We start from the raw sequence: 143,800 nt of genomic DNA on the forward strand, positions 1-143,800 counted from the left end.
ATTCTTATGTGGTCGACCACCAATCTTCTCGCACGAAACGTTTTTGTTCAACCCTCCTGATATGAACCACTCAGTTGGAGAAAGGAAACGCAAGCGTTCTGGTGCAATAACGTTCGGAAACCGATTAGGGGATGGTTTTGATTAAACCTGCCATACCCCCTTCCAAGTTAGCCCGCTTTAATCTTACCTAGGGCTAATTATTATTTATCATAGAATAAAAATAAAAATAAATCACCCGGACAAAGCCGGGGCGGGTCAGTTAGTCATCATTTAACTAAGGGTTGTTTGCTGTATAGCTTAGGTAAATACTAGGCACTTTTAAGTCCTGGAAGTGTAATTTTTACTATCCGTACATAGAATTTTATCACCCCAGAAGGATTTGTCTGTTACTTATACTGTGAACGTACATAGTATAAAAGAAAAGGTCAAAGGGCAGTCCCTAGAGACTACAAGGTCATTGTCGATCATGTCGTAAAACGGAACTGCGAAAAATATTATGTGCCTATATCGTGTAGAAATCCTTTCTGTCTTTAACCCTTTTATAGTTTCATTAGAAGCTCGTATCTTCATGCTTTGATCGTCTCAAATTTTTGGCATCGAATTTCTTGCCAGGAATAAGACCTTCTGGGTTGGGTTGGGTCCACCCATTCCATAAGGCTCCAGAATGCACATGCTACACCAGGAAGGTTGTCATTCAAATGCTCTAAATTCTTATAACTACAGTTACTTTGGATTTAAACTAATTTTTCCGTGTAAAAATACTGTAGCTGCTTGACTCCGCAAAATCCAGAAACTAAAAACCTTTTTCAAAAATATATATTCTCCTTGTTTTTTCAAAGATTCCTATAATAAAGTCTTTCTTGTCTTTGTATGTTGTCGAATTCAAAAATCGATTCATCTTGTCATTGCAATCAAAAGACCAAGTAAAAGCAAAACAAAGGCTTGGACCGAGCAATTCGTTTTATTTTCCAATCCAAAATCCATTTAGCAATAAAATAAACACAAAAATGTGCATTCAATAAGAAAAGTAAACGGCAATTGATCAAAATTTGCATAAAAATGGCCGCCTAAATTAAAATTACGCATCAATCAACGTCAAGCAACCGATAAGGCACTCTCAATTTCGGGAGGAACCAACAACGATGGATAGGGATAGCTATGGTAAGCGTTATGATAAAATTATATTAAATAACGTGAACGTCTAAGTAAAATATTTCGTAGGCACATGGGTTAGGGCGATGACCCTTGGAGCCGAATAGGTACTTAATCCAAGAGTGGAGACTGCTACGACTAAGCGTAGGGTGGAGCACAACGGACAGACGATAATAGAGGGTGTCGAGAAATGGTTAAATATGGAAGGCTGAAGACCGAGTTTGCTGGCGATCATTATGGAAGGCCTATGTCGACAGTGGACCTCCATAGGATAGCAATGATAATGATACTTATTTTTGGGTAAGGTCTGACGAAATCACAAACACAATCTTTATGATAAATTATTATACTTTTATTTCAGATTTAAATTTATTAACTTTTACATTTGTGTCAAATAAATGTTGTTCCTCTTACGTTAGTATATTTTCGAATGTCGTCGTTTTAAAACCACTCTTACAGGTAACCTCTCCACGTTTATTAGCCACTCCCCTTTTTATCTTATCGTTATCCGCCAATCCAAATTGTACAATGAATAAACTTAGTGACTAATATACAAATCATCAAGCTCGTTTAACAAATCATCTAAGTAATAAAGATGTTTTCATCTTATATATTGATTACAAATATTATCCTTTATTATGCTACAATTCATCAACTAAAAACTATAAGAATTTTATATACAGTACGTTTATCGATCAGATGTTGAACAACTTCAGCCAATCAATGACGCCTTCTAATATGATGTTATGATTTGTTATGATTTGAGTGGCGCCAACTATGTTTTATAGATAATTAATATGGGCCAAGCTTACAGCTCGGCCATCCTGTTTTAAGCGAGTCTCATCGCTTTTAAAAAAAAATTAAAACTTAAGTAACATGTAAACTTCACAACCAAAATGACAAAGACTTAGTTCAACAAAACAAAAAAAAAATTAAGATAGTAATTAATTAAATTAATATTCTTGCTAACTTAACTAGAAGGAATATACAGTTTTATTGATACATTGGTATTGATTATGATTGCAACTTAATTTTAGAGCACTCGCAGCAACCCTTTCCATCCGATATAATTAGAAAATAGCAGATAAACTCAATTCAATTCCAAACTATTTACCCTCGCAACTTTACCTGCCAGTCTACAGTAGCACTCAAATTTAGCCTTTAATCTAAAATTCATTTTTCTGTTCTCTTCCGCTAATATTAAAATAAAAAGATGCAGACACTCTAAATTTATAAATAATTTTTCAAAAATCATAAAGATATCAAAAATTGCGAGACCAGTAGCAACTAAAGGAGGCCTCAATTTAATCAAAGAAGGTAGGTATATGCATAAAGTCCGAAGCATCAATTATAACTCACAAGCCAATATTTTACAGGAACACTCAATAGAGATTTGGGGATGAGCATGTAAAACTAATTACTAAAAACTACTTTAAAGGGTTTCAAGTATCTCAAAATAAATTGTTAAAAGTTCTGTTCCAACTAGACTCTCCTTCCCACTAAAGAATTATATAAGAAAACTGATGAACTATATTATATAAGTCAATTATACAAATTCAAAATATGTCTATTTGTTAGGAAAATACTATTAAAGTCCGTACATACACGCATCACTTTAAAGCTAAATCTCATAAATATGGTACACAAAACGAACATACCTATTATGCTACAATTACATAAAGCTAGGACTAATTATGGTATGTAAACTACCTAGCTCTACTACATAATGTACTTGCCGAAACTCATACTGGAGGAAAAATCTTTTACAAAGTTTAAAGTTTAATCAAACAGTGTCAAACACCATAGATATCTTAGCTAGATGTAGGTATAGTTTGTTAACGAATATAACGTGTTTTGACTTTTTATATTATTGTATAGTCACCATACCTTTAAAGATTATGTTTTCTTCTATATTTATATTTAGAATCGGGAGCGATTCTTAATATGAATATGTGTAAGTGAACTTCTTGTCCTTTTGATAAAATAAACTCTCTAAACTTAAAGTTAATCGCCGCCAGTTCTCGATTTAAATCACAAAACATTTTCATACACTTTCAACGCAATAGTTTTACGCACATATTTTCTTCTTCCCTTCTTATTGGAAAATCGCGGATTCCGAGCCTTGGCGCGTCTCTCTTCTACCGGGATACATATATGATTGTCCTTATTTCCCTCCAGATCCAAATTTTTAATGACCCTTATCCTAGGGTCCTTTCCCTCCAGATCCAAATTTTTAATGACCCTTATCCTAGGGTCCACCTCCTTCCTCCTATAGGACTTTTTGTCCATAGCCCGTAACCTCGGGGCTTTTCCATCCTTTCCTTCCTTGGGACTTTGTGTCCCTGACCCATACCTAGTTTTGGGTCTTCCTTTCCCTCATTTGTTCATTTCCAACATCCTTGGATCCTGCAAACATAAAACACTTTGAGTAGACCGTTCATTTAATTTTGTTTCATAAGCATCCATCATAATACAATCCGACCTAAGAGAAGTAATTTTACTTGGTAACCTAGAAAACCTATTATCATTATTATAATTTAGTTTTCTCCAGTTCCGTACCCCTCGAAGGGTGCCTACGAGACCCTATTTTCTAAACCTCTGCTCTCCGTCTGTCTGTCCGTCTGCACGTGCGTCACGGCCCGAACCGCGAACGGCGTATCGTGAACCGTGATAGATAGAGTTGAAAGGAACGTGATTACGGATGTATGAAAATCCTATGCCTGATTGCTTCCAATTCAAACTTTTTCTTTTAATGCAGATTACGCTTCCCATATTTCTTACAATTACCTATTGTTTTTTTTTTCTAGCAAAATCCACATTCTGAAGTACTAATGGACAATGTTAAACAAACGCCAGGGTACAGTAGTTGCGTCACTTGTGCCTCTTAACCATATAATATCTACATGCAAAAAGAATCTTTGATTTATAATTTCACATGATACTTATATATTTTATTTTAGCCATAATATGCACCATATGGCGTACTTTGTCGTTTCGAGTAACATAAGCAGAACTACCAAATTCGACCCTGGGAACGACACAGTCGCGACTCGCCGCCGAATGATACCTATTAGTTTATCATTAATTCCTTTTCATAGAGAAAAGCGATATCAACATAATAGCAGGAAAAAAATGAAATAAATATTCCGTTCGATACATCTCTATTCTCTACGACATCAAGATCTCTATCACAAGCTGATCGATCATAAAGATTAGAAGAAAGTAGGTACCTTATACATTATTTTATATGTTAACCGTAATGACCCGCATCTGTTCGATTTCCCTTTATTCGTTTCGTAAAAGATTCATCCTCGTACGTCCATCATCATCATCATCGTCATCTACATCGTCATCATCATAAGGTCACTGTTGAACATAAACCTTCCCTAGTAAGCACCACACGTACTGTCCTCAGCCTTCCTCATTCAACCCCTGGTTCCTATTGATACAAACCACTAAACCCCCCCCCCATCAAATGTGTACCTATCTACATCCATCCATCATACCCAAATGCCGTGCTGGTTGATGTGATGAGCGACAAAGTGTTAACCTCTTCAATACGTCATGGAACTGTAGGAATAGCCATGGAAGACCTCCAAACCGAACGTTGATATTTTGTGTAATTGGTCCCACGAGTCAAAAAAAAATATTCTTGTCCATAAAGGAACAAGCCACGATATAGATTCTTCTATCGGAACTTAAATATTCCAATCACTGCATGTATTCCAACTAATCAGTTTGCTACTGTATATTTGAAGTTGATAATAAATAAAAATGTTAGCTTAATTAAATTCCTATGATAATTCGATTTTTGGTGCATCAACCAGCTTCACCTATTATGTAAAATTAAATATATAAATTTTTTTTTTAAATTACCGGCTGTACATTTTAAACTAACCTAAGCAAAATATACTTTCTTACTAATAACTTAATCTTAAAAATTTTCAAAAGGATCCTTCCGCCTCAAATTAACTCAATGATAAAAATGAACAGGAAACTTTAAATGTTGTAAAATCCAGCCAATGCTTCGTACCTTGCCTTATTAATCCAATAGGTACTTCTTTGGATTTTGTCAAAACAAAATACTTTTACTTGTTGAGTGTATAATAAATAAATAATGTAATAAATCAATTAACTGTTAAAGCTAATAACTTTTACAGAAAGCGAACCTCATGATATCTCTTATGAGTTTTAAGCGTAAAATTACCACGCCGAAAACAAAACATGAGCTGACAGTATTCTTATTTGATATACGTAATCCAGTAATACTATATCTATCTACATAATTCGTAAATATGTATGTATAGTTTGTAAGTTACTATTTCACTTTATGCTGTTTCAATGCTTTAAGTTATTATTTTTATCTTTGTCTCATTTTTTTAGTTTAGCCTCATTCTATTTTTAAACTTACTATTTCGCTATAATACTTACAAGTAACCTCATCGAAGACTACACGGTCTTCTGATAACCCAACAAGCATTTATCCAACAGCTATCGCTTTCACCTGAACGGAGGTTCCCTGAAATATACTGAGATAACAATACCTAGTCGACACAACATGGATGTACAAGAGCGGCAACAAGCTATGACCTCCTCTAGTCATAACTATATCTTTATGATTGTAACATTTCAAACAGTGAAAGTATGTATAAACCACTTCGTCCATAGGACATGCGCTCTAAAGAATGTTAATATAATTATCAGCAACTAAAAGCTTGAAGAAACTAATAGGTACAACTTGTCTTTGAAGTATGAAAATATGCACATTTATCAAGTATACCAGTCCATCAAACATTAAAGTACGCATTTATAAAATGATAACTCACTTATTAATCAAGATAACTACCTGTTTATCAAACCTACCCTACCAAATATAAATAACTACTCACCAAATGTAATACTTTATAACTTAAGTAAAAATATGAAACAAATGTGCATCAACCACATACATACACTCTTCAAATTCATCCATTTATCAAAATGTTATATAATATAACCATTCACCAAATCCATTATATACTTAGTTCATTAAATAGTTTAGTCAAACTTTACTCCACTTGCCACGATTGCAAATTTTCCAAAATAATCAGCCGCAAACATTGCAGCTCATCTTACTTGATAATGCATCCCTCCCTCAGAAAAACAGGCATTAGGAATGTCTTTCCAAGACGCGCGAGAGACAGCCACCGTGGCTTTTCGCGAGATTTAATCCAAATTGAACTAATGCCTAAATAAATGATTTAATTAGAGGGCGATTGCTTTTGCAACCTCTAACCGTCCAATCAAACACCGAAAGTATTCAATAATCCGAGACGTAAATAAAAACCCGTCAGAACATCGTATTTATAAAAACAGAGACAAGAAAAAGATTCCTCCTCGCAATAGATCGCGTGACATCCAACAAGTGAATTATCGACTTTATTACACAACTTATCCTCAACATGTTTTACATCATTTCCTACAATTCCCTAACTACAACTTCATAATCCAACCAAAAATCAAACTAGATTTATCCCTCGGTCCCACATCTTTAATGCTTTTTTTTTCTGTTTGGGTAACTAAAACAAAAAAAAAATATATACTCATGTTATAAAACGTTGTCAAAGCTTTCCTGAACGCGCTAAATAAGCAAAAACATAAAATCAGGCGAAATGCCAGACCAGCCGAAAACCCTTCAATGCTTAATCAGCCTAAAAAAAAAAATTATGATCAATATTCATATTATTATCATGAGATACTACCGGCGCTCCTAAGCGAAATTTATAAGGCACCGCATTTCGATTTTATCAAATAGACTGATCAATTTCGAGAGCACAACAAACGTGGTTTCCTGAGAGTTTTGTTAACTAAATGCATATCGAAACTGAACTATCGCGAAGCGAGTCAAGCGAGCGTGAATTTTTTTTTAAAATATATTTCTGGGATAATGTCATGCCACAAACGCGAGCGTAGTGCAAAGATATTTGCCTAAAATTTCTTTCGTACAACAAAGAAAATAGTATTTTGGTAGTAGGTACTTATTATCGCGCCCTGCCCTAAGGGCAGTACTGTAGGTATATTACCATTTAAAAAAACTTACTCTAATTTTAATAGAACATTTGCCAGGAATTTAACCCGCCAAGCGATGTTAATCCAATAAAAACAAAATCATATTGCATTTAAATGCGGCAGTACACAGTTAATTGCGTGAATACAGGTAAAAAAAAAACCCCGCTGCCCATATACTATACCTACCTACTACTCGTAGTACTCAAATTATTGTGCCAGTATTAAAAGTAAATTAGCTGTTATCTAGCGTGGTAGACTACGGCCTAAACCCTTCTCATTCTGTGAGGAGACACTTGTTGCTCAGTAGTGGGCCGGCCATGGGTTGTTCATGGTGAGCTGTTATCAGCAAAGTTATGTTTGAAACTCAAACATTACGCGTTTCAAGTGGTAAAAATAGATAAATGAAAACATTTCTCCTCACTTTTGTAAAAAAAAACACTTATTTATGCACCCCGTATTTAAAACTATCTGACTACCTACCTACCATAATTTTAAATTTAGTTAAAGAATAACCAGATAAGATAAACCTACTTTTACACCCATTTTAGGATTTATATTTCTCAAAATGCTCAATTTATTAACCCTGGTCACTATTACTTTATTACAACGGATCACCTTCATTTTTATCAATTAACATTTTATATCCCCAATCACTCAGTAACCATTACAAGTAGAGGCGGATTATTTCACTGGCAGGCGTAAAACGAAAAGCTATTTCATGTAACTTTTTCTACCTTATCCCAAAGCGGTTTACAAAAAATAATAATTTCACAAAACAACATTCAAGATGCCCAATGAGTGCTGTGTGATAATATCGCGTCACTGTGTGCTAGAAAAAGGAAAACATCTATCTATACAATGAATGCAGCAAACGATTGAACCTAAATCCAGAAATTCACCTTCCGTAAAACAAAACCACTATGTGAAAATAAATCCCTATCGTAACTCTTAACCAAACTAATTCGGCACACGATTACAAGTGTGAAGATTGAAATACCACGTTCCGTGAGATATTCACCTGTGAAATCATTTAATGAGAAATAAAACCCCGGCAGGACATAGTAGATACATCCTGAAAACTATTTAAAAGTAACAATAACGCCCATCATTAACCACACTTTTTATATTGTTTAACACTATGTTCACTATCTATTCCATTGTACCCACGATACAGGATAACCTAGTGCGGGTACCACCAGAAACAGGAAAATTGTACAAGACTGTATTTTGTAAATAAACATTTTTCATTTTTCATTGTAAAATAAGCCTTCTAAATACCTCAATGTTATTTAAACCACAATTTGAAGGTCGATCGCATTTGTATAACCAATATACAAGATGAATTATAAACATGTGGGTAATTCTAGGTATCATAACGTTATATAATTTCCATTCCAACTCGGAGCAAAGCTTTTTAACAAAATGATAACTAAATGTAGAACAAACAAAACGAAAACCCACACAAATAAAAAAATAAAAAAAAAATTACCATTAATAGCTATCAATAAAAATAAAATCATGGAAAGATCCTACCCGTTTATCCAGAAATCCTTTGATGCCATGACTAGGTACTTTGATATATTGAGGCCCAAATATTGGCCTTGTGCTCCAAAATGTCTGTGGTCTACTAGACCTCCACTTCTTTCTCGTTCCTCTGTATATTTCCACTTGTTTCTCTGAGTCGTGAGCGTGACAAGAAAATATTATATTTTCTTGATGTCCCTCTTCTGACCTTTTGGGTAAGGTCTGACGAAATCACAAACACAATCTTTATGATAAATTATTATACTTTTATTTCAGATTTAAATTTATTAACTTTTACATTTGTGTCAAATAAATGTTGTTCCTCTTACGTTAGTATATTTTCGAATGTCGTCGTTTTAAAACCACTCTTACAGGTAACCTCTCCACGTTTATTAGCCACTCCCCTTTTTATCTTATCGTTATCCGCCAATCCAAATTGTACAATGAATAAACTTAGTGACTAATATACAAATCATCAAGCTCGTTTAACAAATCATCTAAGTAATAAAGATTTTTTCATCTTATATATTGATTACAAATATTATCCTTTATTATGCTACAATTCATCAACTAAAAACTATAAGAATTTTATATACAGTACGTTTATCGATCAGATGTTGAACAACTTCAGCCAATCAATGACGCCTTCTAATATGATGTTATGATTTGTTATGATTTGAGTGGCGCCAACTATGTTTTATAGATAATTAATATGGGCCAAGCTTACATTATACTAGCCATACACGATAACCTGAATTATTCATCATCATGATCAACTCACCGCCGCGTCGACTCACCACTGATCATGTGTCTCCTCTCAGAATGAGAAGGGTTTGACTATACTGACCAAGTGCGAATTGGCAGACCTCACTCAACTTCGAAAACATTATGGAGAACTCCCAGGCTGTAGGTTCTTTCACAATGTTTTACTTAACCGTTAAAGTAAATGTTAAAAATGCACATAGCTACGAAAATTTAAGAGGTGCGTGCCCGGGATTGAACCTCAGACCCCCGTCCAGGAGGCCGACGTCTTTACCACTAGACTATTAATTACTGCTTTCTTAACTACAAGGCTCTGACGGCATACTATTAACCAGTAATTATAAACCTGTCCATTGAACTGCGTGAAAAAGATTACGCAAGCGCACAGTTCGCGACAGTTAGGGAACTTCTAACTAAACGTCAATTCAATTCAATTCAATTTATTTATTTGCTGATACAGGTTATCTTATAGGTATAAATACATAATAATACTGTTCAAGCTGTACCACACCAAGTAACGTCGAGGCTTCGACGCCACTGGCAGGCGTCAAATGTTACATTTGACAGTACTTTTGACGCAGGTAGCTCTAAAGTAGCCTTATATTTCCTTGATTTTACGTCACTATAGCCTATACCTATGTCAATACCTATGTCAATATTTGACATAGGTACCGTCGATTCAGGGTCAAACATAGAGTTTCCTCACTCTGGTTCACTCTGGCAAGGCCACTACATTAGAGCGGACCGTGTCAACGCATTGCATTACAAAATCCTCTAACATTTCCATACGTCAACCATCCCACACTAGAGGCGGGTGACGGGTCCAACTCAGCGTACTAACGGATCGATGACATCGCAAAATTTTGTTTGGGTTTCATATAATCTCGCAGCCTACCGCCGTAGTTTGATATCTACAGTGTGACAATCGCAATCATTTCTGATTGGCCGACATCATGAATTTCAGCCAATAGTGAATTGGCTGAAATTCATTTCAGCAATTCATGATTGTAGCAATGATTGATACAAGTTTTTCGTAATAGACCAATTGTCTGCATGTCTATGTGTCGGTCTGTCTGTTTGATCTTTTCGCGACATAACCGATGAACCAATCAAGATTAAAATATCACAGCGATAGCTTGCGTCCTGGAAATGAACGCTATTCTGAATTAAGTTATCTTAGGCCCTGAGATAACTTATTTAATTAGCCCTAAGACTTAGGGCTGATTTTTCAATCGTCTAATTACTTTTTTTTTTTTGCTAAAAATTGGCTCTAAAGTCGCACAAAAAAACAGAACAAAGTCCACGAGGACAAAGTCACGGACATCTAGATTTAAATAAATAAAATTTAAAATCCAACGATAATCTTGGGTTATAAATGTTACAGAAAATAACACTCTTGACCTATCAGACACCACTGATGAATCTTCTTCATCCTCCAAATCTGGATTATTCCAAGGCAACCAGCCATTCGTACTAGATCTCCATGACATAAAGAAGGATGAACCAGCAAGAGAGAAAGTGACTCCAGGAGCTAAAGGCAAAAAGAACAAGCGGCGTGGCCGTCCTGTTGAGAATAAACCTGCATCAAACACGTCATCCTCTGCGTCGCTACCTACTACAGAGGCTGCTGGTAAAGAAGAGTTTTATGATGCGGACGGAAGTTTCCATGACGTAGCAGGTTTTAAAATCTACTAATTAATCCATACTTAATATTATAAATGCGAAAGTGTGTCTGTCTGTCCGTCTGTCTGTCTGCTACGTTTTCACGGCTCAACCGCTAAATTTTTCATAAAAACCGATTTTAATGAAATTTGGTACAGAGTTAGCTTACATCCCGGGGACGTACATAAACTACTTTTTATCCCGGAAAATCAAAGAGTTCCTACGGGATTCTTAAGGGTCCATCCATTTAACCGATAAAGGCACAGAGGTATCTTACACCCCGGAAAATGACTTCGGTAATTTTTTATCCCGGAAAAGCAAAGAGCTCCCATGGGATTTTTAAAAACGCAAATCCACGCGGATGGAGTCGCGGGCATCATCTAGTGATGAATAAATTAGCTAAGTAATTGTCTCAAAATTAAAGCTTTGTTTCAAATCTGATAGGTAAATTGTACAATTTTTCCTATAGTATATTTAATTGTTTACAACGCACATAGTTCCTAAAACTTAGAAGTGTGATCGAACCCCGTGCCCCGGCATTGGAGGATTTTCCGTAAAGTAAAGTAGCTTATTAAAGTATATTTCCTAGTAAAGTAACGCCTGATTCTATCCAATATTTAAAGTAGCTTATATCACTATCCAGGTGCTTAACACTATCCATGCCAAAAATCACGCTGATCCGTCGCTCCGTTGCGGCGTGATTGAAGGACAAACCAACAAACAAACACTTTCGCCTTTTTATTACTTATTAGTACCTATGATGTATTTCAGCGAAGGGCAGTCAAGCAAAACCAGCAGCGGTACTTGCGTTGGCTCTGGAGCAATCCGAACACAACCAAGACCCAAAATTGAGTCCTCAGACAACTACTTTAAATTCAGCCACACCGCGAGAGCCATCAAAAACTATTACTGTAATTTCTTACTCATGTTTTAAAAGCATTGAAAAGCTGAAATTTGGTATGATTTATTAATTGGCTTGATTATGATAAACTATGCCTACTCATATTATACCGGCATCCCACGGTGCGTGATATGCGGACGGGCGCGGACCAGCTCACACCGATACACTATGGGAAGTGTATCGTCCGTGGTAGCGAAGACACGTCGTGTTGTCGTCCAAGCCTTGCGCGGTGCATGTCTGTCCGTGATCGTCGGTCGTGCGTGATAATCCGCAGGATCACGCACCGTGGGAAGTCAGTATTACTTGGTAGCGGACCCACTTCTTTTTAATTCTAACTAAAACTTTGCTTTCAATTTTTTTAGAAACCTGTCCTACCTCCTAAGTGATAACCAAACAAGAAATCCATTCATGGTGTGTATTATTTTTAATATTATTTTGTTTTACTAGCAGCTACACGCGACTTTGTCTGACGTCATAAATGTTATCCTAGTCGTGTATCTAAATTGTAATTTCTAATATTGGTGCAAATACATTGAAATCCACTTAGAAGTTTGAAACTTATCAGATAAAACTTAAATGCAATGTCTTTATAATATGCAGTCGGCACACATTCTATATTATTTTTATCTCTTGAGTTTTAATAGAACCTATTCCTAATCATTTAATAATGATACCCTAACACACACACACACATACATACGACGCCAAAAACGCAAAATGCCTAAATAATAATATAATATTTTCTGTGTTTCTGTTATTTTTTCTGTTGTTTTTGTTATTTTATTGTTTAAAAATAGGATAAAATGTAAAAAATAAATAAATGAGAGTAGTATTAATGGGTACCTTTCATTTTAAGGGTTTCTTTACTTTTAGGGCCTTTTAGTTTTTGTTTTTTTTTTTTCAATTTTTACTATCAATTTCCCATTTATAATATCTAGTGATTTGGCATGTCGCGTTTATGGTAATATGCAAAGGCGTTCTGCAGTATCGTTTTACGGCTTTGGCATTTTGCGGTTTTGGTGTTGTGCATCTAAACGGCGGCGTTTAAATTTATACTTGGATTTCATTTTCTTTACAGATGAAGACAATCTGCACAGAGAAGATGACAACGAACGAAAAAAATTGTATTCTGAAAATAAATAAATAGTTGCAAATTGCCTTTTCTTTTGAGTAATATCAACTCTATCCCCATACGACTAGGTAAATTTTTCATAAATGATCTAGTGCAGGTTCCTTAAAGGCCTTTCGTTGAAGATGTTCCTAAAATTACAAGGGGCACCCTTTTTCAACATTTTCAACCAGTTTCAACCAGTGATAAAAAACCATTGATTTGATAGATAGCTAGGTCTATGGTCTTATCAATCAATCAATTTATTGCAAATTTAGGTTATATACATTGGTCTTATAATTGGTATCTAAGCTTATACTTAATAAGTACAACCAAATTTAGCCTTACGGCACGCAATATTTTCATATTTTACACAATTACAGTAATCAAATAGAATAAAATGAAATATAATGTCTAATAATAAAAATTAATTCTAATGTCAATGAAGAGAATCTTAACATCTGTCAAAGTCATATGCTATCTCTATGGCAACGTCAGTGGCATATAATACTCTGGTAATAGTCATGTAGTCAATGGTCAATACCTATCATATGACAATAAATTGACATCATAACTTGATACTAAAATTATTTGAGTGTTTACAAAACAATAAGCAGAATAATATATTGGCTAGTTTTGGTGCACCTTCGGAAGTCCCGTTATTGCGGGGCTTCCTGCAAATTTGTGAAGGTACTTGTCACAAAATACTGTCAACTTCCGCAGTTTCAGGACACTGCTTTGTTGTATTTTGCTGAGCTGTGCTATTTACACGACTGTTTTGTTTGCATACAATTTCTAAGATACTGAGCTGATAAAACTGATTTTATATTGTAAAGAGACGCTGCCATTCCTCTTTTAGTTGTGCGCCAGCCTTAAGGTCAGAGCACACATATCAACTCGGAAAAGGATCGCCACCATTTCAACTATACCCGCCCAGTATTATTTCTATGATGGAACTGCAACTAACAAGCTTACAAAAAGCGGGAAGGTGCGTGTTCAATTTGCAGTTCCGGCGCCTACGGCTTGTCCCCGCGCTTACGTCTCTCCATAGGTCTCTTCATCCACACATGCCTGTGTGCGGTCAGTGAGCTGTAAGCGCAGCGTCGCGTCGTCTAGCCTTAGCCGAGTCGACGCGACGTATCGGAGCTGCTGATCCGCTTTTTCATTAAGTACACGCCTGGTTGACGGCGAGGCGAAAGGTGGTAAAGGGAAATACGGTGATGTTCCCTTTCTGAGTTGATATGTGTGCTGTCACCTTTAAAGTATTTTTGTAAAGATCCATATAATAGTTGTTGTAGTATGGGTTGCCTGGAAGAGATCACTTTAGTAATAAGGTCACCCTTTGTTTGTAAATCTATCCTGTATTTTATTCTTTACTAGCCGATGCCCGCGACTTCGCCCGCGTGGATTTAGGTTTTTCGGATTCCCGTGGGAACTCTTTGATTTTCCGGGATAAAAAGTAGCCTATGTGCTAATCCAGGATATTATCTATCTCCATTTCAAATTTCAGCCAAATCCGTCAAGTAGTTTTTGCGTGAAGGAGTAACAAACATACACACACACACACACACACACACACACACACACACACACACACACACACACCCACACACATACAAACTTTCGCCTTTATAATATTAGTGTGATCATGGTTTTAAGCAATGAAGTGGTTTAGATAAATAAATATAAATAATAGAAATTTCGTCACTTCACAGTAATGGACAGACTTATTCATCGTAAAACTAAGAACAAAAAACCAGCACCCAAACCTAAAACAACCAAGAAACGGCAAAGTGATGGTAATACTTTTTTACATAATGTACAGAAGTTTTAGTTAACCCCCCATTAAATTATACTTCCACTAGTTACCGACCATGACATCGCTTGGTGGAAATGTCAATCCTCTTTATGCTCTATCCCGTGGGAATTTCAAATATCCGGCATTATCACTTGTCTGCATTATTAAGAGAATTTCTTGTGCACAGCTGCAAAGCTTTCTAGATCCAGGGTTTGGTTGGGCATTGATGAGTTAGTATCAGTTGTATGCATTTATTCTATCTCAAAAATAATAAACTCCTTATGCATTGACTCATAATAATAATTTTATTTACAATACAGGACCGACTTGTTCTAAGTTCCTGACTGAACTTTCCAGAAAGCTTGCGCTAAAAAAGAGACAGGAAGAAGAATCACCAAAGAATATTGTGGGTAAGTAATGTTTTTGAAACTTAATGGGTTAGTAAGTATAATTATTTTTAAAGCTCTCCGTGTGTTTTTTTTAGAAACGATTATCGAAAGCATCACTAATGCCCTGCCTGTGAAATTTTCGAAAAAATCTCCATCGAAAAGAGACTCTCCCATGAAAATTGAAACTTTAAAAACATATGCCCCTGAACTTTTGCCAAATGATACTTTATCAGTCCCGCCTACAATTCAAAACAATGAAAAAATTCTTCCATTAAGTGAAGAAGTGCCAACAATAAGTACTGAAAGACTAACAAAAACAAGAGGTTTTAGAATGCCAAAAATGCCCTTGGTTAGCAGCGAAGTATTTAAACAGTCTGAAATGAAGGTAAAGGTGGTAAAAGAGGATGTAGCTGTGAACACTGGCGGGGAACATGATGTTGCAAGTGAAATAGCCAAACACGTCGGTACTCTGCGAAAGATATCATTGATAGCAGAAGAGTTTAATCAGAAAACAGGTATTAATACAGTCTGTACATACAGATCTTAATACAGTCCATCTGTAGGTATGTATGGTTAGATACAAATATGCTTGTACTGCTTTTACCTACAAAACCTACAAAAGGGTAAATAAATAGATGCCATCATTGCAGATTGGAGATTGCTCACGTAGTACCATCAAATAGATATACCTATCAATCTCTTGCGCATGTACTAGGTTAATGGTCTATTAACTTTAAACAAACTGTTCTATACAAGCTTTTGGCTGCGATATAATCCGCGTTCATTTTGTATTTTTTTACGACGAACAATGACGAACAGGGGTTCATCTCCGCGTTGGAAGCTATCAAATTTTGTCGAAATCGGTTCAAGCAGCAGTTAAGTCGTAAAAAGGAACAGATTCAGCATTTAGAATAATAAATACTATAAATCAATAATATTGAAAAATTGATTCCATCAATAATTGCCACGTGAATATGTTTTTTAATATAATTATTTGCATGTTTCAGCTAAAAATTTAAAAGAAATAGTCGATAGTGTCCAAGCAGACCTTTTGAAAAAACTAGAAGAAGCACAAGCAGAGCACAAAGCTTCAATATTAGCAAATCAAATGATGATGAATGAGCAAAAAGAACCTCAAGAACAAGCATTATAGAAGAAAATATGAAAAAGCTAAGTGACAAGAAATGATTTGTCATAACTATATATCTATGGTCATAACCATGATGTGAAAGAAAATAACAACAAAGTTCGGTTCTTCAAAATTGTTTAAAATGTATAAAAATCAAATAAAAATAAATAAAACAACACTGTAAAAACAGTTTTTAAATTAAACCCTATATATCCAGTGCGAACTCTTAATTACCTATAATATATATAATACCTATAATATATAATTATATATAATAGATTATAATTACTCGTATATTCAACAAATAGGCCAATGTATTTTGAAAGGTTTCCTAAATTAAAGTATAAAAATGAATGTACCAGTTAATCTTCCACTATCGTGTGCTACAAAAGGTACAAAAGATTATATTGTAGCTTTCGGGCACCCAAAACTAATAAAAGATAGAAACAGAAATGGTAAGACAGTGCAAATTTATCATCAGCGTCATTATCATCGTTAGCATTGACATCCACTGTTGGACATAGGCCTTCCCTAATGAGTGCCACTATACCTGGTCCTCAGCCTTCCTTATCATTCTGCTACATAATTTTCTCAGATTTTTCAAACTATGGCATATGACCTATAAGGTGTGACCTTCCGCAACTTTTCACCTCCCCGCGTGATGTACAATAAGCAACTCTGGAAATTTTTCACTATGCTGTAACGTCCTGGGCCAAGACATTTTATAGAGCACGTGTAAGTTTTTAGGGAGCGTAACCTAATTTGTACAACTGTTGCCTAGATAAAGAAAAACGAGAAAATAAAGCAATAAGAAAACCAGTACTAAGCCAATTACCTCGGAATGTAAGATCTATTTCATCCTTTAGAAACCCAAAGAGTAATGGAAATGTAAATATTATTAGTTTACCAGGTACCTATTAGATTTTTTATAATATCATTGACTATTGCTATGAATATTTATTTAATTAAAACTATGTTAATTTAGGTAATGCAGCTGGAACAAGCAGTCACAATTCAACCGTAAAATCTAGAACCGGTAGTTTGGGTAATTTATTTTATATAGAATTCTTAATAACTATATTTTATTTCAATATTTTTGGTTGCTTGGTAAATTAGAACTTCTTATAGGAGGAGAAGAAAAACCTAAACCTAGTCAAATACCCCGGCGAAAGTCTGCAAAAGAATTACCTATAAAAGAATCTACTATGCGGACAAAAAATAAAAATATACCAAACAGACCAAAACCAATTATGACACCAAGAAATAATGTACAAAGAGTACAATTTTTAAATGTTAATCCAGGTGACAAAATAAGTTTACGTAAAAAAGTTTAAGAAAATTAAAACTTATAGCTTCTAGCTGTTAGAAAATTAGTTATTGTTGTAGTTTTGCTGAGTTTATCCAGGGTTTTCTCGCAATTCCTGAGAGAGAAACAAAGCAAGAGTTTCATAATAAATATATATTTATTACATTTTCATTTAAAATTATAGATTTTTGTCCTGCACCAACAAAATCTGTACTTGAAACATCAGCGAGACCTATTCCAACATTGGGGTATGTTTACAGACAGGACATAAGCAATGACATTTTGACCGGTACCAAATTTTAAATATTTGATATTTTTGGGTATAGCAAAGTAAATTACGTTTTTCGTACTTATTACAGATTGGTACTTGGAATCTGTTAATGAATATAATATGAATATACCACAAGATTCTACTGAACCCAATGCAATTTTAAATACAGCTGTACGTATAGAAAACGGATGTAATACTAAATTCAACGAAGACAATTCAGTCAATAGTATGTTTAACTTAAATCTATATACTTACTTATATAAAAATAAAAAGCGGACTGACGGACTGACTGATTTATCAGCGTACAGCTCAAACTTCTGAAATATCCGTCAGCACCAAATCCACCTAAAAAACTAAAGGTAATTAAAATTTTGCGTCCCTTCGTAGCAACTTATGCAAGTTCAAGCAACAACGCAGGACCTGATCAGGATTACGATAGTAAACAAAGTCAATCTACTCTTGAACACGTAGACGAAAACAGTGCTTCTACAGATGACACGATCTGCTCACGGCTGCAAGGTTCACAGGATACTAATTCCGTAAAGTCCTCTATGACCTCGTACCTTACAGAGATGTGGCGGGAACCTTACATTAATGATAAAAACAAGACAAATCGAAGGAAATATCCTGGTAAGGGTGTGTGTATGGTGTGTGTGTAGTAATATAAGGGTTCCGTTTTTCCTTTTGTGGTACGGAACCCTAAAAGTGATAGAGTTGCGTGAAAGCAACGAAGTGTCCACGAGATAGTATAAAGGTGGCTACATACATTCTGCAAGCATAGCAAACCTGTATCAACAATTATTTTGCACAAAGAAGCACAACTTCCTAGACTACACAGTACAAGCCAGTGTAAAACAAGCTATAGTAGAATCAGTTTTTGCTTGGACGACGGGAGAAGTGATGGTAAAAAAAACACACGAAGGGTTCCATCGTGCAACAAATAACTCTTTTAAATTTTTCTTAATTTTCATGATGGCTATTTTGAAATGTCCATTATTTGTCGTTATAGCGGCAATAGAAATACACAATTTGTGAAAATTTCAGCTCTCTACCCATTACAGTTCACGAGATACAGCGCGCTGACAGACAGACGGATGGACAGCGTAGTCTTAGTGATAGGGTCCCGTTGGCATTCTTCTTCAGAAATTCGAAAGAGTTACCACGAGATTTTCACAACTTACGCATATTATATTTTTAATTTTTCCATGTAGCACGTCAGCCATATCAAAAACTGAAGAACCATATCTGGAGTGGGCGTAACTGTAAGTATGGATGGAGCCGCGTGAGGAAAAGAACCGCTGACCGATGGGCGTATTGGTCCAGGTCAATGTACGGGATTAGAAAACGTAAGCAACACAAATATTTAAAAGTACGATGCCATATAGAAACCAAAGGTGTATGGGTTTAATGAAAACTGACACACCCCTTCCAGGTTAACCCACTTCCATCTTAGACTGCATCATCACTTACCATCAGCTGAGATTGCAGTCAAGGGCTGACTTGTATCTGAATTTAAAAAAAAGTATTCTCTCGGGCAGCTCCAAATCGTGTTTGAGAGAAAGCTATTTCAATCAACATTGATAGGCGGGTTATACTTAAAAGCGAGATACAAGATGTTTTGGCAACGCAAATCAAGGTTTGGTAATATGTTAGTTTACTCTAATCAATCTTTTTATGCAAACTAAGACCTTTTGGAATTATCCACAGGTCGCTTGTAGTATCTCTTACACTCGCGCCCTATCGTGCGTTATTTGAGGGCACACTTGTATGCAATTTTTATTATTTTCAGTACGTATGAATGACTTGAAAAAGTCTTTGATATGGGATAACGCGAATGTACAAACTGCCATACTCGTCTATCGTGAAACAGGTAGGTATTGTAATATCAATATTTTACAGACTTTGTTTTTGCGATTGACTTTTCTTATTCAGTACAGAAAAGTACGTGATCTAAACTCTAACGATATAGTTAGTAGACATATAGTATAGTAGTAAAGTAACTAAGTTACTTTTAAATTAGTGTTCTCTGTTGCCAGAACCTTTTCAAAGCAATATGGCTACTCTAAGGGTTATACGCCTGATTAATACTCTAGTAACAAAATTTGTTTTCTCTGGAAGTGCCTTTGATTTATGATGTTTCACTCCAGTAGCTAATTGAACTAAAACTTGAAGTATCTGTCTTAGATAATTACTAACTTTGATGTTCCACTTAGGAGTCACGGTCGGAGAGTCCATATGCATTTTTAATAGGTTACGTTGTAAGGAACGTTACCTGTAGGTAGGTATGCAAAACACAATTTCTCAAGCTTCAAGATAATACCAAGCGATGAACGTTTTGAGCTGTAGATGAGGCATTTTAATATGTCAGTCAGTCACTTGCTCGTTTTATATACAAAGTTAGCGATATTAATGACAAAAAGCAGTAACAAGAAAGAGCAAAAATATATTTATTGCCATAGTTTTTTAATGACAAACAAAAACAGCACAGGTTTTATTGTTATGCACTCTGAGGACGTACCCGGAATCTCATTGCCTCTAGTATATAACATTAGTATCTATGTTTTTAGGCACGGATGCTGTGGCAAAAGAACAAAAATCTGCCGAAATTACCACGTCTTTGAAACTCAACGGGTGGACGTCGTTTTGTGAAAATGGTATGAAAAAATAGACTCCGAAAAAAGGAAGAGGAGGTTCTGTGTTCAATATTTTTTTTGTATGTAGCTGGAGCTGCTGTAGGTAACTCGATTTCTCAATCATTTTTGGACCAATTTTCGTGATTCATATCATAATCAACCCATTGCCCGCTCACTACTAAGTACGGGTCTCCTCTCAGAATTACAAGGGTTTGGCCATAGTCTTCCACGCTGTCTAAATGCAGATTGGAAAACTTCACAACCCTGACAACATTATGGAGAACTCTCAAGTATGCAGGTTTTCTCACGATTTCCCTTCACAGTTAATAAAGCAAGTGATATTTTAATTACTTAGAACAATAATTAAAAGATATAATTAATTGGTTCCGTAAGGATATAAAACACACAAAATCAGAATAAAGTTATAAATATATAGTCTGTGTGTACATCGTGTATCATGTCCTTGACTGGTATCACGTGTTTCACATAACTGAGTTGGTCCCTTTAGAATTAAATTACGCGGTAGGTACTCCAAGAATTTCGTATTTAACATTGTAAAACCGTTGTGAGATATTATTTAGATAAACCAGCCTCAAAATATTTTAGTTGTAAAGCATGTAGATATAAGTCGATTGTGCTGGTGCCTAAAGCAATGACAAGTCAGTAACTAAAAGTACTGTGCTAAACTGGGGAACCGAATTTGCCCTGTACTTTTTCTTTGCGTCGCGATTCTCGAAGAGCAGCTATCGAGTTTCTTGCTGAATCTTGTCGGTAGGAAAGGCATTCCGAACCAGTGGTAGATTCTTTTGACAAACCAAAGTTTGCTGGCTATGGTATTTGTTAAAGTTTATTTCTCTATTATCTATCTTCTCTATCTTTATCTAATCTTTCAATTTCTACTTTAAGCTATCGGTCAGTTCCAGTAATAACCAGTAACTTCAGATAACAATATTAATAGGAAATTTAGGAATATACTTAAGTATAGGATAATAATTAAACTGAAGAGCGACGAGTCGAACGAATCATAAATAATTTGATGCGAAAAGTTCTGGAAGCCCACCGCATTATTATTCCACACATCCTTATCGATATGCGTTCAATAGATGCGACGAAGTATTAGGAGTTATCTACAAAATGTTCAAGTCTAGATAGGTCTTATTTTTCAGGTTCCTCGACGACTTCAGCAAGGAATACCAAGTCGCCAATAAGACATGTCAACATCGGCCCGTCCATGTTTCCGTTCCTTTACTATCCGTGTAAGTTCTAATTCGTCATATTTTAACTTTCCAAAGGCTCTTTGATCTGATTGGCCCAACGCACTCGGCCAATGTACTCGTCGAAGGTTTGCCGTGCGTATTTTTTGACGTAGATTAGCCACGCGTAGACAACGCTGGCCAAGTGTATTGGCTGTTTTCAAACATCAAAGGATCTTGGTGCAACAAGACAGAATTTTGCACCAACTTGACTGAAAACTCTCAACTGAAACTTGATTATTTTTTCAAGCTGTTCCAGTAGAATAATATCTTTATCTGACTTTTAAGTCGGTCGTCATTTTAGCTAATTCCACGCGAAATCATCTACTTAGTTACTCATAAGCCTTTTCAATAAGCTAATTATGATATTTACCTAAACTCGAATTTTTACAGCGAATGATATAAAATATGCATACCCTGTAAACACCGAGTCAGATACAATCACAAAATCCACTGACCAAGGTTTCTACTATGCAGTTGATAGAGGTAAAGTTTCTTATTTTTTATAATTGAAAACTTCAAGGTCGCGTCACCAACATGCTTATTTTATTGACTTTTAAATGTGTTTCTTAACCCAACCTATTAAGGTTCAATTTATATAAATTTATATATAATGGAAGTAGGTATCAAGTATGCTTTCGTAGTTGGAGTACTTCCGAACAGTTCCTAATATTTTTCATATTTTTAAGTTTTACGCAGTCCATGTCCGTGAGTGCCATTTTTTTTTAATTCATACCCTAGTGCTTGGCTGCAAAAATCAAAACTACATGCATTCCATAATCCTTGCCTAGAAGATGCCACCTATGCACTCTTGATTTTAAGATACCAATATTTGATAAGTCTTCGAGTCTACTTTGATGAATTTGCACTGGTCCGTCCGTCGCACGCCAACATAGCTGAGTGGACTGTATGGGATAGAAGTATAAGCAATTATTTAGTTAAATTTTCAGGAACAGAGACGATCCCGCCTTTAAGCAAATCGCAACGCTCGGTACCAGTCATGACATCCAAGAGACTAATTCAAGAATTGACTCATAAAGGTAACTATACAGACGCGCGTTTTTCGAACGCACGTTGACAACGCTAAAAATCGCTTAGCGAAAGTAATATGTACTGAAAAATAACGCAATTCAGTCTACTTGTTTAACCGTGTTCAAATTACTTTCTTTAAATCAAGATTTTGAAACCAGGAAATGTCAAATGAGCCCATGTGGCATATTATAATTACCTACTGTGCTCAATAATTTTGAAGGTAAGTATTCCCAGAAGGGTTGTTTCCAATAAATGAAAGGTCGGAGGTTTCCAAGGGATCAAAGGTGTACAGACTGTGAAGAAGGTGTGACGGTGTTTAGTTTTATATTAAAAGTAGCAGGTGTAAGACTTGTACGTAATCAAAATGTAATTAGTTTCGTCTATTTACTCTTATACGAGTACATACATGGATGTACTGTCTTAATTGACAGTTGCGAACAGTCCTTGAGATCTCACAATTTAGTTTAGAGATTATTGGACAATCGAATACATATCTATACACATAACATGTTTATATTTCAATGCAAAATATAAATTACACTTAATTTATATTTTATTAAACCTCTCAGTTTTTCTAGTCTGCATGAGGGTTCGAAAATTCAATTTTTTTTAGACAAACACTTTGGTAAAATTGTCCTGCCTTTCTTCATGTTTACAGAGACTCAAGTATCTCCAGAACCTTCTATCAGAAAACTTTCTACAGCTGCTCTGGCGCAAAGATACGAAGACGCGAAGTCAAGTGTGTTCACAGAAACCTCGGTTCCACACAGAATATTTGACAACACACGTTTGGTTACATCTAAAGGGAAAATTTTATCTTGTACAGGTACTCCACGTTTTACGTAAAAACACTGCTGATCTTGTACTTGCGCAGTAGGTGATTTATCGATTTATTTGATGGTACAAAGTGAGGCGTGAGCGCAGGGGTACTTATCGATAAAACTTGATCTAACTTTAACCGTGCGTTAAGTAATTTTAGAAGGACTTTAAGATAAGATAAGATAATTTATTTATTTGCGAGAATTTATTTAATAATATTCATTCAAGCATCAATTTTTTCTATTGATTTTAACTGATTATTCATTCAGGTGCTAAGGTTACGTCAGTGTCATCCCCACCAATACAAACAGCTTCAAAATTATCGACAATGTCAAAAGATAATGTAGTCAATACAGGTAAGTACTTTGATACCGTAATCATCCATCACTATCCAAACCACAACTGTTTCCAAAATTTCAACTTAACTGGACGTTTTAAGTGAGAGTAGCCAAAAATTCACACGACATAAAATCAAATCCAGCTAATAACAAGTTTTAAAAAGATAAAGAATAAGTACTAAACGAAATAACAGATATAATGGAAAAGACAGAAGGCAAAAAGAACACAAAAAGGATTTATTGTAATCCCTTATCTAAATTGGTTCAACTATCTAACGTTGTCTCTCATATATCCTGCGTGTCACTTTAGATTAAGAGTTCTAATATTTTCCATTTTCCACTTACGTGGATATAATAATAACTATACAGTTGATTCATTTTCAGAAAAAAAATTACCTATGTATAATATGGTAAGAAAACCCAGATTTTCTTTTTGTGACTATTAAATATAGTATACCTACCCTCGAAGGCCATACCTATCCGTTTTTAGGTCTATCTAATGAAGATTTTTTTTATTGCTTGACGGCAATCATGCCTGACAAATAGAGCAGTTCTAAGGTCTAGGTTGAAGCGCGCTTGCCTAGAAGATACCTTCACTCTTACCTTGAAGATATTCAACTCCTTACATTATACCTATACTTACCTAAAAGATACAGCTACTTAACCTGATACTGTTTCTCCTTATTGCAGTAATCCATCCAGAATGTACATCCGTTAGCATTAACACTGATGTAGAACTGAAGTCCACGGGTACTGGAGTGTCATTTGATAATAATCGGTTCGAGAATCGAAATAAGTCTACTAACGATTGTGACGTTCAATGCAGCGAGTCTCCATACAGAAGAAGAAACGGTTAGTAAAGTTTACAGCACCAAAGTTGGAACTGTCCCGTGTCTCTTACAAATTATTCCCCTCGTCGTTTCATCGTTTGTTGAAGAAGGCATCAGGAGTAAAACTATTGCAGTAAAAATCCCTACGTATGATCTTACGGAGCTAAAACTCAGCAAGTTATATAGAGAGAACTCTACTCGGAGTTTCTCTACGTAAGTTCTAATAGAGGAATAGATTGACATAGTCAACGAAGCTGAAGTCACAAAAATTGAGGCACATAGTTCGAAGAACCAATAGACTTTGGGGTCCCTAAAGAGCTAAAATAGTAACTTTATACCGAAAAACGCAGCATTGACAAACCTCCCCCACTAGGTGAGCAGACGATATCAGAGCAGGGAGCTGCTGTACCCAAGTGGTGCAAGACCATCGTGGGTTACAAAATAAGTAACTAGTGCGCGACAGGTTCAGATGGCAACAGGGTGGGGATGCCCAGCAACCGCACTGAACCACTGGGCTGAGCGCGGGTGACGTGCGGGTGTGCGGGGCGTCCCCCGCCTCATACCCCAATTGCCATCTCAACCTGTCGCGTACTATATGCACCTATATGTCCCGCAATTATGGACGTCTATCGGTTGGCGATCTTAAAAATATTGTTAAAGGAGATAAAAAAATTGCGTCCACGTTCAATACAATGAACGATTATAATTTTCAGAAACATGGGATATTTCTCGTTACGTAGCTCGCATCGGGCGCAATCGGCTCATGTCGGTGAGCATGCTCAGTGACTCGGCCACCGAAATGGCAACTCAAGCGCAGCCTGTCTTTCAGTGTGCAGGTTTGTTTGCTATATACTATGCCCAGGTAAAACCCTACTGTTTACCAAGCTATTACACTGATCGTGAGCAATTTACCGTTATCCCTTGATGAGTTCTGTTCTTCATTGCCACAGATATTCATCAGATCTTCACCAAATTTATATGGTACCACCTGCAAGGTCTCTTTCAAACAAAAAAAAATTTCAATTCGGTCCAGGCGTCTTAGAGTCTTAGGGTAAAAAGATTCCGACGAATTGAGAACCTCCTCCTTTGTTCGAAGTCGGTTAAAAAAGACTCTTTTTACAAGGTAGGATAAAATCCAATGAAACTAAGAAAAAATTAAATCAATAAATCCTGCTCAATTCTCAAAGCAATAAAGAAGAAGATAATATTAAGACCGATTCTGGAAAGATTTTTATATAAACATATTATGGAGATGACACTGCCATTGGCGCAATTAGAATGCCATAAGCCTACTTTGTTGTATTAGTTTACAAATTGCAAAACACCAAATTAAATTTGAATTTCGCGGGCAGACCCGTCTTATGCACCTTAATCTAGCGTCAAAAGGAAACAACTTCAATTTTAAAAATAAAATAATGATTTATTTTCCCGAGTTTTTCTTCCTACACACCTACCTACTCGTACAATTGGGTAATGTCTCGGAAATAAAGATTATACGGCAGGTAGCGCTCTAAAGGCCTGGTCAGATAAATAGAGTGACGTTAACGAGCCCCTCTCTGTTACGGAATCCCATACAAATCACAAAGATAAAAAAATCTGTGAGCCTCAAAATGTTTTCAAAAGACATTTGAAAACATAGTTTCGTTTATGATTGGTATGGTGACTCAAAATGGTTAACACCCACTAAGTTTTTTGTCTCTTTCATTTGTATGGAATTACGTGACAGAGTGAGCTCTATACGAACTTCTCTCGGTGGATAGAGTGTAGAAGTTATAAGCCTGACAACCTCCATGGCAGTATGGCATGTCAGCCCCTGACTGTTCTTACCTGTTTATGAGGGCAGTGAACTTACTTGTAAAGTAGCTTTATTAAGCCCATTTTTCACGGCTCCCCAGGTCGTTTTTTCATCGTTGTTTATTGACAAAGCGTTGCAAAAGCCGAAAGATAGATAATAACACTAATTGGGCTTGGGGAGCTACAGTACTCTGGCTACCGTCTCGCGCTTTGTCTGTTTGGAGCTTAATATTATTTTTCAGTGTCTCTTTGGCATTTTCTCGTAATTTTGTGTACATTTTTTCGCACTTTTTCCTCGTAAGCCACTTTACTAAACAATCTCGCCGGGCTTGCTTAATGACATAACAAATAAGAAAATAACATAAAATTATACTCGGTCGTATATAACGCAAGTCCTTCCGTCTTTTCTAAATTCCGTAAACAACATTCCGTAAGATTTTCTATTGATTATGAAAATAACTTTTATTAAATTTTTAGAGTTCCTTACCTCAAAAGGAAAGAAGGACCCTTGAACTTTGTGTGGCGAATTGATTCGACGATCGTCACGTTTATTGCATAGATTGATTAAACTACTTTTATCCCGTAAAATCAAAGAGTTCCTATGGGCTTCTTATAAAATCCACGCGGACGAAGTCGCTGGCATCATTTAACAGCATTTTATAAAAGAAGAAAGACAGAGGAATGAAAATAAAATAGGCGCTTGGCACTAAGGTTCAAACTTTCGTGCATCCAGCCTGGACGGGACGGTGTGATAGGTATATCTCTAGTAGTAGTTTTACATAATATTTTCCGTTACAGAAACGAATACACCCTTCAAACAGAAAATGTCTGCGTCAGTGTTTACATCCCGTTACGCTATTGGCGAGCCTCTACGCTCAAGTGTCAAAGTTCAACCTAAAGATACAGGTTTCCAGATTCTAATTACGTATTTGTATGCTTTTCAAGATTTCTTTAACGTCATACTATGAAATATTATCATTAGTTAGCTACTTGTTGATGGCTCTTCTGTCAAGAATTCCCACGGAATTTTAAAAAATCCAAGCCCACGTCGAAGAAGTTGGGAGCATCATCAAGTACAAAAATGTATTCTCATGGAACCCTCTCCAGGCGAGAGTTTTACTTGCACTTGACCGTATCGTTGCTAAAATTGATTGTTCGTTTATTACGTACCTTTCACCTATTATATTTCTTTCAGAACACATTCTGACGTGCCATTGCGCCAACACGGCGTGCGATACTCAACCGATTGACGCCAAGGAAAGGAGATCCCAAACGTTTGCACCTGTTCACAATGACGTTGCATGTAAACCTTATTTTCTTATTTCTTTCTTTAAAAACCTGCCAAGTGCGAGTCAGACTCGCATTCGAACGGTTCCTTAACATCGTACAAGAAGCAACACTATTTACTTTTTATTTTAATGATGTAATCGCATTTTCACAGTTTTAAAAAAATTCCCTTTACTTGTGCTTTAAGACAGTGCTTCCTGCCAAACATACTCGTAGATGAACGGGAAGTGCCCTATTCCCTTGACGGGTCTTGACAGACAGGACAGATAGATTGACAGTCAACGAAGTAACTCTATTATAGGGTTCTGTTTTTCTCTGGAGATACAGAACCTTCAAACCGCTTGGGCTTATGTTTCTGGTCCAATTGCAGGCTAAATTTATAATTTCTTAAACTCATGTTTTTTTGTAAATCACTAATTAAATTGATAAATAATGCTTTTATTAATTTTATTCCAAGGTAAAACGAACAGCGAAGTGAAGTCAGTTTCGCGGCTAACGACTCGGAACGAGACAGCGAGGGAAACAGCTCGGCCAAATTTTGTTATATCAAGCAATTTGAACGCCACTAAATGGCTGAAGGGATGCACTAAGGAGTCTGACAAAGGTTTAAGAGTTATCAATCAATCACCCTGTTTGCATCCACTACACCACACATACCGCACGGCTATGCTGGTAGGGTGGTAACTAGTCACCTTTGAAGCTTCTCTTTCTCTCTTTAACTCTTCATTTTTTTTATTCAACCTGGCACCTTTCACTTAAAAAGCAGAACACGCCACTGAACCTCAAAGGTTGTATAAACGTCCATTAATCTTTCCCAGAGACCCAATCAATAATCAGCATCAGCGAGACAATGGTAACCGAGCTGGACCGAGCGTCCTTGGTCACTGCGACCTCGAAGGACGGGCAGAGTATCGGCGAAATTAAAAAGCTGTCAGAAGATGTAATAAATCACCACCCTGCCGTTGGTTGCGGTGAGTAATAATAATTTGACCTATCATCATTCCTTTCAAATATTTTTGTTGGTTTGTCCTTCAATGCCACAACGGAGCAACGGATTGACGTGATTTTTTTGTAAAGTTATAGTGGAGTCTCTTTCAACCCCGAGAAATCAAAGAGTTCTCCGAAGATTTTTAAAGAACTAAATCCATATTTATATAATGGGAAAAAATGACTGACTAATAACATTTAAAATTAAGCATTTGTCTGGCGAAATTAAATCCTTCTGCCAAAAGAAAAGGATGAAAACCAATTTATTTTATTAGATCTTTTACTATCATAAGTTTAACTAATCTAGCGATCATTAAACTGGATTGTGCAGAAACAAAATTATTTAAAAAAAATGATATGCAGTCACTACGATGGGTTGTCATCCAAGTTCATCTCAGCTCGGCGTCACAAGGATGGTACCCATTAAGGACGAAAATAGTGAACGAGACAAGCATACATCCAGCAATCAACCAAGTGATAATAATGACGTGATTGTTAATAAAATGATGTCAGGTACGAAAATGTCTATACTGTTATGTAATCCGATACAAATAACAAAGACAAAAAAATCAGTGAGCGTTAAGCATTTTGACTGATTAACCAATCAAAAACGAGCTTATGTTTTCCGTACTTCTCTATCCCCATGGATATAACTTGTCTCCGTAGACAAGTTAGTATGGAAAATATATGCTCGTAAGACAGGTAAAAACTTTTGCATTTATAATATTAGTAAGTATTCTTTATTCTTTATTTATTTGCATTCATGTTTTACATCATAATAGAAAAAAAAATATTACAACATGAAGCCCCGTCAGGGCGCTGCAAAGTAATTACATATAAATAAAATGTCACGTAGTAGGTAAGTAATTACATATAAATAAAATGTCATGTAGTAGGTATGGAATCGTAAAAATTGCAAGGGTAGAGCGTAGAGCATAGATTTTCGGTCATAAAACCTAATACTTATGAGTGAGCGAGACACCGAGTCCAGTTTTTAAAGCTACTTATTTAACTTTTAAAAAAATGATGTTCAAGGTTTGACTCTAGAAAAACCAGAATCCTTAATCTGTCTTTGAATCTATAATCCTACATTTTTCAAAATGTCAAATGCCACAGGTTTTTCAGGGACCGGTTTCGATGTAACAAGGTCTAAAAAGCAAGCGGCATCCGTCCTAACATCCCGACATATTCTGCCAAACCCGCCTAGATGTGAAGATTCTAGCAAAGGTTATAATCGTTTCAATATTTTTTAAATCATCAGACAACCAACCCCTACTGTACACAATAGCCACCATAATATTATTTACATGGTCCTCCGTCTTCCTTATCCAACTAGGCACCTACTTAGTTACCACCAACTAGATCTGAACTCCGAAGATATGTTTCAAACGATCGACGGTCAGATTTTAACCCCCGACCCAAAAAAAGGGGTGTTATAAGTTTGATGTGTGTATCTGTCTGTGGCATCGTAAGCTCCTAAACTAATGAACCTAAAATAATGCATAAAATAATTTTAAGTTAGTTTTTTTTTAGTTTGAAAGGTGGCTTGACCGAAAGTGTTCTTAGCTATAATCCAAGAAAATCGGTTCAGCCGTTTGAAAATTATCAGCTCTTTTAAAGTTACTGTAACCTTTACTTGTCGGGGGTGTTGTAAATTTTTAATTTACACTTGTTTCCGATCGGATTCACCAGTATCGTACTGTCCGTAGACATAAAATTCTTAAAATAGGTTATCATAGGTAAAAAATACTGAAGGTTCTTTTTTATCATTGTGGCATGGAAGCTTACAAATGTACCTATCAGAATATATCCGAAGAAAAATAGCTGTTTGGGTGTTTTCAGATACCTATAATAGTTATCTAGAAAGATACATAGACCCATCGATCTTGCTTCTTGTCTACAGATTTTTCAATCGTTGCAAAGATCTGTCCAAGTTTTCGATATATTTTATGCGAAACGACTCGAGTAGTAAAAATATGAGCCATCTATCTTACTGAGTCATCCAAAACTTGGATAGAAACTGCAGTCGATTCCATAATTTTTATGTCTCTCCCTTTTCACAGATTTTTATTGAGATTTTATTACATTTTCATGCAAGTATAAAGGTATTTTCATGGAGATGAGTGTACTTAGGTAAACGGGAATATAGATACTGTGGCTAGATAAATAATCTGTGGGTAAAGTGTTATATAGGGAACACGGATGGATTAGTAGGGATTTATAAAATGATAAAACTTACCTGTAAGTTTAGTTTAGTGTAGTGGGAGAAAGTTGGCAAATCCGAGAAGCGAAATTCAACGAATCAACCAATCGCGTGCACTCGCGCCGACTGATCAACCAATCGCGGGCGCCCTACATTCGGCAGCCAATCACACTAATGCTCAAGTTGTTTGCCGGGCACTATAAGCTATTTATCATTTTTTTTTAAAGTGAAACTTCTTTACCAGCGTTAGAAGGGAGAGAAGAAAGAAGATAAGCTATTAACTTATAGAACTGTAAGACGGGGAGTCGCAATGCTTTGAACTTTGTTTTTCCAGATTGTATATTCTTGTACGGCCGTCCGAGATGCATTGTCCACAGCTTCCGCGCTGATGCAGTGGTGCAGACGGAGTTACTGCTGCGAAACTCAGGTACTATGCGTTTCAGCTGAGAAGAGCAGCGCCGTATTTGAAATGTAATTTGTTTCATTTGAGCACTAGTTCCTTCACTGTGATCTCACCTCGTGGTAAGAGTGTAAGGTGAAAGCGGATGGGTCAGGAAGCAGCGTGGTCGTTAGACTATAACTGGGCACAAGTCTCTTGTAGGGACTTCCCAAGGTCGCCTGTATTCAGCAGCTGCAGCGGTGTGCTAGGTATCTACGTACCCCATTGGGTAACATCTTCTATTACGTGATATCATACTGGAAGGCTAAATTACCTACTGGCGTCTTGGTTTTGCCAGCAAAATATAAATTCCCAACTTGACCCAGCTGTAATCGACGCCTTGAGTCCTGTGACCCGCAGTGGACTAAGCTCGTCGGAGACCCGAGGTGGTACATGGGATGGGCCCCAGTTCTCCGTCATATATCTTTTCCAGAGGGGTCTTAATCCGCCATTGCCCAAGACCTCCTACTTAAAGACCACAATCAATCAATCAATCAATCAATAATCTTTATTGCGAATTTGGGTTAGTTTACAGACCTTAAAACTATTATTGTTAGATTCTGCCAAAGCCACAGCGCTGTCCATTGCGTAGTGAAGCTATAGGAAGATGTAGGTGACCTATACCAATTACAATAAGAACGTAAAATTCTCCTAAAATGTATGAAGACTATTAATTTCAACAGCTATAAAAGATAAGCCCCATTCGGGTTTCTTCTAGCGCCACCTAGTAATAAATGGATTGATTTCAGAAGTCCCGTATAAGAAGCATGGAAGCTTGTCAAGTCGATCCGTCGGTCAAGCCGTGACACCTTTTAAGCGACGTTCGTCGTGTTGTCACCCGAGGAGTGGTGTTGGAGAGGTGTTGTCGCCGAAGGGTATTAATCTTTGATATGTGAAATTAAAGTATTAAATTCTTCTATTATGTAAAAATTACAGAGGATACCCCAAAAAAAAACCTCGCCACTCACTACCACATGGTGGCGTGGAAACCAAAACGAGTGTTGGAATGAACTTAGTGGCGCCTGTACGCTAAAACTATTGATTCTACAAAAAAAAGATGAATACATATAAGTTGTAGGAAATTGTCTCTATTTTAACCCTTAATAAGGCAAAGGAAAATAATTTCCCACTTAGTAATGCGTTCAAAAACATTTATTTTTACGTAACAGCTGGACCACAGACTGAATGAAATCATAAGGTACGCTTTTATGGTAAATTTTAAATTTCTTAAAACTGGCAACACACACCTATAATGTCACCTTGCACTGATATGTCAATTTCAAAGTGAAGTAACGAGGTTATTGTGAGTGAAAAGTTGAAATTATCGGACGTTAGAAAGAAAAAAACAATTTTTCTTTTACAAAAATTCCTGTAAGTAGAATATGCTTTCTGTATCATATAAAACAACTGTTTAGTGTTACTGTATATTGTTTTTATTTGTCTTAGAGTGATATTTCTCTGCGAAATGTTCAAATAAATAAGTGGGAAAATAATTCCCATTGCCCGATTGCAGTATTATGGATTACGCATACGGCATATATATATAGAAATAAATTTAACTTCTTTTTCTGTCCTTTTCTTGATACTCTTTGTGTCCATTCCTCTTCAGAACCCATGTCACTTACAGGTTTTCTTTTGTTTGTAGTGTTCGTCAGCAATGAATAAGAAAAAAAATAAAATTCTTAGTGATCGGGAGGTGGAAGAAATCGTCAACAACCTTTCCGATTTATCCGATCTTGATTCCGACGATGATGTTTATTATCAGACAGCACCTGTGACCAGCCCGGCAGATTACTGCAATTTGCCTGAAGATATTATTATTGAAAGGCGTCTTGAAGAGCTTTTCGGTGTTCGAGAAATATCGGAAGAAAATATAGATATTGTAGACCGAGAACTATATTCAGTTAGTTGTCTAAAAGATATTTTAGAAGAAAATTGTCCTGACAGTAGTGTGGGTGACACAGCAGGACAATTATCTGGTGATCAACTAACAAAAGCAACAGATGAACATATGCAAGAAGAAAGGGGACAGGATCTTACTGAAAGAGAAATTGAAATACAGCAATGTTTTGAGGAGATTTATGAAGACAATCATCCAATTCAGGCAGATGACACAAATGCTGGACCGTTAAACATAAATTATTATGAAACTGAAAATCAAACATTGCAATGTCAAAGAATTGTCAATGTATCCAGAACAAGACAACCACGAGAGTGGAAAATTGAAAAGGAAATACATAGTGTTCCAGAGTTTATTAATCCCATTCGTCCACAATCAACATATAATCACAAAACTCAGCCAATTTATGTTTTTGAAAAGTTTTTCCCGGAGTATCTAGTACAAGTTATAGTAGAACAAAGTAATATATACGCAGCACAGAAAAAGAGTAACAATTTTACACCTATATCAGCAGAGGAATTGAAAGCATACTTTGGAATATTAATTATGATGGGTCTCAACCCTTTGCCTGATATGGACTTGTACTGGTCAAATGACCCTTTTTACAACAATCCAGAAATATCAAAAATTATGCCCATTAAAAGATTTAAAAAAATTACGGAGAACCTACATATTAATAACAATGAAAATGAACCAGATAGAAGCTCACCAGATTATGACAAATTGTTTAAATTAAGACCTATGATAACAGAACTAAATAAAGTGTATCAGGAAGAAACAGCAAATTCGAGTCATCAGTCAATCGACGAATGCATGGTCAAATTTAAAGGGCGATCCAGTCTAAAACAATATATGCCGAAAAAACCAATCAAACGTGGATTTAAAGTATGGGCACGTTGTGACGCCAAAACTGGCTATTTATACACATTCCAAGTATATACTGGGAAGGGAGACAACATGGAAGACGAAGGACTTGGATACAATGTGGTAATGAAACTTGCTACTGACCTTCCTGAAAACACACTGCTAGCATTTGACAATTTTTTTACTGGCTGCAACCTTATGGAAGACTTGTACAAAAAGAAAATTTTTGCTGTTGGCACTGTACGAGCGAATCGGAAAGATCTTCCAAATATAATGAAAAAATCACAGCCAAAACATCTTAGGCTACAAAAAAATCAGTTTGCAGCTGTAACTGCTAAACCTATTACAGCCATTAAATGGCTTGATACTAGAGATGTTAACGTTCTTACAACTGCCCACCATCCAACTGACACAGTATTAGTAAAACGAACTCAGAAAGATGGAACAAAGAAGGAAATCCTTTGCCCCAAAGCTATCGCTTGTTACACGCTCACTATGGGCGGAGTTGATCGTTTTGATCATTTCCGATCATCGTATCCGATCAACCGCAAATGTAGAAAGTTCTGGATGCGATTGTTCTTTTTTATGTTTGATGCTTCAATAATCAACAGCTACATCACTTACAGCACTACACACGTTGTGAATACGCATTCTCATAGAGAGTTTAGATTGCGATTAGCTCGAGGGTTGGTTTCAAACTTTACAAGTAAAAAAAATCGGCAGGTTGTTTTCAAAAACAAGAAGGGCTCTAACTTCGGCGTACCAGATGAAATTCGCCTCCTCAACGTTGGGATTCACCTCCCTGAAGAAGGAAATACCTACAAACGATGTCGTTTTTGCAGCACCAAGAAGGAAGAAAAGAGAACAAAAATATTATGTACATTTTGCCAAGTTGCACTATGTGCAAAAAAATGTTTTAAGTCTTTTCATGAGGCTTCTCCTCAGGAATAATTTTATTTGTACTTTATTCATGAATTTTATTTAATTTCCTTTATTTCGTTTAATTCAGTGATTACAGTCTTTTCGTGTTTAATTTATCTCATCTCTATATCAAATTTCATTCCCATTCAATTTAAGCCCTATTCAATTTCAAATCTACCCGCAGGTTGGGAAATTCCCAACAAATTGGCCACCCTGCACGGTTGTGTCAAACATTTCGCTTCACGCAAGTTTTTTTATCGAAAATTTACGTTTCTAACCTAAAAATATACGTATATTCGTATTTTTAGTTAAAAAACCGCGCGTCCGACAAAAAAATTGTTTCGGAGACATCAAATACCCTTTAAGACGCCCGGCCCGTGTAAACTCATCTTTAATCTATCAGGGCGGCACATTTCAATAGCCAACCCTTTGCATTTATAATATTATGTACGAGTAGTAGGAATACCTTTAATTTTTTTTTGCAATAATAAATATCGGAAGCAAAGTCAGCAGCCAGCGCTATATTTGAATAGTAATAAAAACTATTATAAAAACAAATAACCTTAACAGGCAAAGGGAATTATATTCCCACTTTCTTACACTTATGACAAGCATAATCGGGCAAAGGGAATCATTTTCCCACTGCAAAAAAAGGTATTTCCCCCCTCTCCCACTACTTTTAAATGTATTTTTTGGATTCTCCAGCATTAAATTACCCTAAACACGCTTCTAATTTAAAGTTTACTATTACACAGGCTCGCGCCTTATTAAGGGTTAATTTATAACGTGACCATTTTCATCGTAAAATGATTCTGAAAGAAATTATCGTCAAAAAACTGTTTTTGGACGCCATTTTTACAAGATGGCAGCGCTAGCTGACCCGCCCCTGTTTCACTCGAGTTGAGTTTTCGTAAGTTAGCCAGGGGTAGAATCTCCAAAAAAATCATAGAAAAATAATATTTTTAGTCATAGAAACTACTACAATTTCGATAAATCTTATTAGTGTTTGTCTTATTATTCTTAATGTTGCAGTTTACAAAGCGTTATATGATACAATGAAGCTAATAGCAAAAGAGGGATCAGAGTCTCCAACACCAAAAAGTAGTACAACAGGAAAAGAGGCATCCGAAACAATTGTACCAAAAAGTAGTAAAACTGAAAAAAGGGGATCCATAATTATTACAGCCGATAGCAGTTACACCCAAAACATTTCCAAGATAACAGGTTATTCTCAATTTTGAGTTATTTATTCAGGATCGACATATTTGGACTGCAAAACAACTGCAAAATTAAATAGATACTTACTCGGGTCGGTACGGTCGGCCTCAGAATTCGAGTAGCAATTCCGCGAAACTATAAATTGATTGCATCAAAAACCTGCCGCACTTATGACCTTTTCCTATAAACAGGCCACACGCACCTAACGCATGTGCATAACCGTGCCACGCGAAAATGATCATTAAATTGCTAAACTACTTACGACCTTTGACTGTACCGATTTTAATTTATTAATTAATTATTTTAATTATTTTGGTCCACAGGGAAAATGAATAACAGATCAATACAAACAGTGACAGAACCCGTTTCGGTTTGTCCTCATTGCAACGCCCGATTGTCACAAACACAATATAATCTCGATCGAGGTATTTCAATAAATCCTACCTACATTTCCTTAGCTGCCATAATAATGTGGCTAATTGACAGATCTAAATCTGATGCTAACCACTAAAACTACAAGATAAAGCAAATGCTTATTGGTATTGGATTGTATTAAGGTGATGTAATAATAACGCTAATTTTTTGTAAGCTTCTGGCTACACCCTGTATAAGGATGTCAGGTATCAAGTCCAACCAACCCATTCGTCCCAACGTCCTCGTAAGCCAAGACCTGAGCCACATAGGAGGCGTTTGCCTTATTTCGAGGGCATGGGGGATTCAATTTCTGCCAATTATTTCTTCGAGCACTGGGGCTTCCTTCCAGGTACCGCTCCGCACTTGCCACCCCTCTAGTGATGCTGTAGCGGTCAGTAGGGCCTACACACCATATTTATTCCGGAAGTTAAAACACTTACCTATGTAGGTATGTATGTTTTTCAGAGAGTATAAAGAGTCGATCAATTCAAGCAGCTGGAGAGTCCTTACTTAACTGCCCACAGTGCAGCGCTAACATCGCTGTCCTTTCTGAGGACAGCCATCACGGTAAGTCTATAGGTTTGCACGAATACAACAAGTTTGTCTGTCGGTTCGCCCTAATCTCAGAAATTGCGAAAGCTTTATTGGCGAACGCTGCAATCTGTTACATTTATTTTAAAACAATGTTACCTTCTTCGTAAGACCCGACGTCCTGGGAAAGATATCGGGTTATGTAGAATTTTACCTATTAAAACCCTTCGGTGGTCACTTTCAGCGCTGGGAGGCTCCAAAGTCTAAGATCTCTTACGAACACATCGGTGCCCAAATGTAAAAATGTTTTTCTTAAATAGATCTAAAAAAGTTTGCAATGCTTTACTCAAATCATATCTTTATCTTTTATCTTCAAAGATTCACAATAATGAAAAATATTACTTAATCATATAAATCTGTGCATAGTTTGACTACCCGTGGAAATAACTTTTTAATTATATTAATTAGTCAGTTCAGGATATTAGTAGATACTGCCTCCTGCCCCACATTTCCAATGTTTCAATCATTTTCGGTCAGCAGAATGAAAAACTACCCATTAGCCCTTAAAATTACTGCTCTCACACTTTCAGAATCCACAGAAGAATGCATAGAGTCCTACTTAGTGGCATCATGTAGATACTATAGCAATCTACTGACAATGAAACTAGGACAAGTCAAAGATAATTGTGAGTAGCACAACCAACATACAATCCTTCTATAATATTGAACTATAGACTACGGGCCCATGTACAAAAATGGATGGGTCATATGAACCACCAGATGACGTATATAGGACGATATAAGAGCATAAAATAATACGATTCAGCACTATGCCGTCACTTGTAAGTTGTCCAACTGAGTGCTGGTGAGAATTCAAAAGTGCAGGTAGAGTGAGTACATTTTGGTCATATATTTTTGTACGGCGTTTTTACCATCAATAGATCCATGAAAAATAGTAAGAAAGCGCGCAGTGCCGTAAAAAAATAGTGCGCCACAAAGTCGGTAAATTTTTTGATTTTCTGACAATTTCCGGGGTAAATTTGGTCATTTCATTCTGTACGGCATTAGTTTCATACTGTTTCAATACAGCCTCTAATCCATTATTCCGCAACGCCGTACAAATATCATGCGACAAGGGGAAAAAATCGAGGGTTGCAACTCCCTCTCTTTCCGTGCTCCGGGGGGTGATTTGAAACAACATAAAATTAATTTATTTTGAAAGTATTTTATGCATAGATAATATTTTTTTACATGCCGTACATTTTCGTTGGTCCAAAGGTTTGTAGGGGAAAAAAACTCAAGGAAAAATCCATAGAACGAAATGTAAAGTGAAATTTATGACGATATTTTTTTATACGGCATTTAGATAGTTTATTTGTACTTAATGCAATCCATACTAATATTATAAATGCGAAAGTGTGTCAGTCTGTCTGTCTGTCTGCTACCTTTTCACGGCCCAACAGTTTAACCGATTCTGACGAAATTTGGTACAGGGTTAGCTTATATCCCGGGGACGGACATAGGCTACTTTTTATCCAGAAAATCAAAGAGTTCCCACGGGATTCCCAAAAACCTATCCGCTTAACCGATTTGTATGAAAGGTGCCGAAGTAGCTTGCGTCTCTGTAATTGACTTATGCAACTTTTTATCTCGGAAAATCAAAGAATTCCCACGGGATTCCTAAAAACCCATCCGCTCTGTTCTTCGTTGGCTGCATTCCATGCTTTTACGGGATGCGACTTCAATCCCGCATTTTATAGGAAGGGTAAAAACAGACCATTAAAAGTATTGGAGAAATCTAGGAAGTTCCAGGACGCATTTATTCAAATAGGCCATAGTGCGTTTGTTACAGATCCACTACTCATGGAACAAACTTTCAATGTTCTGGAAGAATATGTATGCGTTTTATACAATGTAAAAGCAAGAAAAACTGTCAACGAAGCAAGGTGTATCATATTCGATAGGATTCATACACCGAAAAGCTGTAATGAAGCTTTCAAATTGGAAGCAACGTCGTTTCCCCCTTGTTTCAGGGAGTTAAAACAACATATGAAGAGAAGTACCTACATAGCACAGATTTGGTGTAATGCCTACAAACAAATACCGTCGACCTTGTTACCAATAAGATATGGATGGATGTTCAATGACGGTCGGTACGATTTCGACTGGTTCCACGGCGAGGAATGCCCCCAAAAAGTCAGTGACATAACGGAACCGGATGAGGAATCAGGCGAAGAAATTGATGACGTCATAGGTGAATAAATATATCTTTACATCTTCAATCTGTACGTAAGACTTTAATTTTGACAAAAACTTATTCATGTTTCAGAAAATGATAGAGAAGATAATTCGGACGTCGATGAAGACGTTGACTCCGATAACAACTCAGCGGCTGATTCCGATACTGATTAATTTAAATAAAAACCTTATTTTGTATTATCATCTTTAAATATATCGAATTTATCTAAAAAATAGTTGTTTCATTTTCATCAGCCTAAAAGATATGGACTGCATTAAAATGTACGGCATCATTTTTTCCTAATTCATTTATCTTAATACTATTTAAAACAAGGGGAGAATGAAGAAAATTGCTATATTTTATTAATCTATGAATATTTAAACTTTTGCAATAATTTGAAAAATTTCAGTTTTTGTATTTCTCAATAATTTTTTTTAGAACAGTTTCTTTTGAACGGCAATACTATATAACAATAGTATTTTACACTATCATGTTAAAAAAAAAGTTGCCGTACAGAGTCAAATGATTTTACAGCTTTAAAAATCAAGTAGGTATACCATGAAATTAAGATAATTATTGATACACATTCAAATGAACACTAATTTTTTGACGGCATTATTTTTAATAGTACTTTTGAGTGCTAGATAATGTTTTGGAACCAAAGCCGTTCTTTTTCAAATCACCCCCTGGAGCACGAAAAGAGAGGCGGTTGCAACCCTCGATTTTTTCCCCTTGTCGCATGATTTTTGTACGGCGTTGCGGAATAATGGATTAGAGGCTGTATTGAAACAGTATGAAACTAATGCCGTACAGAATGAAATGACCAAATTTACTCCGGAAATTATCAGAAAATCAAAAAATTTACCGACTTTGTGGCGCACCATTTTTTTACGGCACTGCGCGCTTTCTTACTATTTTTCATGGATCTATCGATGGTAAAAATGCCGTACAAAAATATATGACCAAAATGTACTCACTCTACCTGCACTTTTGAATTCTCACCAGCACTCAGTTGGACAGCTTACAAGTGACGGCATAGTGCTGAATCGTATTATTTTATGCTCTTATATCGTCCTATATACGTCATCTGGTGGTTCATATGACCCATCCATTTTTGTACATGGGCCCGTAGTCTATACAGCTGCTATGAGGTAAGTCTCATAGATAAGTATAATAATAACCTTCGTTTTGATTTTAGTTAAGAAGCACGTAGCACCCTCTATCGAAGGAGCCATGTACCAAGCAGCCGCGATACCAAACAATATCTTCCGTCGCACTCCCTCAAACAATATAATGTTCACTGAAGCGTGCACTATGAAACCGAGTGGAAGACGAGACGAAACCTGCGAAGCGAAATTCTATACAGCCACACTAAATAAACATTCCCTTTTGTATCCAGCTCTGAGTTTCACAGATGTGAGAGGACATGATAAGAATGATTTGAAAAACGTTTATTACATGCTTACCGCCATTGAAGGTAGGGTTCGAAGGTTGAAGAGCAACTTGACAAGCTAGTACGGAATGTTTCTAACAGATGGCGCTAGTATATTTTTTAAAGTAAGTCTGGGCTGGCCCCATGAACTTATTTTGCTAAAAAGCGGCTAAACATGGGGAAAAACTGATTTTCTCAATAAATAAAGACTAAACTTAAAATTACTTAATTACAGTGATTGTAAAACAGGTAGGTACCTAGTCCAATCTAAAGTCATAATCCAAGGTCATAAATAAGTACACAAGCACAGGAGTAACGAACACAAGCTCGGCCGTTTTATATACAATGCGCTGGACACGCCTCGTGTTCATACTTCAGATTGGACTTTTTTTTGTGCGCATATAAAAGCTTTGGTCCTGCGTAGCATTCTTTGTTAGAAAATCGATTTACAAAAATTCCTTTTTTTTTGGCGATAAACGATAACTTGGACCGCTTTTTAGAAAATGGACAGCAACATTAATGATTAGATAAATTAATAATATGCATCGCATGTTTTGTGACGGTTGCAGACGTTTTCTATTAATTTAAAGAGAAATCTACCTCATACAATTTTTGTTATTTTAGCTGAAAAAAACGTGATAAAATGATAGAATGTTTTATTAAAAAAAAAAGTGAATTTCGTAACTTTTTTCGTACTTACTTATTCAAAATCTTGTGTATAAAAGGTTTAAAATGTAAGAAATAATAAGCATTTTTATAATATTACCTTATTTGTTTTATTTCACTTTAAGTCTTATCATATTTTATTATAAATGCTGTCAAAGATATTAAATATTATTAATTCTGTGACACAAATATTACAAAATGTCGAACATTACAGATTTTTAATATTACTACCTAATATGTGATAACTAAAATAGGTAACCATTTACAATTAAAACCAATTAAATTGTCACCATATTTTTATGAAAAAATCCAACCTAAAGGATTTTTTTTACATCATAAATTCGCCCTATATACATACAAATTGGTTAAACCAAAAGTAAATTAATAGGTATATACCTAGGTCATTAATACTGAAGGTACCGGTATTATAAATGCGAAAGTATGTTTGTTTGTTTGTCTTCACGCCGCAACGGTCCAACGGATCATGGTAATTTTTAACCCCCGACCCAAAAAGAGGGGTGTTATAAGTTTGACGTGTGTATCTGTGTATCTGTCTGTGGCATCGTAGCTCCTAAACTAATGAATCGATTTTAATTTAGTTTTTTTGTTTGAAAGGTGGCTTGATCGAGAGTGTTTTTAGCTACAATCCAAGAAAATCGGTTCAGCCGTTTGAAAGTTATCAGCTCTTTTCTAGTTACTGTAACCTTCACTTGTCGGGGGTGTTATAATTTTTTTATTTACACTTGTTTTGCTTGGATATAACTAGTTAAAAACTTGGAGTGACATAGGCTACTAGTATTCCGAAAAATCTAGTAATTGCTACGGAGTACGGACTAATAAATAAAAGATTCCAACGAATTGAGAATCTCCTCTTTTTTGAAGTCGGTTAAAACACAAATCCACGGCAACGAAGTCGTAGACATCAGTTAGTTAGTTAATAGTCTGTTTTAGAACTGGTACGTGCAAATCGGTACTACCTATTCATATTATATTTAAATAAAAATTTAATAAGCCCTTCAATTAACATTATTTACATTGTTAACAAATACAATAACAACAATATAAGCTTTCTATACAATGCAACGGTTATAATATAAACATAACTTATGATTATTGGAAATTCAACCTTACTTGTTTTAAAATATGGTTTATATCAGAGTTTATTTACAAGCTCACTTAAATAAAAAAATATACCTAAACATTTAAAAAATTGAATGAAATATTAAACTGCACTGTTATTTAATACAATTATAATACGCATTTCATAAGAATTCTCACATAACTAAAGCCCGTATGTTTAGGTTCAAGACATATTGCGGGAAAGTAGAAGCGACGCGACGCGCTAAGAAAACAAAGAAAGCAAAGCAAAGAATTCCGTTACTATGCGTTTCAAACTTGAATACCATCGGAAAGGACATTCCGTAACTCTTATAATATCAAACTTTTACCACTTGCGATATATTTCTTTTTTTTTTGTGTTTTTGTTTTTAATGAAATTCTACAAAAATATACTCTTACGTAAAAATGAGCAGATCAATAAAGAAAGTCTATTTTACTAATAATAGTTAATATTTTAATAAACCTTCTATTACAGTATCTACATTATAAGAGAATTCGCGCATTTTACCAAAACCGGCCAATCTCCTTTGTGCCTCTTTCAAGTTGTTTGAGACTGGCAAATTGCTTTGTACTGATTCGGCACTAGGAAAAGCTATAAAAGCTAAGAAGCTAAGAAGAAAGAAATCTCTACTGTAAGTTTGATATTTCAATAATAGCGCTGGTCTTCACATTTAAGCGTTTAAATACTTTAGCATTTTAGAATAAACGCGTCATTATTGCCGCAATGTGCCTTGAACCTTATTGCGTGCAACACTTTCTGTAATGTGCAATAAGTGCTCATATATTTATATTTAGTCCATTCAATATTTCGTTGGCACAACTTTTAATACTAATGAAAACCCCACACTTTTTCGGTTTTTCATACTTGCACACTTACCTTTAGACCCTGTTTAAAGTACCTATAAAAGAAAAAAGAATAAATGATATATCCAAAAGTAATACGCCACGGTTAGCGTAAGTTAATTTCCAAAAATGTTCTCAATATGACGCATATTTTTTTATTCAATTTTGGAACGAATGGTGCATTTCTCTCACCCATATCTTACATTATCGACTTCTGAATTAAAACATTCTCAAATGAGATTTGCCTCATATCCGCAGTCTCGTGAAACCTCAACATATTCCAGTCCAGGCCATTCATTGTAAACTCTAGATAGATAAGAGATATGGTCTACATATACTTTATAGGCTCGATAACGCAATGGACAAAGGAGCGGACTGAAATACGAAGGGTCACAGGTTCAAACTCGACCCATTGCACTATTGTGGTACCCCGTAGCACAAGCTTTACGCTTAGTTGGAGGGGAAAGCGGAATATTAGTCATCTTGATAAACGTGGTTAATATTCTTTTAAAAAACAAAAAAGGACTCACCTATATCTCACACAAGCGAACTCGGTGTGAAAACATGTATGAGTGAGTCCTACCTAGTCCATTATCTGGTGAGGCCTCGACTCGTTCCAGTCCAGGCCGTATGTGAACTCGGAATGGTGACGTATAGTTTCTGCTAAACAAGATAAATGGACTCACCTTTATTTCACACAAGCGACCTTGGTGTGAAAACATGCACGGGTGAGTCCCACCTACAGTCCGCAATCTAGTGAGGCCTCAATGCATTCCAGTCCAAGTCATATGTAAACTCGGAATAGTGATGTCGTTTCTGCAAAACAAGAGTTATGGACTCACCTATATTTCACACAAGCGACCTTGGTGTGAAAACATGCACGAGTGAGTCCCACCCACAGTCCGCTATCTGGTGAGGCCTCAATGCATTCCAGTCCAGGCCATATGTGAACTCGGAATGGTGACGTATAGTTTCTAATGGATCACAGCCACGTTTTAAGTCCCATATCCTGTAAAATATAAATTAATATTATTAACATTATTACTAATGTATATTACAATTAAGTACAAGGTATATTAATGAATAATTATTAACATTAGTAATAAAAGACTACAATAACAGGTGATCCTTCCTTCATTTCACAAATTGTTGAATCCACTGTTAACTCGTGAACTATTTATTCATCTGATGGGAAAATGTTTCTTACCAAAGTTGCAAAAAAATTTAAGCCTTATAATTTTTGAAATTCTTCTACATTAAGAAAATGTTGTTCCTATAAAAATACATAAATCCTGACTGTAACCTCTTTACTGATCTGATCTATCAACGCACAGTCTATATTACTACCGGGGTTAGGAGCTTGAAATTTTGACAATAAGCACTCACTAAGAAAATTTTTGAGATATGAAATTTCACCCCCTAATGGGGTTAAATAGGGGATTAAAAAGGTTGTATGAAAGATCGTCATTTTTCTATTTAGGTAATTATTTTCTTGTAAATTGGTATTTAGGATTTCGATCAAACATAAAAATGGAGTGTTTTAGGATTTTCGGGAATTCCACCCTGTCGCCGATTTTACAGAACTCCACTCTAGCGAAGCCAAGGCAGTTCAGCTATTTATTTATAAAGTATATCGTAAAAAGGTCAACTTAACGGTTAAACGTCCATAATGTTAAAGACTTAACGCGGCTGTCCTCGCAGATTGTGCAAATCTTGTTAGCGTATTATGACTTACGCGGCGACTGTGCTTATGTAAGATACTCGCTTATATAACCAGCTGGACTATGTATTGATTGAATACAATGACGAGACGTATGCGTGTTTTTTTTTTTCAAGATAAAATGAGCAGTGAATTATTAAAAACCAATAAATCCAGTAGTGAATTTTTTTAAAGTAAGATAACTATACCAAGTGGGGTATATATGAAAGGGTTTTGCCTGGACATTCTAAAACAGATATTTAAAAAACCCCGAGTACGGAACCCTCGGTGCGCGAGTCCGACTCGCACTTGGCCGGTTTTTAGGGTTCCGTACCTCAAAAGGAAAAACGGAACCCTTTTAGGATCACTTTGTTGTCTGTCTGTCCGTCTGTCCGTCTGTCTATCTGTCTGTCCGTCGTGTCTGTCAAGAAACCTAAAGGGTACTTCCCATTGACCTAGAATCATGTTTGGCAGGTAGGTAGGTCTTATAGCACAAGTACAGGAATAAATCTGAAAACCGCGTGGTCACATCATATAAAAAAAATATTAAAATATGTTTCAATTTTCAAAGTAAGATAACTATACCAAGTGGGGTATATATGAAAGGGCTTTACCTGTACATTCTAAAACAGATTTTTATTTATTTTCATGCATAATTTAGTTTTTGATTTATCGTGCAAAATGTTGGAAAAAATACCAGAGTACGGAACACTCAGTGTGCGCGTCTGACTCGCACTTGGCCGGTTTTTTATTAGACTAATAAAACGCGTCCAAATTCAATATACATGTGTTCGTGGTAGCCTAAAATTAGAAGACTAGATTGCAAATCTTGGTTCATATCCAATGTATGGAACTCTAAATATTGCTATATTTACCTAGTGGTGAAGTCATAAGATACCGCCGCTATAACGGACGGCGCGTGCGGCGAAAACTGCACCCTGCGCACTGCGCACTCGCAACCTACAGAAAAAGACATGAATAAAATAATCAAACTAATTTTCATCAAACACCATCTTGATTAATGGCCGCTTCACACCAATTGCGTATGCAGCACGTACACATGACACGCGCGTGGTGACGCGCGTGAACCCGTAGACATACGAGTAACTGCACGCATTGCGTCTACGCGAACGTTCACGCCACGCAAGCGGTATGCCATGTCTCATACAGTTCCATACATTACAACGCAATCCTACGAGCTACGTCTACGCTTACGCAGCCTGTGTGAACGAGATATAAACCCGCATTTGAATAACACTTGCTGCATCATTCGCCAACGCGTTGGCGGTTCCTCTGGTGCTGCAAAATGTTCATGGGCGGCGGTTAACATTAGGTGACCTACCTGCTCATTTGCTCGTTATTTTTATCTATCATCTGTTTGAGCGCTACAATGCTACAGACAGTCACATACTACCGGAGAGATTAGACGCAGGACCAACTTATTTTAGAGGCGTAACGTGCTCTCCTAGGCTCAAAGAAGACGATAAGTCCAGTTTCAGGACCTTTATAGGATCACTTTGTTGTCTGTCTGTCTGTTCGTCCATCCGTCGTGTCTGTCAAGAAAACCTATATCCCGTTGACCTAGAATCATGAAATTTGCAGGCAAGTAGGTGTTATAGCACAAGTAAAGGAATAAATACGAAAACCGTGAATTTGTGGTTACATCGTACCTCTAACCACGGAAAGATGTTAGCATAGCGCTGTCTCTGTTACGTAATCCCATACAAATGATATACCCAAAAATCTCAAGTGGACGTTAACCATAGTGAGTCACCAACCAATCACTATACTAACTTACTAACTTTTTTCCGTGGATATGCCAAACGTCAATCACGGATTTAAAGTTTTTAACAAAGTAGAAACTTACCTTTTAAAGTAAACATAGGAGATGTAAGTCTTCTAAGATCCCAGCCTCGAATGAGTCCGTCCGAACCGGCCGTTGCGAGCGCGTGCGTCTCTATTCTGCTCCAATCGCACGATAATACCTACGATGGAATATCTTTCTTAACCCACAGAGATAAAGTTGCTTTTTGTTTGGCAGTACAGAATTAATCTCTTCCAGGCAAACGACAACATCCGCGATGAAATGTCGCTCTTATGCGATATACATAAAATTGCTTTTAGCTTGTTTAAGTTCAAAACAGCTTATGTTCAATAATCCGCTAGTAATCGGCTTTATAAGAACGTCAGCAAAAGAAGTGTCTTATGCCTTAAAAATGAAAAAAATTTAGGTTATTCTTTATTATTTTTATATGTTAAGCTCCTAGAAATTAGTAAAAATATTGAACATTTAGTTATTTAATTTTTTTTTAAGATGGATCATGGGCTCAGAATTTATATGTGTAATTTAATAACTAAGTACCTACCTTTTCTTCCAAGTAGTCATCGAAGCCATAAATAATTTAGTAATATCTATTTCTCAAAGAATCTGATTTCATGCTTTTAATTTCAAATTTGGAAAAAAAATGGGTTAGACTAGTTCACCTTCAGTTTAGTAGACATAGCTTGATTTGACACAATTATTTACTTTAAATATATCCCACATTGCTATAAACTATCTATAAAGCTAACACAATATAGTTTTTTTTCTACTAAATAGGAGCATGGAACATGTAAAAATCCATCCAAATCCATCTAAATCCAAAACAGTACCAAGTGGTAAGTCCAAAACATTTTTTTTTGTGAATTAGTTTCCGATTCTCCCACTGGAATGTCCACGAGAATGCAGTTGTGTAGACCAGTTGTCAAAGACCCGCAAATGTACTGTGGCCCACTTCTGATTTGGGGTCTTTGTAAACTGGACGTTTATTTACCTCAGCTTCATGAGCCTTCACAACCGCAGCCGGTCGGGCTGGTTCCGTACACGTCCATAGCTTCAGATGACCATCACCAGACACTGAGGCGAAGGTGGCCGGCGAATGAGGCGAGAATGTAGCCGTGTAGACCAGTTGAGAGTGACCCGCGAATGTACTGAGGCACACTTCTGATTCGGGGTCCCACTGGAATGGACATGTCATGACAGTTTAGCACTTGACAGCTTATATCTCGTGTGGTAGCATGGTGCACAAATAAAAGGACCACTCACATATTTCCATTGTGTATTTACAATATATATTACATGGGAATCATTATCCGATGGAAAATGATGAGGCTAAGCTGGGAAGGGTACTTATAGCAGAATTCTAACTTGGTAAAAAGGGAGGCATGTGGTAGGATTTGTAAGGAAATCTGAAAAGCACTAAAAGAATCACTGAAAGCACCACATTCTAAAAAATGTGGCAAAATTAGGAAATGTATAAACTTTACGATTGTACCAGATTTTAGACTACAACAATAAACCTTCAATATTGAGGATCTTCAGCAATAGGTTAGCCTTATCTTGGTTAGTTATCTTCAGAAAAAATATCAATTTTTTATTTATTTATAGGCTTGGTTGCAGTCAGACCTGCTGGCAAGTGATGGATACAGCCTACAGAGCGCGCTAGCCTAGAAGATGCCTATACACTCTTGACTTGAAGGTATACATTTTAAAACTGTAGGGGAAAACTGATACCGAAAGGGCTTGATGATCAATCACAAACCAGGAACAGAAATTAAAAACTATTAGAAGTAAATCTTACCAATTTAACAGTAGTATCCCAACTGGCACTCAACAGATGCGCTCTCGGCCAGTCCACGGAGCAAACTTCGCTGTGATGTGCTCTCAAAACCCTCAACGGCGCGGCGCAACCTCCTCTCCACACTATGACGGCACCATCGCCAGCACCACACGCCGCAACACCATCAGCCGTGCCTGACCATGTCTGTGGATAAAACATCCTGGAATAATTTGCTTGCAAAAATTTGGCAAAGCATGTGGCCACTATGACAACAATCGGCACCATCACCCGAATAGAATAGAATAGATTTTTATTCAAATAAACTTTCAAATCGTCAAAATAATTTACCACTGGTTTGGAATGCCGTTCCTACCGAGAAGAACCAGCAAGAAACTCGGCGGTTGCTCTTTTCAACTGTTCAATTTACTATAATATGCCATACTATACAAGCAATCCCTCGCCCCAACGCCTCCCCCCCAAATAAAATGTTGTATATTGACTAGGCGGGTTGATATTTAACTAGGTATTTAAAAAAATACTCCATGCCTGAAAAATAAAATATAAATACTTTTAGACAAATAAAAACGTAAGCCTATTTAGTGCTTTCGTCAGAGTGCCTGTTCGCATAACTTCATTGCTAAGGCTTCAATATACTACGTTTTTCTTATGAATAACAGTATAATAGGATTATAATGAAGATGTACAAGGAGATTGAACTGTGGACTAGATTTTTAAGCCTTTTTGTAATAAATACTAACACACCCATATTTTTGCTCTCATTAACATAAAAATGTATTCTAATGATAATTGTATTGTAATATTAAAAAATATATCTAAATCCTTAAATAGTAAGCATTTAGATAAAGTTTTAAGTATTACTATGATATAATATTATAGTCTAGACTTACAAGAGCCACATGGTCGCAAAAATGTATTCTAATGAAGCTCTCTTTGCTAAGAAGCTTCGTTTTAAAACTGTCCAAATCAGGACTTAAAATAAATTTTAACAAGGGAATGCAGCGTTGAATACGCCTCATTGCTGCATTGGCAAGCAATGTATTACCATTGCCAATATAAATAAACAATTTAGACTAAAATATACCTACAGAGTAACTAGTAAGTCAACTACTAGACCCAAGTTCTTTGATTAAAGTTGTTTTGCACAGAGGTTCAGAATTATAATTAAGACTGGATTTTTGGAAATTCCCATGGGATAGGAAATGAAGACAAATCCTATTTTTGCCAAGTAAAGCTGTAAGAGGATGCTAATTTTATTTCAATGTGTTTTATTTATTTTAGGCAGATCTTTCAATCGTTAGATAATATCATGAGAAGAACAACTTTGACTTTCTTATACAATACTGGTTAAAATAAAATAGTTGAATTTATAGGTAGGTAGTGTTAATTAATCCAAAGGATAAGTACTATATAATATTAGCATGGCAGGTAGCTAACTTATAATTGTGTGAGGCTGACATCACAAAGGAACTTGAGTCTTTTTGAAATACAATTAAATTCTGTAACAAATTAAGCTGTACCTTCCAAGGAAACCTTTTATTTAATAGAAATGCATCTTTGACTATAGTAGAAAAGACTGCATCCAACTTTGCTACAATCTCAATTGTTATGATTGGCTGGATATGGGTTTATGGCATTTTATGGTATTATTTCTGAAACAATGCATTTTAGCCAATAGTGAGATAGAGCCAGCCAATCAGAGGTGACTATCACACTGTAGGTGTCAAATTACTCCTCCTCCTGATTTCCCAAGATATTCTAAATTCAAATTCAAAATTCAAATTCAAAATTCAAAATATTTTTATTCAATTAGACTTTTACAAATTCTTTTGAATCGTCAAAAGCATCTATCTACCACTGGTTCAGAATGCCTTTCCTATTATATACCTTATAACCTAAATTTAATTATCTTACCACATCAAACAATCCATCAGTCCATTCCAACTTCTGCATTTCCACCACAGTAGCGCCATCTGGTGATAACTCCAAGAAGAACAGGGTCCCTCCTCCAGCAAGGCCATAGTATTGACTAGTAGCCACTGCCAGCGCATCAGGCCGGCTGCGGGAGAAGCGGACACTGTAGCCATGCCGGCCTGGTGTTAGGAATGTTGGCATGCTGAGCGTGTAACTGGAAATATTAAAGTCAAAGTCAAAATCATTTATTCAAAGTAGGTACAATTGTACTCTTTTTGATGGTCGAAATTGTTAAATTTGTACGATTTATTGGTGATAATTAAGTACGTAACTTAAAACTAAAGCTATGAGGGTTCCAAACGCGCCCAAGTCTGAGAAGAGCCCACAACAAACTCAGCCGGGAATTAGTTTTCAATAACTGAATTTGTTTGCTCTCTTTCTTTATGCGTTATATTCCTGATTGCAGAGGGTTCCATGATCATACAATTACAGGTATTTTCTTGGTATAATAAACTATACTCTATTCATAGAGAGAATCCCATACGAATGACAAAGAAAAAAAACTCAGTGGGTGTTAACCATTTTGAGTCACTAACCAATCACATACAAAACTATGTTTTTGAATTGAATTTCAAATATTTTTGAAAACAGTTTCTCAAATAGAAAGAGAAAAAAGAAAAAATTAGAGTCTTGACTTATCATAAGCTGCTCCACACATGCTGTCCTATACTTATAAAAAAATCATTTCATTAAAAGGGGACAACATCAAAGAAGATGGGAGGCCTACTTAATAATTGGATAGCAAAGAGTAGCCAGAGACGGCCATCAAAGACTGGAGAAGATCTACATCACTCTCAAAATTAATGCTTCTGCCAGAAACAATCAAATTTGGATATCGCTTATTGCATAGAATATCCAATTGCATGCATCTCTTGTACAGAATCAGTTACAGCTTACATAGGCAGACAAAGAATAATTAACTGAGTAATATTTTTATAGCACCTTTTCAGCAACACTATTCTACTACTTTAAAGTGTTGAGAATGTTCAAATTAGAACTTTTTCATCAACAAATATGTTGACAAAATTAGGTATGATAAGTATTAAAGATAAAATTAAGTAGATAATAAATGTAATTTAATCTACAAGACAACAGAAGAATTTTAGTTGGTAGGTAGATACATTATATTATTTACATTATATAATGAACAGTGATTCCATTAACATATTTTCCTGTTAGAATTCTAGAACCATTGCTACACATCGTAAGGATTAGACATTATAAGGATTAGTATATAGTTCAACAAGCTAAAACACACATTTTCAGGGTTAGAAATTGGTGTAAAATATATATGTGTTCCAAGGTATAAGGCAAGCTGTAAGCTAGCCAGAAATAATGATTTTACTTAGATTTTACTCATATTTGGAAATAATTTCGGTTTACAACTTTATAGTTGGACTTCTTTATAAACTCAGTACAACCTTACTTTGTTAAATCAGTTTGAAACCAAGTACATTTTTGTCTTGCACACGAATTCTCATTTCAATAAAATAAAAAGATTTATTCTGAATTTAATAATCTAAGTGGAATATACAGCGAATCACAACAAAAACAAACTTGAAAAGTGAACCCTTTTTTAGAACTGTCAAAACAATTTTTGACATTTCGTTGGAAGATTATAAAACATCGAATAGTGTTGTGGCGTTATGTTATCGATTTTCGTTATGTTACCGTCACACGATTTTAATCCAATTTGTCCTCCTACGTACTAAATCCTATTAGAATGTGTAAGAAACCTCACAGGTAGCCAATATATATAAAGGCAACATATTTAACGTCGACATTTCTGGTGAGCGCTTCAAACTCACACATTCCTTATTAAACTCCAAACAATTGATTCAAATCCTTAACTAAGGAGAGTGTATACTCCTTTTTCTCCAGTTTCTTTTAACTCTACAAAAATGCTTGACTACCTATCCTTGGCTTTTGTGGTGGCGGTGAAGGTTTTTAAGAAAACTACGCCAAATGGAAAAGTTACGGTTTACCTGGGCAAACGGGACTTCATTGATCATATAGATTACTGCGATCCCGTAGATGGAGTCGTGGTGGTTGACACCGAGTACCTGAAAGGGCGAAAAGTTTACAGCCAGGTATAAAAGTGATATGTGATTTAAGTGTCCAGTGAAATAAGTGTCTTTGTGGAGTGATGCTAATTCTAACCAATGTATTATCCTTATACAGCTGGTGACGACGTACCGATTCGGTAGGGAGGAAGATGAGATTATGGGAGTCAAATTCTCGAAGGAAATGGTCCTTGGCACGGAACAAGTTGTACCAATGGTCAACGCGAAAATGGAACTGACACCTGTCCAGGAGAAGTTGCTGAAGAAGCTGGGACCTAATGCCTTCCCATTCACTTTCTCCTTCCCTGAAATGTCACCCGCATCGGTAAGTCCATACAATATTAAAGCTTTTTCCAATAAATTTTATAAATATGAAATTTATACAATTTTTTATTTTTCTAGGTGACCCTTCAACCATCTGAAGAGGACCAAGGCAAGCCCATGGGCGTTGATTATTGCGTACGAACCTACGTGGCCGACAATGAAGACGACAAGAACCACAAGAGGAGCTCCGTAACTCTTGCCATTAAGAAGGTTAGAGCTACAGAAGAATTCTATAACAAATCTGATAATTTGTATTTGCAAGTAGATACTAATTTTTCTTTTTTTCTTTTTTAGCTGCAACATGCTCCAGCCTCCCGTGCACGACGTCTTCCAAGCTCTCTAGTTAGCAAGGGCTTTACTTTCAGCAACGGGAAAATAAGCCTTGAAGTAACTTTGGACAAAGAGATCTACTACCATGGTGAAAAACTCGCCGCCAACATCATTGTATCGAACAACTCCAGGAAGTCCGTACGAAACATTCGTTGCATGGTCGTCCAGCATGTCGAGATTACCATGATCAACTCTCAATTCAGCCGCCATGTCGCCTCTCTGGAAAGCCGTGAAGGATGCCCAATTACACCTGGGGCAAGCCTTTCCAAGACCTTCTACCTGGTGCCTTTGGCTCGCAGCAACAAGGACATCCGTGGTAAATAGTGATGCTCTTGGAATGAAAAATACTATGAAGCAAAGATTTTAACATATATTAAGTAATGTTTTACTTTCGCACAGGTATCGCTTTGGACGGACACCTTAAGGAAGATGACGTTAACCTTGCCAGCTCTACTATGGTCGCTGAGGGCAAATGCCCAGCTGAGGCCATTGGTATTGTGGTATCATACTCTGTACGCGTTAAGCTGAACTGCGGAACCCTTGGCGGCGAACTCGTTACTGATGTGCCATTCAAGCTTCTACACCCAGCTGAGGGTATGCTTATAGTTCAATGTTTTTCCTATGATCATAAGACTGACTACAGTATCTTGTAACGGATTTTTTTTTATTCAGGCTCCGTTGAGCGTCAACGATTCAATGCAATGAAGAAGATGCAGTCCATTGAGCGACACCGCTACGAAAACTCTCTCTACACCAATGAGGAGGAAGACAACATTGTTTTCGAGGACTTTGCTCGCCTGAGGATGAACGAACCAGAATAAACGATTTGGGCATCGTAAACCTACAAAAAAAAAATTGAAAAAAAAAACCACAAAAGTACAAAAAAAGTAATCAAGCAATACTCAACCTAAAACCACGAACCTATGCTTACCCATTTGATTTGTTGGAGTTGTATCATTATCATTCATTAATTACTATCATTGGTTTAGAATTGGAAAATATCATAGTTTGTGAAAAATAAGTTTAATAATTATCTATTTTTAACACAATCAGCTATACGGATAGTGTGAGTTTTCATGATTTAAGTATACCTACCTAATTGAGATAAATACTGTAATCAAGAATTGTTATTGACCAATAAAAAAATATCACCAACTGCTGTAATTGTCCAATCCAACTTACCTTATCCGCGTAAGCTTATGAGAAAATTAATAAAGAGCTGTCACCAGAAATATATATTATTTTTTAATATTTTCCTTTAGTTGCAACTTTTACAAATCTCTTAATTTGATATCAATACTAACCTGATGTTATTACTAAGATTAGGTATGATAGGATTATGAATACTTCATCCATTTCAAACAAAACATACGTTTCTTATAACTTAATAGGCAGTGTTATTAAGTTTAAAGCTTCATAAAACACAAACTTTGTTAGTTGTTATAATATACGTACCAAATTCAATGATCAAAAATGTTTCAAGTTGATAATTGTCGATAAAAATCAAAACAACCTACACCGCACTAGGCTTTTATTTTTCGAAACTTAATATTTAATCTGTGGTCTCCCACAAACCCACGCATGCAGAATCTATAAAAAATATTATAATCTATACACCAGATGCAACATAGGCGAGGCGGGAAAAAGAGATGAAAAATGTTATTTTAAAAATCTTTCTCTCAAAAGCAGTTATCGATCACTTCAGTTCTTCTCTAAATTCATAGGAATAAATTATTAGTAAGTACTTAAAAACTTTTTGTGGCTATAAAGGTGATAAAAGTTTTCAACCCGTAGACTGTAAACGGGTAAGTTAACAATAGTAGCGCTCGGAGATTTTTTCTGGCGCGTGCCAATTTAATTTATTAAAATCCAACGGGGTATTCCACAGGGAACGATCTGAAGCCCCTTTTGAAATAGTAGTAAAAATTACGAAAACTCAAGGTTACATAAATAAAAATTAACTATCTATTTACTGCGCGCGATTTCATTCCCGTGGATATTTTTAAACCGTGGGAACTCTGATTGTCCGGTTATTCTAAGTTATACGGATTAAAAAGTATTCATAAGCCTTGTATAATAATTATAATGTAGTATTTATAGGGATGCAGGCTTATTCTAAACCTATCGACAAAATCAAATCAGTTTTTGTCTATTTGAGACATATTTTCGCATTTAGGTAGCTAGGTAGGTATAAATATCTAGGATGTGTTGATAGGTACAAGTAATTATTGTTAAAGATACTTTTCATTAAGGTATCTACTATTCCCTAATAAAAAAACATAAAAAAACAATACAAAATTGTCTCAGCATAATACGTACCTAACTAGTTACTTATTTTAAATTAAAATATGACGTATTACCCAAAATTAGATAATAGGCACCTGCCTATGCCTTACCTTTGTCGAACAATGAATAATTAATTAATAGGTCAATTGTTACCTACCTCACTATTCTTTAACCTTTACGACCTGTTAAATATTCTATTAGGTATTTTTCACTAGATCACCAAATTCTACAAAGCAAGGGTCATTTAATTTTATATTTGTTTCGTTTAATTTCTAAGTTCTATTTAATTCTTAGATGTATGCACTCTAACCACTTGCGAGTTACTGGCATTGCCCTTATCTTGCTGGTCTTCTTCGCATGTCTATTGTATTATTATTTGAATTCAAAATCAAGGGGTTGTTACATCCCCACCGTGACCTATCGTTTATCAAAGACGTTTTTGATTCCTTTGAGAATGTTGTTTTTATGTAAGTAGTAGGTAAGTATTACGTTGACCTTTGCATCAATCTCATGCGATTTACCTACCTATAGCAGTCGCGTGCAGGTCATAAAGGCGTAAAAGCACTGCTTACCCCAATTAAAATGGCTTAGTGCTCATTTTTAGGGTTTCGCATCTCCAGAGGAAAAAATCACTTCGTTGTCCGTCAATCTGCCATAGACATGGCAGATTGACGGACAACCCCATCAAGAGAATCAAAACCTATAAGGTATTGACGTAGAATCGTGAAATTTGGCAGGTATTTATGTCTTATGGCACAAATGATGGGGAAAATCTGAAATACAGGAATTTGTAAACAAATAACAAGTGTTATTTCTTGTACATTGGTACAGAACCCTTGGTATGCTAGTCAGACTCGCACTTGACTGGTTTTCCGTGATGACCTGCCATTAAATAGATAGTTACCTTACCCTGCAAGCCACTGATAGATACGAGTATGTATCTACGTGTAATAAGGAGATAGGTAGATGGAGGCTACAGAAGACTAGATAGACCTTGTCTGAATAGTCTCACGGCACTGAGTCTGATAAATCTGATCATTTTTTCGCGGATTTTCGGAACGCAAAGAATATGAGGGGGTTTCCCTTTCCATAATTAGATCTTTCCGCATTTAACTCGACTTAGGTATCTACCTCTAAGGAATTGAACTCAGGGTAACGACTATTTTTATGAAATCTTAGAGAAAAAGCTTGTATTCCGGAGACGGACTAGACAAATTTTTATCCCGGAAAATAATAGAGTTCCCATTAAATTTTTAATAACGTTAATCCTCGCAAATAGGTATATATAACCAGATATTATCATCTAGTAGGTTAGCGTAACCTACTAGATATATTGTCATGTAGTAGGTTACGCTGCGCTTTTCAGAGAAGTTGCCATTCCAGTGCTTTGGGAGTTGAGACCCCAACGCCTATCGGTTCTTCAGCCATTGCCACTACAAGTCCGTAATCCGCAAAATTGTCACGATGAAAAGACAAGAAACTAAAAAGCCATTGTCAATGGACGGTGAATTTAACAAAAAAAAACTGCAATAAGCATTTCTAAAATCTAAGTCACTTTCTCATGACCGAACTGGTCAGACAGGTTATGGACAAAAGGAACGGACGAGGAAGACCCGGGTCCTTTATTTTTATTGCGAAAGGGGTCCGTCCAAAAACCTGTCTGACCACTTCCCGGTATGGGAAAGGACATTCGACAAATGACCCTTTATTTGCATGTGAAAGTATTTAATAGTTTTCTTGGGACACACGGTTGTAAACTTCAAAGGTGTGTTTGAAATTTTTATAAATGCCTAGGTACTCATAAGTTAGATAAATTTTAAACATACCTGCCTACCTACTAAACACGTTCATCATGATCAACCCATTTCCGCCCCACTACTGAGTACGGGTCTCCTCTCAGAATGAGAAGGGTTTAGGCCATAGTCTGCCACGCTGGCCCAATGCGGATTGGCAGACTTCACACACCTTTGAGAACATGGAGAACTCTCAGGCATGCAGGTTTCCTCACGATGTTTTCCTTCACCGTTAAAGCAAGTGATATTTAATTGCTTAAAACGCACATAACTGAAAAGTTAGTGGTACGTGCCCGGGATCGAACCCCCGACCTCCGATTAGTAGGCGGACGTTCTAACCACTAGGCTATCACAGCTTACACGTTAAACACGTTCAGTGAAATAAAAATAAACTAGGAATACTATGTAGGTACTAGTACTAGGTAGGTACTATGTAGTAATTAGGAAAAGTTCAAGAATTAAATATGAACACAAAAGTAGTGACAACTAGGTAGGTAGGTACTTATATATGAGGAGAAAAAAGAAAATATTTTTTAAATTCAAGTAGGTAATTGTATTCTGTGATAAGACAGAAATCATAGAATCATAGACATAGAAATGAAAGAAAATGAAATGAAATGAAAATGAAAAAAGCAGATGATTATGCTTGAGAAAAAGACGCAAAACACGGGAGTGTGAATAAAGAAAATGAAGATGGTAAAGAAATAAACGTACCTAAAACTAAAGTTCTGTATGTCAGACACAATTCCTATCAAATAAAGCACCCTACTAACGAACAAGTGCAAAAAGGGACACCTTTGCCCGTGCCTTTGCCCATTCAATACAATAGATGCCAAAAGAAAACACCGGAGCATTGCATAGGGACATTTTATTTTCGCCAATGAAAGTATTGAGAACCTTATCGTTATAGTGATAAGGGTGATTATCGAAATAAAGAAAGGGTAGTATGTGGATGGACAGGATTCCCACGTCTTTAACTGGTCAAACAGGTTTCTTAGAAAATGGCAAGGGTGGACAGGGGTATCCTTTGACCCCCAATCATTATCTTTAGGAAAAGGTACGTGATATCAGCCGTTATAAAAAGATTAGTTAACGCAATGTGGGAACCAATAGCAAATAAAATTTACGATAGCAATTGTTTGCAAAAAATAAATTCACAGTTTAACGGTCATAATTTTATTCATTGAGCCGTGTTTAGTAGAGCTAACCCATCAAATATGCTTTACAATGATAAGTAGAAATAATAAGCAGATCAATACAATAAAATATATATCTACAAGAACAAAGGAGTTAGAACAACAGGCTAGAACTAGTCTGAACTTAGTTTTTCTTCAGAAACATTCTATTGACAAAATAATATGATTATTATTATACCCTACACCTTTCTGATAAATCAGTTAAGTTAGCCAACTGGTCATATTTTTGGTTTAGAATAAATCCGACAATACTTTAGTTAGATAATTTTATTTAATTTATTTTTAATAGTGGATTCAAGTAACAATGAAATTGCTAAATCTTTTTAGTACGCATTCAGAGGTGATGAAATACGTACTCGTACATACCTACTACATCAATGGTAAAAGTAGATAAATTTATTTATACATAATAGCAAAAGTGCCAGCAGCCCGCTCCGTGATGTTTCTTTGAGTGTTTTTTTTATCTTAGGCACGTGCTCCCATTGTATAAGCTCGTTGTGGCGTTATACAGGGAGATCATTCGTACCCTTATTTTATAATGTGGTCCATGGAGACAAAAAAAACTGTGAAATAAAAACGGATGTTTTTGTGAATGTAGACTTAGATGTTAGGAACGATGATGAATTTATAATGAAAAAATATTCCGACCCACTGTCTAAGCCCTAATTCGCACGAGCATTAAAAAAGCGTTGCGTTAAAACTTGGCGTTGCGCTAAAAATACAAAGTGCGAGTTAAAAAACCGTTGATGTGTGAACAGATACTTGGGAATGCATTTGTTCTAATTGAACTCTTTTTTAACGGACGTTAAAAAAGCTCTCGTGCGAATGAGGCATTATAACCAACGTGCTAAATTGAACCGTCATGTCACAAAATATTCTTATTAACTCTACATAATAAATCCCCCATTTACATTCCAACTATTGTTTTACAGTCATAGAAAAATAAATAAAGAGACTCCTTCTGAGATCAATCTAAAGATAGGCTTGAGGTAACCCGCATGTAACGGAAGTAACTGTACGATAATGGGTGACCGTTACCGAAAAATGCAACTCTATTGTTCCAAAATAATCATAAAATCGTTTCTGTGGGAAAGCTTTTCCGAATCACCATTTTGTCATCTATCGAAGAGAGAGCAAGTCAGCAAGTATTTTTCAACTCGGCTACTGTTAAAGATTAAACTCAGTTTAATACTTTTATTTCACTTTCACATATTTTACCACTGTATCGACCGAAACCCTAGACTTCTATACAGCTATCACGGAGTGTTAGGACGCGTGTAGACTATCAAGTACTACATCTAACACTAGCTACGTAGATTTTTCTACTGCGGTGTCAATTGAAAAGGGCAATAGAGACCTGGTAGAGCCAACACCTGGAGGAGGTCCATTGAGGCAAACCTTGAAAGAGTGGGACTCTTGTGGGAAACATGTCAACTTAGAAGGGTATGGGAAACTACTTCTGCAAACTACGAGTATGTTCCACAGAGGAAGAACAGATTCTGCATCTTTATGATGACACCTACAGTTTCAACTGGGACAGATTTGTTCTAGTCATCTGGTAAGTCAAGATTGGCGATGATTTTAGGTAAGTCTTAATTATTTATTTTCAAAGTATAATTAGTTATAACAGTATATAATATTAAAACGTTATGACGATTGGCATGATTGAAAAAAGTAGTAAGTTAACATCAAAGTGCATGTCAGGTTATTATAATAATTTCAATTATTCTTTAATCAAGTTTAAATAGATACCTAGTAGTTACCTGCACATAACATTAGAATTAATTCCAATACAAATCGGACAAAAAATATTTAAGTAATTATGTAACTTAGTAAAATATTGAAAGTAGTGCAGCTAGATACTTACGAGTATTTAATATTGTAGAAGAGAAACTTGTACAAGCTACCTAGCTGCTTAGATGCCTAATTAGTTAATTACGTAAAGTTATAAACTTAGTCATTACTTAGAAACATTACTACACTAAAAATGAAAGTGTTGAGCTTTTTAATGTAAATTAAAATTTGTCTAGGTACTTATTCAACCATAATATTTTTAGTGACTTTGATAATTTAAGTTAACCCCATCAATGATTAGCCGCCTCATTGAGTATTGTAGGTCCATGCCCTCATTATATACATTATTGATAGGCAAGTCAGATGGATTGCTCTTTGAATTAAGTATTGCTTTTAGAAAGTATCTAGTAGGAATATTTTATCTTAAATCATTAGAAATAAACTTAATAAAAATGCAATGCATCGAAGAATCCATCTAAGTATATACAATTACCTTATACCTAAAGAGTCAAAAAAAAGATTCCGACGAATTGAGAACCTCCTCCTTTTTTGGAAGTCGGTTAAAAAGATCTGTTAAGTAGTTTGTAGATTCTGGATTTTATGAATGAATTAATGATTTCATTAGATTAAACGATTCTAGGCATGTTGGTTCAAAACATCTGTCATCTGGTTATAAGATGGGTTACCGACTACCGTCGTTCTTATGTCTTATCTGGCACCTATACTTGCTTACTAATAAATCTAATAATACATGAAAATATTAATTATTTAGCCCGTGGTGGTATTTTTATTAGTTCGTCAGTCAGTAAATTATACCTACCTGTACAGTTTTTAGTTTTATTACTTTATATCTCGTCCATACTTTTTGCATTGGACTACTTTTATTTTGAAGGCGCGATGTAACAGTAGCATTGCTCTCGATCTCGAGTGACCTACTGAAAATGATATTTTATCAATCGTTGCTACTTATGAAAGATCGAGAAATGTCATGTTTTATTTGGTCCGAAACAAAGTCCCGAAATTTTAACATCGAAATTTATCTGCATTGTCAATGAAAAGCTTAGATTGATTTAATAGGTAGTTAAGATACTAGAGATGATATTCCGTCTGCGTGGATGTCGATTTCTTAAACTTCTGTACCAACTCTTTAATTTTCCAACATTATACCAGCTATATCACTTTTCAGGTAAAAAATATCTTTTTCTAAAAAAATATCTCAACTAAGGCATTTCATATCACGTCTGATGCAGCGAACGGCAGGACGTTTTCAATTCTCAAGCTCTCGCGAGTCCACTGTAGTCTTGAAGTTAAATAAGTTCCTAAATGCAGAATGCAAGTAGGTAGGTACCATTTCCATAACACCAAAACTAAACAACAGAAAAGTACTGGCACTTGTTAAGTTTTCATCACATCTGCATTAATCAATAACTAAACTATTGTTTGATGATATTTGATGACAAATAAACTCAAATTAGGTGTAAGTAGGTATATTATTGTGTAAAGATTAGATAGTTTAGTCGTAACTATTGCATTATTTGTGCGTCCTTGACTAATTATTACAATTACAATAAAGGTCAGTTCGGTTGACAACCGCTTTGGTACGCCAATTAAGAAAATTGAATTTTGTAACACAATAAAATAACGGATATACTTACCTACCTAGTAAAATCTAGCAAATCTAATATTATATCTTAAACATAGCGAAAGTTTGAAGTAGATTATTATAAAAAATTTGTATAGATAGTCCTATAATTTCTATATCAATTATTCACAGCAAGGCGAGCAACAAGCACGTTAGCTTTTTTGTTAAAAAAATCCTTCACTGACTTCTAAGACGGTTGTCAGTGAAAATTATGTTCTTTTCCTTTTTCTTCCCTTACTAGCCCACATAGCAAATTCTCAAAGGATGCATGGTCTCGAAATCCAATAGGTACTAGAAATAGATCTCTCGATTGGATTAATTCCAGTCTAGTTTTATACCGCTTACCTATATGCAAATTCGGCCAAATTCTCATTGGATGCGAAATCGGAATTCTATTCGTTTAGACGGTATGGTGAGCCATAGTGTGTGTTGTTTATCGTAAAAATAAAACTCATAAGTTATCTACAAATATGTTTAATAAATAATTTCTTACCTATTTACACTTATTTAAATAAATTAATTATATTTGCTATCATGATGTACCTACTGGTTGCAAAACATACGCTTGCCCTGTGGCTCTATCAATAACATGACCTGTGGAAGACCTCAAAAAGAGCCTGGGTACAGACGCAGGAGTAACTTGCCTATTAAGATGTCTGTCACCAGAACTAACTTCGTAATTATTTTTTACTTTGTGATCAACAACTAAAACAATGTGATTTTTCTCACTCGGTTGGTAAGTTTTTTCATCATATTCACGTGAATATCTTTTCCTGTTATCCTCTAAAGACATTTTCATTAAACCTACATCAAAATAATCTTGACTACCTATATCATGTCTTTCAGTTTGAGTTGATTCAGTATTTGCTCTTTTTAGTTTAGGCCATTGTTTTTCTTCATAGTTCCTTTCACCTCTTTGTAATAGCACTTCAGTTTTAGAGTTTTCTCTCTTAGGTCTCGCACTTCTCTCATATTCAGATGCATCTGGATAATATTCTTCACGTTCATTGTCAGCCTTTTCTTCGGTATCTGGATAATCTTGTAGCTCTTCATTATAATCATCATCATAATATTCATCTTCTTCTTGGTTTCCAGCGTGACCTGCATGATTCAAATCCCAATAGTGCTCCCCGTATCCACCTTTCTTGTCACCCCATCGTACCTGTTTGAAAAATTTGAAATTATGTTTATGTTCTCTTATCTTGTAACTTAATTGACTGAAATGATACAAATTCAATACCAACTTTAATATATGTATGTTAACATCGATGTTTCTTGTTATACCAACTTAAGACACCCTTAATGACAATGTTAAATAGGTACATATAAACATGCAGATTAGTCAATTTACGCTTATTTTAGTAAAAGTAATTAGTCTTGATGGTAAAAATGACCCTATTATTCATGCAGAGGCGTATAGACATTATTGTAATGTTCCGGTTGAGGTTCATAGTCATCGGAACAGTTTTTGTTACTAAAAGAAGATGAATGAAAATCAATCTTGTCAAATTAGGTAGGTGTGCCGTAAACTGAACGCAAAAAAAACTTGAATTAGTTTTGAATAACCTCGTCACTAAATTTTCCGTGGCAATTTTTGAAATTTTAGGCGCCCAGGGTCCAATAGATGACCCATTTTCTCATCTTAATTAATAACTTTATAACTTAAAATTTAAAAAACCCCCGACACATAAACCTCTGTAAGAAAACTAGAGAAGAGCTGATAACTTTCAAACGGTTGAACCGATTTTCTTGGATTATAGCTAAGAACACTCTCGATCAAGCCACCTTTCAAACAAAAAAACTAAATTAAAATCGGTCCATTTGTTTAGGAGCTACGATGCCACAGACAGATACACAGATACACACTTCAAACTTATAACACGCCTCTTTTTGGGTCGGGGGTTAAAAAGCAGAAGCAGCGTACTTTAGCAAAGAACAGTCCTGCAGCTGGTCTGGATCTCTCATGCCTTTCTACGAAGTGACGATCGTTGCCCAGCCGGTGGCCTTGATCGAAGTCTTCTGATGTGGGCAAATGCCTGTACCTTCAGCCAAGCCAAGCGAAGCGCGACAGAGAAAGAACATAGAATTAGGTTATGAGTAGGGATGCAAACAATAGGTACATCGATATAATTTTGTCAGAAAACATCGATGTTTCTAGTATAAGAAAGCAACGCGTCTCATCGACGATGCGAATGTTATAGACATTAAGTAATTAATTGTTTTACTTAATTTGATTATTAATTTAAAAATTAGTTTTTTTTAATATTTATCAATTTTGCAGCTACAGAGGGAGTATAAATTCTGTATCTTCTCTTAGTAGGCTGCTTGGTCTATCATATAAGTTGATTTTTAATATTTAAATACGGAGATTAACTTCACATGTGCTGTAATTGTAAAATAATTTTCCTTTTACAAAACAAGTTATTATCTTAGTAACATTTGTTAGTTTTAAAAAACTTAACTTTGTAAATCATTTAAAAAATATTAAAAAGGCGATTTAAATAAGCAAACAACGTTTTCACAGAATAAATTTTTAGACACATCGATGTTTTTCTGACTAACGACGTTTGCAATTTGCATCCCTAGAGAACAAAGCGAGATGGAGGCAATAATGAAACTTCTTTTACTTTTCCCATGTCCCTGTGATTCTTAAAGTCCTTCTTCTCATAGCGCTGCTCCCAGGTGTTAGGGTCCTCGCACACGTGACCGAACTCTATCTTGTATGGGCTCAACTGTACTGAGAAAAAATCCCTATAAAGCAAATTTTATCGTCTACACTTCGAAGTACTACTATCTTTTTTTCACTTTTAGACTGCGGTCTGTAACTGGTAAGTGGGTTTCATCTTCTAGATTAAAACGCGTTAGATAGACCGGAGTGGGACTTGGCATTTTATGGATCCATCGGACCCATCAATAATAATAATAATTCTTTTTACCTGATGTACCTCATGCTTCTAACCAAACAGTCTTCAGCCAATTTAGAAAATATGCATTCTTAAAATGGTGTCTTCTTAGTCGACTAAGTATAACTAGAACCCACAACTCAAGCTGGAAAAGTTACTCTGTCAGAACTATCGTCAAAATTATCAGATGGCCATGATATTGGACTTAAAAGATTGGTAAATAATAGTGGTTATAGTAAATTATATAAAGTAAGGTACGTGAAATGCGGTTATATCTTTGCGGTATATTTCTTTTGGCAAAAGTAGCCTATACAAAATAATAATTGTTGTGTCCGAGTCTATTGTTGATTTTCGATATCAAAGTAGGTACCTACTACGATTTCTTTGATTGGGTAAGTTTTTTAACAATAATTGTTAATATTAATCAAAGAAAAATAAATAAGGAGACAACTTTGCTTGCTCAAGCTTCTGATGTGACACTAGGTAGGTAGGTATTTATTAACCAGAAAACCCTTTACTCTACCGTTTGAAACCAGCACCGTGAATCATGTTACTCGTAAGATAAGTTTCGTGTCTATGCAGCGCCCATGCTTTATTGAATTTAAAATTCAAATCAGAAAATCTAAATTCTCTTTTTAACTAGGTACAAGCATTTTGACCTAATAAGACCTAATAAGTAAGTAATTACCTAGTAAGAAAAAATAGACCTTACTGAAAAAATTTCGCCTGTGTTTCAATCGTTGTCGGGATCTTCTGTGGGCCGCGAACAGTGACACTGCTTACGGGGCTCCAAGCTGACCCAGAGCTTAGGACCAAGACACACCAGACCCATTTCTGGAAAGAAATGGAAAGCATTTCTTCAATATGATCAGAAATCAAACTCAAACTCAAAGTATTTATTCAAATTGGATAGGTACGGTGTCCCAGTTTGAATAAATGATTTGAGGTACCATTGTACACGTTTTGATTGTCAACTATGGATACTGATATTGTAATTGTGATAGTTATTTATGTAAACATAGAATTAATTCTCGTGCCTTTAAAGCCACGAGGGTTCCAAATATGTATATCCCAATCTAACTACCTATCTAAATCACCTGTTCTACAGCTGTTCAGTGTAGGTAGATACATGCCTAAATTTTAGTTTTTCGTTGAACATTTTAATAAATAAATTCATAATATGGCTCATATAATATAGTCAGAAGAGAGTATTTTGAAAATTCAAATTCTCACTGAGACGCGCCTTACTTACTGGAAGAAAAGTCAGAATAAGTACGAGTAGGTACCTAGTAAAGATTTTTAATAAGAAAAGTATTCTCATTGATATATGTAATTGGAATTATATCAATGGATGTGATGAATTATATCAATGAGATTTTAAGAAGGCCCTAAAGCTTTTTCCTCAAACAAATCCAGATTAGGTATAATATGATTATTATATTAAATTAGTATCATATTATAGGGAAAAGGATAGCTAATCAAAATACAAACAGTAGATTGATAACGGCACAGTTTACCTACATACACACACTTAGCTCACTGTAACTTAGACATTCACTTTCACTTTACTCACTTCAGAATATAGTTACCTACTACTTGTGACACGTTTTCTGAAACTATTGTACATTTGTTAATAAACAGTTTTAATATAAATTCTCTACCTTCCCTTTTTTAATGCACAAAAAAATCTCTAACAGTCACTTTCACTTTGATCACTTTTCATGAAACTACAGTTTTCAATACCGTTGGGTTCAAACGATTTTACGTCATCTCGAGTTTTCAAGCCAGATAAGTAAGTAAACGCATCAATTCACAGATTGTTATGTTTTTTTTTTTTTAATTCAATCCACTTCCCTAATCAAGATCACCTTTTCATGTTAATTATCTACCTTTGCCTTTACAGTGTACAAAAAAACCAGAAACTCCTCGTAAGACAAGCCAATACGGCTGAACTTATTTTTTTTAATTCACTATAGACGCAGGCTTGACCACGATCACATTCACACCTGTTGGTAAGTGATGATGTCGCCTAAGATAAAACGCGTTTGCCTAGAAGGTGCCTATTCGCTTTTGTTTAAAGGTACCCGGATTACATTTGGTAAGAAACACTGATCTCGGAAGAGTATTCCAAACGCTTGCCACTTTCACTATAACCACTTCTGAACCTACTTATTGCACTTTTTCTGATGCTATTGTATGTTTGTAAATAAACAGTTTAGATATACCGTTGGGTCCGGCCGACGTTGTGACATCTTGAGGTTTTGACAGTGGGTGAGCTGAATGGGCAACGCTAGAACGTTTTATAGAGCGCGTTGAATGCCATCGATGTCCGTGATTGGTAACTCTTTCATTAAAATTACTGGGCTATTGCTTTTATTTTCACAGAATAGGCCTAATTATAAAAGAAATTGAGTAGGTACCTACAAAGCGTTTTCTGATTGACTTGAAAACTGAAAAACTCGTTGGAAATTTCGATTGGAATTATTGGTATGGCAGTTCATTCTGCATTGCCTGAGCATGTCCAACTAGACTTTAGTCCGCGGGGAACCAATAGTTCTGCCAACTCACGAAATCCAATCAGTCTACTGAGTAGGTGTCTTAAATTCAGTCTAATATGAATTGTTATAAATTCACGAGCTCGGTGCTAATTGCGCTGATTTCAGTAGGAGACAGGAGTACATACTTGGTGTACTTTCATCTGTCTAGAGCAGGGGTCTCCAAACTACGGCCCGCGGGCCAAATCCGGCCCGCCAGAGCCATCATCCCGACCCGCGATAGCTTGAAATGATGACGCAGACAACTTAATTGAAGTATCCAAGCCTAAGCATATTAATAACTAATAAATAATGTTAAGTAATTGAAATGCAAAAAAAGCGTAGGTATATTTGCTTAGGTCGCACACTTTGTGACTAGTCTAGCTAGAAATATAGTTAAGGGCAAAAAAATTAAACTGTTTTGGCCCTTGGAGCATACTGACAAAAACATTATGGCCCTAAGGCTTCAAAGTTTGGAGACCCCTGGTCTAGAGCCTATTCATCAGTGCAAAGTGTGAGTAGTTACAAAACACCGCAGTTGCCAAAACAAACATCGTCTCGTTCACAAAATAGGCGTCTGTGCAATGCTTAAAGATTTCTTTTGTAAAGTAATCTCCTACCTGCTGGGTGTAGAAAATTTGTTGACGAAACCACTTCTAAAAACATTTACCAACAATAATCTAGAAGAACCTCTGGCCTCATTCAAAAATTCGAAGTTCATTAGCACGCTGCACGATGGGGACTGGTGCGGGCTATGTTGAGGGTATCTTGCAGAGATAAACTAAAAAAGCCACCAAACTCACACGATAACGTGGTAAACCATGTCTACTCCCGACCTGGAGCAAACTTGACTTCTGGAGTAGGGACCGCGTACCGGATGAGCGGACGACCTTAAGAAGGTGGTCGGAAGGGGATGGATGAGGAAGGCGGAGAACTGCGTGACCGCAGTGGTTGTCTCTTGGAAAGGCCTGTATCCAGAATTCGATGCTAACAGGCTGATGATGATGAAGTCGTTGAAACCTATCTAGCGACCTGCGCCGGCTTCGCACGGGTAGCTTATTACAAATTTTCGTTGGGATCTCTAATTTTTTTGAAAATAAAATACAGCACATGTCGCTCCGAAATAATGTAGCTTTTTACTGGTGAAAAAAATTTCATTATCGGTTCAGAATAGATCCAGAGATTACCCCTTACATACAAAGTTACAAACTTTACCTCTTTATAGTACTAGTGTACAATATAGGTATGCAGATTTAGTGAAAGTTAAACTTGCATGGCATATTTTTCTAACCTAACCTAATCCTTGTCCCTAATGTCAAGGAAGTATTGTAGGTTGGTATCTAGAATTCGGAAAATAAAGGAAAATTCCCGACGGACGTAGCCAGAGTGGCTACAGCTAGTAAAATTAAATGTCGAGTCAACTTTCTAAATGCAAGTAATAATAATAATTATTAACTATGTAAGTGTATTAGGTATTGTATATCATTTGCTATCATGCAATAATTTATATCAGCTTTAGAAATATTGAAACTTATATTAATCAAAGCACGGACTTTTATGATAACTATTTTATATAACCCTTTGTAGTTTTGCATGTTGCCCAATTTTTATATTTGAATTTAAATAGAATAATACAACCTTCGTTGTACTGACATACTTTCTATATTAACTTAACAATAGTGGATTGAATTGTTAAATCATGATACGTAGCTAGGGTAGTACCTAGCTACTTATCATTGTCTCAATTACAATAATTGAATTCGAAACTTCTTCATCACCTAGACGCAAGATAAATTCAATGCCAGCTAAAAGATCAATTCTATTCCATTCCATCAGCCTGTAAGCGTCCACTGCTGGACATATGCCTTTCCAAGAGCGCGCCACCAAACACGGTCTTCCGCCTTCCTCATCCACCCGCTCCCCGCCACCTTCTTCAGGTCATCGGTCCAGCGGGCTGGAGGCCGACCCACACTGCGCTTACCGGTACGCGGACTCCACTCCAGAACACGTCTGCTCGATCAAACAGATCAAAGATCAATATCAAAGAAAATAGGCTTTGTGGTTAGAGTCGTTTTAACTTTCTTTGTGAGATCAAACTTTCTTTCGTTGTTTAATTTGACAAAGATTAGAGTATAGTGCATACATTTTGAGAACTCACTCGCCATTTCAGCTGCATGTGTCAACTGCCATGCCAAAAATAGGTAAGCTTCACCTTTAAATTAAGGACTAAAATCGTACTTTTGACATGACAGTCAAGTTTTTGAAAAAATGTTCTCAAGTTTAAAATATTTTTCGATTTTTACAAAATCAAATCACAAAATCGCATCGTAATCAAGCGAAAACCTGTCCACAAAAACAAGCGAACAAAATTGCATTAAGAGGCCTAACAAACAGAAAAAATGATTTCTGTGTTCATAGTTTTTACCAGGAAGCTGCAATTATCCAATGTTACGTGACCGCCATCACTCGAGCATGATTAGTTCCATGGTTTTTCATGGCTTTCGCAAAGGTTCGGAAGCCTTTGCAATGAGAGTTTGTTTCCTAAAACTATTGATTATGTTAACTTTTTAGGGAGAACTCTCGTATTTTCGGTGCAATCTAATTTTCTCTTCCATTTGGTTCCATTCTTGTCTGGCCATAGTATTTTTTTACCTAGTGGTATTCTGTGCTCTATCTGTTTCTCTATTTTATCTTATAAACCAACTAGAGAATGCCCGCGACTTCGTCCGCGTGGATTTAGGTTTTTAATGATCCCGTGGGAACTGTTTGATTTTCCGGGATAAAAAGTTGCCTATGTCAATTACAGGGACGCAAGCTACCTCGGTACCAAATTCCATACAAATCGGTTAAGCGGATGGGTTTTTGGGAATCCCGTGGGAACTCTTTGATTTTCCGGGATAAAAAATAGCCTTTGTCCGTCCCCGGGATAAAAGTTAAAACTAAGCTTTACCAAATTTCGACAGAATCGGTTAAACTGTTGGGCCGTGAAAAGGTAGCAGACAGACAGACAGACACACTTTCGCATTTATAATATTAAGTATGGATATGGTACGTTCTGGTTATTATAAAGTAATTTCACCTGTTGTGTAAGCTTATATTTTTATATTATAGTCTCTTAAATAAAGATATTAATGAATTCATAAAGTGCAATATAATATACCTACCAATATTTAAACAATAATCTTACAATAGGTAGGTACCTACTTTTACTTGAGCATTGCAAACTTACTTTACATTTCGCAAGTTATTGAAACACTTTTATTTATTTCTTACATAAAGCAACTATCAAAAAAGTTTAATATCATTCATGTGACCTTTGGTGAAGTATTGTTAACATTTTAAGTAACCGAATGTATTGAGCTCATAATTATCAGATACATTTTATAATCAGTCTTCAATTGTGCAAGATTTCAATTTCATTTTATCAGTATGATAAATATGAGAATAATAATTGTGTCACTTTTATACTTAATAATTTTTTAAGATGGGGGTTTAATCAAGTATGTAGCGTTCAGCGTTTTATTTCCTCATAAGTATTAGAAAATAGGAACCAACCACAGAATTATAAATACATAAGTAGAAAATATCTCATGGATAATATCGAAACTGCTTAGAATCTAAACTGTTCCGATGGCCGGAAATAACTAGAAAATCAGTCATTCCCGGTTATTATACAAACAATTAATTACTGACGGAATATAATGGAAAAAGTGAAACCTTGGGAAGCTTTTTCTGTAGTTTTATCTTACCACATTGACTAATATCACGGAGACACCAACACGATAACAGATTAAGATGGTGTTTTTCGACACTTCTTTACAACTCTATAAATACGGATGCAGGTCAAAGTCACTGTTCAAAAGTGGTCTTGTACCAATTGTTTCAATTTCATCTATAGGTACCTTACAGCTATCACAATCCGATGTATCTATTTCTGATTTGTTTAATCACTTTCAATAAACAAAATTGATTTACCTACGTAATCCCCGTTATATTCTGGCGATTGACATGGGGCGCCTCTCAGAATAAAAGGGTTTAGGCCGACTTCTAACGCCTTTGAGAATATGGAGAACTCTCAAACCATGCGAATATTTTCATGATGTTATCCTTCACGATTAAAGCGTGTGATAAATATTATTCACTGTACGAGTACCTTAATATGTTTGGATTTATCTATATAAGTTAAGACTTGAGTGGTCTCTATAGCATAGGTAAGCTCCTATCTACAAAAATAGAAGGTAAGTAGTAGCTTCGTAATAGGCAGAGTTATTTAATCTTATAGCACCTTATTCTAAATATGTACTACCTACCTAGTTAATGATGGTGTCTATAAGGAATGAGCTACTTTAGAAAGTAGCGGCCACTGAATTCGTAAAAGCTGATTAATAGAAATGTTATTTGTTGTCTTGAAAACCGGGCCAGTTTATCACCAATATTGAGCTCAAACATAATTTAATTATCACCATTTTCTCAACCCATCGTCTCGCCGGCCCAATGCTGAACACAGAAAGGGTTAAAAGACGTTAAAATAATAACTCTAGCATTCAAAACAATTTTAAAACTATAACACTATTTAGCTACCTGTTTTACAATAACGCACTGATGTGTCACTACACATCTGCGTGGCAACAAAACGCTCCAATGACACTTCTATATCTATTTTGAATTATGTGGTAATGCGATAATTGGCAGTTGTATCAATTTAGCGTCGGCACAGACATCGAACGGCACTTCTATTGGAACTGGAAAGCACTAATAAGTATTAAGTGCTTCTAGGACACTTGACTAGAAATCTATCGAAGCCTGAGTTGTATAATTATTTCAGCCAAGATGTCCAGGTGAAACACCCAGGGCCTACGCAGAAGATAGACTATTGTCTGCGGAAGCCAAATTCCGTCGTCTTTCACTTTGGTTTTTCGCCGTACTATTAGACCATTCCGTGTACAGCTCCCGTGATTTGAATAAAATTATTAAAAACTTGTCCCGTTGTCCCCGCTCGTGTGCGTTATGTGATGCAGTTCTTACGCGATCAATTAGTTAAATCAATAGTCCTTCGTTTGCACAGGCCCTCACTTACTATGTTCGCTCAAAGGCCAAAGAGAATCTTGGCATCCAACACCAGAAGCTGCTACCAGTACTGAAAATGACGCTAATTTCGGAAAAAGCGTTTGTTTGATCTAATTAGGAGTTGACCCCGAAAGCACAGAACGTTTCAACGCATGTTAACGCAACATATGCCAATAATAATTACACTACCAAAAAAAGCTGCCCAATCCATCATGTGGGGTCATGTGGGTTGAAACTTGAAAAAATCTTGTTGTTGTAATATCAAAAATTATTATTTGCAACTGAATTTTTATCTTAAATCTCATTAGGCAACTGAATGATTGCGTTTTAATAAATAATTCTGATTACGTATCTATCTCCAACTTTCTTATTTTATGCTTGTTACTTTATAACTATGAAATTACCTATTGTAATTATTAAAATATTACGTCACCAACACAAGATAATTAGACACACAACAATTATTTCAGATGTGACTCCCTCAAGTTACTCAATACTGGTGAAGTGCATTGGGCTGGGCTGGCACTACAAAGAGTCACCAAGCCACCAAACAAGAAAAAAAGAATAATTATTATTTCAAAATTATACTTGATTACGATTACTACTATACTACCTAGGCATAATCTTGAATGTTAGGTAGTAATTTAAGGTATTTGGTCTTCATACAATTTTTATTTAAATATGCTAAACTCACCCCATCCATATGCTCTTCATTTATGAAGGTAGCACTTGACTTTAATATTATAATTAATTTTGAGGCAGATGGGCTTACTTTAAGCTCACAGGAGCTTTAAGAGATAGGTAGGTACCTAACAAATGATCTCAAGTGAATCGCTGAGAGTCGTTGGACACAGGCGATAGACGCAGTCGGCTTTGCATTCAACAAGATAGTGTAGTAAGATTACGTATGTAATGTATGTCTACATATTGTAACCTTTTGCGTTTTGAAAAGTGTACCTAACTGCTGAGTAGCTTGGTGAGTCTTTTTAGTAGAAGATTCTTTCCTAACCGGTGTGGTAGTATCCTGACATCATAACTAGCACAAGTTGTCCCATTAGATATCTATTATTATAGATATGCCCTATGTCCAGCTGTAAACGACTGTTAGTACTCAGTGAGGACCATACATTTTGTGGTGAGACTAATGGGAAGTGGGATTTTGAACAGGAATTTGTTATGCCATAAATACTGCCATAGATAAGTTACTGTAACTTCCGCAGAACTACTGTACAGCTACGATTTCGTAACGCTGACTCATAAATAGGTAGTAAGTAGATTTATTGTCATCCTAAACAAATCATTTTTCAAGACAGACCACTTGAACCGGAGCGCGACGCGTCAAAGCGTAAAATCGGCATAGAAAGTGATCAGTTTTCTTTCTACTTTAAAAGAGGCTGTTCGACCTTATGCCGACCATTACTGTCCCGAATAAGGCCGTTAATAATAATATGGATTGCTACACTTTGGTGAGTTTTTTAACTGTACTCGTAATGTGAATTGTGACTTGTGATGTTTCGCAAATTCTGGTCCGGTTTTCGAACTGGCGGCGAATGGAAGTTCGACTGGGAATAGCTTGTACGATTATATGTACGGTCAGTGTATAAAATTGCAATCTACATCTATAGACCTTTTGTATTAATTTCTGTGCTGCATCTGTGGCTGCCAGTAATTTGTAAACCGCACCGCAAGTAATTTTACTCCGACCTATTCCTGAAAAGCCGGCAATGCATTAACGGTTCCTCTAGTACAGCAAATAATCATGGGCGGCGGTAATCACTTAACATCAAGTGACCCACCTGCTCGTTTGCTATTTTAATTTTTTATTAAGAAAACCCCTTCATAGGTTAGTTTCAAAGTTCAGTTACGGCAAACACACGGTAGGAGCAATCACAAAATAAAAGTGTGCTTCAACCAGACCTCATTTTGCTTTCCATCAGACATGATTGTAGCTATCTTGTTATCCTAGTTAACCTAGTTGCTTTTTTGTCTGCATCAAAATAAGCACTAATGATATTCAACTTTTGCATCATAGTAGAAACAAAAAAAACGATTATGTTCAAGGATTTGGCACAATGTTACTCGGTAAATTGAACTCTCCACCAAGTAAGTAACGTACCAATATATTTAAGAGAAAAAATTCGATAACTCTAAAGAGTAAATGAAGAATTAGACATAACCTTAATTGAGAGCCTCAATAGCTCAACCGGTAAAGGAGTGGACTGAAAACCGAAAGGTCGACGGTTCAAACCCCGCCCGTTGCACTATTGTCGTACCTACTCCTAGCACAAGCCTGGACGCTTAGTTGGAGAGGAAAGGGGAATATTAGTCATTTAACATGGCTAATATTCTTTGATTAAAAAAAAACTGAAAATGAATAAAACGGAGTTATTGGATTTGCTGACTGTACCAACATGCTATAAGTTATGAAGGCTAAATAGTTTCCGCAGAACGTTATTGGCGTAAAATTATAGAGCATTGCTACTGCAGGTAATAATATAATGTGTGATATAATGTCGATGATACAACGTAACAGTAACATTGTAATGCGTAGCCGTAGAGCAACCGCCGAGTTTCTTGCTGGTTCTTCTCGGTATGAACGGCATTCCGAACCAGTGGTAAATTATTTGACGATTCAAAAGCACTTGTAAAAGTTTATTTGAATAAAAATCTATTCTATTCTATTCTAGGCATATACACTGTTAAGACAATAGAGTAGGATAGAAGGAAAGTACAATATTTTGAAGATGCCGATGTCAAGGCTACTGCAACCACTATAAATCATTATTCAAGGTAAAGAAAAGCAAGGCTTGCAACATCCCAAAACCACTGGACGTATGTACCTACGTTTCAATTGCAATTTCTTCATTCAATTCTTTGCAATTGTGCATTGTAAGGGGGCGAAACGTGCGTCGAGTGGTTTCTGCTGCGTGGTTGTGGTGCGTATTGCTTGGTTGGTGGCTGGCTTTTCCAGCACGTTTAGCGGTAGGAACCTTCGGCAGTGCATATCGCATGTTGCAAGATTTGTCTGGTTTAGCGAATTTTTTTTTTTTTTTTTAATTCACTATAGGCAAGCACTTGACCACAATCACACCTGATGGAAAGTGATGATGTGGTCTAAGATGGGACGCGTTTACCTAGAAGGTGCCTATTCACTCTTGTTTTAAAGATACCCGGATTGTAATTGGTAGGAAACACAGATCGCGGGAGAGTATTCCAAACCTTAGCCATGCGCAAATTATAATGCATGTTGGAATTATAGCAATTTAAGCTTTTGGTACCTTATATATCATGGACTTCCGCAAAGTAACGTCCGCTTCTATACAATATTCAATGGAAACATTTAAAAACTATTTCGTGTTCTTGTTATTTTTTACGTTACGTCGGGAAAAAGTAATCATGTGATGCATTTTAATGATACAATTACGTTGCAGCGTGCAGCGCACCAGCGTGACACAAACTTTGTATAAACATAATATATGAAACGAAAGAGAAAACTTTATACTGGCTTGTTACGCCAGTTTTATTCATCTTATATACTTAGGTAATTGCCTTTGATGAATTAAATCCAAGGTAATTGCTTATTCGTGACACATCCCATAAATTCTTTAGTTTCAATTTTATTAAAAGAGAATAATTAAGAATTCCGATAATCTTCACATAATTATGTAGACACCTAAAGTCAAATGTACTAAAATTTCTAGTTCCACTCATACTCGTTACGTTTATAAGTAAGGAGATAAAACTCTTGTAAAGACGTCGTTCGAAGGTTCAAAGTCAAATTCAAATTCTTTATTAAAATTCGGTACCATAATACACTTTTTGTTTGTCAATAAAATTATTATAACAATAATGATCAGTGGCTTTGAAACTCATCCAAAATTAGTGGTTTCTATATACATCGCTTAAAAAATAATGAGCGAACAGGACTGAAATAACTCCTAGTCAAATAAAATCTGCTGGTTTATTAGTATACTTAATCATGTTTTTATTTATTTTTTATTTCAGATAATCCTTGCAAGTGTGGCTATGGTAGCCACAGGGTGGTCGTTTCCCTTCTTCCCGGTGCAAAGAGTTCCTCAATTGCGAGTCACCAGATTAGCACCGATACCTCATCATCATAGGCTTCCAAGTAAGTCCTCAACATCACCTGGCCTTATTTATTTATGAAGCTATTGATAAATTCAAAAATTTTAGATAGACATCATTTATATGAGTAGGTAGGTAATTACTTATTTGCATAAATCTTGATTAGTTTCAAATCTTCTTATAGGGTCAATTTCCAGATTTCCCCCTACCGTTCTTAAAACAAAGAGTTGGTACAACTTTTATCAGTTTCATCATACTAATTTTAGTACAATCCTACCGTAATCTGAGACGATCTAAGCAACTGTTTTAGTTTTAAATTGGGAAATTTCATAGATAGGATGGAATTTGACCTTAACACTCTTAATTAATGATCTTCATACTGTAAATTCATCATAATAGCAAATTTAATAAACATGAACTTACAGCAATGAGCTAAGTTTACATCGGCCAGTGAAATAGATAAAAATCTAAAAAAGATTAAAGCTGAAGATATAAGTATAAATGTATTAATTATGACTAGAATCTAAGTAAATATCTCCATTTTTATCTTTTATTTTTTAAGTAGGTACTTAACAAGATTTTAATTCTTATTCCTCATGTCTGAGGGTTGTGACTCCTTTCTATTAATCACAGGGACAGGAGTTCTCTCGAGATAATAATGTATGGGGTTCCCAGATCTTTCCATATATAATGTTACATCAAATGATAGCGATAAAAATAACCGGGATCGATCCGAGGCAAGGAGGAAACGAAAAGGCCAAATTCAGTCAGTCATCCAAAGTCAGGCATCTATGAAGTTACCAACTTGAGTCAACGGTGCTTAACAATAGCACTCGATCGATATGAACTACATAGACTAGAATTCTACAAAATATTTTTATTTCCAGATCGACCGGAACTATACGTAAGACATCCACCAATACCAAAACCGGAGCGACCCAAACATATTATGCATGATTATGATGATTACGAGGACGAAGAAGATGATCACGATCATCACAATGATCACAATCACAAAAATGATCACAATCACAATAATGATCACAATCACAATAATGATCACAATGGAAATGCCGGTGTGATCGGTCCAGTCCATTCATTCGTCAAAACGGACAAAAATGCAAATTACAAGTGGGGTGTTCGACATCACGTTGGAAAAAAACACGCTTCGTAGCGAAGCGTTTCTGAATATTGTTTTATAACTTATTTGATCGTATCTATAGAATTTTTTGTTGTGTTTTTGTTTAATTGAGACAATACAGGCTTTGTATTTGCTGTTTCTATTACTACAACTTACAAGTAGGTATTTGGTAGACATTCGGGACGAAATCTATCTATAGTACGCGACAGGATGAGATGGCAATCGGGGTATATGCATTGAGTACTTATAAGGAACTCACGCGCAGCGGTTTATCGCGGGGGCTCTGCGGGGCGTCCCCACCTCGGTTACGTCAGTACTATTATTATATTCTGTGCCCTAGTTGCCATTTCAGCCTGTGGCGCAAATTATATTTTGCTAAACTGTAACAGCGTCTTTGTCAATGTATATATTTTTACCTGTGGTTTTTTTTTTTCGAAAATGATATTTTTTGATTTTCTGGGTACTAAAAGTATCCTATGTCCCGTGTCTCCAGGATGCAGTATTTATCTGTGATGGCAAATTTGGCTGATAGATCTTTCGCATTTGAAATGCAAGATCACCCTTAGAAATTAACGTTTCTGTTTCTCGGGTTTTAATAATAACGGTTATTGTTGTTTTTAGTTAATAATTAAGGTAACACGGGTTTTGCATTTCATAGCTCACACTTAGTTATTAGTTTGCAAGTTGAAATTGATTACATGTAAGGTAAGGGCTAAATTAGATTAATAAAATAACATAGTTACCTACGTATTAGTAGTTAGGTAGACTTACCTAACTAAATTATATGTATTTTTGATGAAGTGTGAACGCATAGTACCTACTCTGTGACAATGTCATTGTATAAAATATGTTCTGTGGCAACTGTCATCCTTTCTCTTGTTGGCCGCGTCCGAATAAATTGCTGTCTGTCATAAGTGTTATTTTATTTAAATAATCTAATAATATCTTAATTCACAAAATAGTTCCTTTAGGTTATGGGCCCAGCACGCTTCCACTGCGCGTAATAAATTAAAATCAAATAAATACAGTTTATTTTGGCGGATTAAGACAGATTTCGGACGAACGCGTAGGGCCTTTACTTTTCAGGACATCATGGCGTCAATCAATCCACTTGCCTTTATTGAGAAGCTCACTGGTCGAGACAACTACAATACATGGAAATTCGCCGTGAAATCATATCTCGAGCACGAGGATTTGTGGGAATGTATTGATCCGGGCGCTAAAGATGCTCAAAAAGATGTCAAGGCAAAGTCAAAAATCATATTGCTTATTGACCCGGTAAATTATATACACGTTCAAGAAGCACGGACAGCACGCGAGGTATGGCTAAACTTACAGCGCGCATTCGACGACTCCGGCCTGTCACGTAAGGTAGGACTTTTGAAAGATTTAATTACAACAAGCCTAGATAGTTGCTCAAATGTTGAGGAATACGTGAACAAGGTGATGTCCACTGCACACAAACTCAGAAATATAGGTTTTGCTGTAGATGATGAGTGGTTAGGCACTTTGCTTCTGGCAGGTTTGCCGGACACCTACAAACCTATGATCATGGCAATAGAGAGTTCAGGTGTGTCTATTAGTGCAGATTTTGTAAAAACTAAAATTTTACAAGATGTAAAGTCCTCTGACTCAGCTGCATTTTATACTAATTATAATAAAAGGAATGTACACAAGTTTAGTCGGAACAAGGGTCACGGAAAGGGACCCAGGTGCTACACCTGTAACGAATATGGTCACAAGAGCACAAATTGTACTTCTAGTAAGAAGAAAGAGAGTAAATCTAAAAGTAATAATAGCAATTCTGGATTTGTAGCTGCTTTTTCTGCTTTTTCAGTTAGCGTTGACAATTGCTGGGTCATCGACTCCGGTGCGAGTGTGCATATGACCAACCGAGAAGATTGGTTATATGATCGCAAGACAGCAACAGTAGCAACGATAAAAATGGCAGACAGTAAAAGCTTACAAGTGAAAGGATGTGGCAATTTAAATCTACAAATACCAGGATCCGGCAACAACACTCAAGTCATTCAGGTTAGAGACGTTTTATATGTGCCAGGACTAGCAACCAACTTGCTGTCAGTCAGTCAAATGACTCGGAATGGGTGTCAGTTAAAATTTACAGAAAATGAATGCAGCGTCTATCAAAATCAGAAATTAATTTTGACAGCTAAATGCATAAATAATATGTATGTGGTGAATGATGCAGCATATGCACTTTTTACTTCTACTTATTTATGGCATCAAAGATTAGGTCACCTAAACTTTACTGACCTTGCAAAAATTAAAGAATTTACTACTGGTACCGATTTACCACAGTCCATAAATACAAATAATGTACTTTGCACTACTTGTATTGAAGGAAAGCAGACGAGACAGTCGTTTAAGCATGAGGGCACGAGAGCTTCTGAAATCCTCGGTTTAGTTCACTCCGATATATGTGGACCCATGGAAAAGCTATCTCTGGGAGGTGCCAGATATTTTATTACATTTATTGATGACTGTTCTAGGAAAGTTTATGTTTATTTTTTAAAATCAAAGTCTGATTCCTTAGAAAAATTTAAAGAGTTCAAAAATCTTGTTGAAAATCAGTTAAATAGAAAGATTAAGATATTAAGAACAGATAATGGCAAAGAATATGTAAATAATGAGTTTGATAACTTCTTAAAAAAGTCAGGTATCCAACATCAAACAACCAATCCTTACACGCCTGAGCAAAATGGTTTAGCCGAGCGAATGAACCGAACTTTGGTCGAGAGAGCTAAATGTATGCTTTTAAATTCCAGTTTATCTAAACAATTTTGGGCTGAGGCAGTGTCAACGGCAGCATATGTCATCAACAGAGCTCCTACGAAGTCGCTACAATACAAGACTCCTGAGGAAGTATGGAGTGGAAAGAAACCAGACATAAGTAATTTGAGAATATTTGGTTGTAAAGCTATGGTGCATATTCCCAAAGAGAAAAGACAAAAATGGGATAGTAAATCTCAAAAATTAATATTTGTTGGATATTGTAGTGACACAAAAGGATATAGGTTATATGATGAGTCAAAGAAACAAGTTTTAAGAAGTAGAAATGTCATATTTTTAGAAAATGATATTAAAAAGGATTATGCACTTATTCCATTGACTGAAAAGAATACTGACAGCTTACAAGATACCTCAAAAGAGTCCTGCAGCACAACTGCTGATGCAGCAGATCTGAATACAAGCTCTCTTATAGATAGCTCTGACACAACTTATGGTGCTGATGAGACCTATGTACCAGAGGAGCCAATAAAGGAAGTTACCCCAAGGCAGATATCTTTGAGACCTAGACAAAACATCAAGAAGACTTTTTTATGTCAGGCGGTAACCAGCTCTGTTACACCGATAGAAGAGGATCCTGAGACACCAGAGGCAGCTTTGTCAAGCGTTAACTGTCTTCAGTGGCAAAAAGCTATGGAATCTGAGTATAATTCACTAATGGAGAATAACACGTGGACACTCACCGATCTTCCATCAGGTCGTCGAGCCATACCTTGCAAATGGGTTTATAAAACGAAGCTGGATGCAGAAGGCAACATAAGCAAATATAAAGCAAGATTAGTTATCAAAGGCTATGCACAACGGCGAGGTATTGACTATGAAGAAGTGTATGCGCCTGTTGTCCGTCATACCTCAGTTAGATACTTGATCGGCTTGGCTGTTAAATACAAAATGAAAATAGAGCAGATGGATGCTGTGACTGCCTTCCTTCAAGGTGAAATTGACGTGGAATTGTACATGGAGCAGCCACCATTATATAAACAAAATGAACAAGTATGTAAACTTAATAAATCAATCTATGGCTTAAAACAAGCAAGCAGAAGATGGAATATGAAATTAAATGATGTCCTACAAAATATTGGTTTGAAAAGGTCAAAGGTCGAACCTTGTATCTATTACAACATTTCTAAGAAAAATATATTAATAATTGCAGTATATGTGGATGACTTACTTTTGTTTTACACTGATGAAAATGAAGCTAAAAATTTAAAACAACAATTAAAGGAAAATTTTAAAATGCAAGACATAGGAAGAGCTAATTACTGCATTGGGTTCAGAATTACATACCTAGAAGATGCTATATGCATTGATCAAACAAGATATATTGATCAGATCTTAGAACGTTTCCATATGGGTGAATGTAAGCCTGCGAGTACACCCATGGAACCAGGAATGATACTTACAAGCTCTGGTAAAGATATCTTGACAGACGTACCCTATCAAGAAGCTATTGGATGTTTACTTTACTTATGCCAAGGAACTAGGCCCGACATAACCTATGCAGTTAACACTTTGAGTAAATTTAATAATAAACCTGAAATTAATCACTGGCAAGCAGTCAAGAGATTAATGCGTTACCTGAAGGGTACAAGAAATATGAAACTAATGTACAAGCCAAATAACGAATCAATCATTGGATACTGTGATGCTGATTGGGCTTCAAACTCTGAAGATCGTCGTTCTTGTACTGGTTACATTTTTATGTTTCAGGGCTCTGCCATATCATGGAACTCAAGAAGGCAACCAACAGTAGCCTTATCCACCACTGAGGCAGAGTATATGTCTCTGTCTGCCGCAGTTCAAGAAGCCTTATGGTTAAGGCAGCTGCACACTGAACTTTGGCCGCAAGAAAAACTTTTTCCTCTGAAATTGTACTGTGATAACCAAAGTGCAATCAAGCTAACGTGTAATGAAAGTTTTCAGGCTCGCAGCAAACACATCGACGTGCGGCATCACTTTGTAAGAGACAAGGTAGCCAATGGAGAGATTTGTGTCGAGTACGTTGAAACCAGCTCGATGACTGCAGACTCGCTGACCAAAGCCCTGCCAAAGCCAAAGCATCAACACTTCCTTGGAGCTATGGGTTTGCGTTCAAGGGAGGATGATGAAGTGTGAACGCATAGTACCTACTCTGTGACAATGTCATTGTATAAAATATGTTCTGTGGCAACTGTCATCCTTTCTCTTGTTGGCCGCGTCCGAATAAATTGCTGTCTGTCATAAGTGTTATTTTATTTAAATAATCTAATAATATCTTAATTCACAAAATAGTTCCTTTAATTTTAATTATTATAAGTATAGATTAATTAAACAAAATTACAAATCAAAACTTGTTTGATTTACTCACAATAAAGTTTTCATTTTCCTTACTTATTTGTAATTTTTAGTTCCAAAACTAATTTTAGTCCTGATATGAATTTACTTTTTTAAATCTTACTAAAAAAAATTATTCCTGGAGTCGCAATGATGAAAGATTGAAAAACAGATTTTTGTTCAAATTGGAAACTTTTACAAGTGCATTTGAATCGACAAAAGAGTTCGAAATGTTCACGTAAAGATGCCCACGCACTTGAACTGAACTGCAACTGAACTGCACGTGCGCACTGCACTGCAACTGCGCGTACCGCGTAGCGCGTCACTGCCGCGCGTCGCGGCTGGAGAGAATATCGTGCGGGGCGCTGCCACGACGCGCAGTTCAGCTGCAGTTCAGTTCGAGTGCGTGGGCACCTTTATTCTTGATATACTTACTCAGTTAGATGGGTGTAAATTACATGACCAGGAAAAGCATATAATATTTGTAATAAAAGTCAGCCACCGAAGGTATTGGATTACGAGAGATAATATGCAATCTATAACATAATGCATGCAACAAGGACAAAGCTTCCTTTCTCCAGTTGCGGTATAGATAGTTCCTAAAGGGAACATACATAAATTACATACAGGGAGTCTTGGATGAATAAATACTCAGGATGGTATGCTCCGAAAAGTCAAATGAAGCAGGGGAACTGTCAGTTGATGAGTATGTGTGCGTTATGGAATGATACCATTCACATATGAAAATTTGCCTATTTTCCTATTTTTCCCTATTTTTCCCTTTCACGATGATTATTAAAAAATGAGATCTCATTAGATTAGTCTTTATTATGATAGTTACAAATCGATGGATGTTCGATGCTAGAAAATAATAATTTATCGATTGCAACGTATTAAAATTTACCTACTCTGTTTTTACATAATTTTGATTAATTACAGTATAGGGCCTCTGGCCTTATTGAAAATCTCTGCTTAACAGGGTGCCCATCACCATGTTTACTATATAATCGTATCCTGACAGTTAAAAATAAAAAAGTTAAAAAGTCAAATATAAAAACGCAATATATTCACTAAAAATATTTAATAATAATCCAAGTATGTACCAGTTAGCGATTTTATTTAGCGTATCTCGCAGGGTTAGTAGACTATTCACTACTTTTGGTGTTATACACCGGGCAAGTTTACATCCCTATATCGTAGATCTCTTACCAAATTACACAAAGCGGCTCTTGGGTAGCGGTTTTTTTTTTCTCTAAGCCAAATTCAAAGTTATTTATTCAAAATGGGTTCATATTTTATTTGTCTTGTGTTTTCTGACATTTATGACCTTAAAAAATACCGAAATAAAGATAAATATTCTAGCTATCCGTATAGCGTCCCATCTTTGACCACATCACGCGTGACGAGTCCTCCGTTCGTCGCTAAGGTTGTTTTGGTGGGTGCCTACTGTAAGGTTATTTTTAAAAATTGATTTGAGTTGTCAAAAATAATATAAAATTATTAATTTATCTAATGCAGGTAGTTTGATAAAATCGATATTTCGCTCATTCGATGTCATACAATCTGTTGCTAGGAGGCCAACAAGATTGAACTTGCATAAATACGGGCGTTTCGAAGGTTTTAGTTTAGTCTCCTTCTGAGATTCGGAGCGATATCGCATATTTTCGGTATTTGGATTGTGAACTGGATAATTAGATGTTGTGATAGCAATCACGCTCTAATTAAATTACTTATTTTGGCATTAGTTTGTTTAGATTATTACTCTCGGATAACCTTACACATTAAACTTGTGTTTTTTTGTGTTGGTTTTGGAGAGGACATTCCAATAATTCGATAAAAATATTTAAATAATACCTGCTTTTCTGAGTGATGCCAATACTACTACCTATCATGGACTAACTATAACTAAATAATATTATTAATGTAGTAAGATTTTGATTACCTATTTATTTATTTCTTTATTGCACACACAAACATATACATTTACAAAAAACATAGAAGACAACATGGTAAGTACGTTGGACAGATAAAAACGTATGTTTTTATCTGTCCAACGTACGTACACCAATTACGTAGGTACCTAGGTACTTCATGATAAATTTGGCATGCAGCTATTATGACGGAGACTGGTATATTAAATGTACTACAATTTAGTAATAAGTTTTGTTTTAGTTAAATTTCAATATCAATTTAAAATCTTTTAATTAACAAAACAGCCTTTTTCGCTTAGTTATATTATGATTGTCATCAAAAATAAAATATAAATTTGTCTAAATATAATGAAAAAAAAATTGCTCATTTTTAGGCAAAATTACCCCATTTATTTTCTGACAACCCTAGACTTCAATTTGAAGTTGTGTAATTTGCACAGCACGATTACGATACGATTTAAAATTAAATTATTTCATTGAAGTGTCAAACAAAAAAATATAATCACTACGTTGTGTCAAATGCGTATCGGAAGGTGTTAAGTGGCCAGTTTCGTAGAATTTATGTTGAGTTTGTGTGCGTGACGTGTAATTACAGAGATTTGGTCGATAGTGGGTCGATAGTTGTGCTTCCTTCGTTTGTACGGCGGGGTCACCGGTTGACAGGGAGTATGTAATTTTTTTAACTGGTGATTTATCTATAATAACTATATAAAACACAAAAAATGTCTATCTATGTACGGCTTCGAAACCATCCAACTGATATGCCTCAAATCAGTTTCATTAGAAAGGCAATAATGTGAAGATGGTTTTAAAAAAAGAACAATTCATTAGGCATATTCTTTTTATTGCGTAGCAAACGCCGGATATCCGCTAGTTTTCGATAAATCTTTAGCTTTATTGGCAACTAGCGACTCGCCACGGCTTCGCACGGGTAGCTAAGTACAATTTTCATACAAATGTTTTTTTTGTAAATTAAATAGGTATAGCCTATGTCACTCAGGAACAATGTAGCTTTCTACTAGTGAAAAAATTTTCAAAATCTTACAATATGTTCACACAATTTACATAATGTTATCCACAGCCCACGATCAAGCTACGTTACGAATACGTGGTTGATGACGTCATTGACACGCGTGACCGCAGACACGTCCACGTAGCTCAACGCTCCGCGCGCTATCGGCAGTCGGCACTCGGCACGGCAATGCAGGGTGATCGGAGCAGATTGCACGCGTCACAGCCCACGCGGCGCACGACTGCGTAGTTTCTCGCGTTGTTAGGGAGTTGGGACTGGGAGCACCAAGCGACTCGAATGTTCCGGATTTGCCCCAAAGTCTGAAACCGCGTATCAGCAAGCGCAGTGCGGGACGACCTCCGACCCGCTGGGCTGATGACCTTAATAGGATAGGGGGAAGTGGGTGGATGAGGAAGGCGGAGGATCGTGTGTGGTGCGCGCTCTCGGAAAGGCCTATGTCCAGCAGTAGACGCAAAGAGCCTGATTGATTGATTGATTATTCATTCACTAAAAATACTGTACCCCTTGCTTATTTGTTTATTAGCTTAGAATTTAGTTATGTATTGTTATATAAATTAATTTTTAGTTGTAACATTAGTCGACACTATTCGCATGCGGTGTTTACCTATCATTAGCTTATAATTTTTTTCTAAGAACTTTGTATTTTTAATATTGTATGTAGGTAATTGATTTATTTGTTATAGCTGTTGATAAACTTAATAAATGGGAGAAAAAATTAGAGTGTGTCTATTTTGTTGTTAATAACAAAAAAACTTGATGTGATATATAGGTGCATAATATTAACTGTTTATTATAAATTCAGTAGAATCTGCATTTCGAACCATAGACGTAGCATAAGAGACACTACAACATGATATGAAGTGTCCTACATGATATGAATATATTTTTTAATTTTGATTTTACGTATTTCAGTAATTATTATAGTTTCTCATTCAATAATACTCCTTCGTTTCACAAAAGCTCTGCGTTTATCATTTTGTCCATTTAATGAGAAATTTCAACGAGACCTTTGTGAAACATACTTAAGTAAATGGACGCGAACGAAATCGCGGGAACCAGGTAGAGTAAACTATATTAAACCGTATTGACTTTGATTTTGATTTAGATGTTATGAATAAAATAAATAGATAAGTAACACTAGTTTTCTGAAAACGATATTTTGTCCGGAGTTTTCATTTTTGGATCTGGTAATCCTAGGGGCGATGGGAGGGGACGCGCCATTGTCCGCCATTTTGTCGAGTATCGTGCACTCGTAAACCGTGACTCGTGAGTGAACCAGTTGACTACGAAAGACGTATTTTTAATTTTAAGCAAACGTGTTATATTTTGTCCCACTATGGAATCTTTGATAGAAAAGGTTAAACAATATCCCTGTTTGTGGAACATGAACGATATTTATTATAGGGACACTGGTAAGAAGGATGCAGCTTGGGATCGTATAGCGAAGCAGTGTGGACTTGTAAATGGTGAGCAAGACTTACCTATTATTTTTAATTTTAATCGACTTATTACTAAAGAATGTATTCACGAAAAATTTCCAATTGCACTGTTTTGCAAACAACCAATAATAATTACCTCAGGTATTTATAAAGGTAGGTAGTTATCAAAAAATGATACGCTGCCAGGATATTGCCCACCTAAGTGGTGGGAACTAAGGATTTGCCAATTTTTGAATTTATATGTATTGTTTGTCTCAAGTACAGACTTTTTCGTTGAACTTGGAGTTCAAATTCCTCAATCCTTATCCAAAAAATCATCAATACTGGTATAGATACAGTTTTTGAAAATCTTATAAAGATATTGCTGGATATTCCTTGAATTTTTCTTTTATAGGTAGAGAAGCCAAAAATCAGTGGAAGAAATTACGAGATAGCCATAGGGAAGCTTTGAGACGTCGCAAAACCGCTACGGTGCAAATATTGAGACCCTGGAAATACGAGGCCCAGATGGAATTTGTATTGCAACAGAGTGAATATACGGAGACAGTTTCAAGTCTCCCAACTTTACAAGACAGTCATCACGACACTCAAAATTCCTCAGATATAGGTCAGTTACTGAAAGCTGTTAAATTCATACTTCGTCATTTCATGTACATATTGTTATATATTTAGGTCACTAATATCTAACTAATCTTAATCTTAATATTATAGAATCTACGCCCTCTCCGCCGGGATCCCCACATCCATCTTCATCTTACATAGACCATGAGAACAGGAAACAAAAAATACTTGAAATGTCAAGTTTTGATATGAACCGCGTACCACAAGATGCACTATCAAACTTGTTTGCAAGTTTGTACCAGAAGACACGCGAACTTCCGAAATACTTACAATTGCGAGTACAGAGAGAAATCTTTGAATCAGTTACAAGAGCTGAAGAAGAAGCTATGTCCCTTGATCCATTGAATTCTTACTACAGTCCTGTTGCCAGAAATTCAAGTGCTCTTCAAAGCAGCCCTTTCTCTGATGCTTCAGCGGATACCAAACCTAAGCCACCGTACGGAAAGTGATCTTAACCTGGTGTCCATGCAGAAAACTCGCCACAACTGTCACACGAAAGCAGCTGTTCACTTGATGTCTCTACTTTCTACGAAAATCAATTTGTTTAATGGAAAATATAATAATTGAAAAATTATACCTAGTCTCATATAATTTCTGTACAAATCATACCCAGATGGAAATGGCAATGTTGCTAAGAATACTGGCTGCATTCTAGCGCTGTGTGTATCATTAGTGAATAATTTCACGAGGATATAGTCGCGGACATCATCTAATAACTGAATAAAGTATTATTTACTAAATAATTAACGTGCGAACCTTATGTGTGAACAGAGTGCGCAGCAATGGAACACCACCTTTATTGTAATACATAACGTCTTATCATTATTATCATCAGAACTAGATCCGGTTATACCTATTAACAATGTAGAGCACTGAACTGACCCTACTTTATATAATTTATCGAATTAATTTCTTTATGCATCGATAATCTAAAAACAATGTAGGTACGGTCTAACTATCTATCTAGAATACCTAGGTTTTCTATTTAGAATATTGGGAAATGCAATTTAAATAAATCAGGCTTTTCAAATTTTTTCTAATGCAAGTCTAGAATAATATAAATGCGAAAGTGTGTCCGTTTGTCTGTTAACATTTTACAGTTAAACCAGAGACAAAACCTGGCACCACTATTATTTCATAGAAATTAAATGATTTTTTGTTTTAAAAAAAATTGAAGTTTAAAAGATCAGTACCTAACGAAAGTGCAGGGGTTACTTACTCCCCCTACTCAACCCATCAGCGACTCACTACTAAGTACATACGGGTCTTCTCTCAGAATGAGAAGGGCTTAGACTATTTATAGTGGACTTTACCACGCAGATAGACGCTTACAGCATGCAGAATTAGTGGTTTCTGGTGGGAGGCTTCGGCCGTGGCTAGTTACTAGCCCACCGGCAAAGCCGTGCCGCCAAGCAATTTAGCGTTCCGGTAGGATGCCGTGTAGAAACCAAAGGGGTGTGAGTTTTATAAAAACGGCCATGGTTAGCCCGCTTCCATCTTAGACTGCATCATTAGTCATCACTTACCACCAGGTGAGATTGCAATCAAATCTGAATTTAAAAAATAAAAGTGGTGCGTTCGATCGAACCTTGGATCTCCGGAATAGGAGGTCAAAATGCTACCACCGCTTTTTAGGTCCAAAAACCCCAAGTAGTTTGATACTCTGTGGAATATAGAATTTTATCGAATAATGTGAATTCTGAAACCGAATGTGAAAATATCGATGTCCTTCCTAAAAAACGCCTATAAATAAATCTGTAAGTGAATAGATCAGGCCAGGGCCTTCGACACAGATACAGAAAGACTCGAGTTACGACTGTCCATATTATGACTACTGTGATAGAGTTACATACTAGTACCTATAATATACCTGCAATATTATGAAAATCGACAAAAAGTGAGTCAGTTTCAACCTAGAAGGAATGTGCAACAGATCGTAGCCTATTTCGTATCTTAGTGGCTCTGGCTATGTATTTTAAATACCTTCTTAGGCCCACTTGCACAAGGACAGTTTAGTAGAAACGAAGTTAAGTAGGTAGTTAATTTTTTTAATGCTGTCACTTTTTAGCCAGAGCAAAATGGGTTGCCAAAAAGTGATATGCAAATCTCCCAGAAATCGGTTTAAGTACCTACATATAATACGTGTCAGGTTGGAATAGCAATCGGAGTATGAGACGGGGGAGCGCCCAGCACTCCCGCACGTCACCTGCGGGCTGTACGGGTGTACGGGGCGTCCCCAACCCGGTTGCCATCACAACCCGTCGCGCACTATACGAAAAAAAAAACGCGGAATTGAGAACTTTCTCCTTTTTTGGAAGTCGGTTAAAAATACTTACAGTATATTATGGCAAAGACCTGCTGATCAATCAAATCGGGTTACCTAGTCAGCTTTTAATCGAAACAGTCGATACTTCTTATCATAGGTGACATTTTAGTTTCGTAACTAACCCGAAAGGCACTCGTCACCCAAGGCATGTCGTGTAATATGCTTGTATATATGATTAAAGTCATGGAGATAAGTGAACGGAAGGACGCTTAACTGCACGCGCTGCTGCGCGCATACGCGTGTACGATTTATAGTTGGAATAATAGCCGAATTTTGGGCACAACTAATCTTCACAGAGCGTGAGGGAAATTTCGGTTTGATCTGAACCGACGATGTATCAAATAATAGGCTATAGTGACGCGAAATGATAGAAAAATAGGGGTATATTTGAGCTACCCTTTGACGCCTGCTAGTGACTTCGACGGCGTTTTGTTTTTTGCGTCACCCGCAGCGAGTTAGCGCGCGTAATCTGCGGGTTTGCGGGGCGTCGCCCCGCCTCATAACCCGATTGCCATCTCGACCTGTCGCAACCTATAGGTACTTTCTAATTATTATTTGTGCCTTAGTTCTTAACATTTAGGATAAAACATTTTGTGAATTAATGTAGGTCGCGGCCTCTTATTCAGGCGTGGCTAAATACAATGTAGATACAGTAGAGTAACCATATTATATTATGACATGATTAAATTAAAAATTTATAACACCCCCGACAAGTGAAGGTTACAGTAACTAGAAAAGAGCTGATAACTTTCAAACGGTCGAACCGATTCTTGGATTATAGCTAAAAACACTCTCGATCAAGGCACCTTTCAAACAAAAAAAACTAAATTAAAATCGGTTCATTAGTTTAGGAGCTACGATGCCACAGACAGATACACAGATACACACGTCAAACTTATAACACCCCTTTTTTGTTCGGGGGTTAAAAACAATATTAAATAGGGCCGACAAAGGGTGGTGCAAGCGATGTGACTACACCATGAGTATCGCCCTAAAAGGGGCGCGCGGAACCGGGCGACAAAACACTCTCCATTTAGGCAAATTTTTAGGGTTCCGTACCTCAAAATGAAAAGGAAATCTTATAGGATCACTTCATTCTCTGTCTGTCTGTCGTGTCTGTCAAGAAACATAATATAGGGTACGAGTACTTCCCGTTGACTTAGAATCATGAAAGGCAAATAATTAACTGGACTTGTCAAGGACTTATAGCACAAATAAAGGGAAAATCTGAAAACTGTGGTTCCATCATAAAAAAAATTGTGTTTCCGAAATAATTAGTTTACTTACTAAATCACATCAAGATGGCGCTGTAAATTTTTATCATACTATTTTGAGATTTCTTGTACTATAGTGTGGAGCCCTTCCTTTGCGAGTTCGACTCGCACTTGACGGATTTTTTTAATTGAGATTATTTAATTATAATTTAAAATTGTGAGTCGCTTTGCTTCTAACAAATTTTAATTTCTATTCATCAAATATCAAAAATTTCGAAACTCCGCGCGGCGCTGAAACGGATTAAAAATGCCAAGAAATAAGTAGATCTCCCTGCCTTAGCCGAAAAACCTAAGTGTACCTACCTAAGCTGAAATCAAAGGCTGTAATCTAAGTTTAATGAATTATTGCCAATTGGTCAATAAGTAATTGTCATCAGTAGGCCTTGATGTCTTAATCTTAACAGACGATTTGAACATTCTTCGAAATATTTTTTCTGGTAACTATGGATCAATGCGACTGCAATTAAAGAAATAGCTGTGGCTCAATTATTCATGATTTCATTGCAATTTTTGGAACGAAATCAGACGGCCACAGATGAAGTAAGGATGAGACGGTCTTATTCTCTATGAGGACCATAAAACAGCTTTGCAAAAACAGGCTCAGTAAAAATAAACTGAATCTACGAGTGAGATCCTACTAAGTGATTTCGTCAGAACACAGTAGGTATTTGCAAAGCGTTTTCTTGGTCTTGTGAAATCAGAGCTTCACCAGGGAAGCTCGCTACTCCAGTTCACTTGTTTCCAGGATGCACAATTTCTTGCATATCTCAAACGGCCACTCACGACTCATTAATGGCTTTAGCCGGCGACTGACTGCGATGTTGGCAGCTAGAGGCCTCCCTCTCCCTCGAACTTGAACTCCCTGCACTTTTAGGTTTGTTGTGGTCCATGTAGCTTGGTTGCGTTTCCAACAAAAAAATTCTAAACCGCCCGCTTTCCCCAACTTACTGAGGCAAGTCTGCAACTGACGCAGGACTATCGTCTAATAAACCTTTATGATTATGACATCCAAAATCCAAGTCTTTCAAATCCAAAACTCCCCGATTTTTCCAAAAAGGTTTATCTCATTGTGCTCACTGTGGCAAGTCTGCAACTGATGCAGGACTTATCGTCTAATGAACCCTTGAACCCTTTTGACAGCCAAATCGATAGTTTTTGACTGCCGCTAAATCAACAAAGCATATCTTTCTCCCACCAAACTTCGGTATAAGTGAGCTTTTTGAAAAGTAGACGTGTCCTACATAGGAAAGGATCGGTATGGCTACCCTTGTACATTTTATTCGTTCTCAATCTCATATCAAGACATTAAAATTGTGGTTATTAAATAAAATATGTCACGACTTACAAAGTTACTAAGTATATGATGCCCGCGACTCCGTCCGCGTCAATCGCTAGTACACGTGGACTTACGTTTTTGAAGTCTTTGCTTTTTCGGGATAAGAAGCTGCTGAAGTCAATTTCCGGGGCGTAAGCTACCTCTGTACCAAGTTTCATATAAATCGGTTAAACGGATAGACCCTTAAGAATCCCGTAGGAACTCTTTGATTTTCCGGCATAAAAAGTAGCCTATGTCAGTCCCCGGGATATACTTAATATAACTCTGTACCTTTCATCAAAATTGCTTCAAAGGTTGAGCCGTGAAAACGTAGCAGACAAACAGACAGACAGACACACATTCGCATTTACGATTAATATTCCTTATAGTATGGAAGTATGGATTGACAACAATAAGTAGGTAACTTACTCAGACACTGCAGTCTAGAATACGTCGATTGGACGATTTGGAGGAGGGTTGACTTGACGCCCAAGTCAGCAGTGGTGAGCGCTGTGGTCTTATTAGTGGGAGATCCCGGGTTCGATTCCGGAATTTCCGGAAAAAAGAAATTAACTCTAGTATCGACTAATTTGTGAGAATTAGTCGATACTAGAGCTAATTTCTTAAATTGGACCCTTTCAAGTAAAGATTTTTATATAAACCTGTGAAGATGATAGGTACTGCCATTGGCGCAATTAAAATGCCATAAGCTTACGTTGTCGTATTAGATTACAATTTGCGAAAAACCAAATTAAATTTGAATTTCCCTTTTCAAAAAATAGTTTTCACTTAAAACTACATGCCAATAAAATGCATGATTCACACTAGAACTGCTCCAGTTTTCGAATTACTTACAGGCCATAGCGCCATACTCCCGCCCTCACTACTTAGAAGGGGTGTCTCTATATAAAAAGTGAGAGTAATCCACACGTAACACACATCGTTGTGATTCCCGCGTGTGTGGTGCATTTTGTTTTTTTTTTAATAATTAATTTTTAATAGGTTATTTATAGTGTCGTGTAATGTTGCGTCAGTGTATTACGTTAGCGGTGTTGGGGTGTGCTTTCGCGAGTCCCGTAGCTCAATACCCAATTCAGCAGCAGGTTAGTAAAAGGCTGGTTTAAAATAGGTCTTTTTAAGTGTCCTGAACCGTTGCCGGTGATGTGATTTTGTGGCTTTTAAAAAGATTAAGTGAAAAGTACAATGAAAAGCACCTGGTAACTTTTCGGAGTTAGGACTATGTGCATCAGCAATTAAAATATCACTTGCTTTAATGAAAGAAAACATCGTGAGGAAATTGCATGCCTGACAGTTCTCAAAGCTGTGTGAAGTCTACCAATCCGCATTTGGCCAGCAGGAAAGATCTAGGAAAACCCTTCTCATTCCAAGAGGAGACCTATGCTCAGTAGTGAGCCAGTGATGAGTTGATCATGATGATGATGAAACCTAAGAGTAGAGTAATTTAGTTCGTAGTGAGTGGTATACGAAAGGATCTGTCAATTAGCTAATCTGGTTCATAGCGCCACCGTATTAATTATACGTAGATACTGGACCCCATGACAACCCCACGGTATAATAATTAAACTAGCAATAACGCAAAGCTTCGCTTTATTGTTATTTTAGGTAGGTGGTTTGCATTTAAACTTACTTTGCAAACGCTATTTAAAGGACCGTTTAAAAAATAAATAACGTCCTTATAAAATTAAAAATAATATGGTCATTTAACAGACAAAAAGCGTACCTAAATGAGAAGGGTTTTGGCCATAGTATACCACGCTGGCCAATCATTCACACATCTTTTATAACAGTATGGAGAACTCTCAGGCATGCAGGTTTCCTCACTACTTTTTCCTTCATAGTTAAAGCGAGAGATATTTAATTGCTTAAAACGCACATAACTCTGAGAACCCGGGTGCTTCCCCGGGATCGAATCCCCGACTTTCCGAGTAGGAGGTGGACTAGGCTATCGCGGCTCTTAGGTTTAACAATTAATTATTATTTATCAGTTAAACTCAAGGTATCCCCGGCAAGGTGAAACTCTGTGGAAGCGGTGACATTTTGACATTCGAAAAACGACTAGCATGGGTTGGACGCGATTTGTGAAAAGTCGAGGATATGTAACGATGGTGCTATAAAATAAGCCTGTGTGCAAGTTGTAGATCACTACCTGTCTCTAACAGTGCCCATATTCGGGGTTATTTCACAAATCCCCATCAATGGGGATTTGTGAACTTTTCTTCCACAAATCCCCATTGGTTTGAAAAACGAACAACCATATTATGCCTGGTAACATAATTAATGACACTGACACAGTAACAAACCGTCCAAAGTCACGTGAAAAAATATTCATTTTGACGTAACTCGACCGAACAGCAAAGCAAATTGGTCGCATGCAACAGTGCTTATTGAAAATGTTCACTACATGTCCATTTGCATAACACGTGTTACATTTAAAAAGTGGCCCAAATCGACGTAACCGGTCGCATTGTTACAGTTACGTCATTTTAACCCAGAATTGGGTTGCACATTAAACATAATATAAATTAGTAGTTTGATTTTTATATTGATGTTCTTAGTTCATGACAATTGACTATTATTATAAAGAGCCCTGATAGAATAGTGGTTAAGAAGTCCGCCTTCTATTCTGAAGGTTGGAGGTTCGTTTTCAGGCATGCACTTTTAACTTTTCAGAGCTAGGAGAGTTCTACTTTCAAGCAATTGTTAAATATCATTTGTTTTACGGTAAAGGAAAACATCGTGAGGAAATCTGCATGTCTGAGAGTTCTCCATAATGTCCTCAAAGGTGTGTGAAGTCTGCCAGTTTGCATTAGGCCAGTGCAGCGTGGTATACTGTAGCCTGGGCCCGAAAATAAAAACAGATTTTTTATATAATCTCATAAAATTAACAATGCAAATTGTCAGCAGGATGAAGGAATTCCCCCACATCTGCTGAGACAGTACATTGGCGGTGGTCAAGCTCAAGCACAGCACATCCCCCACCCTGCCGCTCAGCCCGCTCCGGCGCCTGCACGACTTGTAAGTTATTGGTACATACTTAAGTGACTCAGAATTTGACTGACTCGTTGGTTCTGGAGATAGATTAATCGGCAACAGGTATGAAGTCGCCACGAAGTTGCACGTTCGAGCTCCGAACCGGTCGGGGCAAAAATTTATTGGGTTTGCCCGTCAAGAAATTTTCAGTAGTTTGGAGTTTGGAAATTGAAGCCTCGGAGAGCCCGTAAAGCCGAGACAGTGATTTTGTCTAATTGCAGTCTCATTGGACTAAGAGAGAGAATATTTAGCAGGTGTTTAGGTGGTGGTGCATGCGCACGGGTTTATGCACTTATCTCCTGCTGGTGATAGCTTACAATAAAATGAGCTGCAGTGACCAGAATTCGTACAGAATAATCAGAGTCTCAGAGAGCACATAGAGACGTTGGGGCCGCACCAGGTCAGCCTCCCGATTGTGTAGGAAAAACGTAAGTAAGTATTCATCTCTATCATTATCGACGGCGAATTCTGCCCTTTGATTGGTTGATTCGCTGTTTACCTTTCTTCACAGCCAATCAAGGGGCAGAAATTGTTAGTGATTACGATAACCATGAATACGTTTTTCTTACGCAATTAGGGGCTGGTCGGATTGCCGTTTTATCGGACTAAAAGAGAGAATATAAAGTTCTTCTGTGTTTGGGCGCCCAATTGTAGATAGTGGGTATCTCTTGCATAATCTACGATCAATTTGTTGCAGTATAGCATACTTAAGAATAAAGTATTTAAATAAATGCTGCAGAGCCAGTAACCAAGAATTCATTGAGAAAAATGTACTCTGTCAGTGACATTCAAGAAGGCTTAAATAATAAATGTGTTCCTTTTCTTTCACAGCCCTACAATGTGCAAGAAGAGCAGTACCAACCCAGAGCGCAGTACCAGCCGCAGCCACAGCCTCAACCGCAGCAGCAGTACAGGCCACAGCAACAGCGGGAGCCCGAGGACTATGATGTAAGCCTCTTTACCCGACCACAGTAGAGTTTAGTGTTTAGCAGATAAACGTGCATTCGTAGATGAACAAAAGAGACCGACATAAAGTTCAAAGGAGCAAGCTGAAAAGTGGCATAGTGGCCCTGCCAAGGGTAGGTCATCTATGTCACAGAACCGACTTTTTTGAAATTTTGAAGCATTGTTTAAAAAATCTACCTGTTTTTCTCTAGCATTCTATAATTATCGTTGAATTATTAATTATTCTTTAATTAAATAGTCCTCTAATTATTTTGTACTCGTAAGTATGCTCAACTCTTACCAATTATTACCAATCTGCATTCCTTATACCAAGAGCTGAAAAGATACTTGAAGAATCTATAATTTTCCATTTAAGTTAGCTAAACTGCTTTCACAACGTTCATTACCCGTTTCCGTATAATAATACTGTTGGGTATCTAATACGTGCGGATCAGTTATCGTGGTAGATCGGTCGCCGACACAAGTTTAACTTTCACTCTAAACTGGATTGTCTCGTTCGGTAAAGGCCTGGTCACACATAACGCGCGACAGCAATGTGTCTAAAGCTGCTCCTAGAAATTGTAATAGGTACTTGTTGTAGTGTAAGGAACTGTAAGAAGCTAATGAAGTTATTATGAAGAGCTGGGTTGCAATTGTTTCGCACCGTCATTCTGCATTTTGACATGCGTCATAATTAATGATAGTTATCAAGCTCATTTGACATTGGTTTGGTCTACAATTTGTCGTAGAAAATCTTCAATTGATAAAAAATAAATGTCAAATAAGCTATCATGCAGTGTTGACCACTGAATTAGCGAATCACACCGCAGAAGTTGCCTATCCTCACAGGCTCATACGATACGCGCTTTATGTGACCAGGGCTTATTAACAACGTTTGATAGGCCCAATTGGACCACTTCTGCAAAAAATAGAATGTCTGCAGCTTTAATACCTGCTGTGCCTACATAGTATGCAAGTGCAACTTGCTGCAAGCCTGCAAGGAAATCACTTTAATTGGAGTTATCTAATTGGAAAATTAGAATCTAATTCCATGTCAGAAATTGGTTGATAAGACTTCATAAAATCTATAATATCTCATTGACTTTTTCAATTTTTTGCTTAAATTGTAGCAGGAAAAAATCAAATGCACGGTATCGCGTAAATATTTAAAAGATAATACATAATTTTATAAGAAGTACAAAAAAGTATTTTTCTTCCAGCCTCATCCTTCCTACCAGTTCGGTTTCGACGTGAGCGATGACAAGTTCACCAACTACCAAAACCGCCAGGAGCAGAGAGACGGTGACCAAATCAAGGGGTCCTACTCAGTCGTAGACAGTGATGGCTTTATCAGGACTGTGACCTACACCGCTGACCCTAAAGAAGGTTTCAGGGCTGAGGTAAGAATCTATACCAATATTTTAAACGTGTGTCTGTCTGCTAGCTTTTCACGGTCCATCCGTTTAATCGATTTTGACTAAATTTGGTATAGACATAAGTTTGCAAGCATCATCTAGTTTAAAATAAAATGTATTCCTAACTTTCCTACGGTGGCCAAACTCGACGGAAACTCAAACTTTTTTCAATTTGATAAAAATATTTGTTTTGAATGGATTTAAGATTTCGATCTTAGATAGTTAAATGCAGTTGGAATTCATAGAAATCCTTTCAAATGAATCTTTAAGAAGAATCCACGTTATGCGTGTAAAATTTCAAGTTAGGTACTTCTAGTTGAAATAAAATGCTCCCAGTCACTGCCTGGAAAAAATTACTTCTTAATTATTTGTATTTACGTCTTGTTTCCTACATTTTCATTCTTTGCGATATTGTTCGCAATTTTGTTAAAATAAAATAAAATAATTAGTCTTCTTAAATATCAATCTAAATTACCATAAATGTATGTCAATCAGTTTGTTCTTTTATTTAGATGAATTTAGTTCTTATTCAAGCTTCACTTCATATTTCTAGGTTTCCCGTAAACCCACGGACATCGTGGTCAAGTACCCGACTCCCAAACCTCCAGTTGTCCAGCCTCAAGGTCCTCCGCAACAACAAGCCGCCTATCAGCCTCAAATTCAGCAACAACAACATCAACCACAACAACAACAGCAGAGACCACAGCAAGCGAATCCACAATACTACCGATACGAATAAATAAATTATTGATATAGTACTTACAGAAGATAACTGATTATTCAGAGAATAATTTTTCACTATGGGCTATATTAATTTGCTGAATTTGCATAGAGTTATCAAAAATACACTGTGACCTTGGACTAAGTACCACATCCGTGGACTTCATCCGTGTTCACAAATGTTACTATGAGGTCTCATAGTGCACTCGAACGCACAGTGTAGGTTCCACCAATCAGATTACTGTATCGCGTCAATTTACAATGATCTGATTGGTGGAACCTACTCTATGCGTTCAAGCGCACTGTGCCTCATACTGTGTGAGATTGTGAATACGGGCGTAAGGCTCAACCTTCCTCATTGACATTCTTCTTCTTCTTATTTTCTTTCTTACTCTTCTTATTTTAAAAATACTCAAACTCTTCCGTTAAATTAAGTCCAGATATTAAAAATTCCGGATAGTCAGGGTTCTTCTGTACCTACTTGTTATGTCTAGTACCACACAGGGTACAGTTTTAGGACCATAAGTGTTCCTGCTTTATATCATTAACTTAATGGTTAATAACGATGTTAAAAGTTGAAACCGATGTTTTCATTTGTTATTAATATCTACGATCTTAAATTATGAATGTTGAACTTGACAAATATCGAATGATTGTTTTGAATATTACAATTATTATTTTTATTGTAACATTGTAGATATTTGTAATGCGTGAACATGTATTATTAAATTTAGCGTAGCTGCTTAGGGTAGAAATTTAATTGCGAACTATTAGGATAGGATTTTGAAATCTAAGTCCCACTGAACGAATAAAGTTTTTTATTATATTTTACAAATTGCTTTATTTTGATAAACCTACTAGGGAGATACCTTTATAAATTATTCCAATGTGTTTAAATTTTCAAAGTAAGATAACCATACCAAGTGGGTATCATATGAAAAGGCTTTAGGTACCTGTACATTCTAAAACAGATTTATATTTATTTTTATGCATAATAATTTTTAATACGGAACCCCCGTTGCGCGAGTCTGACTCGCACTTGGGCGGTTTTTGTAATTTAGGTAGATAACCTTTTGACTGCTTTGCAAGAATGAAAAAAAGATTGGAAAGACATCAAAATAAACTGCATCTGCATAAATTAAGGTATAATAAAAGGGCAATGCACTCGATATAAAAATAAAATGTTACGGGCTGCTGGTTACCTTACCTTTAGGTTCAGAGTAGGTAGGTAGGTAGAGGTACTTAACGACGAAGGCCTGGAACCAACGGGAAAAACAAGGAATGTCAGTTAAAATCATAATCATAAATTGGCCAGAGGCCTTTAAAGTTTTAAACTTTACGGGCCTCTGGCAGGGGGTTGCTATGACAGTGTCTGGCAATCATCTGCATCGATGCTGGCAATACATGACGTGATTTCTAATACTATTCCGAAGAAAGTATAAAAAATTACAATTTATACTTTGATGTAGGTAAGATTTTTACACCTTTGTTACCTGTTATCTCCCAAAGCCATCATGATCCAAAGTTTAAAGTTGCTGATCGTTCAACCCTGTGTTGAGGAAATACGCAGAGAAACTTTCAGCTTTTATAAAATAACGGAGTTCTGACATTCGCTGGCTCTTTCTCTATACTTACGTCAACTGAATATACCTACTTAGAATATGTAGGTACCTGTTAATCCATACTAATATTATAAATGCGAAAGTCTGTCTATCTGTCTGTTTGTCTGCTACCTTTTTACGGCCCAACAGATTAACCAATTCTAACGAAAGGTACAGGGTTAGCTTATATCCCGGGGACTGACATAGGCTACTTTTTATCCCGGAAAATCAAACAGTTCCCACGGGATCTTTCAAAACCTAAATCCACGCGGGCGAAGTCGCGGGCATCGGCTAGTAATAAATAAAACACAATCAAAAGGTTTTATTAATTTCTAATTCTTTGTTACATTCGTTGTTATAGCGCTACTTAAAAGTAAAGGCGCTAGGTATAACATTTTTAACTGAAAAAAATATTAATAATAATAATAGTTTGAAAAATAAATTAACATTAAAAATTCAGTCTATAAAGATTAATAAATTAAAGAATCCGAATGAAATACTATTTTGGGATATTAGGTAAGTAGGTACCTACTTACATTTTTTTTTTACATAAAATTCGAACCACATTCTTCTACATTTAGACTTATTTAAGTAGAAGAAATGCAAAAGAACAGTTCAATCAAAGGTGCGTCCAGATTATGTAACATGTTATATAACTTTCACTTCATAGCATATAACTTGGTCAACATTAAGTAGTGGGCCGGTATAACCATTGACAATGCTTCTGAAAAACTTATAAAACCATACAAAATTGTATAACAAATTATGTTTTACAGTCTGGATGCGCCGTCAATATATATTGTAACAAAATAAATTGCATCTTAATATTTCTATAAATAATAAATGCATAACAAATACTAATTGGTTTAAAATAACCGGGTACTATCCCGAAATATCAAGGCACTCGAAATTATCTTCCCTACTCTTTTGATTCAGGAGATCGCACGCAGATGTAAGAACCACAAGACTCAGGAAGAGCCGTATTTTCTAATACTATAAATGCAAGTCAACAGCATAAGGCGTATCGCATTTCTTCGATGCCAATGATGTGGCTGAATCTAGTTACTAAATTAGCTCGCATTTTCAGTATTAAAAAATGTATTTCATGCATCTAGTGGCATACCTAAAAATATCACCAAAAATACAATTATCAAAAATATTTTTTTAACAATTTAAATAAAATTTTCATAAATACTTTTCTAAAAACAGTAATTTTAATATTCTATTTTTTATTACAATACTCTCTAACACAAATACAACAGGTCAATTGCATCGATCTCAAGTTGCATTCAAATTTTAATAAATTAAATTCGTATTATTTTGAGCACAAATACATCTACTATACAATATACCTAAATTAAGGGTGTCCAACCAGCAATCTTCTAACTTGTCTTATTAGTCAACAAAATGGAAAAAATATACGGTCAAACAAAGCATAGAATTCCATTATCATTGTCAAATACTTATAATACATGTAATAGGTATATTGTTTAGTATAGCGACACTATTTCAAACCTCCAAATTAATGTCTCACCGATTTTTTATCTAAATGAAATGATTTATATAAAGATAAAGGTAACTGGATGACAGATCTTCCAACGCACAGCTCAAATTAAATAGGTACCATAAAAACTTTTATTACAGTCAACTTTGCTTTTATACTTTAGATATCCAAATGATATCTTGCTCTTATTAAACGCAGTCTGTGAAAAAAAGTTTTTTAACAAAAAAAATTGCTTAATTGGACGTCATAAAATTCGGTTTAGAGTACCTACCTACAGATTTTCTACGTCATGATAATATTATCATGATTTAGAAAACCATGTCCTAGATTGTCACATATTATATTGCATACTACGCGTGTTTTACACCTTTCCTCCCTATTAGCTTAGGGTGAATTCAAATTAAGTATAAGCCCCAATGCCTTTTTATTACATAACTCAGTATTTGTATCTTTAAGTTACACCCACTGAGTTTTCTTAAAAACGGCACCCTTGCTTGTCTAATTGATTAAAAGACATCGTTGGCCTCCTATTTGGCAGGTTGGGGGTTTGATTCTAAGCATTACTTGCGTTACATTACTTGCGTACTGCGTTGATTGGACACCCATAATCAACGTTGATAGAATAGTTAGTCGAAACACAATAACGTCAGAGGAAAATGAACCCTAAAAATCTCGATTGAAAGTCAAAAATTCAATACCATCGATTTTAATTTTCACAAGATTTCCACTTGAAGTGGTGGCACGAGTGCTGTCTGTAGAGTGTAGATGTATGGACAAAGTTAAGCTTTAAAACAAGATGTTAAGGTCCATTATATTTTGACACTAAAGTGTTTGGACGCTCGAATTCTGTCAACGTTGCCCGTACCTAATCTAAAGCCTAGTTCACACTACAAGCTACGGGATAGGATCAGGCCTACAAACGCATCCCGACTCGACCAGCACGTAGTCTTGCCCCGTCAGCGTGACTGGGCCTAATGGCAGCACGAGGAACAAATAAGGCACGTACGTCTGGGTACACGAACCGCGTACTACTGAGCACTCGCTTGATCTGGAAAGAGACAATAAGCTAATTAATTATTATTTGTAATTTTTCGACCTTTCTTGTGCAGTATTGAGGTTAAGTGGAATATCGCAGGTTCAATTGGATTATTTGTATATTCTGAAAAACATTCAGGGGTTATTAGTTATATTATAATTATAAAGTTATTTACTTTCAGAAAATGCATCCAATTTTCATATTTAGAATTTGTGTTTTGTAGAACCCAAAATCTATTTAGGTACATTCAAGTAAAAATTAACAATTATTAAAAGAACCAGATAGATACATCTAGCTCTACGAAGCCGATGCTGTCGATTATCTCTCTCTAAAGTTCAATATAAGTATAATAAATAATAATAAATAATAATAGTAGGTAAAAACTTTCCTGCCGGGCACTGTAAACTAATAGCACATGAGTAGAACATAGAACATCTGCTTCCAAAATCAATGTGTAGATCTAATCATGCATCAATATAGTCAATACGAACGCTGCCGATATATTTAGCTCTCTTACTTAGATTTTCTCAAAATAAAGAGTTAACTTTGAACGAGCAATGCAACTTTGAATAAAAGGATTATGTTACTTAATCTGGACTCACCCTAAAATAACAGGGACGGAAGATATAAAACCACCTCGTTATCAAATAAGACACTGCGCCATTGCTGCACTCCATAGGTATTCGTCTAACCCAAGAGTCCGATTATACCCTACAGGATATCTTTGATGGTTTCCTAGTTCTTAGATACCTGGTTATAATGCAGGAACTTCTGCATGCTGGATTGACCCGACGCGGACGTCAGCAATACGCTGTATACTAACTGCTATCGTATCGCATCGACATACCACATTTTTAACCCCCGACCCAAAAAGAGGGGTGTTATAAATTTGACGTGTGTATCTGTGTATCTGACTGTGGCATCGTAGCTCCTAAACTAATGAACCGATTTTAATTTAGTATTATTTTGTTTGAAAGGTGGCTTGATCGAGAGTGTTCTTAGCTATAATCCGAGAAAATCGGTTCAGCCGTTTGAAAGTTATCAGCTCTTTTTTAGTTACTGTAACCTTCACTTGTCGGGGGTGTTATAAATTTTTAATTTACACTTGTACTCAGTGACACTTACTCGCAAACTTCAAACACGACCTGCTGCAGAAGGTCGGGGAACTTCTGCACGATGGTGACGGGTTGTCCCGACGTCAGCGACACGCCGTACATCGGCGCTGTCGTGTTGTACCGCGTGCGGCACAGCCGGGTTCCACCGCACGAGTTTGTATTGCCCGGTGTCAACCCTGGCAGGTTATTTGAGGCACGAGCTGGAATGTGACATGGTTGAGTTACATGAATAATGTCTTCCTGAACGAATTTCGGCAAAGGCAGCCCATTTTTTTTTAAGAATATGCCATGCTAATCATGACTAATGCTCCCCTTTCCCCTCCATTAAGAGTAAAGCTTGTGCCAGGAGTGGGTACGAGAATAGTGCAATGGATGGGGTTTGAACCGCTGACCCTTCGGAATTCAGTCCGCTCCTCCACCGTTGAGCTATCGAGGCTTAAATTTTATCGGAGACTATTAGCCGACAACGGGGCGGTCATATTATAGTGCGCAAACACAAGTACAATGACCAATGGGACGGCAATCAAACATGATCAGCGAAAGATCAGGTGCAGGTATGTGTGGACGAGTCGTCGTAGTCATCCACGACTCACGAGGGACTTTATCTCTCTTTGTACTGTGATAAATGTATGCATTTCACTAAGTATCCCACAGTGCCGAGTGTCATTACCACCGATTAGGGTAATTACAAAAGAAGCTAAAGCTATAAAAACGGTTGCCACTTAGAGTGAAGAGAATGCAGTAAAATGAGGAAGTTTAACGACACACATAATATTCCCGGCCGCCTGCATGTCGGTGTAATGATGCCCGAGCCGGTTTGAAATCAGCGGAACGTTCCTCAGAGATAGATATAGACATATGAAGCTACGTAAGACATTTAGCTACTTATTTATCGGTCCACCTGCTATTGAAATGATTTTCTGAACCTAAGAGGGGTCTCTCCGTCACTCGCTCCATACAAACGTAGTTTCAATTTCATTTGAATATTAAGCAACCAAAGTCCATGAAATTTTGCAGACATATTCTAGACGGAGAGGAGCTTCCGAATTGTTACGAGTAATAATAACACACATATTCGTATAGATGGCACTTTCCGTAATTAACTTGCAGTGCTCTACATAAAAGTGTAAGGTGTAAGATAGGATTGTATATCTTGTACTTATGATGGTACGGAACCCTTCTTGTGCGAGTCAGACTCGCGATTGACCGGTTTTTTAACCGTCTTATTTTAAAGCTTACCAGTTCTGTTACTGCTCTGAGGCTTCACAACGCCTTCCGAGTACCCCGCGTGGGCATCCAACAGAGCCCTGCGCATCAATGCTGGATCCAGCGTCCGAGCCGCTCTGCCTTGCCGCGTCTGGCCCCATGACGATTTCAAGGCTCGGTTCACTAGGTGTCTAGAACAAAACATAAATATTGTATTGTCATCCAGTTCCAATCTATGTTTACAAAAAGCTCATCGGGAAGTTAGTTTAAAATTAATTTTTAACATTTTTCGACAGTCAGACTGACAAGAAAAACTAAGAAACAGACAGACAAGAAAGTTATTGTTGCATTTTTATCCTGTTTCAACCTCAAGCTTCTAGCTTCCCAGGACAACCTCGGGGAGTTACTTAGTTTAAAGTCGATTACAAGATTTGTTCCAGACAGACAAACAAACAACCGATAAGAAAGCGAGGTGCTTAATAAAAACATGTTAAAAATGTGGACTTGAAAGCCTGATCTTTTTCAGACGGGAGTACCTAACGTTCGCAGTTCACATGACTTCCGTGCGTATTTAAAATGGTTGCCAAACAGAACAGTTGTTCAGAGGCCGCCATCTTTGACCGAGATATTTTAAAGTAGGTACCAAATACCAATTAGTTTTATTAAAAACTCTATTATTTAAAACTCTTGCTGACTCATTTTCGAAACTGAAAATTGATAACAGAGCGCGTTTAGTTTTGCCAGACCGAAAACCTGTGCATGCTGCTAAATGCTAATCATGCCGGACTTACTTGGTCACGTGACCCGAGAAATAATATTATGACGGTGCGCCCCTTCGACGGCACTTGCAACAACTCTTATCTCTTCTTGTATGAGAAAGAAAGATAAAAGTTTACGCGATAGAAAGAGAAAGGCGCTTTCAAATTTTGGGCTGCAGAGTCGCTATTTATTTGACCATCTTTACGAAGTAAACCTTCTACTTATACGCAGCAGGGCTATTCAGTATCTTTGAAAGTTTTCGTTAGACACTGAGTCCAGTTAGAAATCCATGAAATTTAGGTCACGTGTTTTTCTATTCCGTATCGAATGCGTGGCTAACTAATTACGAGTATCTAACACTTGGCAGTTGGCCAACATTAACATAGTAGCGTATTTTATCGACTTTATATGGCCAAATTAAATATCTCTGCCTGACAGGTAGCGTAGTAGAAATGTAAGACTTTTTAAATTGTACGACTTCGACTAGTTTTTAATTATTATCTATGGACATTTGACATTGACATTACATCAGTTTGAACTTTGACTTGAATTTAAACGGTTTTGTGTTTTGCATAAATTAGTGTTTTGTAGTACCTAACTTTGAATTATGACTATAGAATGACTATAGAATTACAGTATTCTTGAGTGCTTTTATTGTGTACCTACCTAATTATTCCTTCAGCACACAATTTGAACGAAATCATGAAGCATATTTTGTCTATTTAGATGCCTCCAAGAAGAAAAGTCTCTGTGCGCCAATTCGAACTCTTGGTCGAGTTTGCAGAGACCCATCGCGATATTGCGATGGGTCGATACGCTGGAGGGCCTCTAGGAAACCAGGCTGCACGATGTGATGTCCCCATTGGGCGCTGATATTAATATGTACCCGTGGCATAAAAATGCAGAGCTGCTAGGATCTGCAATAAATATAAAATCCAATTTTTGTGTTAAATTAATCTCAATATTTTCTTCCTCAATATAAATATCAGAATTTTATTTTTATTTGTTATTTTATTTTGTACCAGAAAGTTGTAACAATTAAGAGACAAAGAAAGTAAAAGTGGACAGGGAAGCACTTATCTCTCTATAAGAGATCTCTACCAGTGACCCTTGGCAGTGCGAGAGGTTGTAAAGGGAGTAGAAAAGGTACAAAGATAGGAAATAGGTACTTTAGTTCGCATTGAACTTAAGGTAAGTCTCATGTAGGTAACATGAGACTTACATTAAGTTCAATGCGAACAGCTGTCCTTCGTCGAGCGGCTTGGAGGTGAGGCCCGAGTTCCTCTAACACCTGCTGGTAGCCAGCCTTGCTCAAACGAAAGTTCGCAATGAACTCTGTTTCTGGCAGCTCCATTGGGTTATACATATCGCGCAGCCTGCGCCTGTGGACCCGTAGCGCCTTTTGTTGGCGCTGCTCTTCAGCATGCCCCATCAATACGGCACGAGCCATATTTTTTTTAAATTATTATCTTGCTTACAAAATAACAATAATTTAACTCCGACGAACCAACCTTACTTTATATTACTTACCTTTTTACAACTAATAGGTAAGTACCTAGGTACTAGGTATCAATTTTTTATTATAATATATTTTTCTGAAAAACCGAGCGGAATTCAGCCGATTTGTAATTAAAAAAAATCCTTCGAAATTAAAACATCTCTACATTCGTTGAGATTGCTATAAAATTATTACCTCTATAAAACGGACGGATTATAGTGGCGAGTCGCAAAACACTGGTCCCGACTAGTTGTTAAAACGATCGTAGCCACCTAATAAAGTTTCTAACTACAAACTGTCATTTTTGCTTAGTGAATAGAGTTTTAAAAACTATCGATACGAAAACATACGTGAAAAAGCATTTCCGGTTTCTATTCCATCCCATTAATGGCTATGATCGAGAGTCATTGTCTATGACGTCATCTTGGTTAAAAACTGACGTTAGCGAATAGAAAATTTGAGTTTGACATTTAATTATTAGAAATTTTCACGAAATTAGTGTGCCACTGAGATACAGCATAACCCTGCTGGAAGGTAATATAAAGTAGGTAAGTATTCTGTGGCTTTCTTCATCCACACGTAAAGGTCACAGACATAATTTTTTTTAAGGGCTTGACCTGACATAACATAGACAATATAGAACCTAATCCCGTTATTTTCACTCAACGGCAGGGGCGGATCTACTTAAAGGCTTTTTTGGCTGCAGCCCAGGGCCCCGCGAATACAGAGGGCCCCCAACCGAACTGAAACCAATAGACGATATTGTCAATAATAAAAATTATCTAGAATTTAAAAAAATCCGATCATAAGGTTGGCAACACTACGAACAATCAACCCGTGTTTCAAACAGAAAACAGTTTCTTGTCAAAATGGCAATTAGTTGAGTAATTAGGTAGGGCCCCTAAGCAGTATTAGCCCAGGGCCCCACAAATTCAAGATCCGTCCCTGCTCAACGGAATCATTTATTCAAACAACTTGGAGAAGTTCTCACGGAACCGTAACCCCGTATTGCTGGTAGGTAGATTAGCTTACGCTCACGAGTAAGTTTAATACGATATCAAAATTATCTCTATTTGCCGCCATTGTTCGAGCGTGGGAAATTTTTTGCGCCATCTTTCTGCGATTAGTGATTACAGAAAATTTACTATAATAATATGAGTTGAAACTGAAATTAAAATGTGATTTTGACTAGTTACTTATTTAAAAGTACCTTCAATTTGAACATCATGGTGTGGAAGTAATAGAGACAGAGAGCCAGACCAAACCAGAGCCTTAATAACCTTCGTTATTAGGGTTCCGTACCTCAAAAGAAAAAACGGAACCCTTATAGGATCACTTTGTTGTCTGTCTGTCTGTCTGTCTGTCCGACTGCCCGTCCGTCCGTCGTGTCTGTCAAGAAAACCTATAGGGTACTTCTCGTTGATCTAGTTTGGCAAGTAGTAGTCCAGTAATTCTGTAATATGAGATGGAAAGTTTTCAGAATGTTATGCAAATTGGTGGTTTTATAGATTTCGATGTGTTCTTTCCGAATTTTTATTTTGCCACCTCGTACCTTTGCCGCTCGCGCCGCCATCTTGGAAAAATGGCGCCCAAAAACAGTTTTTTCACGATAACTTCTTTCCCACTCATTTTACGATAAAAATGGCAATGTAACAATTAAACTAGAGACAATTTCCTACAATTTGTGTAGTCACCTTTTTTGTAGACTCAATAGTTTCAGCGTACGAGCGCCACAAAGCCCACTCCAACACTCGTTTTGGCTAAATAACTCATTTCCACCCCACCATGTGGTAGAGTGAGTGGCGTGATTTTTTTTTATGGTATCTCCAGGAGCCGGTAGTCACCTTTAATTTAAGCCATCAGTTCGACCAGAGAATACTAACACTCTTCAGAATTCTGCTCGAGATAAGAGTAAATATACTGCATCGCAGTTTCGATCTCACGTGCATATGAGCCTTTTTTTTGGATTTTAAACCCAAAAGATGCCCATGGGACCTTATTACTAAGCCTCCGCTGTCATCCGATTGCTTGTCCGTCTGTCCGTCTGTCTGTCAGCGTGCTGTATCTCATGAACCGTAATAGGTAGAAAGTTGAAATTTTCACAGAATGTGTATTTTTATTGCTGTTATAATAACAAATAATAAAAATTTCAAAATGGCCGTCATGAAAAAAAAAGAGCATTATTTCTTGTATTATTGTACGGAACCCTTCCTATGTGAGTTGGACTCGCACTTGACCGATTTTTCGGCGTCTCGAGCATGTTTATAATGTGGTCGCAGTCAATACACAATATCGCAATTCGTGCATGAAAAATTTTACCTCGCCCTACAAACTAAAAAAATAAAAAAATGGGTCAAGTGCAAGCCCAACCCGCACACGAAGGGTTCCGTACCATCAAACAAGAAATAACATTACTTTTTTGTTTTTTTTTTATGTCAGCCATTTTGAAATTTTTATTATTTGTTGTTATAACGGCAATAGAAATACACATTTTGTGAAAATTTCAACTCTCTATCTATTACGGTTCACGAGATACAGCCCGCTGACAGACAAACAGACGGACGGACGGACGGACGGATGACAGCGGAGACTTAGTAATAAGGTCCCGTTGGCATCCTTTGGGTTTGAAACCCAAAGAAAAGGTCCATATTCACATGAGATCGAAACTGCGATGCAGTATATTTACTCTTATCTCGAGCAGAATTCTGAAGAGTGTAAGTATTCTCTGAACGAAGTGATGGCTTAAATTGAAGGTGACTACCGTCTCCTGGAGATACCATAAAAAAAAATCACGCCACTCACTCTACCACATGGTGGTGTGGAAATGAGTTATTTAGCCAAAACGAGTGTTGGAGTGGGCTTTGTGGTGCTCGTACACTGAAACTATTGGGTCTACAAAAAAAGGTGACTACGCAAATTGTAGGAAGTTGTATCTAGTTTAATTGTTACATAGCAATTTTTGTCGTAAAATGAATGGGAAAGAAGTTATCGTGAAAAAACTGTTTTTGGGCGCCATTTTTCCAAGATGGCGGCGCGAGCGGCAAAGGTACGAGGTGGCAAAATAAAAATTCGGAAAGAGCACATCAAAATTTATAAAACCACCAATTTGCATAACATTCTGAAAACTTTCCAGATAAGCCCCTTTTTGACGCCCAAATTACTGGGCTATAGGTAGGTCTTAAAGCACAAGTAAAGGAAAAAATCTGAAAACCATGAATTTGTGGTTACATCCTTTGAAAAAAATTAAAATAATATGTTTCAATTTTCAAAGTAAGATAATATACCAAGTGGGTATCATATGAAAGGGCTTTCCCTGTACATTCCAAAACAGATTTTTGTTTATTTTTATACATAATAGTTTTTGATTTATCGTGCAAAATGTTCGAAAAAATACCCGAGTACAGAACCCTCGGTGCGCGAGTCTGACTCGCACTTGGCCTGGTTTTTATTTAAAAAAAGGTGAAAGTTTCCTTAGTAATGAATACGTAAAGGCTCTATTTCAGACGATAATATGACTGATATGATGAATGACGGATGACCTGTAATATAAATCCAGATGTAGGTATATACTGGATGATAACGTCATTCGATTGAAATTATTGCTACGAAGACAGGAGGCCTAGACATCCTGATAGGTAAGTTAGAACAAAATCCTCATATCAAAATTGCAGCGTTATAATCGCCCTAGGGTTCGATGATTTTTTCATAAGTAAGTATGTAGGGTAAGGTTTTAAATATCTCAAGCACAACTCGGGACCTTGAATCAGGTCATTCAACAGCTGATAAGATCGCATTTGTCAAGCAAAAGGCAAAAGTAATAAACTAAGCATATTATGTAGTAAAGTTGGTAGGTACTCAATAAAGATTACTCTTTGGACGATATTTTAATTTGTAATTTCAATAACAATCTCAACTCAAATATTCAAGTCTAAAATTATTAAAAGAAACGTTAAAATTAATTTTGAGGTAACAACTTTATTCTGAGAGTTCTGGTTCATAGTCATCATCCATTGTTTCGTCATCGAGGCTATTGTGAACATTACCCGGCTCAGATTTGATAAAGCTACAAGATGGAATCAGAGATTCTTCCAACATTAACTGCTCAGGATTTTTTCCTGACTCTTTCTCTTTGAGAGCTATTTTTAAATCAGTTTCGGTGTGAAGATGGTCATATTCAACCCTCGTCATGAATGTTGCGACACCTCTTCTTGGATTATAACCAAAAATTGCCTCACTGGGTGTTCTCCGGAGTTTTATATTAAACGTACTGTTCAAAATGTATTGGACATACTTAACTCCTTGATACCATTTCATCGAACTATTCTCCTTCAGCCAATCACCTATCATTCTCAGTATATGCTCATTATTCTGGCCTTTGAAACTGGTTATTTCCTGCTTATTGTCAGCACTAACCACTTTTATTTCAGGGAAAGCGGTATACATTCGTCGACAGATTTGTTTCGTTACAGATATTCCATTTTTTGATTGTAAAACGTTAGGCGCGCCGAATACTAGGAATATTTCCAAAAGAGCTTCAACCGTCTCGTCGACATTAATAGTTTTTAAAGGCTTCAAATGAATGTAGTTTGTAACAAGGTTTCTGTAGACCATCAGATATTTATAGCTTTCATTTTTCGCCACTGTAACGTCTAATATGTCCATTTGGCCGCGCGAGTACAGTTCTGGATACACCTTGTCGTCTTCGTCAAAGCTTTCTTCTAAATCACAATCTGACACGTCATCTCTGGTGCTAGTTCCACTAGTTCTCAAGGGATCAATTTTTAACTCTACTTTAAAACTATGTCCTACTTGCGAGGGGTCAAACACTTCTTGTGACTCTTGTTTATCAGTTCGTGGGATCTTGCTTCGACGGATCACTTTAGTTTTGCACCCTTCACAAAGCGACAAATAAAGCATGACGATTGAAGTCGTAATGTTTCTGTACTTTAACTTTATTGCAGTCATCAATCGCGATCTCCCTGCGTGGTTCATTCTCAAGTGGTATTCGCGTATGATGTCGTAAATCTCCTCTAGTTTGACGAAAAGCTGTTGATTTTTTTGTCCGGGAGATGGAGCCACAACGAGTCTTTCACCGTCCGGCGTGTTCAAAATGTCGAACCTTTTGATCCTACGGTAGTCTGCTGGAGTCTTCTTTGCCTTCGTTTTCGCGTTTTTCACCTGTTCGATAAGTCTTGTGTATTTTACTGCCGTTTGTAGGAACGTATTCGGCGCGGTCGCGCTTAGGAGTGTATCATTAACCCGCTGGTAGAATAATTCCCGATCAACGTCGCCCGACATCGTGTTAAAGCACTAATTCAAATTATATTCAACTTAAATCATGGAAATTTTCAGCACAATCTACTTGTTATGAACCTTTGCAAGACAAAAACTTGTAATTACGCGTAATAACCTCCGCGTTAGCGGGCACTGCACAGCTCTGGCTCTGTCGAGTCGGTCGCTATCATGACATTGTCAGGTCAAAACGAGATTGCCCGATGGCTCACGATCGCGCGGCGTGCTGGAGAAAGACGCACGTTGACTTAGTCAAAGCGTCTCTCTCACCCGTCCATAAACGCGTTTTATCCAATCAAGCCGGTTAACGCAATATCTTTAGCGGTGAATTTGCAGAGTGACATTTAACTCCATAGCAGTAAGTTCGAGAATCGTAACTTTGCGGTCAAACCATTGATAAATGATAGCTCCGCTCAGGCTATTTATTTAGTAGGTACTTAAATAGGAATGAATGCGACGAGAATAACATACCTAGGCACTTACAAAATATATTTAAGCGATAGAATACCTCAAAAACGCGGTTTTTTGTCTACTTGTACGGGCAATCTTCAGAACGGCTGAACCGATTATGACGGAACTTTCACAAGCTAGTAGCGGACTGTACAAGAATAAAAGAACTAAGAACTGATCGACGCTACCTTTAATTCAGGTAATATGTATGTACCTACCGGCTAAAAATAAAAACAGAATCTTTAAACTTTTAAATCCATGGCCACAGATTTACCACTTTTCATAACTTTTCATTGTCTCTGCAAATGTGCTACCTATCTACTTACTTGGCAAACGTTCGAATTTACAGAAGTTTTTTACGAGTTCATTTCCGCGATCAGCTGTTTGCAGGGTTGTCACATTGGAGTTTTAAACAAATTGTGTAAGCTCTCATAGTATTATCACGGCTTCGAGGCTCATTATTTTTTAACTGACTTAAAAAAAGGAGGAGGTACTCAATTCGTCGGTTTTTTTTTTTTTTGTAGATTTACTTACACATCGGTCCTATAACCTCAGCTTGCTGGGGTGTTAGGGACCCTTGTATGATCACTAGAGGCTTACCTACCTAGGATAAGGTGTGCCATCAGGCCCAGGGCAGTCAGTCCCTTGGAGTGCGTCTCCCCAGGCATATTGCAGTCGTGGCCCGCAATCGCCAACCACGCAAACCGCCACCATAGCCTGGAAATAGATTTTAAAAAAAATGTAGTTTGGATAGATATTGGAAGCTAAATTGGAAGGAGTAGGTAAGGTATGCCAGTTTTATTAAACTCATACCCTCTATTGGTTTCTATTCTACACATCATCGTACGAGGACGCTAAATTACTGGCCACGGCCGTAGCCTTTTACCAGTCCAGTCCAGAGACAATTTGGAAATTATATTTTTCCTACCGGGAATCGAACCCGGGACCTCCAACCTATAAGACCACAGCTCTCACCACTGCGCCAGTGAGGTCGTCATACTCGTTAAATGTCGGTACTTATTACATTATTTTTCTAATCTATTCTCAGATAACAAATTCTAAACAGGTTGTAGAGAATACCTATTAAGTCCTTAAATATTGCTATGTATAAATTAATAAGCAGTCAAAACCATAAAGTATCTTTGGTCACGCAAAACCGGAAGATCGTGACTGTAGCGTAGAAGGTAGGTAGGTATGTGTGTCGTGGCTGGCGTGGCCCAATGACACAGATCTGGACATAACAATGCCGGTCCTTTCATGGGTCTAGTCGGACTAGCAACTTAGCACGAAAGTTGTGATTTGGTTGTGATTCATTGGATAGCAGGCGTTATTTTACGGAAATTCGTAATATCATGATCAACCCATTGCCGGCCCATAACAACTGAGCTCGGGTCTCTTCTCAGAGTGAGAAGGGTTTAGGCCGTAGTCTGCCACTCTGGCTTAATACGGATTGTCAGACTTCACATACCTTTGAGTACATGGAGAACTCTCAGATATGCAGGTATCCTCACGATGTTTTCCTTCACCGTTAAAGCAAGTGATTGCTTAAATTGCTTAAAACGCACATAACTGAAAAGTTAGAGGTGCGTGCACGGGATTGAACCCCCGACTTCCGATTAGGAGACGGACGTTCTAACCACTAGGCTATCACAGCTTCATGTCCATGATATACCAACAAAGAATCAAGAACTTCTTAAGATATCTGACGTCTTGTAAGACATGGAGATATGTAGTATCTCGGTGGCCACTCTCAGCGCATATTGGTACGTTTGGGAGGCTCAGAGATTTCTTATGAATGCGTCATATTATTCGATGCCCTCCTTCCGCGACACACATTAGGCTCGTCCCGGAGGAAATAGCCCCCTGTCTCGCGCCTCGCTATATGAGCGAAGTAGCAGCTTGTAACACAGCAAATTGCCATCTTTCCAAGGTCGCATATGAGATAGTAAAGTCGTAAAGTAGAAGGTACTAGTAGGTAAACCTATTCTATGGTGTAGGTAGCTGGAGATCAAAATATGATAGAGTTCTGTAAATTTAGATAATCGTCTGGTTTTTATTATGGACTAGATTGATAATGACCACGAATTCGTCCGTGCGGATTTGGGTTTTCAAAAATTCCGTGAGAAAGGAACACTTATTTTTCGGGATTTTTATCCCAAAAAATAAGCCTGTGTCCGTCCGTCTCTATCCGTAAGCAATCTCTGTACTCACCAAAATTCAAACAGAGATTAGCGGTAGAGAGAGCGGTAAATATATTTTTTCCCCATAAATAGGTAGGTAGGTACCTACAGCATGTCTCCTACTTCTTTTAATTACTTATTATTTATGTAAACGTAAATTAACGGAAAATAATACAAAAAAAGATCAAAATACTTACTTATCGTTTGTATTTTCTTTATCTCATTAGTAAGTGAAGTAATAATAAAGTAGGTGGATTTATTTAATTTTAAAAAATACCGGGAAATCAGAAAAGTAGTGATGTGCGATGAATCGTAAAAAGCCCTCAAGAAGAAAGTGCCAGTGTCACATTTCTAGGCCAAGTGTACATGACATGTCAATGAACTGTTGGAAAGGCCAGATGGGTGTCAAGTGAATAGGTTCACGTTTCACGACTGTCGCATCTGATTGTGTATTTACAATGGATTAGATAAGCATAATAAAAATAATATATTTAGGGGTAGATGATCTACAGCAACTTCACTCAAAATTAAAGAAAATTGTAAAGATCATACTTAAAATGTTTTTTTTTGTGTCTTTTTGTATTTAGAGCTAACGACCGCCCTCTGACTTCGCTCCCGGGCCGTGGCCAGTTCGAAAACTCCAGCCTTATTCCTTGTCATTATAAGGAAACTTCCGTGCAAAATTTCAACTTTCTAGGTCTAAGGTTTTAGGCTGGCCGAACGGGTTAAAATGGAATTTTCTATTTATAGATATATGTACATATTTAGAAGAAAAATTATTTATATACCTACATTTGAATATATTATAGAGATTTACATTTCATGTTTCAGAAATACTTTTTTGAAATAGAAAACAATGTTGCAGTGGTAAAACCTGCTTATAAATTAGATCAAAATTATTAGGTAGCTAAATAGGTACTTTTTGAAATAATTAAATAGGTAAGTACTTATATAATAGGAATCAATAATAGTAATAGGAGTGGACGATGCCATAATATAAATATTTTGTGGCATAACCCTGTCCAGGGAGTTAGTAGTTCATTGTTATTCCGATCGAAAAGGCTTAACGCATCGGAGTCATCGATTAATACAAAAGTGAAAATAGGTGGTACATTCTACAAACTACATAAAGAAAAAGCAGCGAAAGTATCTTGTGTGGTCTCTTAGGCCCATTGATCATATCATGGAGGGCACGTACCTACCATATGCAATGCAATGTAAGGATATGTAAGTAGGTATAGGTACAGCATTAGGTAGTAATATTAGATCTTCAAAATTTATATCCGTCATTTTAAACAATCTTATCTTTGTTTTATTGCTGAAAGATAAAACTATTCTTGACTTTAAACCTGACATTAACTGATTAAAATCATAGACTAGCGCTTGACTGTAATCAGACCTGCTGGCAAGTGATGATGCAGCTTAAGATGGAGCGCGATCGCCTAGAAGATGATCACTCTTGAATCTTGACTTGATTTCGATAACTCCTCACGTTTTAAGTTGCATTAAAGCAGTGAAAGTCTAATTCAATGAAAAGTTTACGTGACAAGTATGTGAAAATAAATTAGAGATTCCTACGTTTTTCCGCGCAATACGAATTTTATCATCTCATGTAGGTATGTTACCCGCATACAGTGGGAAATCCACTGATTATTTTGTGAATTTTGTTTTGCGGATTTCGGTCAACCACATTAGACTCCATTATGATGCGGCTGAAATTAGTTTTGCATGTGTAGATTACCTACATAACTAATTCCTTTCCATCACGAGTTAAATTTTGCCAATTAGGTACTTTGTCCATCTCCTTTTGGATCAGGCGTTAGTGATAAAAAATCTATTTACCTATATGTAATTAGTGAGTAGTGATCTACGTCTCGCACATGATCGTGTGCCACTAAGCTAAATTCTAGGCCTAGTTACCTAAGTGGGTACCTAGACCAATATGTTATGGCAACAAATACTGAAAAGTATTATTTGCATTATTTGATGCACTTATTTCAAAGTTTGGTTAAAGTTGGATTTAGTTAGTACCTACTTACCTAGTAAGTTCTATCTACTATCTATAATAATCCGTCGTGGTAACTCTTTTAGGTAGGTATTTGGCCTGGCTAATATCCTATCTGATATTTTTAGATCAATCAGATAATTTATCAGATACTTAATAAATGTACTTGGATCAATATATTATCCTGTAAATTATTTAATTCTACTCCTAATCCATTTCGAAGAAGCTTGGTGCGAATGGCAAGCCATGATATAACTAAAAGATCTCGGTCAGCCACCTTTGACTAATGACACGTTATAATGCGCTAAGACAACGAAGAGCTTGCGCGTAACAGTAAACGGATGATAACTTCACCCGCAGTTTCATATTTTTTACCTATCTCCCTGAACGGTCCGCTCCGAATGCATGAGCAATGAGTCAGTCGACCATGTAGTATTATAACTTATAAGTTCTATAATATGATTACCTAAGTTATCGAGATCGCTAGCATATCTACTTACAAGAAGATTCCTCGTAGGCTAGAGTTCTAAGAATCAAAACAAGTATTTATTGCATAAAATTTAACTATGTTCATGAGTAATAAAATATCTACTTTAGGGAAACCTACTTAATGCAACTTACGCTTTTGAAATAGGTAACTGTAAACTACTTATCTTTACATTTTGTTTGCATCTTAGAAAGCTAATAAAAGCTTTTTTAGATTTTATCGATTTGGGCGCGCGCTGTAACGGAAAAGCATTTGCAAAGAAAAAACTCTTTAAGTATGAAGAAAATAATTTAATGTTTGCTGGGTATTTTATGTTCAAGAATGCTTACTCTACTTTAAAAAAAATTTCAATGTTTCGCAGTCATTTGTGTATTTTTAAAATGACAAATTCTATCTTTGATTTTTCGGGACAAAGAGCAGTTTGATCGTTTCCGAGATAGAAACTACCTCTGTACCAAATTACATCAAAATTGATCAAGGGTCGTGAAAGGTAACAGACAGACAGACATACTTTCGCATTTGTACTATTAGTAAACCTAGATATGGGTAATAACAGGCTGTTATTGTTTAATTTTTAAAAACCAGGAGTTAAAGCCAATTAGCCTAATAGAATCTTGTTAGAATTGTATGTTTCCGTTTAACTTACCAAGTAAATATATACCGATATATTTTTTAAGCACATTTTGTGAATTTATTAGTTTTAATTACACTAGAAATACAATTATTTTGTTGTTGCGGTTCACTATTGTATGCAAAATCTTGTTCGAGTGTGAAAATTATACATTCGCGTTAGTAGAAGGGCGTGCGATCGGCGCACTGCCCGCGCAGACAACAAGTGGTTTTCATTATAACGGGAGTTCGGCCGGGCCGGGAGTCCTACGAGCAGGCGCCTACTTTACGTCGTCCATCGCAAGCTCTCTCTTTGAAATTTGAAATTAGCGCCATCTACTCAACTATGACGTAGTGCTTTCATACCTTATCGGTTAATACGTTAATACCGGTTTTAAAGTTTACCGATTACATTGACAACCTATGATAAACGTCAAAGTCAAACGAAATGTAAAAAAAAAACATGGCCGTATGGCACGGTGACAGCGGCTGTTTCGAAATCACGACACAAAACAATTTAGAAAGCTTAATATCGGAAACTTTTACGCCTGAAAACAATAGTGATAAAACATGTTACTCGTTTAGAAAAGAATTTGGAAGTTTAACTGACCATGTTCGCGTGAAAAACGAAGCGATAAGTGCGTCGTCGGAAAGTGAAGTAATTCAGAATAATAGGACTAAGAACGTATTTGGAGATGTACCGTAAGTAATTTCGTTGTGAACTCACTTAAGATTTAGTGTAAAATATCAATTTTATTTGCTAGTTATCGCGATTTATAATCAACAATACAAGCAATCAGCTGTTTGTCAATATGATCGTCTGTCCCTTTCGCTCATATGAAAATTCATATTTGTAATCCTTTCGCCGTGTTTCACTTTTGGGCATTCTATTTTGGTACATTACCATCACGATGTGGTTTGAATATCCCAAATTTGTGTTCTCTAATGACTTGTGTACATTCTTAAATAATGATTGGAAGGTAACTGATACCTTGAAGCCTTTAAAACTGTATATTTGGTAGCTACAAAATATTAATTGGCTTAGGAAGTAATGTGCTGAACTTTTGCAGCTTATGCCTGTAATTGCTTGCTTGTTTTGTTTACTGTCTGAAATCTGATTCTTTTTTTATGATAGGTAGGTATGTGGTAAACAGGTGTATACAGGTGTTTTTCCAAAGCATTTAACTAATACTACTCATAGATTTTGTTAGATGTTTATAGATGTTGTTATGTTTGTATCAAAAGTGTACAGTGGTGATATTTTTTTGCATTTTAATACTAAACCTCCATGTGTACCCAATGATTAATTTTTACTGTAGTTCTATCTTCCACAGCTTCGATTTGTATTTCATAGTAGGTACCTAATAATGGTTATGACAATGATCATCTACAATAATTATTAAAATTGCAAGTTACTCAACTACAATGATCACAGAATGATCCTTTAAATTTACAAAATTAGTGCAGCTGTTATACACATTAGGGTATATTTATTTAAATAATAAAGGAAAAGGTGACTAACTGATCTATCAACGCACAGGTCAAACTACTGCACATTTTAGGCTGAAATTTGGCATGCAGATAACTATTATGGATACAAAGGTTTTTTGAAAATTCTACCATTAAATTGGAGTTTGAAATTTGTGTGTGAAGTGGATAAAGTCGTGGGCATAAGCTAGAAGCTACATAAAAGAACAGTTTCACTAAATATACCCAACTCATTTAATAGTCAGAGGTCCTGGGGTGTCTAATTTTGGTAGGGTGTAATTTTTGCACCTTAACAGGCTCAGTTAGATATTCTGCATTTTGTATGCTGTATATCCAGCCGAGTCGGTAACAAATAACTTAAATTCTTACAGATTTACATGTATTAGCGGTAACATAATATTTTATTTTTGCTTGTTACTTATTCTAGGAGCAGTAGTGAGAAATTACAAGATGTGCCAAAGCAAGAAGTTGAATCAAAACCAGTCAATGATAGCAATAAAAGGAAGGTGGAATACAATAATTCGAGGTATAACTGTGAATTTGAAGGTTGCCAGAGAACCTATAGCACTTCTGGCAACCTACGCACCCATATGAAAACACATAAAGGTAAATTGTAACATTTCTATTTAAGCACTTCTTTACCTAATTCCTTTGATACCTTTAAGGCAAGTGTGAATAGGCATCTTCTAGGCAAGCGCGCTCGGCTGCATCAGCACTTGCCAGTAGATCTGATTGCAGCCAAGTATCAGTCCGTATAATAAAAAAAAACTGGTCAAGTGCGTGTCGGACTCGCGCACTGAGGGTTCCGTACTCGCGTATTTTTCCGACATTTTGCAAGATAAATCAAAAACTATGCATAAAAATAAATAAAAATCTGTTTTAGAATGTGCAGGTAAAGCCCTTTTATATGATATCCCACTTGGTATAGTTTTCTTACTTTGAAAATTTAAACACATTTTAATTTTTTTTTAATGGTGTGACCACAAATTCGCGGTTTTCAGATTTATTCCTGTACTTGTGCTATAAGAGCTACCTATCTGTCAAATTTCATGATTCAAGGTCAACGGGAAGTACCCTATAGGTGTTCTTAACAGACATGACGGACAGACGGACAGACAGACATACAGACAAAAAAGTGATCCTATAAGGGTTCTGTTTTTCTTTTTGAGATATGGAACCCTAAAAATGAGCTTGGTGGCTATTATTCATTGTTGAATACTGAGTTAGCGACTCACCCCACTGGGTAGGGAATGTTGTTGATCAAATGAGTGAGTGAGATAGAGCACAAAAAGTAACATGCAACAATCAGAATCAGACTTAGGAACAGGTGATTCCGTAACTTTTGATATGTACATATTTAAAACAGGAGGTCTATTATCTATGAATATAGGTACTAGGTACCTATATTCATAGATAATAGACCTCTATCTAGAGTCTATAGGTAGTAGGTACCTAGTACCTATTATACTATATATAGCTCGATTACCACTCACTGACTCACTGACTCACTCATTGACATAATTGTTCTCCTAGAAAGAGACGGAAAATGATATATAGATGTAGGGGAGTTGTGTTCGGATTCGGGAACCCTCTGGGGAAAAATTATGACATTTCAGAAAAACAAGATGGCGGCTGAGGAGATTTTTGCAGCTCCGTTGTTTTCTAACCGATTTCGTCGAATTTTACAAACTTTGAAGAAAGTAGTAAACGATTAATGGGAAATGTCGAAAATATTGAAAAAACAAGATGGCGGCCGAGCCGGAGCGTTTTCAAAATTTTCATTTTTCGACCCCGAACCGCGGCGCCACAGATCCGAAACTGGGTAATTGATGATAATTATTTTTTCTTGTTTCGCCCACGATTATCCTGTATTTTGACAAAACGGGAGTGGTTTTCAAAAATTCAAGATGGCGGCTGTCGTGGCGGCCGTTATGTTAGAGGTACGAAAAAACGCAATTTTAAAAGTTGAATATCTCAAAGTTGGCAACATTGGAGCGATTCGGCTTCTATGAAGCGATTGTACGTATAGGCTCGAGGTATAGATTGGAGGAAAAAAATTACCCCATTTTTTGGGGAAATTTCAAGATTTTCGGGAAATTGTAAAAAATCGAAATACGGGCTTTTTGAAAAATCTGAGTATGAGCGATTATGTGTTTTGCTCGTACAAATGACATTTGGGTATTTTTGTCGCCGAAGACTGGCAACACTGGAATTTATCAAAGAAAAATTGATTTTCGACGTGGTCTTTTTTCAGGGGCGATCGTTTCGCGTGGGTGCGAGCGAGAGGAGAGATTGAAACGTCATCGGGAGCGGTATATCCTGTAGTTATTGGAAAAGTTGTACAACGATGTAATTTATTTTTGCAAAACGAGTTGGCGGCCATTTTGTAATTTTTTGAATTTTTCGAAATTTTGATCACGTTTTTGAGGCAGTTGGCAACATTTTGGAAAGTCAATATGTATGAATCGATTGTGTATCTCGGCTGGCAGTATGAAGATATGCAACCGGTGTTGCCACTTTTGGGGAGATTTTCGAGATTTTCAACTAAGAAACTCCTGTAAAATTTTGTATGAAAAATTTTTTTTTCACTGATGGTGTCGTATAGAAAACAAAAAGTTAGTAAGCCAAAATTATGGAGAGAGCTGATGATTGAGGATATCTGAGACGGGTGAAGGGCCCGCTTAAGGTATTGCAGATAGGTGGGGGGTGCTCGAGCAAATGTCATTCATGACGTCATCCAATTGCCAAAAAGCTGAAAAAAATTTCGAAATGGCGAAAAAAAGATGGCCGCCATACAAATTTCGCTGGTGTCAAGCTCGGAGGGTATAAAAGATGGAAGTGAGGTTTCTTGGCAAGAGATGATCAGGATCCGAAGGTCTACTCGATGAATAGAAAAAAAATTCAAAATGGCGGAATTTATTTTTCCATACATTTTGTATGGCGATTATGAATGTCTCATTCTCCTAGAAAGAGACGGAAAACGATACATTGATGTATAGAAGATATGTTCGGATGCGCGATATGAGTAGGGGAAAATTATGACATTTCAGAAAAACAAGATGGCGGCCTATATGATTTTTGCAACTCTATTGTTTTTCGACCGATTTCGTTGAAACTCGCAATCTTGGAAGAAAGTAATAAACGATTAATGGAAATAGTGGAAAAATTTGGAAAAACAAGATGGCCGCCACACAAACTTTGTCGGTGTCTATCTCGGAGGGTATAAAAGATGGAAGAGTGGTTTCTCGGCAAAAGATGATCAGGATCCGAAGGTCTACTCGGTGGAACAAATTCTGCATGCTCGCGGACCACTTTAGTGGTCCGCGCACCCACGCACCCCTACTTTATTAACCTCAACTACCCCGTTTTTACAAAAAATGATATGGATGTCGTTTTCAGAGTTTTCCGGCGTGCTGATTTCGATAACGACAATTATTTTGAAATCCAAGATGGCGGACATGCACTTTTTAAGAAAAAAAATTATATGGGTGTCGTTTTGTGGGTTTTTGTGGAGAATTGTGTATCTCAATAAATAAATTTGGTTAAATATTATAAAGTTAACATAACCACGTCACGCGAGCTGCTTTAGCAGCTCGCGCACCGAGCGAAACACTAGTTATACTATATATAGCTCGATTACCACTCACTGACTCACTGACTCACTCATTGACATAATTGTTCTCCTAGAAAGAGACGGAAAATGATATAATGATGTGGGGGAATTGTGTTCGGATTCGGGAACCCTCTGGGGAAAAATTATGACATTTCAGAAAAACAAGATGGCGGCCGAGGTGATTTTTGCAGCTCCGTTGTTTTCCAACCGATTTCGTTGAATTTTGCAATCTTTGAAGAAAGTAGTAAACGATTAATGGGAAATGTCAAGAAAATTGAAAAAACAAGATGGCGGCCGAACCGTAGCGTTTTAAAATTTTTGATTTTTCGACCCCGAACCGCGGCGCCACAGATCCGAGACGGGGTAATCGAGGATAATTATTTTTTCGTGTCTCGCCCACGATTATCCTGTATTTTGACAGAACGGGAGTGGTTTTTAAAAATTCAAGATGGCGGCTGTCGTGGCGGCCATTATGTTAGAGGTACGAAAAAACGCAATTTTAAAAGTTAAATATCCCAAAGTTGGCAACATCGGAGCGATTCGGCTTCTATGAAGCGATTGTACGTATAGACTCGAGGTATAGATTGGAGGAAAAAAATTACCCCATTTTTTGGGGAAATTTCAAGATTTTCGGGAAATTGAAAAAAATCGAAATACGGACTTTTCGCAAAATCCGAGTATGAGTGATTATGTGTTTTGATCATACAAATGACATTTGGGTATTTTTGTCGCCGAAGACTGGCAACACTGGAATTTATCAAAGAAAAAATGATTTCCGACGTGGTGTTTTTTCAGGGGCGATCGTTTCACGTGGGTGCGAGCGAGAGGAGAGATTGCAACGTCATCGGGAGCGGTATATCCTGTAGTTATTGTAAAAGTTGTACAACGATGTAATTTATTTCTGCGAAACGAGTTGGCGGCCATTTTGTAATTTTTTGAATTTTTCGAAATTTTGATCACGTTTTTGAGGCAGTTGGCAACATTTTGGAGAGTCAATATGTATGAATCGATTGTGTGACTCAGCCGGCAATATCGAAATATAGAAACAGTGTTGCCACTTTTGGGGAGATTTTCGAGATTTTCAACTAAGAAACTCCTGTAAAATTTTGTATGAAAATTTTTTTTTCCACTGATGGTGTTATATAGAAAACGAAAACTTAGTAAGCCAAAATTATGGAGAGAGCTGATGATTGAGGGTTTCGGAGACGGGTGGAGGGCCCGCTTGAGGTATTGAAGATAGGTGGGGGGTGCTCGAGCAAATGTTATTCATGACGTCATCCAATTGCCAAAAAGCTGAAAAAAAATTCAAAATGGCGAAGAAAAGATGGCCGCCATACAAATTTCGCGGGTGTCCAGCTCGGAGGGTATAAAAGATGGAGGTGCGGTTTCTTGGCAAAAGAGGATCAGGATCCAAAGGTCTACTCGATGAATGGAAAAAAAATCCAAAATGGCGGAACTTTTTTTTCCATACATTTTGTATGGCGAATATTGAATGCCTCATTCTCTTAGAAAGAGACAGAAAACGATACATTGATGTATGGGAGATGTGTTTGGATGGGGGAGGCGAGTAGGGGAATATTATGACATTTCAGAAAAACAAGATGGCCGCCTATATGATTTTTGCAACTCTTTTGTTTTCCAACCAATTTCGTTGAAACTCGCAATCTTTGAAGAATGTAGTAAACGATTAATAGAAAAAGTGGAAAATTTTGAAAAAACAAGATGGCCGCCGTACAAATTTCGTCGCTGTCTATCTCGGAGGCTATAATAGATGGAAGAGTGGTTTCTTGGCAAAAGATGATCAGGGTCCGAAGGTCTAATCGGTGGAACAAACTCTGCATGCTCGCGGACCACTTTAGTGGTCCGCGCACCCACACACCCTACTGATTTATTATCCTAATCTACAAAAAATAATATGGATGTCGTTTTCAGGGTTTTCCAGGGTGCTGATTTTAATAATGACATTTATTTTGAAATCCAAGATGGCGGACATGCACTTTTAAAGAAAAAAATTGATATGGGTGTCGTTTTGTGGGTTTTTGTGGTGAATTGTGTATCTTAATAAATAAATTTGGTTAAATATAATAAAGTAACATTACCACGTCACGCGAGCTGCTTTAGCAGCTCGCGCACCGAGCAAAACACTAGTTATACTATATATAGCTCAATTACCACTGACTCACTCATTGACATAATTGTTCTCCTAGAAAGAGAAGGAAAATGATATAATGATGTAGGGGAAATGTGTTCGGGTGGGGAAGTCGACTGGGGAAAAATTATGACATTTCGGAAAAACAAGATGGCGGCCGACGTGATTTTTGCAGCTCCGTTGTTTTCCAACCGATTTCGTCGAATTTTGCAAACTTTGAAGAAAGTAGTAAACGATTACTGGGAAATGTCGAAAAAATTGAAAAAACAAGATGGCGGCCGAACCGTAGCGTTTTCAAAATTTTGATTTTTCGACCCCGAACCGCGGCGCCACAGATCCAAGGCGGGGTAGTCGAGGATAATTATTTTTTCCTATTTCGCCCACGATTATCCTGTATTTTGACAGAAAGGGAGTGGTTTTTAAAAATTCAAGATGGCGGCTGTCATGGCGGCTGTTTTGTTCGAGGTACGAAAAAACGCAATTTTAAAAGTTAAATATCCCAAAGTTGGCAACATCGGAGCGATTTAGCTTCTATCAAGCGATTGTACGTATAGGCTCGAAGTATAGATTGGAGGAAAAAAAATACCCCACTTTTAGGGAAATTTCAAGATTTTCGGGAAATTGTAAAAAATCGAAATACGCACTTTTAGCAAAATCCGAGTATGAGCGATTATGTGTTTTGCTCGTGCAAATGACATTTAGGTACTTTTGTCACCAGAGACTGGCAACACTGGAATTTATCAAAGTAAAAGTGATTTTCGACACGGTCTTTTTCACGGTATCCCCTTTCGCGTGGGTGCGAGCGAGAGGCAAGATTGAAACGTCATCGGAAGCGGTATATCCTGTAGTTAATAGGAAAATTATGAAACCGTGTAAAATCTTTCTGTGAAACGAGTTGGCGGCCATTTTGTATTTTTTTTTATTTTTCGAAATTTTGACCACGTTTTTGAGGCAGTTGGCAACATTTTGGAAAGTCGACATGTGTCAATCGATTGTGTGACTCAACCAGCAGTATCGAAATATGTACACAGTGTTGCCACATTTGGGGAGATTTTCGAGATTCTCCCCAAAAACTCCTCCTGTAAAATTTTGTATGAAATTTTTTTTTTCCACTGAGGGTTTCGTATAGAAAACAAAAAAAAAATCGAGGAAAAATTTGGAAATAGCTGATGATCGAGGATGTCGGAGACGGGTGAAGGGTCCGCTCAAGGTATTGAAGATAGGTGGGGGGTGCTCGACCAAATGTCATTCACGACGTCATCCAATTGCCAAAAAGCTGAAAAAAAATTCAAAATGGCGAAAAAAAGATGGCCGCCATACAAATTTCGCCGGTGTCCAGCTCGAAGGGTATAAAAGATGGAAGTGTGGTTTCTTGGCAAGAGATAATCAGGGTCCGAAGGTCTACTCGATGAATAGAAAAAAAATTCAAAATGGCGGATTTTTTTTTTCCATACATTTTGTATGGCGAATATTGAATGCCTCATTCTCTTAGAAAGAGACAGAAAACGATACATTGATGTATGGGAGATGTGTTTGGATGGGGGAGGCGAGTAGGGGAATATTATGACATTTCAGAAAAACAAGATGGCCGCCTATATGATTTTTGCAACTCTTTTGTTTTCCAACCGATTTCGTTGAAACTCGCAATCTTTAAAGAATGTAGTAAACGATTAATAGAAAAAGTGGAAAATTTTGGAAAAACAAGATGGCCGCCGTACAAATTTCGTCGGTGTCTATCTCGGAGGCTATAAAAGATGGAAGAGTGTTTTCTTGGCAAGAGATGATCAGGGTCCGAAGGTCTACACGGTGGAACAAACTCTGCATGCTCGCGGACCACTTTAGTGGTCCGCGCACCCACGCACCCTACTTTATTAACCTCAACTACCCCGTTTTTTACAAAAAATGAAATGGATGTCGTTGTTGGTTTTCCAGGGTGCTGATTTTGATGATGACATTCATTTTCAAATTCAAGATGGCGGACTTACATTTTCTACAAAAAAATAGAAATGGGTGTCGTTTCATGGGGTTTTCGGGGTGAATTATGTATCTTAATAAATAAATTTGGTTAAATATAATAAAATAAAACCTAACCACGTCACGCGAGCTGCTTTAGCAGCTCGCGCACCGAGCAAAACACTAGTATTCATATATAGATAATAATACAACAAAACTATTATGTGATATGTGAAAATGTTACGTAACTAACAAGTTAGAAAATGTTATCCTGTTAAATAATAACTTTATTAAACTGCTTTGTGGGAGGTACTAAACTTAATTTAAATTTTTATTACATTGTTTCAGGGGAATACAGGTTCATATGCCCCATGGAATCATGTGGCAAAGCATTTCTCACATCTTACAGTCTGAAAATCCATGTGCGGGCGCACACAAAAACCAAACCTTTTGCCTGTGATATTGACTTATGTGATAAAGCTTTCAACACATTGTACAGGTTTGTGTAACTTTCACATTGATATATCTTTGAAAGTAAGAAAAAAAGCACTTTAAAACATCTATTAAAGGTATGTTCATGAAATAGCATATTAAATATAGGTATACTTAATATAAGATTAGGTTAATGATAGAAAAGCATGGATTTGATTCGATTAGCAATGCATTGGACTGAGACTACTTATGTAACTACATGCCATAAATTGATGTTTTAAGGGTTCCGTACCTCAAAGGGAAAACCGGAACCCTTATAGGATCACTTTGTTGTCTGTCTGTCGGTCCGTCCGTCCATCCATTGTGTCTGTCAACAAACCTTTATGGTACTTCCCGTTGACCTAGAATCATGAAATTTGTCATGTAGGTAGATCTTATAGCACAAGTACAGGAATAAATCTGAAAACCGCGAGTTTGTGGTCACATCATTTAAAAAAACGGCCAAGTACGAGTCAGACTCGCGCACTGAGGGTTCCGTACTCAGGTATTTCTTCCAACATTTTGCACCATAAATCAAAAACTATTGTACATAAAAACAAATAAAAATCTGTTTTAGGATGTACAGGTAGAGCTCTTTCATAAGATACCCCACTTGGTATAGTTTTCTTATTTTTCACATAATTTTATTTTCACATAAATCTGTCTCTTTAAGCAAAGTCAAAGGGCGCTCTGTAAATCGTACCCTAAATCGCGCTCAAGCTTCTCTACGACGCGACGGCTATGAAGTACTCGAATGGTAAATATCTCATAGGAGAGAGATACGAGATTTAAGAGTAACGCGATAGAAAGAGAGACGTTTATTTTTTAGGCTGCAGCGATATGCGAGCTGAATTGCACCTTATTGCGCCGTCTACCAACATTTTGCACGATAAATCAAAAACTATTATATAATAATATATAATAGATAATAAACTATTAGGTAAAAATAAATAAAAATCTGTTTTAGAATGTAAAGCCCTTTCATATGATACCCCACTTGGTATAGTTATTTTACTTTAAAAATTGAAACACATTTTAATTTTTTTTTTTAATGATGTAACCACAAATTCGCGGATTTCAGATTTATTCCTGTATCTGTGATAAGACCTGCCTACCTGCCAAATTTCACGATTCCAGGACAACGGGAAGTACCCTATAGGATTCTTGACAGACAGACAGACAACAAAGTTATCCTATAAGGGTTCCGTTTTTCCTTTTGAGGTACGGAACCCTAAAAATACTTATTTTCCTTTGGACTGTTTACTAATAACGAGCAACAACCTCCCACCCACGCATCTTGAGTCATAAAGATAAAATACTCCAAGGCCTGCACTTGACCTTTTTTTTCATTCATACACATTTTATTATGCAATACGTAAAGGCTGAATTGTTTCTAAAACCCGAATATCTAAACAGCAACGTGCTAAGTAACTATCTGATTTATATATGCCTGGAGATATGCCAAAACATGTTTTCGCCAGTAGATGTAGAGTATGCCACTCTTTCATTTGTCATTCGATATTGAACTCTACGTTAGTGGAGTATGTACGATATTTTAGTAAATAGTTTTCTATAAATTTGGTTGGAAATTTTTTCCAACAGCCGAAGACTTATTACGTACAATATAAATTACTAGTTGGAAGATGTTTATGTATTTATCTATTGAATCTATTTTTGTTCAGTATCCGATTGTGGATAAGTAGCTAGGTATTGATCGCACATAACTGAAGAACTGAAAATCAATATATCAGAAGTGTTACTAAACAGTTTTGTTCACCAGCCCCTCAATCACTCTAATATTATAAAGGCGAAAGTTTGTGGTATGTGTGTGTGTGTGTGTGTGCAGTGTGTGTATGTTTGTTACTCCTTTACGTAAACTACTAGACGGATTTAGCTGAAATTTGGAATGGAGATAGATAATATCCTGGATTAGTACATAGGCTACTTTTTATCCCGGAAAATTAAAGAGTTCCCACGGGATTTCGAAAAAACGATATCCACGCGGGCGAAGTCGTGGGCATCGGCTAGTTCATAATAATTTATGTCAGTTTTGTATGGGTATCGTAGATAGGTATTAAACCTTTTTCTGTGTCTTTATATTAATCGTCATCTATTGCGAGAGATGGCGAATATGACAGTTATTAATATCCTGTCACAAAAGATTTGGCATGGCTCGAACGTCTGTTGTGACTTGTTCATTTGGACAAAGCTGCAATCTCTTGAACATTGCCAATTTCTTAATGGCTGTTTGTGGAACTGACAGCTTTTTGTTGAGCGTCCAACTTGTGAAAGATTTGCAAATTGCAATATTATATTATCTGTATCATTTACCAACCACATTATCATATGAAAGAACTCCCACAAATATGTGATTTCTGTAAAGGGTACCCTTGTGTACCCTGAGCAATGAGGATTCTCACGACAGTAATATGGGGGGTTTTTTTTTTTTAAACTCTTGTTACTATAGATCCTTTCGTCGAATAGTTCCTATGGCGTTATGTTGGCTCCCCTGTCTGTTGGGTGGTCATTGGCACCATATTGGCATGAGAAGACGCAGATTTTGTTTATTTTCATTTGATTTTCATTTAATTCATTCAGGAAAATCAAATGTAAATAAACAAAATCTGCGTCTTCTTGTTGTTGTTGTTGTTTATTTTAGTGGCTTTTTGTTGTGCCACACAGCACAATTCACTTCGCCAAAGACGCGTTGTTTGGAGAAAACACTCTTATGCAAATATGGTGCCAATGACTTGGACAGACAGGGGAGCCAACATAACGCCATAGGTACTATTCGTTGAAACGCACTATAATAGGTACAAGACTACCTCTGACGTGGTGTCAGAGACGTTTGTAAGTTGTGTTTTTTTTTTTCACATAGTAATATTTATCTAGGTATAGTCTAATGTGCGATTTTTTGAAATGAACAGAACAGTGCAATATTCACCTATCTTAACCTTGGTATTCTATAATACTAGACAACATTGGGTCTTCATTACCTTGTTCTGTTATATGGCTATATAGTATGGGTTATTCAAAGTTGTATTTGTTCCAGGTTAAGGGCGCATCAAAGACTACACAGCGGTGATACGTTTAATTGCAAAGCGCCTGGGTGCTCGAAATTCTTTACAACTTTAAGCGACCTGAAAAAACACATTCGCACACATACACAGGAGCGCCCTTATAAGTAAGTAACAAACAATAGCTCATGAGTCATGACGTGTCGTGATGCGACAGAAGGCCATTCAAATTGTAGGTAACTGCCCTATCTTGGTATAAGTTCGAGCATATCTAACAATAGAAAGGTCTTTTTCCAGTCTGGTTCTACCTATCGTTGTATTTTAAGAGTAAAATTTGTATGTAAATGGTATTCCATAGAGAAAACTCTGTCCAAAGGTCGCGTGGCGACATCTAGTAACTACTTTGTAAGTTAAAATGCTTTGTTCCAGCATGCAACAAAGCAACTGGGTATATAGGATACCCGATACACAATCAGGAAATAGTATCAACGTGAACAGGCGCAAAGCGTCTTTAGTTCGCGTGTCCGTGAGGTGTACGTTGATATGCACCGACATTACTACTAAATGAACCGCTTTCGAGTTTTGACGTATCTAGATAAACTTTTCTCATATACTCTTATTGGTGTAATTTCCAGATGTATAACAGACGGCTGCGGTAAATCATTCACCGCTTCGCATCACCTCAAAGCGCACGCGCGCACGCACTCCGGCTCACGACCGCACGCGTGCGCCGCGAGCGGTTGCGGAAAGCTGTTCTCCACTGCGACCAGCTTACGGGCGCACGTTAGGAAACATCAGGTGAGCGAGTCGAGTATTGTGCTCATTCACCATGTTACGTCACGTCAAAGCGCACGCACGCACTCTGGCTCACCAAACGCGTGCTCCGTTAGCGGCTACGGAAAGCTATTCTCCACTGGAACTAGCCAGTGGAACGCCAGGAAACACCAGGTAGTGATTTGAGTATTGATGGCTGTAGAACCGTTCTAGTGTCTGTTGTGTATCACCGGAAATCGCACGTGCTCACTCACTCTGGTTCATGGTCGCACGGGATCACCGGGCGCGGTTGCGGAAAGTTCTTCACTGCTGGTTACGGGCGTACTCGTACGTCAGGAAACACCAGGTGAGTGTACTGAGTGTTATGTTCATACGCCGTACAATTAAAAAAAACTGTGTATTGCTCCATAGAAAATTTCGTTAGTGCGATTGAGGTGTATGGCGAGAGATTTTGTGGCGACACATCTAGTTTGGGCGTTGTGAGTTGCTGTATGCGTGTGCTGCATACGAGTTCTGAGTAGAGACAACGCTATACAGCTGGCATAAATCTGTCTTGTTTTAACAGAGTCTTAAGTCTGATCAAAGTCAAAGTGCGCTCTATAGATTTCAGCCTTAGTGTCTGTAGGTGTACACCACCAAAGAGTATTCACTCACTCTGGCTCGCGGCCACATGGGTTCGCCATGAGCGGTTGCGGAAAACTTGCCCACTACGACCAGATTGCGGACACAGAAAACACCAGATTAGTTTTTGTGTTCCTTTTGTAATGAATTCCCATTTTGATTGAAATTCCTCAGGCCATTTCATGATTAGCCGTTGTGATGTGCTCAGCTTATGGAATACGGTTAACCTATTGATCATAAGGTCTGTTTTTTGGAAAAATCCGTAGAACCAGAGTAACCGACATAGCTCAGCGAATTAGCCATCTGAAGTGGCAATGGGCAGGCCACGTCTGCCACAGAAGCGATGGCCGCTGGGACAGACGTGTTTTGGAGTGGAGACGACCTCCGACCCGCTAGACTGACGACCTTAAGAAGGTAGCGGGAAGTGGGTGGATGAGGAAGGCGGAAGATCGTGTGTGGCGGCGCGCTCTTGGGAAAGCCTTACTCTTGATTGATGCTCTTATTTTGTCGATTGTATGTAACGCGCTTACATGCATATTTCATTATAAATGACCGTGCCTGCTTATAATCAGTATTTTAGTCGCAATATGGATTTATTCGCAGCTGCAAAAAGCATCATTATGGAAAAAATTTCGCACGGAGATGATCGCTATAGCGAACATTTACGAACGTCCATAAAAGAACTTATAAACAACCTGAAAACTCCTGACATACAGCCGCCCATTCTGTCTGTAGTCAGTTTGTGAAGAAGTCATTGTTTATTTAAAAGAATGTTTCTAAAGTTTGTCCTTGCTAGGAGACTCCAAAAATGGTCATCACTTTTCAATCTACACAGTCATATACATTTACACAGTATACTTAAAACTAATGCGGGAATAAATATGCTCCTTGTTTGTGTCTGTTACATGTTACAAAAGACAAAATGGATACTACGTCCTCAATCCCTAAAACATTTCAACATGTACCCACATGTACCTATAAAACTGATACTTTGCAGATCGAAGCCGAGACGCCGACTGTAGAGGTCATTGAGAACGAACCGACGAAACCCGATAATGACGTCATGATATGGGACAGCCTGCTCGAGTCCTTTGGTAGGATCACCACGGAGTCCAACTCCACTGACGGCAGTCTCGAAGATATCACCAGTGTCAACCCCCTCTCTAACAATAACATGGACATAACAGAATTGCTTTTCGATAACGCAACTAACAACACTAAATTCGATGAGACTAACAACATAGCTGTAGATTACGACTTGAGTAGCCTAGAGGTGCTTTCCCCCTTTAACGTCGAGAAAATTGTCAAAAAAGACAACACTGACAACACATGGGTCGTCGATGATGTGAATAACATACAACCGATTCCATTGCCCACTCCTAAAATGGAAATAGAATCCAAAGCCATACAATTAGCTCTGGCCAATGAAATCGAAATACAAGCGCCTTGGATCGATGTTACAGCCTTAGCGTCTTCCATACAAGAAACCCCAGTTAGCATCAAAGAAAATGTCCCAGAGAGCATATTTACTCTCGCAACATTTGTTCCGACACATATGCAAAGTTACATAGACCTGAACACTGATGCCGTGCCGACAGCTAATCTTATGACCCAAAGTTCCTTCCATTTAGATACACCGAATATTTTAGATGTCAGCGATAAAGTTTTCAATGACAGCGAACTAGTAACGAATCATGATACTAAGATCGATACGGATATTGATTTTTTGAAAAGTAACATCGAAATTTTAGACGACAGGTCACTAAATACACCTCCCCCGAATAAAGTGCAGCACAACATTGAAATCAATCCAGCTAATTCCGTTCTATTTAACACAGATTTGGCACTCGAGGACACCTTGTTATTTGATAACGAGCCCCCTTCTGATATGTATGTTGTAAAAACTGAGAACGTTTTCGGTAAGAAAGCTAAAAATCCTTTAGAACAACTGGCGGCAGATGCCGGCATCTGCTCTTGCAACGATTGTAAGTGCGGGCCGAATAGTGGGGAGTGTAGAAACTGCCAGAACCACGAGTTGCCCGAACCTATAGGGTGTGGAGACGACAAATGTTCCTGCGGTGCCGACTGCGAGTGTGACCACGCGGAGATGAAGTGCGCCGTGGGCTGCGGGCGCGCCACGGATACAAACCACAACACCTTCTTGCACTATCACAAAAGACATAACAACTCCAACCTTGAGGAGTTCGGCGTCTACACCCACGAATGTGATGACTCCTTACGTGGAATAATTGAAAATATAAAGTGTCCTTGCAGCGGCACAGATAAATGTCCTAGGGAATGTGGAGAGGACAAGGGCTGTTCGAAACCAGACGCGAGTCGTAGCTCCCACAAAAAGTCATGCTGTGTCACAATATGCTTTAAAAAACTGGATGCGTTCAAACAGTTTTTGAATGATCCCAATGTGTTGAATGCTATCAAAGTGAACAATTTAAATTTGACAACTAGCTTCTAACGCTGCTTACCATTAATTTATTTTGCATTTAATTTTGTACAAAGCGAAGGAAAGTGATGTTTGTCTCTCCAAACCAACGACCTTTACTACACAGTACACACTATTCTCTAGAGAGAAGGTTAGTATTGGACTCTCTCTGTAATGTAATCCTATACAAATGACAAAGACAAAAAGTCAGTGGGCGTTAACCATTTTGACTGACCAACCAAACACAAACAGATCTATGTTTTCGGATTGAATTTTTTGAAAACATGGTTCTGTAGAGTATTACAGAAAACATAGGATCGTTTGAGGTTGGTTGGTTACTCAAAATGGTTTACGCCCACTGACTTTTCATCTTTGTCATTTGTATGGGATTAAGTAAGAGAGAGATTACAGTCTGACAAGGCTCCTTTGGCCCTTGAGTGAATGCGCAGTTGTTGCTTTATGCCGACACAGCGAACTATCAACAAGTGCACTTCTCTAGATGGCGGTTTTAGTTCCGATTTTGGCCACGCGCCAAAAGAGCCTTGTCGGACTGTTTATTATTATACTAACTTCTCTCCATAGGTAGAGTATAAATGGGTCATTCCGAACAAAGATAAATATGTCAAAATAAATAATTAGTCTTATGAAACTGTTGATCATGTTATAACCTAGAGAGTTGCAGCCTGCAATTTTTTTTTCGTTCTGAATGACCTGTCTACTGTGTGTAGTGCATAAAAGTAGTTTCTCAAACCCTTTATTGTCCGAACTTTTATAGTAGACCATTCTCTTTTTTTTTATTCACTTGACTATAATAATTCAATGAGTAGATTGGTATTTTTTTTTGACTACCATTATTATATTTTAATTTTTAACATGAAGTTTAATACTGTTACTTATTTATGCAAGGTGCTATTTATTGTTTTACTTATATTAAGCTTAAATTCTTTTTATTTATGTAATTCTAGAGTATATAATATTTATTTATACACAAATGAATATTTATGATTACCATTACAATAAAGTGCAATAATTATTTTAAAAGAAATTTTGATAATAACAATAATATACTTATTGAACATTGTTTTAAGTAAATATTGATTGTTACATAGGTTTAATAATAATAGTGTAAAAAATATGATCACAACAAAGTACTTTCAGAAGTAACTATATCCAAAGAATTAGTATTTTGTACTAGGTTTAGGTTACAAAATGCCATACATAATATTGAAATTGTTATTCCTTTGAAACTTAGTTGAACATTGGTTAGAACTTACAAGACAGATTAAGTACTTAGTAAAGTGTGATATTATGTAAAAAAGATACTCTTTGTGCCTTAATCATTGCCTTATGTTATAATATACAACAATGAAACAAATGTTACAAAATGTAATAAAAGAAATTTATGTTATGTTAATGTTTGCCAATTGAATTTTAAATGTTTTTTGAAAACATGTTTGTGATTGGTTGATGCCTCAAAATGGTTCACACCCACTGAGATTTTTGGCTCTGTCATTTGTATGGAATCACTTGAGAGAGCGCTATTACTTCTTTCCATGGATAGAGTATACCTACTGGTATTATGATAATATATAAGTAATAAGTAGTAACAAAAGCCATGCCACAACTAAATAAATATAGATATATATATAATATTTATTTACATATTTTGGTGCTATTTTATAATCATAACACAAATAAGAATCAAGTGCCTTCAATATTGTTCATCTTAAGTACTTACCAGTATAGAATTTTTGAGCTTGTACAAATTGTTAAAATGTAATGAGATTATACTTTATTTATACTGTTATAATAATATATACCTAAGCAATAATAAAATGCTGTAATTTCTAGTCCATGTAACAAATAAAAAGCTTTTAGATATTGATTTGTCTTTTATTTATTGAGATCAGTTATCCATAGACACATAAGTAATGTAGTAGACACTAGACAGGCAAGGTGACATAATGTGAACCTTGTCTGTAATACAGTTTATATACCTAAGGCCTGTGATCCACCAAAGCAGAGATGGCATATATGAGCAGATCAATCAGATTGTGATAACTGATAAGTATACAAGTATGCGCAGGACTTCAATTGCTTTTATACATGGCATAATATTGTATATCAAATCTTTGAAAAGAGCAACCGCCGAGTTTCTTGCTGGTTCTTCTCGGTAGGAAAGGCATTCCGAACCAGTGGTAGATGCTTTTGACGATTCAAAAGAACTTGTAAAAGTCTAATTGAATAAAAATATTTTGAATTTTGAATTTGACATATTAGATTATGATCTGCATTTCAAACCTGCTGTCATGGTAGTCACAGACATAACCTAATAGAGACTAGTTGTCCTAAATTAAATCAATTTTAATTTGATAATTTTGTCACATCACCTATCTATAATCCAATTGGTCTGCAAACACATTACCTATCTGCTTTGATGAATATCAGTCATTATTTACTTGACCCTTGGCAGAGTGAACTTGAGTGAGGGAACTCTCCATTTGATCCTGAATCAATGATATGCCAACTATTAGGCTATGGTGACATGAAATCAAAGAAAAATAGGGCTACCTTAAGGCGGCCAGTGACGTTGAAGTCTCGATGTTTTGTTAGGAGTTCCCTAACTGTTGTGAACTGTGTTTTTGGCATACTTCAGAGTTAAAAATATTGTGATCTGAAGTTGTGTTTTTCTACCTATTTACACTGAAATCTCCGAGATTTCTGAACCGATTTGCGTAATTTTTTTTTTAATCGATAGAAGATCTTTGCGACATTGTTTCATAAAAAAATTGGATTCCAACTCCTCAATCCTGTTGCTGCAGGGGACCTGACCACCAAGACTGATGGGATGGAATCTAAATCCACGCGAACGAAGTCGCGGGCATCAGCTAGTTAGTAAATAATTATTACATTGATTACGATAAGCAATAGTATCGTAATGACTTGTATTTGTACTATAATAATTTAATAATTTATCATGTACCTACCTATCCAAGTTGTGATATGCAGTCACTGAGTGCATTTTTGCATTCCACATAATGTTTGCTTGTATATGGCAAAAATGCGTAAGCTTAGAACAGACAAGTAACACATGATGATTATACATACTTATTAAAAAAACCGGCCAAGTGCGAGTCAGACTCGCAGACTGAGGGTTCCGTACTCGGGTATTCTTTCAAACATTTTGCACGATAAATCAAAAACTTTTATACAGAAAAATAAATAAAAATCTGTTTTAGAATGTACATGTAAAGCCCTTTCATATTATGATACCCCACTTGGTAAAGTTATCTTCCTTTGAAAATTGAAACACATTTAATTTTTTTTTTTATGAAGTAACTACAAATTCGCGGTTTTCAGATTTATTCCTGTACCTGCCTTTCATGATTCTAGGTCAACGGGAAGTACTTTATAGGTTTCTTGACAGACACGACGGACGGATGGACGGACAGACAGACAGACAGACAGACAGACAGACAGACAACAAAGTGATCCTATAAGGGTTCCGTTTTTCCTTTTGAGGTACGGAACCCTAAAAAGTCATGAAAGAGGTAGGTACTTGTATAGGTACCTATTTGGTTATATTTTTTCTATTAGCTTTGCTATTAGTTGTTTAGCATTCACTTTTCCTTCAAGGGTAAGTAGGTATATAATATATCAGTTGGTTTTTTAAGTCCCGGATCTAACTATATATAATATTACTATGATGCATAAAATGAAGAAAAATTGCTCTCCGATACAAAGTTATAAATATGCGAATATTTTTCTATTTTGCATTAAATATATTATAAGCACTACATTATAACAAGGGTCCATAGATATGTATGCGAGGGTCTGACATTAGGGGTGCCAGCCAGGTAACCTCCCAGTGTGCCTGAGTGCTGCTGGTCCCTTTTGGATACGTCCGAGGGGAGGAGCAGTATTTGGGCCGGTGCGCCCCGGTAACATGGCTAACAATTTTCTGTTTGGGGATATTGTTAGCTATGGCTAATGACCTGGCAGGGGGGGAGGTCTCTCCACGTGTCCTTCTGACTAGCAGAGGGCACAGTGGACGAGACGTGAGGGTGGATTTGAGGGAGACATCCTCGTGGAGGGAGAGGCGAGTTCAGTGTGCACTTACCCTGCCTCTGAGAAGGCTGTGTGGGAGGGAACTAGTCCTGCGCGGCCCTCGCCACAAATCGTAATCCCGTAGGAGCGTCATGGTCATGTCTCACGACCTCATACTGGGACCGAGGGTCTTGGCTTGACCGCCCGGACTGCGAGGAATAAACCTCTATAAAAAATGATCCAAATCTCAAGTTTGGTGCGCGGCGAGGGGATGAATGGCTGATGGATTATGCTTCTATCCTCAGAGGGGGATCAGTTTTTAGCGCACCCCCAGCCAGAGTTTTCGTGGACCCTCTGGTTGGGTTACAAATTTACACCTTCTTGGGCAATGACGGCTCTGCCCCTGTTAAGTTGTAATTCCGTCGTACTCGTGGGATTTATTATGGATAAAAACACAAACAAACCTAAGATGAACGAAGTGGAGACGAAGGAGGTGGACATATCTGGGTCTGACTCAGACTCGGCGGCGAGCTTTATGAGCGTAGGTGCGGAAAGCACAATGAGCACTGCAAGAAAAAGGCCGCTTAGCGGAGAAGAGGTGGCGGTGGCACCCAAAGAAGGCCCTGCCAAACGCGGTCGAGGCAGGCCACCTACAAGTGGCAAATATGTAGGTCTGGCACAGGCTAAGAGGAGTTTAGAGGCTGCTAAGCGTGCCGCAGAGCAGGCAGAAATAGAAGCCACCGAAAACAAGGAGGTTGCCGAACTGACGGCAGAAATCTTTTGTGGGCGGGCACGTCAACTGTCGGAAACCTCTTCTGCGGCTTCGGACGGCATGGAAGTCGAGGGCTTGACGGGAATGGAACTGAATAGCAGGGTCCATTCGGCCGTCAATACTATCAAAACAGTGGCAAAAGCCTCCAAGGGCCTTAAAGGCACGAACCAGAAAGCCCTTCAAAATGCGGCAGCAGCGATTGAGGAAGCCGCGGAGGTACTGCTGAGGCGTACCTCAACGGATGAAGTCAAACGTCTGCAGGCTGAGAATGCTAAGCTTACAAAGGAAATGGCGGAGCTTCGGTTCGAACAGGAGAAGTTACGGGCAGACCTACAAAAGATCCGTCAGGGGAAGAGGGAGAAGGAGGGTTCTTCTAAGCCCGCACAAGAGGAGTACCAATCGGAGCAGTTTCGCCTGCTCCTAAAAGAAGTATCGAGCCTGTCTGCTCGCTTCTCAGTGATTGAGGGCCGGGTTTTGCGCCCACCATTGGCCGCGGACAGAGGAGTAGCAGGGAATGCGACGTCTTCTTTTGCGGAAATGGCTGCAAAGCCGAGTAAGTCGGCTACACAAAGTCGGAAGGCGGCGCAGAAGTCCTCCAGCCAGCCTAGTCAGAAGACACCCGAGACTGCCACTTCAGGGAAGGGAAAAGGCAAGGGGAAGGCCTCTGCTGCCACGCCAGCACCTGATGCAGAGCAGCCCTCCACCTCCCATGGAGGATGCAGTGCCCCCTCTGATGCAGAACATCAGAGTCACTCAAACACACCGCCTAACGGTGGTCAATGGCAGACCGCGGGAGCCAAAAAGGAGGCCAAAAAGGCCAAAACAAAGGCCAACAAGGCGGCAAAACAGGCGGCCCAAAAAACCGCCAAGCAGCAGGCACGGCTCCGCACCCCTAGGTCTGCGGCTGTCGTGTTAACGCTGCGGCCCGACGTCAAGGAGAAGGGCCTCACGTACGCTACGGTCCTTGCTAAGGCGAAGGCAGAGATCGAACTCGGTGAGCTTGGCATTGCGGGTGTCCGGTGTAAAACCACTGTGACTGGTGCCCGCATGCTGGAAGTTGCGGGTGCCAGCAGCGGTCCACAGGCCGACGCTCTCGCTGAAAAGTTGAAGGCGTCTTTGGAGCCTATGGGAGTCAAGGTGTCTAGGCCCACCAAAAACGCCGAATTACGCATTTTGGGCCTAGATGACTCAGTAAGCACTGAGGAGTTGGAGGCTACCATCGCCAGGGTAGGAGACTGTTCTCCGGCCCAAGTGAAGTCAAGTCCAATTTCGTCGGGCTTCAATGGACTGGGAACAGCAGTCGTCAGCTGTCCAGTAGCGGCAGCCAAGAAACTCGCTGAGGGTGGCCGACTCCTAGTGGGCTGGGTGTTGGCACAGGTCAAGATCTTGCAGCCCAGGACCATGAGGTGCTACCGATGTCTCGTGGAGGGGCATGTCGGGGCCCAATGTTCCTCGGAGATAGACCGCAGTAACCTTTGTTACCGCTGTGGCAAGCCAGGGCACAAGGCAGGGTCATGCGAGGCCACGCCGCATTGCATGTTGTGTGCGGCGGCAGACAAGCCGGCGAATCACCGGGTAGGCACAAAAACCTGTACCGCGCCCAAACAGAAAGGCAAAGACAAACCTGGGGTTAACCCTTCACAATCCCGGGCTCAGGAGGGAGAGAGTATGGAAACTTAATAATGGGCCCACATCTCCGCCTCCTCCAAGCGAATATCAACCACTGTGCCAGAGCTCAGGACTTGCTCCTCCAGAGCATGGCGCAGTGGTCAATCAATATCGCGGCGGTCGCTGAACCGTATTTTGTCCCTCAGAGGGATGACTGGGTGGAGGATTTGTCGGGCACAGTGGCCTTGATTTTGCGGACTACCATTGAATCTCCGTCCTTTGAAAGTGTCGTTCGGGATCGGGGCTTCGTACTGGCGAAGATAGGTGGATTTGTGGTCGCAGGAGTATACTTTTCACCCAACAGCACTCTCGCCGACTTTGAGGACTTACTTGGGAATTTGGGCGTCGTCGTTGGTCGAAGCCGTCCTAGTCCTGTGCTTGTTCTTGGAGACTTCAATGCCAAATCTGCGGCTTGGGGCTCCTCAACGACAAATGCGCGGGGAAGAGTACTAGAGGAGTGGGCTGTTGAGCAAGGCCTGCTTCTCCTGAACCGAGGTTCTGCTCACACGTGCGTGAGACAGCGGGGCGGGTCTATAGTGGATATTTCGTTTGCTAGCCCTGCTGTAGCAAGTCGTGTGCAGGGTTGGCGTGTCATGGAGGAGGTGGAGACACTATCGGACCATAGATACATTCGATTCGATATCTCCCCTTCGGCTTTGGACGTTCATGTACGCACCGCCTCGGGAGGGGGCGGCCCGCGTTGGGCATTGAAACGCCTAAATAAAGAGGTACTCCTGGAAGCCTCTATCGTACAGGCATGGGTCTCTGCACCAGTTAGGCCAGTCAGTGTTGACGAGGAGGCAGAGTGGTTCCGAGAGGCGCTGTCACAGATTTGCGATGCGGCGATGCCGCGTATCAAGCACATTCCTGCCAGACGTCAGGTATACTGGTGGTCGCAAGATATCGCGAACTTGCGTGCCGCATGCGTTGAAGCAAGGCGCCGGTACCAAAGGCACCGCAGGAGGCGTCGCCAAACTCAGCTTGGGCCGGCTATAGAGGCGGAGCTATATGAAGCATATAAAATGGCAAAACGGGCCCTTCAGGCAGCTATTAAATCAGCCAAAATCAAGGCCCGTGAGGAGATGCTGGAGACTCTGGACACTGATCCATGGGGGCGCCCTTACCTCATGGTAAGAGGCAAACTTCGCCCTTCGGCGCCTCCGCTGACCCAGAGTCTTGATCCGCAGCTCCTGGAGGACGTGGTCTGCTCCCTGTTTCCATCTAGAGAGGAACACAACCCGCCACCGATGGCTCCGCCTTTTGCATTGCCTGACGCGGGCAACGACGATGACGTGCACGAAGTGACCCCGGAAGAATTGAGAGCAGTGTTGCGGAGACTTCAGGCCAAAAACACCGCCCCAGGACTCGATGGCATACCTGGCCGTGCCCTGGTCCTGGCCTCAAAGGCTCTTGAGCCTCGATTGTTAAGTCTCTTTAGCGCGTGCTTGGAGCGGGGCCAGTTTCCACTTAGTTGGAAGGTCGGAAAGCTGGTCTTGCTGAAGAAAAAGGGGCGCCCGGCAGATACTCCGTCTGCATATCGGCCCATTGTGCTGTTGAACGAGATGGCAAAACTCTTCGAGAGAATTGTAGCGG

At 37.3% G+C, this 143,800-nt stretch overlaps 11 protein-coding genes across 25 annotated transcripts; 7 read left to right on the top strand and 4 right to left on the bottom strand.

Moving 5' to 3' along the window:
- The first annotated feature begins 883 nt into the window (after positions 1–883).
- On the top strand, positions 884–16,707 carry LOC123866674. The gene is made up of 6 exons (XM_045908358.1): positions 884–1,161; positions 10,871–11,164; positions 14,873–14,956; positions 15,276–15,365; positions 15,440–15,859; positions 16,352–16,707. The coding sequence occupies exons 1-6, from the start codon at positions 1,143–1,145 to the stop codon at positions 16,495–16,497; spliced, it is 1,053 nt and encodes a 350-aa protein (XP_045764314.1). The 5' UTR covers positions 884–1,142; the 3' UTR covers positions 16,498–16,707.
- Positions 16,708–16,752: 45 nt separating this feature from the next.
- LOC123866640 lies at positions 16,753–41,353 on the top strand. 10 transcript variants are annotated; one of them, XM_045908304.1, is made up of 30 exons: positions 16,753–16,928; positions 17,255–17,383; positions 17,459–17,518; positions 17,602–17,775; positions 17,964–18,068; positions 18,139–18,276; positions 18,438–18,686; positions 19,262–19,396; positions 19,840–19,920; positions 20,618–20,704; positions 21,850–21,939; positions 22,330–22,422; positions 22,887–22,976; positions 23,627–23,794; positions 24,057–24,143; positions 24,816–24,977; positions 25,669–25,791; positions 27,548–27,655; positions 27,945–28,052; positions 28,494–28,640; positions 28,855–29,007; positions 29,387–29,536; positions 30,140–30,250; positions 31,561–31,653; positions 32,415–32,540; positions 36,383–36,574; positions 36,892–36,993; positions 37,448–37,549; positions 38,104–38,199; positions 40,951–41,353. In XM_045908304.1, exons 1-30 carry the CDS (start codon positions 16,823–16,825, stop codon positions 41,265–41,267), a joined length of 3,882 nt encoding a protein of 1,293 aa, XP_045764260.1. In that variant the 5' UTR covers positions 16,753–16,822; the 3' UTR covers positions 41,268–41,353. The 10 variants fall into 10 exon arrangements, with proteins under 10 accessions (XP_045764260.1, XP_045764261.1, XP_045764263.1 ...); XM_045908305.1 differs by having other exon boundaries at positions 32,418–32,540; XM_045908307.1 differs by having other exon boundaries at positions 30,149–30,250.
- Positions 41,354–42,708: 1,355 nt separating this feature from the next.
- Positions 42,709–52,704, bottom strand: LOC123866663 (peroxisomal targeting signal 2 receptor). Of its 2 annotated transcripts, none has more exons than XM_045908348.1 (8): positions 52,524–52,704; positions 51,043–51,256; positions 49,132–49,314; positions 48,325–48,510; positions 47,379–47,496; positions 46,387–46,471; positions 44,655–44,821; positions 42,709–43,868 (listed from the first exon to the last, which is right to left on the bottom strand). In XM_045908348.1, exons 2-7 carry the CDS (start codon positions 51,241–51,243, stop codon positions 44,662–44,664), a joined length of 933 nt encoding a protein of 310 aa, XP_045764304.1. In that variant the 5' UTR covers positions 51,244–51,256; positions 52,524–52,704; the 3' UTR covers positions 42,709–43,868; positions 44,655–44,661. The 2 variants fall into 2 exon arrangements, with proteins under 2 accessions (XP_045764304.1, XP_045764303.1); XM_045908347.1 differs by having other exon boundaries at positions 52,529–52,703.
- A 162-nt stretch (positions 52,705–52,866) lies between these two features.
- Positions 52,867–55,051, top strand: LOC123866656 (arrestin homolog). The gene is made up of 6 exons (XM_045908341.1): positions 52,867–53,192; positions 53,284–53,490; positions 53,568–53,699; positions 53,784–54,135; positions 54,219–54,413; positions 54,492–55,051. The coding sequence occupies exons 1-6, from the start codon at positions 53,004–53,006 to the stop codon at positions 54,638–54,640; spliced, it is 1,224 nt and encodes a 407-aa protein (XP_045764297.1). The 5' UTR covers positions 52,867–53,003; the 3' UTR covers positions 54,641–55,051.
- Positions 55,052–62,981: 7,930 nt separating this feature from the next.
- LOC123866766 lies at positions 62,982–66,197 on the bottom strand. Its single transcript, XM_045908446.1, has 4 exons — positions 66,146–66,197; positions 65,158–65,267; positions 63,359–63,692; positions 62,982–62,992 (listed from the first exon to the last, which is right to left on the bottom strand). Exons 2-4 carry the CDS (start codon positions 65,164–65,166, stop codon positions 62,982–62,984), a joined length of 354 nt encoding a protein of 117 aa, XP_045764402.1. The 5' UTR covers positions 65,167–65,267; positions 66,146–66,197.
- Positions 66,198–74,354: 8,157 nt separating this feature from the next.
- On the top strand, positions 74,355–78,342 carry LOC123866670 (uncharacterized histidine-rich protein DDB_G0274557-like). The gene is made up of 3 exons (XM_045908355.1): positions 74,355–74,500; positions 77,040–77,163; positions 78,008–78,342. The coding sequence occupies exons 1-3, from the start codon at positions 74,441–74,443 to the stop codon at positions 78,292–78,294; spliced, it is 471 nt and encodes a 156-aa protein (XP_045764311.1). The 5' UTR covers positions 74,355–74,440; the 3' UTR covers positions 78,295–78,342.
- Positions 78,343–87,593: 9,251 nt separating this feature from the next.
- Positions 87,594–88,971, top strand: LOC123866664. Its single transcript, XM_045908349.1, has 3 exons — positions 87,594–87,812; positions 88,180–88,392; positions 88,497–88,971. The coding sequence occupies exons 1-3, from the start codon at positions 87,683–87,685 to the stop codon at positions 88,853–88,855; spliced, it is 702 nt and encodes a 233-aa protein (XP_045764305.1). The 5' UTR covers positions 87,594–87,682; the 3' UTR covers positions 88,856–88,971.
- Positions 88,972–94,094: 5,123 nt separating this feature from the next.
- Positions 94,095–119,547, bottom strand: LOC123866668. 2 transcript variants are annotated; one of them, XR_006796238.1, is made up of 6 exons: positions 119,232–119,547; positions 114,518–114,630; positions 105,948–106,105; positions 104,719–104,908; positions 102,249–103,605; positions 94,095–94,109 (listed from the first exon to the last, which is right to left on the bottom strand). XR_006796238.1 is itself a non-coding variant. In XM_045908353.1 (5 exons), the coding sequence occupies exons 1-5, from the start codon at positions 119,265–119,267 to the stop codon at positions 103,452–103,454; spliced, it is 651 nt and encodes a 216-aa protein (XP_045764309.1). In that variant the 5' UTR covers positions 119,268–119,547; the 3' UTR covers positions 101,374–103,451. The 2 variants fall into 2 exon arrangements, 1 of the variants encoding a protein (XP_045764309.1); XM_045908353.1 differs by lacking the exon at positions 94,095–94,109 and having other exon boundaries at positions 101,374–103,605.
- LOC123866666 (cuticle protein 19.8) lies at positions 94,270–100,247 on the top strand. 2 transcript variants are annotated; one of them, XM_045908350.1, is made up of 5 exons: positions 94,270–94,424; positions 96,244–96,357; positions 97,204–97,320; positions 98,538–98,717; positions 99,286–100,247. In XM_045908350.1, the coding sequence occupies exons 1-5, from the start codon at positions 94,344–94,346 to the stop codon at positions 99,469–99,471; spliced, it is 678 nt and encodes a 225-aa protein (XP_045764306.1). In that variant the 5' UTR covers positions 94,270–94,343; the 3' UTR covers positions 99,472–100,247. The 2 variants fall into 2 exon arrangements, with proteins under 2 accessions (XP_045764306.1, XP_045764307.1); XM_045908351.1 differs by having other exon boundaries at positions 96,247–96,357.
- On the bottom strand, positions 94,958–113,605 carry LOC123866651 (KRAB-A domain-containing protein 2-like). Its single transcript, XM_045908331.1, has 2 exons — positions 112,120–113,605; positions 94,958–94,968 (listed from the first exon to the last, which is right to left on the bottom strand). Exon 1 carries the CDS (start codon positions 113,467–113,469, stop codon positions 112,147–112,149), a length of 1,323 nt encoding a protein of 440 aa, XP_045764287.1. The 5' UTR covers positions 113,470–113,605; the 3' UTR covers positions 94,958–94,968; positions 112,120–112,146.
- Positions 119,548–119,655: 108 nt separating the features above from the next.
- On the top strand, positions 119,656–137,605 carry LOC123866643. Of its 3 annotated transcripts, none has more exons than XM_045908318.1 (6): positions 119,656–119,896; positions 121,110–121,288; positions 128,746–128,896; positions 131,921–132,052; positions 132,521–132,683; positions 134,278–137,605. In XM_045908318.1, exons 1-6 carry the CDS (start codon positions 119,658–119,660, stop codon positions 135,751–135,753), a joined length of 2,340 nt encoding a protein of 779 aa, XP_045764274.1. In that variant the 5' UTR covers positions 119,656–119,657; the 3' UTR covers positions 135,754–137,605. The 3 variants fall into 3 exon arrangements, with proteins under 3 accessions (XP_045764274.1, XP_045764275.1, XP_045764276.1); XM_045908319.1 differs by lacking the exon at positions 119,656–119,896 and adding an exon at positions 120,064–120,174; XM_045908320.1 differs by lacking the exon at positions 119,656–119,896 and adding an exon at positions 120,181–120,329.
- The last annotated feature ends 6,195 nt before the right edge of the window (positions 137,606–143,800 follow it).

This window comes from Maniola jurtina, chromosome 7 (genome assembly GCF_905333055.1).
Source record: "Maniola jurtina chromosome 7, ilManJurt1.1, whole genome shotgun sequence".
Taxonomy (NCBI): domain Eukaryota; kingdom Metazoa; phylum Arthropoda; class Insecta; order Lepidoptera; family Nymphalidae; genus Maniola; species Maniola jurtina.

What these genes read in the sequence shown, in the direction of transcription:
- LOC123866674 (XM_045908358.1), top strand. An exon ending in AAGTTTCCATGACGTAGCAG is followed by an intron (nt 11,165 to 14,872) that starts GTTTTAAAATCT and finishes GTCACTTCACAG; the next exon opens with TAATGGACAGACTTATTCAT. An exon ending in AGAGTTTAATCAGAAAACAG is followed by an intron (nt 15,860 to 16,351) that starts GTATTAATACAG and finishes TGCATGTTTCAG; the next exon opens with CTAAAAATTTAAAAGAAATA.
- LOC123866640 (XM_045908304.1), top strand. Translation starts at nt 16,823, where the DNA reads ATGAATGTACCAGTTAATCTTCCACTATCGTGTGCTACAAAAGGTACA. An exon ending in AAAAGATAGAAACAGAAATG is followed by an intron (nt 16,929 to 17,254) that starts GTAAGACAGTGC and finishes ACTGTTGCCTAG; the next exon opens with ATAAAGAAAAACGAGAAAAT. An exon ending in ATCTAGAACCGGTAGTTTGG is followed by an intron (nt 17,519 to 17,601) that starts GTAATTTATTTT and finishes AACTTCTTATAG; the next exon opens with GAGGAGAAGAAAAACCTAAA.
- LOC123866663 (XM_045908348.1), bottom strand. Translation starts at nt 51,243, where the DNA reads ATGCCAACATTCCTAACACCAGGCCGGCATGGCTACAGTGTCCGCTTC. An exon ending in CTGATGGATTGTTTGATGTG is followed by an intron (nt 49,315 to 51,042) that starts GTAAGATAATTA and finishes TTTTATCCACAG; the next exon opens with ACATGGTCAGGCACGGCTGA. An exon ending in TCTTATGACTTCACCACTAG is followed by an intron (nt 44,822 to 46,386) that starts GTAAATATAGCA and finishes TATATTTTACAG; the next exon opens with GATATGGGACTTAAAACGTG.
- LOC123866656 (XM_045908341.1), top strand. Translation starts at nt 53,004, where the DNA reads ATGCTTGACTACCTATCCTTGGCTTTTGTGGTGGCGGTGAAGGTTTTT. An exon ending in CAGCAACAAGGACATCCGTG is followed by an intron (nt 54,136 to 54,218) that starts GTAAATAGTGAT and finishes ACTTTCGCACAG; the next exon opens with GTATCGCTTTGGACGGACAC. An exon ending in GCTTCTACACCCAGCTGAGG is followed by an intron (nt 54,414 to 54,491) that starts GTATGCTTATAG and finishes TTTTTTATTCAG; the next exon opens with GCTCCGTTGAGCGTCAACGA.
- LOC123866670 (XM_045908355.1), top strand. Translation starts at nt 74,441, where the DNA reads ATGCCGACCATTACTGTCCCGAATAAGGCCGTTAATAATAATATGGAT. An exon ending in ATATGGATTGCTACACTTTG is followed by an intron (nt 74,501 to 77,039) that starts GTGAGTTTTTTA and finishes TTTTTATTTCAG; the next exon opens with ATAATCCTTGCAAGTGTGGC. An exon ending in TCATCATCATAGGCTTCCAA is followed by an intron (nt 77,164 to 78,007) that starts GTAAGTCCTCAA and finishes TTTTATTTCCAG; the next exon opens with ATCGACCGGAACTATACGTA.
- LOC123866664 (XM_045908349.1), top strand. Translation starts at nt 87,683, where the DNA reads ATGGAATCTTTGATAGAAAAGGTTAAACAATATCCCTGTTTGTGGAAC. An exon ending in GCAGTGTGGACTTGTAAATG is followed by an intron (nt 87,813 to 88,179) that starts GTGAGCAAGACT and finishes TTTCTTTTATAG; the next exon opens with GTAGAGAAGCCAAAAATCAG. An exon ending in TCAAAATTCCTCAGATATAG is followed by an intron (nt 88,393 to 88,496) that starts GTCAGTTACTGA and finishes TTAATATTATAG; the next exon opens with AATCTACGCCCTCTCCGCCG.
- LOC123866666 (XM_045908350.1), top strand. Translation starts at nt 94,344, where the DNA reads ATGTTGCGTCAGTGTATTACGTTAGCGGTGTTGGGGTGTGCTTTCGCG. An exon ending in AATACCCAATTCAGCAGCAG is followed by an intron (nt 94,425 to 96,243) that starts GTTAGTAAAAGG and finishes GCAAATTGTCAG; the next exon opens with CAGGATGAAGGAATTCCCCC. An exon ending in GGGAGCCCGAGGACTATGAT is followed by an intron (nt 97,321 to 98,537) that starts GTAAGCCTCTTT and finishes TTTTTCTTCCAG; the next exon opens with CCTCATCCTTCCTACCAGTT.
- LOC123866651 (XM_045908331.1), bottom strand. Translation starts at nt 113,469, where the DNA reads ATGTCGGGCGACGTTGATCGGGAATTATTCTACCAGCGGGTTAATGAT.
- LOC123866668 (XM_045908353.1), bottom strand. Translation starts at nt 119,267, where the DNA reads ATGTGCTTAAAAAATATATCGGTATATATTTACTTG. An exon ending in TATCGGTATATATTTACTTG is followed by an intron (nt 114,631 to 119,231) that starts GTAAGTTAAACG and finishes ATCTATTTCCAG; the next exon opens with GCTATGGTGGCGGTTTGCGT. An exon ending in TCAGAGCAGTAACAGAACTG is followed by an intron (nt 104,909 to 105,947) that starts GTAAGCTTTAAA and finishes GTCACATTCCAG; the next exon opens with CTCGTGCCTCAAATAACCTG.
- LOC123866643 (XM_045908318.1), top strand. Translation starts at nt 119,658, where the DNA reads ATGGCCGTATGGCACGGTGACAGCGGCTGTTTCGAAATCACGACACAA. An exon ending in GCTTTCAACACATTGTACAG is followed by an intron (nt 128,897 to 131,920) that starts GTTTGTGTAACT and finishes TATTTGTTCCAG; the next exon opens with GTTAAGGGCGCATCAAAGAC. An exon ending in CGCACGTTAGGAAACATCAG is followed by an intron (nt 132,684 to 134,277) that starts GTGAGCGAGTCG and finishes GATACTTTGCAG; the next exon opens with ATCGAAGCCGAGACGCCGAC.